The sequence below is a fragment of the Panthera leo genome, chromosome B2 (genome assembly GCF_018350215.1).
Source record: "Panthera leo isolate Ple1 chromosome B2, P.leo_Ple1_pat1.1, whole genome shotgun sequence".
NCBI classification, from domain to species: domain Eukaryota; kingdom Metazoa; phylum Chordata; class Mammalia; order Carnivora; family Felidae; genus Panthera; species Panthera leo.
Window position 1 is genome coordinate 137,858,081 of NC_056683.1, and position 144,179 is coordinate 138,002,259.

General features: G+C 37.2%; 1 protein-coding gene across 1 annotated transcript; it reads left to right on the plus strand.

Moving 5' to 3' along the window:
• The first annotated feature begins 56,569 nt into the window (after window positions 1-56,569).
• OPRM1 (opioid receptor mu 1) lies at window positions 56,570-104,355 on the plus strand. The gene is made up of 3 exons (XM_042940124.1): window positions 56,570-56,965; window positions 101,575-101,927; window positions 102,663-104,355. Exons 1-3 carry the CDS (start codon window positions 56,673-56,675, stop codon window positions 103,226-103,228), a joined length of 1,212 nt encoding a protein of 403 aa, XP_042796058.1. The 5' UTR covers window positions 56,570-56,672; the 3' UTR covers window positions 103,229-104,355.
• Window positions 104,356-144,179: the final 39,824 nt, after the last annotated feature.

Genomic DNA, 144,179 nt, shown 5'->3' on the forward strand with positions numbered 1-144,179 from the left:
ACTGGTGCAGCTGCTCTGGAAAACAGTGTGGAGGTTCTTCAAAAAATTAAAAATAGATCTACTCTATGACCCAACAATAGCACTGCTAGGAATTTACCCAAGGGATACAGGAGTGCTGATGCATAGGGGCACTTGTACCCCAATGTTTATAGCAGCACTTTCAACAATAGCCAAACTACGGAAAGAACCTAAATGTCCATCAACTGATGAATGGATAAAGGAATTGTGGTTTATATACACAATGGAATACTACATGGCAATGAGAAAGAATGAAATATGGCCTTTTGTAGCAACGTGGATGGAACTGGAGAGCGTTATGTTAAGTGAAATAAGTCACACAGAGAAAGACAGATACCATATGTTTTCACTCTTATGTGGATCCTGTTTTCACTCTTATGTGGATCCTTGTGTGGGTCTCAGAAGACCATGGGGGAGGGGAAGGAAAAAAAAAAGAGGTTAGAGAGGGAGGGACCCAAACCATAAGAGACTCTTAAAAACTGAGAACAAACTAAGGGCTGATGGGGGGTGGGAGGGAGAGGAGGGTGGGTAATGGGTATTGAGGAGGGCACCTGTTGGGATGAGCACTGGGTGTTGTATGGAAACCAATTTGACAGTAAATTTCATATTTAAAAAAAATACAAAAATACTAAGGATCCAAGAGTTAAAGTAATGTGACCAAGGTTACACAACTAGTAAGTAGTGGCCCCTGGATTCTAAATCCTGTGCCCTTTCCACTATTATTAGGAGGGTGTATGGTATAGAGTTTAGGAATGCCATGGAGTCAGGCTGGATACTGGTTTGAATCTCAACTTTATGTGGGAAAAAAAATTTTAACACATCTGGGCCTTGGTGTCCTTATGTATAAAATATGATTAATAATCATATCACCTTCCAGTCATGTTTGTTACTAAGCAAAAATAAAAGTGCTTAGTAGTGTAAAAAAAATAATAAAATTTAAAAAAATAAAATAAAAACAAACCACATATGGAAGTCAAGATGGGGTTGTGTGTGTGTATATATATCGCAAGGACACAGCAATGTCTTAGTTCACAGGAATGAAACGTTATGAATGGTAATCCAATTAAATATTAAAATTGCATTTCTCTGGGTGATTTGTCTTAAAAAATTGCTCCATGAGAACTCTTATCACAAAACATCCTTATTATTTCATTTGAGAATGGCCTAGATCTCCACTCCCAAGATATAGAGCAGGGTTTCTTGCCTCTGGGATTTTGTTCTTACTATTTGTTTTGCTAGAAATGATCTCCCTCCAAATTTTGCCTGGAGATAATCTCTCTGTTCTTTAAAGCTCAATTCTCGTTGTATTCATTTCTATTATTCTCCCAAGCATGAAACAAATCTAGTACATAGTACAGAATAAATAAATATTTGATAAAGGAATTAGTAATTGAAATGTTAATTCCATATGGCTTTCACTTCAGTCAAAAGCATTTTTGCCTACCTCCAAATATCTCTAACATTGTGCTAGTATTTTTCATGGGCTACTTAAAGCACACTGCCTAAAACTGCTGTTTTATTCGTAGGTTCTCTGAGTGCAGAGATTATAAGTAATTATTGTTTTCATCCTTAATTTTATTTAAGACATTTTCCTCCAGGGGGAAAAAAAGCAGTCCCAAGTATAATAGAACAAAAAGGTGACATAAAATGGCAATCAGAGTGGAAAATAAATTTTTAGATGTAACTAATATGTTTCAGGAATTTTATTCAAAACTCTTATTTCGTCTACTTTATCTCAATTGATTTGGAAGTAGAAATAAAATATTTACCAAATATGTAAATGAAGAGAAACTTGAGGTGAGTGTGAATAATTTGGAAAACAGAATCTGTATCAAAAAAAAATTGGGGGGGGGGGGTGGCAAGCGCCTGGGTGACTCAGTCCATTAAACATCCAACTCTTGGTTTCCCTTCAGATCATGATCTCATAGTTTCGTGAGTTCAAGCCTCACATCGAGCTCTGTGCTGACAATGTAGAGCCTGCTTGGGATTCTCTCTCTCTCTTTCTCTCTTTCTCCCTCCCCTTCTCATGCTGTCTCTATCTCTCTCAAATTAATCAACTTTAAAAAGGTTTAATAACAAAAAATAATCTTTTGGACTGCAATAATTGGGGTAAATCTAACACACTGGAATCTAACTGGTATGACATTATAGGACTACATTCATATCCAGATAGAACAATTGTACAAATTCCAGTTCCGAGTAATTTTGATTTGGCAGTGACTTGCATAAAGCCAATTTAGTTGGGTTTTTTCTACATTAAAATGAATACATGCCAAAAACATGATGTGAATGATCCAATATTGGATGTAATCCTACAATAAAGAGATAATTTATACAACAGGAAAAATGATATCATACTTACTATGTACTGGTAAGAATACCCTGAATATTCAGTTCTTAAAAGAGTTATAGAAACCTGGAAACCAAGAACAGAGGGGACATGGGCCCAGCAAGAACATGGCCCCAGAAACCATGTCATACAGAATTCTGAGATGTATTTAACCCGGAGAGAAGAGTCTAGAAGACATGATTGCTCACTGTCTTCAATCATAGAGGAATTATCATGAAAGTCATCCCCATGAATTATCACAAAAGAATAAGTCACAGAAGGAGAGATTAGGGCCCAAGTTAAAGTGGGAATGTAAACAGTCAGAGGTGTCCAGTCAGACCCAACTGATCCTGGGGAGATGAGGGTTTCCTGTCACTGATGATGCCCACATCCCTGACAAAGGACCACATGATGTACACTACAGGACTAGGAGCACCATTTGAATGATTTAAACAGATAATCTTAGAGCAACTTTCCTTGCAAAGCTGAAATTCTAATGTAAAGCTCATACAGCATAATTTTCTAAGTGAGCTTCTAAGAAGTCTCTATCTCAGCTGTCCCCTATATTAGATCTCACCAAGATTAGGGATCATCCTCCTTCAAGTTCTCTTGCCCACTCAAAAGAGCTACTACTTAGAAATACTGTAAGGTTTCTCTGTAGTGCGTTTTTATGCTGCAACGTGGCAGCAAATGGAAAATCATCCAATATTTTTCAGTGACTGAAAGCCTCAAACATGAAGGGTCAGGCTGCAAAAAATAGAGGTGCCATATAAAGAATGAAAAAATAACAAGACAGGACACCAAAATATGATCATTTCATCATGGGAACAACAGGTCTGTCAAAGCTGTGCACTGAAGCCAGGGACAAGTGAAAATGGACTTGATGTTCATCGAGTAAGTGGGCAAATAAAGATGAAAGCTGGAATGAAATTTAATTTCTAAGTAGTCCCCTGCTAGCTTCTGGTAAATGACATTACAATCTCATTCTTCCTGAACTAGGGACTGACTCCTAATAAATATTAGTTTCCACCCATCTCTCAAGAAAATACTAGAATAGTTCATTGGCATCAGCTTGGCTAAGGTTAATTCCCTGACACAACTTCTAGTTAGAGCTTTCGGATGGGCAGGAGTATATATTAATAACATAGATCTGAAACATCAAATAATTTTTAATTAACTCTCAAGCACTGACTTATTCCTGAAATTACAAAATTTTCTGTCTCTTATATACCATTCTATTATGGAAAAGGCACAAGGATTGGGATCAGGTAACCTGGGTCTGAGTCCCTACAGTTCTGTTAACCAGCTGTATGACATTGCTGAAGATGTATGATTTTTATGAGAGCTGGTTTCATCTTATGTGGAGAAAAATTGTCTTATAAAGGAGTATTTTCATTTTACTCTTTTAAGTTTATGTGCTTCCACTCTAAAAGGGCAACTTGGAAACACAATGGTAAGCTCAAGTTTGCAATATTTAACTATTACTTTAAAAAATTATAACATATATGCAAGCAAAAGTTGTTTGCATTAAGTCCTTAAATTGCATTTCTAAAGCACTCTCTCTAACATTCTCCTAATGTGCATAAAGAAATGAAACCGCTTAAAGTAATTTAGTTGGCTGGCTTTGCATATAGGTTTGACTGGGTTCCATAGTTATTATTATATGTTTTATATATATTATATGTGATATATATTATTATATTTTGCATCTTATAATTTATCTGGCAGCCCTAATTATGTGCCACATTCTGTTACATTTTCTGAACATATTACTAAGTCAGTTCTAAAGGACTTTCTGATTGACATAATATTATATTATAATATTAATAATAATATAATATAGCTTCCCTCAGATAAACTAGAAAATATAACAGTACCATCTATTCATGATATATTCTAAATTTGTTCAGTCACTTTATATATGCATTAAAGCCTAAAACATTCTTAATTTTAACTGCAGTACTTTAGAATCTATTATTGTACACTTTTCATTACGTTATGAAAACAATGAATGATATACCAAATACAGAGTAAACTAAATTATGAGCAAAAGAAATGCAAACCAACTTAAGAAGGTAAACTCTGTGAAAACACTTAAGCCTATATTAGCAAGATCCATGTGGATATAAAAAATAAACATATTTTTTCTATACCCATTCCAGTTTGTTTTGCATTTTTTAAATCTATTAACTTTATTTCTAAGAGATCATTAACTAGCAGAAACAAATTAGGTTCTAGTTCTGGTACCATCTATAAGAAGCCACATAAACTTACACTTCTGTTTAAAACTGTGTAATTTAGAGCTCTATAATTCCCCGATTTTATTTATTTTCTAAGAAATTTTACTGTATAAATAGTTCCATAAATATAGAGGTGACTTACATTTATATAGATAATTTGACAACTGCCTTGCCTGAAGTTTTGCTGATGTAAAGGGCTTATAGATGGCATTTTTCCTAAGCAAGTGATACTTACTCCTCCTCAAATAAAGGTTGGCAAAGGAGTCAAAATAATCTTAAGCCACAGATTCACATAAAAATATGTGTTTGTTGGTCTTTAGAAATTCTCATATTATGAGTTCTTCAGAAGAACTGGAGAGGGGCTTAAAAATAATTCACCAGTGACGAACAAATAGCAGAAAGTTTGTAGCATCCTTAGCTTCAACTAGGACTGCACTTCAAGCTGCCCACCACTAATGGATGGATGGATGGATGGATGGATGGATGGACGGAGAGATAGATGATAGATAGATAGATAGATAGATAGATAGATAGATATGATAGATAGGCAGATAGAAAGAACAAACTCTTTTAAGGCTCTAATTTAATCCATACAATGGGTAAAAGTAATAATTGAAATCTGGTGGAGGTGTTTCCTCAGTCAGAGATTTTTATCCATTTTTAAAGTGGGTAACACTAAAAGAAACTGTGAATTAGAATTTCATGTATTCCTGGGAACCGTGCCTCCTTTGCCCGTGAGACTTGGCTTTCCTTAAATGCTTTGTCAACTTAATTTCACTGTGAATCCTGACATGGTGTGAGTTCTACTGCAGAAATTGGTTAATAAAATAAATCACTGACATTTCCTTTAGATTTAATACTGTATGTCAACTTTTGTCATAACTATACTGAAACCTCTGATGTCGCTTAGTATTATGTAAAATACTCACATATTATTATCCCCGGCAACTGGAAATTTTACTGTCCCAACTTTGGAACTAAATAATTTTGGACAAATGTTTGATACATGCTTCACTATTCAAAATTTCCTTACTCATTCTCTGAAATCCAGTATCCAAATGGATTTGAATATCAGCATATCCCTTTTATATCTGAGGTTACTGTTCAGAGTCTCATTAACCACACTCAGGAAATAAGGGATTTGACTATTATGATACATAAAAGATATCAGGGCACCTGGGTGGCCCAGTCAGTTAAGCATCAGACTCTTGATTTTGGCCCACATCATGATCTCACGGTCCTGAGATTGATTGAGCCCCTGCTTAAGATTTTCTCTCTCTCCCTCTCCCTCTGCCCCTCCCCCACTTGTTCTCTCTCTCTCTCTCTCTCTCTCTCTCTCTTTCAAAAACAAAAAAATATTTATAGAGATAAAGGTAGAGATAGATATCCACAAACAGACAGATGTAAATATCTCTATGTTGACAGACATCACGAAGTTCCCTAATGACACATTGGGAAAAACTAGAGAAAAGAAATTGTCAAATCTCCATCATAGTAAAGGTCAAGCTCAACATATACTGAATGACAATTATTTTATAACAAACACAATCCATAAACATAAAAATACATTAAAATGTTTATTAATTTCAGTAACTTAAAAATCATCGAAATAATCCATTCCAGCATTTTTTTAAGTGACAGATGCTTTTTATCCTTATTTTTTTAAACATACAAACTGTTTGCATTATAGAAAATATGTATTCACATATATCTCCTATCACAAACATTCTAGGCTGGCTTTTCTTCCCAAGCTTAACTGAAAGGAAAAATGAAAAATCACTCATTGTATCTCACTGCTAATGTAGAAACAACTGGAAACTGGTCAAAGTAAATGAATATTACTAAAATTTCTTTTACAGACCTTAAGTTGATGTATCTTCTCTAATGCAAAAGATCTTGTTTTTACAATGTAAAGGGTAAATTTAATTTTAAAAAATTAAAAAGGGTAAATTTCATTAAAAATTGAAATTAAATTTAAAATTTAATTTAAAAGGTTTAATTAAAAACTATTATTATTATATAATAACCGAAAGAGGTTGCAATTCCATATATAAAGAACAATCACAGAAAGAAATGGAGGTTATTCAGAAGTAATTGATTAGGTTTTTGGACAATTGGCATTTCTTATGCTAAATCAATGGTATCGATTCCTAAATTTATTGCATTGCAACAAAAAACCTTATGTATACTGCGAGTGCTCTAGAATATACTAAGGCTTTCTTTGAGATCTAGTACTTGATTGATTTTCTTGGGAGTGTTGTGCTTGTGGTAAAGATGAATTTATATTCTCTTTCTTCAATGCAGATTCTCTCTATATCTTTTAGATCAGTTCTATAAATCATTTTTTAAATCTTCCATATCTTGTACTTTTTGAGATTTACCTATTTCTTCTGATAGCTTATGTATTAAAAATACAATCTATAAACATAGAGACCATTTAAAAAGTGTGATATTATTTTAATAAAGTTAAAATATAAGAGAATACATTTCCATGACTGAAGTAGAGGACAGTTTCAAGGGTAAAACCTACTTCCAGTTCCAGCCATGATGGAGTAAACCCAGCACCCTTCAAGACAAAATACATAAAGCACCCATTTTCAGGACTTGAACAGCTGACACTGAAGGTCTGTGATGCTTGAGAGAAGGGAAACACACAAAATGATCTCAACATTCATCTTCACTACAAGTGTGATGGCAACTGGTAAGCTGTGGCCCAGGGAAGCAGAGTCCTAAGAGGCAGGATCAGCCTCACAGAGGAAAAGAAACAGAAATCAGGTTCCAAGGACCTGGGGTGACTAGAACTCGGGTAGAAACTTCTCAGAAGGGCTGATTAAGAAATATCCCTATTTGCAATTTTGGCCACAGACCAAGCTGTTCATCCCAAAGACAAGACTGCAAGGCGGCAGGTAAGGAACAGATCCTGGGGGTCGTTGGCTGAATGAGATTCGGGCGATCACATTGTGTTGGCACAGGTTGTAGCCCTGACCATCCAAAGTGAGGAGAAAGCACTGAAGACCTTGGCTTTTTATATGAGACTTCAAAAAAAAGCCTCTTCTTAAAAGTAGGGCTAATTTGGAGAGGAAAAAAAAATGATGTAGATCATTTAATACCGAAATCTCAAAGCTGAAAAATGAATTCTTCGGGTATCCGTGCAAAAATATCAAGTAATTGTTACAATGAGATTATAAAAACCAGGCTGGCTTTATATTTCTTCCCAGGTTTATTCAATTCTGGAAGCAATGAAACAAAGATTTCTCAACCTCAGCACTACTGATATTGTGGGTCAGATATTTCTTTGTTGTAGGAGAGCTGCCCTGTGCCTTTACCTATGAGCTCCATAGTTTACTGACCTCCACCCAAAAAAGACTCCAGATGCCTGAGGTTTTTGCTATGGTCTGAATGTTGATGTCCTTCCACAATTCATGTATTTAAATCCTAACCCCCAAGGTGATGGCATCAGGAGGTGATTAAGTCATGGGGTTGGAGCCCTCATGATTGGGATTAATGCCTTCATAAAAGAAGCCCCCAAAAACTCCCTTGCCCCCTTCCACATGTGAAGACACAGCGAGAGAGTGCCCTCTAAGAACCAGAAAGTGGGCCCTCCTCAGATTCCAAATCTGTCAGTATCTTGATCCTATACTTCCCGGCTTCCAGAACTGAGGTTGAGAACCAGTGCCATGAAGCTACCCAGTTGATAATATTTTGTTACAGAAGCTCAAATGTACTAAGACAAATCCATGTGATCGGAGGTGGGGTTAAAACTGCCCTCTAGTTCAGAACTACTGAGCTAGAATAACAAAGTCCAGAGGGAAGGTATGACTAAGATCACTCTACGAGGATGGCATACAATCTAAAAAAAAAGAAACCTAGGGGGTCATTCTTAAATAACTTGAGTCATTCTTAATAAAAACAGAACTCAGGAATAGAATGCAGGTGACCAAGCAATAGGAGGACATGTCATAGTCAAGTCTGGTGCCTTATGATTGTTGACTGTTTTCTAATGATAAGGAATAAATCTAAGCAGCCATGGGAGATATGGTCACAGAAGATAAAAGCAATACATTGGGAGAAACTAAAATCACACTTTGATAAGTAAAAACTGTGAGACACTTTTGTGTTACTGTGAAATAGTAACAGAAAATAAGTTGAAGGATACGTGTAATTTCCTCATATTTCTTAAAGGAAATTCAGCAGTCACCTCCTGTAATGGATAAATCAAGGATGAATGGTGTAAGCCAATGCGATAAACTTACTAAAACAGGAGAAATAAAATCTATGAAAGGAAGCAGGCAGAAGTACAATTGTGTTGATTTTCTCATCTTTGAGATAGAACATTAATAGATGCATCTACAGTGGTTGTATGAAAAGATCAAGGGTTAGGTGTCATGGATACAAAGATATCTAGTAGAAGAGTAAAAACAATGAACCTTAAAACTGGAGTCACACATGAACTCACACATTCACTCTGCCTGCCACACAGAGAACAAAAGAGAAAAAAAGAAAGGAAATCCAACTAGCAAAAATAAATGTTTAGGAAACATTCTAAACAGAAAATAAAATGAGATTTTGGGGCACCTGGGAAGCTCAGTCGGTTAAACATCCGACTTCAGCTCAGGTCATGATCTCATAGTTGATGAGTTCAAGCCCTGCGTCAGGCTCTGTGATGACAACTCAGAGCCTGGAACCTGCTTTGGATACTGTGTCTCCCTCTCTCTCTCTGCCCCTGCTCTGTTTGCACTCTGTCTCTGTATCTCAAAAATAAATAAAAATGTTAAAAAAAAAGATTCAAAAAACAAAACAAATGAGACTTAAAACTTAAGAGTAGTTATCCCAGTTTTATGAGGAATCTGAAATAGAAGATAAACTCTATTGGAACATAAAGATTCATACCTGAACCAATAAACTAAAACAAGCTATGTGTTTTGTACAAATGACACAATGAAAACCAAGTGTCTCAGACAGATTGCAGGTAAAAGGGTAAAAATGTTAAATCAAGCAAAGAATAACAAAAAGAATTTTGAAATTGCAATAATAATAAGGTTGAATTCACAACAGATATTGTTAAATAAATCAAAGAGGGACAGTACATTTGTCAATTAATACAGATAGGGAGATTTGACCTTTCTACAATATTCTTTCTTAAAAAGAAAGATGCTATAAAATGTATTTACATTTCCTTTAGCATTCTTAAAAGAGTGTTTGCCTTTCTTGTATTAATAAGAAAATTAGATTTTTAAAATTAAATAAATCTTTTGCTACATCAATCTAACATTAGACTCTGTCTTACAGAAGTAAATCTCCGTTATGTGAGGATTTGTATGTAATGTTGTCTATCTTGGCTGGGTTAGAAGATTGAAAGTCAAATGCACGTGCGTCTGCAAGTGGGTAGCTGCCTAAATTATGGTGTATCCAACTATAAGCTACAAGGAACTACTAAAAACAATGAGTTGTATAAAATCTACCAGGGGCTGCCCTCTAAGCTGCAGATTTATACATAATGGATACTTCTTTTTTATTATTTTTTTAATGTTTATTTATTTTGGGGAGAGAGAGAGACAGAGCACAAGTGGGGGAGGGCGGAGAGAGAGGGAGACACAGAATCCTAAGCAGGCTCCAGGATCCAAGCTCTGAGCTCCGAGCTGTCCACACAGATCCCGACATAGGGCTCCAACTCACGAACCCTGAGATCATGACCTGAGCCAAAGTCAGACACTTAACCAACTGAGCCCCCCCTCCACCGGTGCCCCTGTAACGGATAATTCTTAAACACACACACAACACAATACCCATATTCTATACATGCTTGTTTCTGTTTGATTGATCACAGAGCAACCTGTGGAATATATACATCAAACTGTTCATATCGCTTATTTCTGGGAGGGAGATTTTACAGGCGTGGTAAAAAGATTTTATTTTGTTCGGAAAGAATCTCTTAATCCTTTGATTTGTTGTATAAAGCAAGTATTGCCTGGCAATTTAAAACACAAAGTCTTAAGATCTCAAAAAGCAAATCAAAATAAAACCCTACTCCCTGAAGGACCTATGTATTAGTGTGAACATAGAGACGCATAGTGTTGTTATAGATGAGGAAGCGGTCATTTGATGCCACAGTTTCATGTGGGTGTTTTTCTACTAAAAGGTTAGGATAGGTAAACTTTGTGTGGCAAGAATCAGACTGTCACCCAGTTAGCCTTGGCAGGTCATATGGAATCTGTCATAACTACTCAACTCTATGGTCTGAAAGCAGCCAGAAGCACTAAGTAAACAAATGACTGTGGCTATGCACTTTATTTGTGGACACTGAAAGCTAAATTTCATGTAATTTTTGTGGGCCACAAAATATTCTTCTTTTGATATTTTTTCAACTATTTAAAAATGTAAAGGTCATCCTAGGCTTGGGATGCCTTAGCTCATAGGCTGCCCCTAAATGAGCTTTGGATCATAGTTTCCAACCTTGTACTAGGGAGTTCAAGTGGAAGCAGAAATATACCTACTGGAATTGGGTCCTGTTGTCCAAGCCACTGCCTTTGGGATGCAGAGGAGCTGGTACAGAACTTATACAATGTGATTTGATATGTGGATTCTGAAAAATATCTCCCCATGTTCTTTCTGGATGAAATGCACTTGATTATTTTATCTGCTCTAATTCTATACTTAGTCTCATTGTTTGCCAGGGGAAAAAAAAGCTAAAATTCTAAGAGACAGAAATGCATTAGGCTATGCTATCTCTCATTGTGTGGAATTGTGAAAATGACTTTCTCCTAACAACTATACCCAGAAAATGGAAGTTGTAATGGGTTAGAAGGGAGAAGAGACGCCCCCATTTTAGATAATAGATCACCACTGAGAAAGGCTGTGTGGGCTGTAGGGTGGGTGCAGAGTGGCCAAGGAGAGACAGGGAGTGAGGTATAGGACAAGAGAGGTGGTGTGGTCCCTTGGCTGTAGAAGCAAAAACAATATAAAACATAAAACAACATATTCAACTGTTGGCCCCAGACCGCATCCTGATTTTACCACTAAGATTAAAACTGAATAAAACAAAGGCATTTGAAGGAGGAAAGATAAAAGGCAAGAATCATTTCCATGTTTATTCAAATTTATGGCAAGGAATTACTCAGATGCCTTTCAGTCAGAGGACAAACCAATGCATCATACATTTGAGAATATGGGGCAGTGGGTTATGACTTAGAGAGGTAAACCAGGATTTCATAAAGTAGGAATGTTGGAGAACTGCAAATAAACTTAAGGAAGAATGTGTTAATGTTAATAAAGAAGGCTCATTTTTTGTAAGACTAGTTAAAGTCCTAAATATTCTCATATGCTTTGTTAACCTCTACAGGGAGCTAGACTGTATCTTCTTTCCCAGATACATTTGAAAACAAGATGTGTGTGTGTGTGTGTGTGTGTGTGTGTGTGTGTGTGTGAGAGAGAGAGAGAGAGAGAGAGAGAGAGAGAGAGAGAGACAGAAATCTCAGGATTAGCTCCCACAAAACATATTTTGGAAAATACTACTTCAGTTATAATCTTCTATGACAAAATTTGCCCTAAGACAATAAAATAGGCACACACAAACTATATAATGTAGGAAGAGAAACAAAATTTAAAATATGCATTTTAGGGGGTGCCTGGCTAGCTCAGTCAGGAGAGTGTGGGACTCTTGATTTTGAGGTCTTAAGTTTGAGCCCCACGTTGGGCCAAGAGATTTCTTTGAAATTAAAATAACAAAATATAAATTTATGCACACTTTCATGCATTTAACCAAAATGCCTTCCTGTTGCACAAATTGTGGGAGATACTCACATAAACACTTTCTTAAAAGCAAAGGCTTCAAACTACCAAACATATTTCACATTCTAAAAGTTTATACTCTTAGTAACTCAGGATGTACTTACTAATAGAAACTAATAAAAATGATAGCTTAGTTTCCCAGCCAAGTTTACTAATTTTTTAGATAAAGTTGAAATAAAATTACTGATGATACAGTAAACCTTTTTTAAAAATCATTGTTAAAATCTGTCATTAAATAAAACAAAAATGTAAAGATTTTTAAAATAGTATACTAAATTTGATGCTTCTGAAAAAATAAGTGAAAGTAGATATAGCAGTTTTAAAAATTATAAAGGAAAGGGTTTGAAATACATATTCCCAGACTATTTTTGTCTGCACACGTATTTATCAGAAAGAGATTTTGTCTTAAAAATATTCCATTTATCTCTTTCTATTTAAGTATAACAAACATAGAAAACATGTATGGAACAAATATTCATCTCAGTGAATTATCACAAAGTGAACACTCTGGTGACCATACCTCTCCCCACATACAACATGATCCTGACTTCTAACATAATGGCTACTTTTATGAGATTTTAAAATTTATGAAAAGGGAAAATATGCTACATCTTCTTCTAGATATGGCTTTTTTAGGAAATACTATGTTTATGATATTTATCCATGTAATTCTGCCTTGCTGTAATTGGTTTTCCTTTATTGACGACAAGCACACTACTATATGAATATGCCACCATTTAATTATCTAGTCTACTTTTGTGTTCAGGTTTTGGCTCTTTCACATGGATTTCTGATGATACTTAGCAGTGCAATAGCTGAGTCACTGGGACTAAGTATATTCCACTTTAGTAGATAAGCCACAGTTTTGCAAATAGGTTATTCCCATTCACATTTCTATTCGCATTTCCATTGCTTCGCATCTTTATTCAGACTTGGTACTGCCAGCTTGTAGAATTTAGCCATTCTGGGGTGTGTGTGTGTGTGTGTGTGTGTGTGTGTGTGTGATTATGTTTTCATTTACATTTCAGTAATCACCTTTCTGTATATTCATTGAACATCGGGTATCCTCTTTCCTGTTCAAGACACTTGCCTATTAATTTTACGGGATCATCCATCTTGATTATTTTCTTTTAATAATTCTTACTATGGTCTGAATATCAGCCCCATTCATTTTTCAATCTATTTTTTTTATTTAGTATTTTGATGAGTTTTTCAGAGTAAGTTAAGCTCATCCTAAGAGAACGAATAACCTTCAATGAGCAGTGGATTCACACATGCATGTTAAGATTAGGTCATTGGACGTGGGGACAGCTATTTTACCCCACAGAGTTCCTCAAAAGCCCACAGTGACCAATGGTCCACCATTTGAAATGCTGTTTATTACCATGGCAGGAAAAAAGAAAGAAAAGAGAAAAGCTCACACCAGAAACGATACATGTCATTTTTGTTCACATGACAATACGTAGTTCTAGTCACTTGTACATACCTAACCTTGAGAAAGATGGGAAATGTGCTCAACCAAACACCCAGGAAGGGAAGAGTGCAATATTGGTGAGAACTAGTGATGAGAACTAGGGAAATACCTACACATTTTCCCTTATCATTAATGTAAGTCTGATTTTTCTTTTTGAATGTTTGCAGTACATCCCGGTTTGGGCTTATATTTAGTAAGTACTTCCCAAAATTATTCACAGCGTGGCACACAAGAAAAATAATATTTCAGTGGTAAAATGGAATGAATATCGGAGATTTAGTCATACTTGTGACATCTGTATAGTTTTTGGTGGGAAAAAAATGTTACTTTTTTCTACTACTTCATTATTAGAAAAACAGTATTTTCAGTCATATATTGCATGCCAAATTTCTATAAAACATTCAAACTCTAACTTGTTGAAAATTTAAATGAAAAACTTGAACTGCTTCTGTAAACATGTCTTTTTAATATCAGATCTTATACTTGAAATGGTAAGATTAAGTTCCTGGTCAAGGCTTTTAAATGATGATATATTCAAGTTTTTATGTGATCATCAATAAAACTTTGTCCACAACAAGTTTGCAGAAAAAATAAAATTACTACAGTGGAAATTATATTTGAAGATTGCAACAGCTCCTTTTTTTCTTTCAAAGTAAAATTAATTTTGAGATTGCTTATGGAAATGGGAATGGATTTTGAAATCCATTGTCAACTCAAGTATTTCAACTTACTGATGAAGTTTTCATTTGTAGAACACACATGCAATGCATTTTTAGAACAATATTCTATAGCCAGCATGAACATCATAAAATGGGTATACCAGCCACAAAAAGATAAAAGTATTTGTTATATGTAAAAAAACAAAACAAAACAAAACATAACAGAAATTCAGAGCCACCTGGGTGGCTCAGTCTGTTAAGCGTCTGACTCTCGATTTCAGCAGAGGCCATGATCTCACAGTTTGTGACTCTAAGCCCCACATCAGGCTCTGCACTGACAGTGCAGAACCGATTTGGGTTTCTCTCTCTCTCTCTCCCTCTTTCTCTGCCCTTCCCCTGCTCATACTCTCTCTCTCTCTCTCTCAAAATAAATAAGTAAAAATAAAATAAAATAAATAAAATAAAATAAAATAAAATAATAAAATAAAATAAATAAAAACAGAAATTCAGAGACCGGGCAAGTGCACCCCCAAAAGCCCTTGTCTCCCCCCATACACCAACCTAGGACTGCCTGCATGAACCCCTGTATGCCTGAGACACCACCTCTCCTTGAAGCATACAAACCCCTTCTTCCTGATGGGCAGCAACATATCCCACAGCTGACCGCCAAAGAAGTTGTCAGGGTGGTTGACACTGACTGGTGTGTGGCAGTGAAGTCATTAGTGGCAGATTTTGCCCATCATCTGCAGAAAACGTGGGTGTATCACAATCCTGCTCTGAGGAGCTCTGGGGGAGCTTTGTGCCAAGGCAGGGGCAACTAGCAGGGAGACGTGTTTGGCTAAGCTCTATATGGCTGGATTCTCTGGCTCTTTTCACAATTTTCTGGGCACTAATTAACTAGACCCAAATAGGAGGTCATAATGACATTTGCCCAATTTAACACAAGAGAAAACTGGGGCACAGAGAGATCAAACGTCTTATGCACAGCGACACAGATTGCTAAGTGGGCAGTTAGGATTTGAAACAAGGGAATGTGGCTCCACACACTGGGGATGGTCACTGATTTTCTCAAGGTGAAACAAAAATGGCACAATTGAGAACCATGGATATGTTGTGTTGATATTAACAATCTCCAGCGTGTGACCTGTTGATCTACAGAGCAAAGACGTCTGCAGATGTGCACTGAAAGAAAATAATGGCCTTTCACAATTCATCATGACTCTGCCTTTTCCTTGCTTAAAATACACTCAGAACTAGTTTGTCTACAAGTTCAGTGTTAGATTGTAAGACAAAACCCTGACAATTATAGTTGTAGTTTGTACAGTACTTTTAAATGCTTCAGCGTTTTAATATGGTATTAATTATATCAATGACATTGTGGCTTCTTTCAGGTAAAACAAGTAGAATTTAGTTGCCAAAACTGGTCATTCGTTAAATTAGAGCTTAAGTAGAACGTTGTGTAGCAACACAATTTCCCTATTCTCTTGTAACAACACAAAAAGTCACAACTACACTCGGGAAATCACAAAGTACTTAAAGTAATTACCACTATGAAGATTATTATTCAAGCATACTCTCAGTTTATCATCTTATATAAAATGTGAGTAGTCAATAAGAGTAATATGTAAAGAGTATAAAGAGTAATATATAAAGAATGTAATTACAAAAAGAGAATATAAATAAATTACAGTAGCTATACCAAAAGCTTTACGTCAGTAAAAATAAATCTGGTTAACTTTTCTGACACCCTGATCTTTAGAAATCAAAAGATTTACATGGATTTGTCCTTTGAACTGCAGCAGATTTAATGATATTTTAATTTTAATCAAAAACCCAAAATGAAGAAAATAGGACGTAAGCTAAGCATAGACGGAGCCTTGATAAATTCCAGCAGCAGAATATGTCACAAACGATATTATTCTGATGTGGTTCTTGCTTTGTCCAATTTGTTCATTTTTCATATGATTTAACTGCATGAATTGCAATTTGAAGGAAATAGAAAATAGTTTAGGTTATTTGGTTCTGTTTTGTGGGAGGTTATTTTATTCTTTTGGGCTTCAGGCACATAGAATTGGAGCTACCGGCCAGTTTGTGGCTATAATGCCTGCTTCTTGCAGTTTTCTTTTTAAATTTCTTTTCATCTGCTTTATTTTTCCCTCCTTTAATGGCTTTGTGTATCATCCCTAACGTCACCAACCCATTGTGTCACCATAAATTATGGACTACAATTTATAAAATGGTTTGGGGCTATTCACCTCTTTATGCTACTTTATAATTTTCATGCAAAATACTTCTGACTCATTCATCCTGCTTCCTATAGATAGAGTAGTTTTCGTTTTCACCGTGGCATAGTATTCCATCATTTGTGGTACGACATTTTACCTTCTCAGTCCCTATTGATGGTCATTTAGATGGTTTCCCATTCTGATTTTACCAGCAAAGCTGGACCATTTCTTCATGGATATGTAGAATGGTTTTTCTCAGAAGAACATCTCGAGGAACAGAGTCAGTGACGACATATGTACATACACAAATCCACTACAAATTACTCTGCAGAACTGTCAAACCTATTTATAGTTCAGAAGCAGGAAGAGATTTTCCACTATGATACCTAATTTCTGACCTAATACCTAATACCTAATTTTCTGACCCTAATTTTGATGGCAAAAAAAAAAAAATTGCATTTCATTGCTTTTTTAATGTGAAATTTTTCCTCACTACTGTGATTGAATAATCTTTACTGTTTAGGTATTCATGTTTCTTTCCATGCATGTAATTCATCTGTTACATCTTTTCTTGGCTAATTAGAGATTTTCCTGTCTTCCATCTAAACTGAATTTCTTACACATTTAAGATTTCGTGCAAATATTAAGAACGCTTTTTAGTTGCAGACTATATCAGAATCATCTCCAAGTCTGTGTCTGTCAATTTTGTCCATGCTATTTGTATAACAGAAATCTTTACTTGTGTGGTATTCAAACCCACAAATATTGCCTTTTTGTATTTCTTGCACATTTTATTTTTTAATGTTTTGTTCAGGTCAAGGATGTACAAAGGGCACAAATTTTGAGTGGGCAGTTCGACCAATGTTTAAAAATGTTTATATACGTATAAACCCTTGTAATTGCCACTCAGATAAAGATATAAAAATTTCTTGGGGAGCCTGGGTGACTCAGTCGGTTAAGCGTCTGACTTCAGCTCAGGTCATGATCTCACGGTCAGTGGGTTCAGCTCCACATCGGGCTCTGCGCTGACAGCTCAGAGCCCAGAGCCTGCTTCAGATTCTGTGTCTCCCTCTCTCTCTGCCCCTGCCCCACTTTCTGTCTGTCTGTCTCTCTGTCTCTGTCTCTGTCTCTGTCTCTCTCTCTCAAAAATAAATAAACATTTTTTAAAAATATATATATAAAATTTCTATAATCCTAGAAACTTCCCTGTGCCTTTTCCCAGCCAAAACCCACTCCCCACCCTATGCCCATAGCTAGACTGCAACCATTCTATAGCCAGACATGAGTTTTGTTTCCTCTTTAACTACATGTAAATGGAATCCTAGCTTCTGTACTCTTGTCTAGTTTTTTCCACTCATTGTTATGACAGTGAGATTTATCTCTGTTGTTGGCAGGTAGCGGTACTTTTATTTCGTAGCTGTATGGTTCTTCATTGAATAAATACACCATATTGTATCTACCCATTCTACTACTGATGGGTGTTTGAGTTGTTTCCACCTTGGGACTACAATGAATAAGCTACTACACATTGTACAAACAAATTTTATACATATGTCTTTGAGTGGATATATGTACTCATTTCTCTTGAATGTATTTATATAACACATACGTAAGTGTATATAAAATTTCTGGGTCCAGAGTTGTGTATATATTTAGTATTAGTAATTATTGCAAACTTAGTTTCCAAAGTGATTGTCCCAATTTACATCCAAATTGCACGACTCTAATTGTACTACGTTTTTGCCAAGAGTTTGTATTGTTGATGTGCTTAATTACCGGCATTCTCATGAGTGTGTGGCAGAATTGCATTTGTGTTTCTTCTTTTTTTTCTCAATATTTAACTTCATTTCTCTGGCTTCTCAGTTGTTTAGAGGAGATCAGTGCCTGGAATACCACAGTACTAAAGTTTTTGCATATAGACTATCAGTGTGGATGAGTCAATTTACTGCTCCAAGACATTATTTAAGAAAATTTTCTAATCACATATAATAACCTTCGTCAACTTTATTTTCAGCATTTCTGTGTATGTAAAATTGCTTCATTTTAATGTATTAGTTGATGAATTAGATTACCAGATTTCCCAGTGCTGAATCTGTTATATAACTAGAATGAAACGCTGTTTATTATTCTGTTAATGTGTTGGTCATTCTTTTTGCTTAGAATTCTGTTTACTCAGAATGTTTCTATCGGTATCCATATGTGATCTTGTTGACCTACTTTAATGTGCTGTATTTGGGGAGCATTCATATGAAGGCTATAGTTGCTTCCTAGAAAAAATTGGAAATGTCTTCTGTTTCTCTCCTCTGGAGCTTTCAAATAATATTGATTAGGTCTCATTCCAAGCAAGGTAGAATTCTTTTTGCCTCTCTCTAGCCTGGTGCTTTTTTCAGGAAGTAACAGCAATCCCCCTTTCTTCTATGGCATTTGACTTGTGTTTTCTTAAAGAAAAGGCAGTAAACTGGCTGGAAGCACGGACTCTGGTGCTGGAAGCCCATGGTTAGAATTTTGGTTCTACTCCTTACTAGCTGTGTGACCTTAGACAAATCACTTGTCCTTCTGTGCCTCCATGTCTTCATTGGAGAATAGGAATGATTATATATATATACATATATATATATATATATATATGTATATATATATGTATATATATATTCACACACACACACACACACACATATACACACACATATATACATATACATACACATATATATGTATATATAATACACACACACACACACGCGCGCAGGGTCCTACCTCACAAGATTGTTGCGAAGATTAAAAGAATTATTATGTAAAACCCTCAGAAGAGTATGTGGCACAGAACTATTAGAACTATTATTTCAACACTTCTGGGGGCAATTAAGACAATTTACATTCTGGTAGAAAACGTATTTCATCACAATAAAATGTATAACATGGATGGAAATATTTCTTTTACATCTATACATTTCCTTTGTATCTTTTATCATTTCCCCGTTATCATTTTTTATACTTTATTGATCTATTCCTCTTTTTTCCTTGATTGATTTTGCAAACAAGTTTATGGTCTTGCTTTTTACCCTTCCAAATAACTGGCACAAGATTTGTTCATTATTTCCAATGATTTTCATTTTCTCATTTATTATTTCCTGCTTTTATTTTTATTTGCTTCTCCCTTTTGTTTCCTCAGGTTAATTTTAGTTTTTCAAAGTCATTATGCTGAATGCCTAATATTTTCCTTTCATTTTTTTTGAGTATTTAGTCACAGTTCTTTTATTCCATCTGTATGTCAAAGGTTCAGAAATGTAGTCTTTTCATTATGTTTAAGTTCCAGATATTTTGCAATTTTGGTGTAAAGTTCCTCTTTTACCAAATGATTCTTTAGGAGAGGTTTTTATCTATTCATTTTGTTTTTCTGCTCTTTCAATTTTATTTTAATAAATATTTGCCTTATTCTCCAGGTCTTTTGTGAATAAATTAATTTTTATTGAATTTTTATCAGAAAATGTTCAAATGGCATCTCCCACTCTGTGACTTGTTTTTACTTTTTCTAGTGATGCCTTTTAATGAACGGGGTTCTTAGATTTAACTTAGGGAAATCTGTCAAATGATTTACTTATTATTGTCACTTTATAAGTATTATTTTTTTATTTTTACTACCCAGAGTTCATATAGGTTCAGCCTACATCTTTTCTAAAGTTTTCGTTTTGCTTTTTACATTAAATGATTTAATCTACTGAAATCAATTTTTGTATAAATAAGGTTCATTTTCACAATACTGTCTATTCAATTTCCCCTCTTTAATTCCACTTCTCATATCCATTGTGTCCATATTGATTTGTCAGTTTGTCTCTCTTTTCATGAAGTCCAATGCCAAAAATACCTAACTACCATATCTTTCTAAAGGTTTGGTGACCAGTAAGGCATTTTCCTACCATCATCTTTAGAAATACCCTGTCAAATTTCACTCACATATCCTACTGAAATTTTAACCCCATTGAAATTTTGATTTGAATTGAATTCAACTGACAGATCAATTTGGGAAGAATCAACATTTTTATAACCTAAACCACAATATATTTCTTCATTTATTTTCTTGACTGCTTTACAGAAAATATTTCCATTTTTTCCCATACAGTACTTGCATATTCTTTGCTAGCATTAAATCTAGGTAATTTATATATTAGTCTAAAATAGCATTTTATTGGGGTGCCTGAGTGGCTCAGTAGGTTAAGCATCCAACTCTTGATTTTGGCCCAAGTCATAATTTCACAGTTCTTGAGACAGAGCCCCACATTGGGCTCTGTACTGAGCATGTAGACTGCTTGGGATTCTCCTCTCTCTTTTAGTCCCTCTCCCACTTGGACTTTCTCCTCCCTCTTTCTAAAAAGAAAAGAAAAGAAAAAAAAAAGAAAAGAAAAGAAAAGAAAAGAAAAGAAAAGAAAAGAAAAGAAATGAAAGGAAAAGAAAAGAAAAGGAAAAAGAGGAAAGAAAAGAAAAGGAATGAAGAGAAAAGAAAAGAAAAGAAAAGAAAAGGAATGAAAGGAAAGAGAAAAAAAGAAAGAAATTACATTTTACCAACTTAATTTCTGGTATATAGAATCCAATGAATTTTTATATATTGATGTTATATTCAGCTATGTTATTGAATCTCTTATTTCTTCTAATGATTTCAAAGTATAACCTTTGAGTTTTATATGTAAATAACATAAAATCTGAAAATAATTACAGTTTCTTTCTTTTTAATCTTCCGATCCTTTATTTTATTTTCTTATCTTATAGTAGTAGTAGTAATCTTGTCTTATTCCTGAAACAAAACAATTTTTTAAAATATTCTACCATTCAGAATGGTTTGCTTTTGGTTTATGTTAGGTATCTTTTGTCAGGTAAAGGGAAGCCTTATTTTCTAGTTTAATAAGAATTTTTATCATGTGTGGAAGTTGAATTTCATCAACGCTTTTTCATCCATGTGTTAGTATGGTCACACGTCTTTTTCTTTTTAATACGTTAATTGGTAAAAGATATTTCTGGACACTTATGCCTTCCTGGGATAAATTCAACTTGTTTACAATACGTTCTTTTTTCTCTTGTAGATTTTGCTTTGGAATTTTGAATCTTTATTGAGATAGGCCTAAAATTGTCTGATATGGAAATCAAGTTTCTATCAAATTTGAAGTATGAACTGGGAGTATTCTCTTCTTCCATTCTTACAATAGTTTGTATAAGATTGCAATACTCTATTTCTTAAGAATTTATTAGAATCAGCCTGTAAAGCTATCAGGCTCAAGTGTCATCCTTGGGGAAAATTTTTTTAATGGAAGAGTTAATTTCATGAATGATTATAGGGGAATTTAGGATTTCTATTTATTTTTTTTAATTTTTTTTAAAAATTTATTTATTTTTGAGACAGAGAGAGACAGAGCTTGAATGGGAGAGGGTCAGAGAGAGAGGGAGACACAGAATCTGAAACAGGCTCCGGGCTCCCAGCTGTCAGCACAGAGCCCGAGGCGGGGCTCAAACCCACGGACCGCGAGATCATGACCTGAGCCGAAGTGGGACGCTTAACCAACTGAGCCACCCAGACGCCCCAGGATTTCTATTAATTTTTAATAAATTATAGTAAATTACATTTCTTCCCATTTTATCCATCTAATCTTATTTTATTTGCCTAATATTTTTCTTGCTAAAATTTTACAAATATTTTCTATTTTTTTTTTCAAAGAATTAACTTTAGGTTTGTTGAGATTTCTTATGTCATCTTTAGTTTCTATTTTATTGATTTCTACCATAAACTTTTTATATCCTTCTGCAACCTCTAAAACTTTTTGTTCTGATATATAGATAGGAAAATTTTATATGTATTACATATAAATACACATTTAAGTTCTACTCTCAGCAAATTTTTTTTAACGTTTTATTTATTTTTGAGACAGGGAGAGACAGAGCATGAACAGGGGAGGGTCAGAGAGAGGGAGACACAGAATCTGAAACAGGCTCCAGGCTCTGAACTGTCAGCACAGAGCCCGACACGGGGCTCGAACTCACGGACCGCGAGATCATGACCTGAGCCGAAGTTGGCTGCTTAACCGACTGAGCCACCCAGGTGCCCCGCAGCAAATTTTAATAATACAATACAGTACTATCAACTATTCTTACTATGTTCTGTATTCAATCCTCAGACATTACTCATTTTATAGTGGAAAGTTGTTCTGTTCTTATTCTGGCCTCTTAGATTGGCTACTTAGCTCACCCATTTTTAACCTGTATATGACTTGCTTTTTCTCTGATGGCTTTTAAGATTTTTCTTTACCTTTATTTTCTGCCATTTCACCACAATTAATTTAAGTGTAAATTTCTTAGTGTCTATCCAGATTGGTGAATATTTCACTTTCTTAAAAACCTATAGGTTTGTTTTTGTTTTTTGTTTTTTAATTTATAAAATTTTCAGACATTATTTCTTCAAGTAGTTTCTTTTCCCCACTTTTTTCTATCCTCCTTTTTCTGGAAGTCCACTTAAAATATGTTGAGCCTTCTCATTCTTTCCTCCCTATATCCTACCTTTTCTCATATTTTTCGTCTCTTTGTCTCCCTGGGATGCAGTCTAGTTAATTCCTTCAAGTAGTGTCTGCAAGCACCTTCATTCTGTGCTATGTCTAACCTGCATTATTAGAGTTACTTCAACATTTTCTATTTCTAGAAGTGTTATTTGCTTATCTTTCAGATCAATCTGTTATTTTCTAGTGTTTTTTTGCTTACTTTCATGTCACCATCTATTTCTTTAAGCATTTCATCCATAGCTATGTTCTGTCTTCTGTGTCAGGGTTACTTACTCCAGGAAAGCCTGTCTGAATTCTTCTGCGCTGACAGCAGTGATTTCTGGAATCACGATTTTTTCTGTCAGTGGTCAGGAGATTGTTTATAGCTGACTGGCAAATAAATGGTCAATTGTCAGACTATAATTTTTTTCTCTCCCTATAGACTTTTGCCAGATTGTTGTAATTTTAGAAGCCAATGTTACCAGAATATGTTCAGAGCTTTCTTTTTTTTTCCATCATTCCTACCAGGAATTTGATTAGTCCTTTTCTCTTTTTTTCTAAGTTTATTTATTTATTTTGTGACTCACATCACATGCTGACGTGAGAGAGGAAGGGTCAGAAGGAGAGGGAGAGAGAGAATCCCAAGCAGGCTCCATACATAGAGCCCGATGTGGAGCTCGATCCCATGAACTGAGAGATCATGACCTGGGCTGAAATCAAGAGTTGGATACTTATCCAACTGAGCCACCCAAGGCACCCCTGATTAGTCCTTTCAATCTATAGATTCAACTCTATCCTTGGCTCAGAGATCCTTTTCTTTTTTTAAAGGAGCGCATATCCTTAATCTGTTATTTCTTTTTTAAATTATCTACATGTTAGATTCCTGGATCTACCAACCAAATATTTCATCTTTTCCCTCATCATTGTTATCTCCGTGTCCTTACTCTGAATTTTGAGACAATTTATGCCCTTTAAACTCAAAGTCTTTAATTCAGTTTCCACAGTGACAATATGTTCCTCCATGTCATCTACTAAATGGATGTATCTGGGTAAAAATGTAGTTTCTAATACCAAAAAGGGAAAAAAATCATTTTTGTGCTGCATTTATATCTCCTTAAAAGATGGGGCAGGGGAGTCCCCCCAAAATTGTTTCCTGCCTATAAAATCAATTCTATTACACCAAATAATCTTATTTGTCTTCACTGATAATCATTTTTACCCTATTGGATTCCCTTAGATGAGATGTATTATTCTTTGTCCAGTTGTCACAGACAGTGGAAAGCAAAGTGGCTGTAATCTAGAACTAGGCATGCTTCCTGCCAATGGACCTGGAAGAACCTCTCTTCTCCTCAGAATCTTGAGCTTCACTGGCCTCGAGGACAGAAATGACTTATTCCTCCCCTCGTCCCTTCTGCCCCTCCGGGTGATGGGGAACCTAATATCCCTGATGGTTAAGTATTGCTCCATCTGTTGCTTTCCAAAGCTTATCCCAGAATTCCAGGCAAAGTTCAGAAGCTCTGCACAGTTCTGTCTGCATGGACCTCAAGAGAGCCCAAGGCTTCACTTGCACCTAATTTCCTATGGGCCTATTGCTGCCGTATTTTTGCTTTATTTTCAACTACTCTGTTCCTCATTTAGCTTTTATGAGAAAGAGAGGAATATTTTGAGAGCTGTACTTATTCAACCACCTAAATGGTACTTTTTTTTCCAAAAGCAGGTCAGTTGTTATTGTTATTGTCATAGCCCTTACTCTATAAAAGTTTTCTCATGGCCCAGGTTTCAAATTATTTTAAAGTCTCTGTCCTCTGCATACTGCTTCTCTACGCACCTCAAGCCAGGGTTATTACAATTGCCAGCATTTAGTAGTCCTGGCCCTTATGGTTTCATTTAAATTAAATCATTTTAATTTTTCAAATCTCTTAGGAGATTTTTTATTTATTTCCTGTGGCAGACAGAATAGAATTAGAACCATAATCCCCATGTCTTCTGGAAAAAAAAAACATACATATAAGGGAGAGAAAAAATATTTTCCTTTGCTACACACATCATCTTTGATCTACGGTAGCAGTTGTGTGTTCTCAGAGGCTTCGGCCTGTCTCTTTCGGAGCTCTAAGAATCCTGGAATACCTCTCCCTGCACAATGAAAGCTTCCCTATTACTGTCACATTGTGCCTGAGTTCCTCATCCAAGTCCAATATCCATAGATCAGAAACATACACAAAAGGGGAATAGGGGTGGAAAAAAGAAAAATACCCAAAAGTACACCAATCCTGTACATCATTTATGGGAAATGTGAAACATTCTGTGACAATTCAATGCAAGTTAATAGCATGTGTCTGTTTCATGCAGATAAGGAAATGCAGACTAGGAGTCTTTAACATTGGTTAATTTAGCAATAGTTATAATTCTAATTCCCAGTATTTATGTTGAGAGCCCAGAATATATCACTTCTATTCTGTTCCACTTGCAAAGGCAGGCATCCTCAAGCACCCCCTAGGCTTTTATGGCCAAGCCTGTTACCCTAACTTATCACATCCCCAAATAACTTGGCCATACTTTGGTCTGAGTTTCACCTCAGCCTATGAGCATGCACCAGTCTCATTTCCAAAAGTTCAATTACTTGGACTAAGCAGTTTCTCTAGAGACATAGAACAGGGAAAATTCTGGGTGCTCTCACTGTTACTTCAAAAGCTAATTCTCATTCCATCGAATGAAATATTTATCCCCTAGGGGAGCTAGGGAAGCTGAAGAGCATGTTTCAATCGTCTGCCTATTATCACTTCCAGTGCTTATTCCATTAGACAATTCAGTGACTCAAAGCCAGATGTTTTTATCCCCAAGTGAAAAGTCCTACATTTAGTCTAAAATGACAAATACACTGCAGTGCAGAAAATGACATTCTGAAATTGGCCAAAGAGTTTTGTTTAACATCAGAGCACTTAGAGCGTTTCTGAACTTTCACCAAAATTTTATCTTTCACAAATACATTCTCCGTATCAGTACGTGCTTCATGACATATCAATATTTATTGCCTGACCAGTAAGATTTCGTTTTCATACAGGTCTGGTTTTACTTAAGTTATGGCTCAAAAATAGATTGTCATGGTACTTCTTTTTTGGTGCTGAGGAAGATAAATCACATATTCCTCTTACTTCTCCATGGGCTCCATCACTAATACCATCCCCCCACCCCGCCTTGCTTCCTCTATAACATTGGATAATTCTATTTACTTATTTTTAGTGCAGTAACTGATCTCTTTTTAAAATTTAGGCTGCTAGCATTTTTTTTACTTACCACTTGAATAATTGAATGATTGTTTTTGAAAAATCAGTGAGATTATATATATATTATATACAAGAGAGAATTCATATAATATATACTATATATCTATCTCCAGGTTTTTCTGGACACCACTAATGTATGAAATTCAAGAGTTTGAAATCCTCCTGTAGCTCTGTGATTCCTTGCTGATAAATAAGGATTATGCCACAAAAAAAAAAAAAAAAAAAAAAAACAAACCACCATTGTTGATGGAGGAAAATGTGTTGGCAGAAAATTCTGGGACAGCAAAACAGAATGATATCACACTGACAGTAATTCACAGTTAGCCAAAAAACAAGGAACCACCCTGAGGCCAGCTGAATGGCTTCAACAACTCAGCAGATGCAGAGCAAACACATTTTCTAACTCTAAAATGGAATCCTATCCTTTGAAATAACTCTGCCATATGGTGGTGTTGCTAAAACTTTTACAATGATCAAGACAATTCAGCAGTTTGCCTGTGCAGAGTCCAGTAAGGAGTCCTGACTGAGATCACACCTATCCTGAATCTATCCACAACAGATATGAAAATTTGTGGTGATTCACTAAGCCTGCATACCCAAGCTCTATGGCAACCTTAATTCAGAACAATTTCTACAATAACTTTTGGGCAAAACATCAGAATATGTAACAACAGGGCAGAGGGTCAGGATCCGATCCCTCTTCAGTGGAGAAACAGAAAAGCAGAACTTCCTAATTGCTTCCAGATGTCTAAAGCATTTACTCTCTTCAGATGACTGTTTCACAAAATTTTATTTCTCCCCAAAATGACAACATCTCCTCCCCAAAACATCACTCAAGCGGCAAAATTAGAAATGCTCAACAGATAACTTCCTCATCCTATTCCACCAAATCCACCAAGATCAAACATCTGTTCTTTTACACACTGCTTCCTTTGGTGAATGGCCTTTCTTCCAGAGCACGTCAATGCCTCTCCCTGTGTTCTGGATCCCAGCTCCTGAAATTACTTACTTATATCCCTTGTCAGGATTTCCCTCTTCACTGGATTTTCTCATGACAAAATAAACGTGGGACATCTTTTTCCTTTTAAAGAGTCCCTTGTTTGGGTGTCTGTGTTTTTGTTTTTGTTTTTTTTTTTTTTTTTGAATGTTTATTTTGAGAGAGAGACAGTACACATGTGCAAGAAGGGGAGGAGCAGTACACATGTGCAAGAAGGGGAGTACAGTTAGATGTACCGAGAGAGAGAGAGAGAGAGAGAGAGAGAGAATCCCAAGCGCAGAGGCCAATGCAGGGCCCAAACTGATGAACTGTGAGATCATGACCCGAGCCAAAACCAAGAGTCAGACTTTCAACTGGTTGAGCCACCCAGGCATCCCGTGTCTGACTCTCATGGTCATGAGTTCAAGCCCCACGTTAGGCTCCACGTTGGGTGTGAAGCCTACTTAAAAAAAGAAAAAAGAAAGAAAAGAAAAGAAAAGAAAAGAAAAGAAGAAAAAAGAAAGGGAAGAAAAGAAATCCCCTTACAATCCTACCTACCTCCAATTTTGAGGAATTTTGCCCCCTTTACTAGCAAAATTAACAAAAACTGTTTTGTCCTCATTGCCTTCATGTTTTCATCATCCACTCTCTCTTAAACTCATAATTTTAGGCCTTCGTCTTTACTACTCCACTGAAATCAATCTTGCTCTTCGTCAATAAATACATTCGTGTTGTCACATCCAAGGGTCATGACTGACCCTCTTCGTACATGCCCTCTCAGGAGCATTTGACCCAACACACTTTCTTCTTTCAAACACCTCTTCACTTGGATTTAAGGACATCATATTTTTCTGATTTTCCTCTTATCTCACTAATCATTTCTTTTTGATTTCCTTTGTCATCCGCACATTAGTGCCTCCAACAGACTCCCTAGTATGGATCCAACTACTCACAAGGCAGTTCTACTAGATGTCCAGTGGTCATACTGATAGTGATATCTAAAAGCTAAACTTCTATTTACCCTACGTAAATAAACTTTTCTTTAAAAACTTTTTCACCTCTAGGTAGTATTGTTGTGATCCCAGTTGTTCCAACCAGTAACATAAAATACCTTGATTCTTCTCTTTATCTCACATCCAGCAACCTCTCAACAAATCCTGTTATCTCTGACTTCAGTCTCTTCTTATCTCCTGAAATTTTAGTTCAAGGTCACATCATCTCTCACCTGGACAACTGACTAGCCCTCTAACTTCTCTCGCTGCTTCCTTTTTTTTGCCTTTCCGCATCCCCGTTCTGATTATCTATTGTTGTATGACAAACTTTCTCAAAGCATAGTGACTTATAAAAATAAGGTTATTTTTTATTTTCATCTTTCTATTTGTTGACTGGGGTTAGCTGAGCAATTATCTGGTTGGTCTCAGTTGATGTCATTAACACAGTAGCTGCTGTATAGTGATTAAGATCTTGAAAACCTGGGTCTCTCTCCTTTGTAGTCTCAGGGCTCGTCCTCTCCATGTGATCTCTCCAGTACAGTAACCATACGTCTTACATGGTTATATATACTTCATTAGATAGATAGATAGATAGATAGATAGATAGATATACTATTTGTTCTGCTTCTCTAGAGAACCCTGACTGATACAATGATGCACATTTTGCATACCGTGCATCCTTTTAGCTTAAATAGACTTTCCTATTATTAATGTCTCTTTGAATTCTCTTATCTGGTTTCATTTCAATATGTCTTTGGAAAAAGAAAAGCAGTTTTTGACAGGAGGCAGCCTGGCACTCATAGCTAGGTCTTGGTGTTCTCCTGTGGAACTTAATTTCAGAGAACATCAACATCAGAAAAGGCCAATCTGTGACTCTTGTGGATCAACACAAAGACAAGACCATAACCATGTCTGAGTACAGACAAAAACATTAACATTCTCCAAACTGCAAAAATGTCTGAACGTCCCCCTATCCTGGCTGATACAAATGACTACAATTTTAACCTTAATCTAGTCTTCTTTCCTTTTTGATAAGATTTATGAAGATAGAATTACCTCCACTCTCTGACAGTATCCAATCCAGAACAAAGTCTGCTTCCTCAGTCTTCTTCAAAATTGATAAACCAAGCCCAAATCTTATTTTGAAAAGTTGTTTCTAAAACTCTCTTACTTAGATGATTCACAGTTCTTGATGGTGCAGATTTCCCCTTGTTGAAACGAGCAATAAACCCAAGTTGTTCAATTATAGTTATATTTCTGATAGTCTGGCTAGACAGTATTTGCAATCTTAACTTGTTATATATATTATCAGTGGCCTTAAATGATATCTGGATCAAATCAAGGTGCCATGCAATGCTTAAACAACAGCAGCATAAAATGTGAAATTTTAAAAGACCAATAAAAGTTTTGTAGCCTAAATAATTCTCAATGATACACTGATTGCCTTCAATGTTTATTTTAGTTTCTTATGGTTTAAAATCAATATTGAATATCAAAAGCACTCAGCAAATTGCTGTCTGGAAGTTATTAAATTAATCCCAAGTAGCTATATTGTTTCCTTTTCCTGAAGAAAACTGTAGGCTTGTAATCATTATAATTCTAGGTCCTGTGAGTATTCTGCAGCAATCAAACACTTATTAACTGCCACTGTTAATGCATCCATCAAAAAAATGTAGAATGTATAAATTTAAATTCAATTTAGGAGATAATGGAACAACACAGTTAAAAACTCAAATGATGAACAAAAAAGAGACAGAGAAAAGCCAAACATATTGAGGCACAGAAAAGAAAATGACAAACATACATCCAAATGCATTGAAAAAAAGATGAAAATATCTCCTACTAGGCAAAATGGAGCAGTAGAGACTTAATTAATTCTCCCATTGAAACAATCAAAAACAGGATGAGATGTATAAAACAAAAACTTTCAAGACATTGGACCATGGCAACAAAGGGCAGGGATTCCTGAGAAATGTAAATTGAGGTAAACCCTACAATTGCTCGAGCTTACTGCTTTGAAATAGTTCCCAGTCAACTGCCACAGGAAGGGGCAACATAGGCAGAGAATCAGAGTTGTGACATCGAAATAATAGTCCAAACAGTTAGATGTACCAAGCAGAGTCCTGGAGACGAGAGGGCTGCCCAGGAAAAGGACCCTGAAACCTGCAGAAGATCACTCTTGAGTATTCAACAGAGTACTGAACAGTGCGTGTGTGTGAAGAAGGTATTGGAAGGCTGGGGAAAGAACCACCCAAAAGAATTAGAGGGACCAGTACCTGATACTCACACAGAGCTGAATACAGTGCCCGTTCCTACCAGCCAAATGGAAAAACATCATATTTCATGCAGCATTGAGTAAAATATTCACAAGGCCCTCTAATCTACCAGTCAAAAAACCACAAAGTACATGGTTTGGGACAGGAAGTGATCTTCCTATAATTTTAGTTATCTGCTCAAAAATCAGCCTTTGTTTTTACTAATTTTCTCTATCATTTTGCTATCATCTGTTTCATTGATTTCTTCTCTGATTTGTATTATTTCCTTTCTTTTGCTTGCTTTGGGATTATTCATCCTTTCTAATATTCTGAAGTGGAAGCTGAGGTCATTGATTTGAGACCCTTTTAAGACTAGTGCTATTAGTTTCCCTTTAAGTACTGCTTTGTCTGCATTGCACAAATTTAACAAGATGTGTTTTCATTTTTATTCACTTCAAGATACTTTTTCATTTTCCTTTTGAATTTTTTGTCCTATGGGTTACTTAGAAGATCTCTAAGATTCTAAAAATATTACTTTTAATATTTCTTTCTAATTCAATTCCACTGTGCTCAGAGAACATCCTATGACTTGAATCTTTGAAAATTTATTGAGAGTCATTTTATATTCTAGAACATGGTCTACATTGTTAAATGTTCCATGTGCAATTAACAGATTATTCAATGAGTCTTGGTGGGGGGCTGTTCTATAAATGTCAATTAGTTCAAACTTGTTGAAAGTATTAAGTTCTCTACATCTTTACTGGTTTTCTGTCTACTTGTTCATTTAATATGAAGAGGAAATGATTAACTATAATTGTGGGTTTGTTTATTTTTCTTTACAGTTCTTTCGAGTTTTTCAGTTTTTACTTGAGGATCTACTATTAAATGCATAAATTGCATTTAATTAGGATTGTTAAGCTCTCTTCATGAATTGACCTCTTTATTATCATGAAATGGCTCTCTTTATTGCTGGTAATATTTATTCTGAAATCTACTATTTCTGATATTAATGTAGCCACTCCAGATTTCTTTCGATTACTGTTATCATGGTATATTTTCCCATAGTTTTACTTTAAATTTATTTGTCATTTTTTACAATATTTCTTTATACTTTTCCTTAGTCCCTTTATGTGAAGATTCCATTGCTTGAATTTTTTTCTACAGCTATCTGATATTATCTTCATTTTTTTCATTGTTTACCTCTATTTCATTATAAGTATTATCACTACATATGCCTGTTCACTGATTTCTTTCTTCTGCAATATCTAACCTACTGTTAATCTCATCCAGTGTATTTATTCTCTAAGACATTGTATCTTTCATCTTGAGAAGTTTAATATGGGGATATATACATTTTTTTCCATTTCTCTATCTAATATGCCTAATCTTTCCCCAGCTTCTTGAACATGTGGATTATGATTACAATAACTGTTTTAACATCCTTATCTACTAATTCTGTCATGTGCATCATTTGGGAGTTGTTTTAGTCAATTTTTAGTTTTACTGCTCATTAAGGATCATATTTTTCTTCTCATTGGTACACCTGGTAATTTTCTATTGTTTGTCAACATTATAAATTTCACCTTATATGTTGGATATTTTTGTATTTCTATAAATATTTTTTACCTTTATTCTTGGACAGAGATAAGTTATTTTGTATGATTCTTTCAGGTCTTGATTTTCACCTTTGCTAGGCAAGACCAAAGCAGTATTTACCTATGGTGAATTTTCTCCACTATTGCAATAGAAGTCTTGATATCTGATGAATTAAGAGGTTTTTTATACTGGCTGGTGAAACTATTCTCAGTCCTAGTTCAAGTACTATTTTCTCTAATATTTTAGGTGTTTTTTTCCTCTAGTCTTGGTGGCCTCACATGCATGTACTTACCAGAATACACCTATATAAAAAGACTTGAGAAGGAACTCTACAGGTCTCTCTAAATACAGCTGTCTCTTATCTGGTAATCTGCCATACAAATAAAACCATGTTGACCTCCATGGACTCCCCAGCCCTCTCTTCTCAGCTGAAGGAGACCAGCAAGTTCTTTCTGGGTTCTTACCTCCTTGTATTATATGAAATTTTTTTCAGGCAAGGAGTTGGGACAATGTTGAAGTTCACCTTGTTTGTTTCCTATTTTTGAGGCATCACTATCCTTTGTTAGCTGATGTCCAATATCTTAAAAACCACTTTCATATATATTTCACATTTCCTCAGTTATTTAGGAGGTTAAGTTATTTAAGAGGTTAATTGCATTTCCACTGAAAGCAGAAGTCCCAGACTTGAAGATTTAAATTTACAAAGGACTGATCCCAGATAGAAATAGACTCCAACTTTAATGTAATATACCCTGATTCTTCCCAAGGATATAATTATTGGTACAAGAAAATGGATGATTACTAAGAATGGTAAGGATTGACATTATCTTAATATTTTTTCATTTCATACACAGTAAAGGGAAGAAGAAAGACTTCTCACATTAAAGATACCTGAATCTGCCCCTACTTTTATTCTTTCAACCTCCATGGTCTATTAATTTTCCCATCAGCTACTTCAAAGGAAGAACATTTCACCAAATAGAGTGACTGGCCAGCTGTCATTCTGTATGGACACTGTTTTTTTGCATTGAGAACAACACAGACAATCACTCTGGGAATAATTTGGGGAAGACTGTGAATAGTGTTCTGTTGTGTTTCCCTTTTTTACTACTGCTTTATGGACTTTATATTGTACTTGGGTTGAAGTTCATAGAAGTTTTAATAAATGTATACCCCGGGAACTCATAAACCATATCTGAAACTCTACAACTGTAATTGTTCTTTATTTTGCTCTGCTCTAAGGAATTCTGACACACACCCATATCTCAAAAAAAATTTCCCACTCTATTTAACTTATGTGTTTATTTAGGAGATATTTATTGAATGACTACTATGTCAAAACACTGTGTGAGACACCAAGGTTGTAATATATGAAACAAAAAATAGTCTTTTTATTAGTGAAGTATATAATCTAGTGAAGAAATGGATAGCACAAGTAAGCAAATAAGTATTTAAATACAAGGTGTATTAGGTGCTGTAAAGGAAATCAACTAGGGCTATGCTACAAAATTTTTAAAAAATCAATTTTTATAATATAGAACAGTCTTATCTAAGACAGTAAGTTAGTTGTAAAATGACCCACTGAATGAAAAGAATCAATCACACGAATAGCACAAAAGAGAATGGGCATGGGGATGTGTTTATGATGAAATATTAAAAAAGATTAACTTGATGTGTTCAAAGATATGAGATAAAGCCACTGTGGCTGAAGTATATAGCAAAGGGGATAGTAGAAGCAGATGAGGTTGAAAGAGAAGCAGAAGCCATATTGTACAGGTCCTAAATGCTACAGTTACTGAAGAGTTTAAAGCATGGGGACAGCAGGACCAACCTTATGTTCCTAGAAGACCACTCTAACTTCCATATGTATAATAGATCAGAGGAAGGCAACAGTAGAAGCAAAGATGTCAAGTGGGAGACTAATGCAGGAGTCCAGATAAGAACAATGGTGGAATACACTGAGGCGGTGAAGATGCATGGGGTAGATGACTATATGTTTGGACAGAGAGTTTGTGTCTGGATGGGGATGGAGCGGGGGGACAAGTTTCTGGTTTCAACAACTAAGTTAGAAATGATATCATCATTTACTGACATGGTAAAAGACTAAGTGAGAAAAAGCTTTGGAAGTGAAATCACTTCAGTTTGGGGCACAGTAAGTTTGGAATGTTCGTGGGTTATCAAAATAGGGATGTCAAGTAGCCAGCTGAATAAAATGATTTGGGGGAGGAGTTTGAAATGGAACTGTTATTTTGGTAGCTGTAAAATTTTCAATTATACTTAAAGGCATGGGATTTAATAAACTCATCTAAGGAGAGAATGTAATCAGAGGAACCTAGGACTTACCTCAAGTGTGATAGTTAATATTATGTGTCAACTTGACTAGATCACAGAATGCCCAGGTTATCTGCTTAAACATTATTTCTGAGTGGGACTGTGAGGATATTTCTAGAAGATATTGGCATTTGTATTGGTAGACTGCGTAAAATACATTGCCCTCCCCAGTATGGGTAGGCATCATCCAATCCACTGGGGACCTGAATAGAAGAAAAAGGAAAAAAGAAGAACTCTCTCTCTCTCTCTGAATATTGAACGGGAGCATTGACCTTCTCCTGTCTTCAGCACCTCTAGTCCCCAGGACTTTAGACTCAGACTAGAATCTACACCACTGGCCCTCTGGCTCTCAAGCCTTCAAACTATGCTACTGGTCTTCCTGGGTTTCCAGATTGTAGATGGAAGATCATGAGGCTTCTCAGTCTCCACGATCAATAGATACAACACCAGATAGGCAGGTAGGTAGGTAGACAGATTCGATTTCTCTGGGGAACCTTGACCAACATACACCAAGGAACTCCAACACCTGGATTCCACACAGAGTAAGAGAAGAATCAGAGAAGAAGGGAGAGAACAGTGTGACAGAAAAGCCAAAAGAGAAAAGTATTTTGAGAAAGGTAATGTGAGTAGGTTGTGGAAAGACCTGTGCTGATCGGTCCTAAAGCCCAATCGGACTCTTGTGAAGAACAGTTTTTGCGAAGCATTAGAAGTGACAGCCAGGTTGAATAGGGTGAAAAGAAGTAAGAAGCGAGGAAGTAGAGACTGCACGTGTGACAAACTTGGAAAAATGATCTTGAAAGAAATATGTGTGTGTGTGAGTGTGCAAATAAAGATATATTTCCTCACTAAAATACACCCTGAATATTTGCCATGGTACCAACCTGAAGCATATAAATAAGTTAGGGAAAGAAAGAAAAGTTTCCAAGCATCATCAAGGAAGGAAATATGCCTAGCGGTCCATAGTCTTGAAAGATATGTGGAAATCCATTCAGTCTATCAATATTTGTGCAAACCAACCTATTGCAAAAATTCATTAGTATCAGCACAATGTCACAAAACACCTATCTAGCCGAAGATATTCTTTCTATTTAATAAGAAGAAATGGTTTTTGACACAGATTCTTAAAAATTGCAGTAAGTCATGTGACCTTTGCCACTATGAAAGCTTTCTTTCTCTGACTGTATAAAACTAAGCATTACCATTAAAACAAACAAACAAACAAACAAAAATACTACGTACAACCAGAACAAAATAGACCTCAGGTTTAACTTCTAGGTGTGATTTTCCCATAATTTTACTTCAAAAAGAGCCAAATTCACAGGATATTTTCAGCAAATAAGAGAATTCATTATGTCTCCCAATATGGGTGAGATACAGAGAGGTGAAAAGTCCATAAATAAGCGAAGGTGAATGGCTGAGCAGAGCATGTTGTTGCAAGGAGCAATCGAGAAACTAGTCTTATTATTTACTATGAAAACATACAAAGTTTAAGTGAAGGGACTATTTTTTAATTTAGAAGTTTCCACCCAAGTAAGGACACTGAGCCTATTCCATTCATTCTTACTGAACACAATGAGGTTGACCTTATTATTTTAATTTTACAGATGAGGACACTAAGGTTTATGGAAGTTAAACATCTTACCCAAGGACACACAACTGGTGGGTACCAGAGCCAGGGTCTAAACCCAGCTTGTCCAACTCCAAGGCCCATGCTCCCAGAGATGTGGCATAGTGATTAGCAGTAGAGGGAAGAGGTTAGGATTGTAGGCTGGAAACCAGACTGCCTGAGTCTGACCCCTAACTCAACCCCAAATTAACTCTGTAAACTCGGGCAAGTTGTTTCTTCTACTCCAGGTCAGTTTTCTCACATATAAAAGGAAGATAATATTTACTTCATAGGATTGGTATGTAAATTAAATGAATTTAAACAGGACTTGGACCATGGATTTCAATAAATGGTGGTCATTCGTATAGGAATAATTCTATCTTTAGTAAAGTCACCCTTGTAAGAGAGCGTTCCTAGTGACTTCATGAAGCAAACATGCTTTCCGGTCAAATCACCCTAAGCCGCTTTTGATCTGATATCTGAACACAGACAACTAGAATTTTAATTTCAAAATACGGACAAAATTGTCTTTCTCTCATCATTGCTTACATGTTTGCTTGTTGTTCAGGCTCTCCCCTCCCCAGCCCCCAATAAGTCTTTGTCTGCCTGTAAAGAGAAGGATCGCGACTAAATCAATCAGCACCAAAGCTGGGAAGTCTTCCAAGATCATTTGGAGAGTACCCACAAAGCTTAGGGAAGTGTGATCTGTCACAATATTGTAAGCTTTCACTACGTCTGCGTTCTAAAAACTCACCGGAAAAAGCAAAAGCGAACAAGACAGAGCAGCTGGGTCCGGAAGGGCTTCTCCGTGCCGTGCGCGGTAACGATTTTACCTGCATTAATTGCCCTTTTCTTTTATGAACAAGAGAATTCAGTCAAGTAGATGTGGCAGAACTATGTTGTTCTGAGAAGACAGAAGAAGACGCCTATCTTTTATGTAATTGCAGCCCCTTGTTCCTGTGTTTGTTACATACAATAAATGTCATTCTATGAGAAGGACCAGCGCTTGCATCCCATCAAAATCTTCCCCGAAAAACCTGGGGCATACATACCCTCTCATATTATGGCAGAAAAGCAACAGTACAAGGCACGTTACCGAAATAACATAGCACAGGGGAGACAGAGCTGATTTGTTTTGTGGCAGAAACCTTTTCCACTGAATTTGCTGCAAAAGCAGGTGTAAGGACTGCTGAAGACTCATCTTTTGAATATCGTGCATTCTGCCTTGTCCCTGTGATGGAAGAGCTGACAAATGAGGGACAGCAAGCACAAAAGGAGTAATTAACAGCTTTGAGAGTTAAATGAAAAGACATGTATGTACGCATACCTGTGTTTCTCCTGAGTGGCTATGGAATAAGTAATATCTATGCCGAAGTATGGTTTTATAGAAATCATTTTAGAGTTCCTGTGGTTACATATTGATTTTATTATACATTTGGAACCTTGGAAAACATAGGGAAATCTGGATTTCCTAGCTCTAGGAATTAAATATTTAGAAAAATCAGCTTAAGAGAAAAGACAAGAAAGAAAAGTTTCAACAGATGAAAGTTTCATGCAAGTTTTTTTTCCAATATAAATATAAACTGCATCCTGACTGTATGCTTATCTGTGTGCGTGTCTTCGTGCCCTCACACATGGTTATACACACGTATTGTGCACTCACACGTGGTTATACACACATAGAACTCAAGGGCAAGCAATTTGAATTGAAGTAATACATACGTCTCAATTATCTGGATGCTACAAGAAAAAATAAAAAATATTCTGACCATAATAATTTTTCATTTCAATCATGCATAGACCACTTTAAAATGTTTAGGACATTTTTTATTTAAAATAAATCTTTGGCAGCTGTTGGAATGGAGACTAAAATAGGCCCATTGGTTTATTTCTTTCACAGATGGACTTCTAATACAGATGGTGCTACTAAAATTATGTTCCAGCAATGTTTGCACAGAGATGGGATTTAAATTCAAACATGGGGGGAAAACGTTCATTCAGAACAAAAAAGAATTGCACTTTAAGAGTCAAGATGAGGGACACCTGGGTGGCTCAGTCAGTTAAGCCTCTGACTTCGGCTCAGGTCATGATCTCACAGTTCATGGACAGCTCAGAGCCTGGAGCCTGCTTCAGATTCTGCGTCTCCTTCTCTCTCTGCCCCTGCCCCGCTCATGCTCTGTCTCTCTCTGTCTCTCAAAAATAAATAAAAGTTAAAAAAAAGTTTTTTTAAAGAGTCAAGTTGAGACAACCTTTTAAGTAACTTAGACCATACTGTAACTATCAACAAAATAATTTAAGTTATTGAACTTCCATTTCCAAATGTAAAAACATAATTCTCTCCTGATACCAGGAAGTCTCTGTCTTGAGGACACAGCTGAAACAGACAAATAATTGCATCTTTAACACTTCTGTGATGGGATCAATTCAATAATACCAATGGAACTGACAATTTATAATCATTGCTTCAACAAGTGGTTTAATATGGGCTAAATAATAAAAATATAACATGCTAACATTTTCATAAAGGTGGGTTTGAATATCTGACAAAGTTCTAAAATAATCCCAAGCAAGTAAAACTCAACAGAAATAAACATTTGTCTTCTAATTGCTGTCATGATGGAAATTTTCCATAACATACATTATTGAATTATACTACTCAAAGAGGAGCAGCAGGCAGATCCATCAGCTTCTGCTAGATTATCAATGGCTACATCTCTTTCTTCCTCCACGAGGTGCTGGGTAAACTTAAGCCGAAAATACAAATTTGTGGAGCTCCCACTATTGGCAAAACAGTGGCATTTATGATGACGTCTGATTTCCAGAACCCTTCCTGGGTATCATGCCTTTAAAGGGTTAATGTGGCAAATAATGCCATACTCTAACACCTGTGAGCCTAGCCCAGCGTCTCACATTTAAAAGCAGGATTTGGGTCAAAACTGGCTTCAGGTTTTGATTACAGCTCAGGCAATTAAAGACATTTTCTCTATCTTTAAACTATTCATCCTCAATAATGTTCAAAAATAACAGAGGCTAAATTAAATGTTTTCCAAAAATAAAAAAAATATGAGATAATTTTTTTAGTAATATATGTTGCTCACTATCCTTAATCAGTTAGGCTTGTGCAAGAGGAGAGGAGAGTTTCAAGTGTGTGTTAACCTTGAGCCCCAAATATTTTGATTCCTGCCTTTTTAAGTCAGCCAATAATCCAGAGAAAATAAGAATAATGAAGATGGCTATGTGTAGAGTACCAACCAGTTCCAGCCAGGGTATTTTCAAAGAATGACGTGAAATTCTAAGAAGAGTTAAAGACAGCTATGTGCATTTTATTTAAATCACAGTGTAAATGTGTGTGAGAGAGTAGTTTGAGAAAATCTATTAATGATGTCGTTCAAGTGTCAAATAATCAATGCATGTTAACAAAATATGTGGAAACAATTTGGGAATTTATTCATCTAACAAATGTTTATTGAGAAACTACTCTTGCCAGAAAAACTCCCTGCTTTCATGGAATTAGTATTCAATGGTAGAACACAATAAACATAAAAGTAACATATAATCAGTTGACCCCTGAAAGCATGGATTTGAACTTCACGGGTCCACTTATAGGTAGATTTTTTTTTTTCAATAAGTACAGCATAGTGTTGAGATTTTCCCTGAAATTTTCTTAATAACATTTTCTTTGCTATAGCTTACTTTATTGTAAGAATCCAATACTTTATTGCAACAATGAATAATAATACAGCATACAAAATATGGTTAATCAACTCTTCATATTATCAGGAAGGCTTCCATGATACAATTGGCTACTTGCAGTTAAGTTTGGGGTGAATCAAAGTTATACATGGATTTTCAACTATGTGGGTGTCAGCACCCCTTACTCCAGCATTGTTAAAGGGTCAACTGTAATTGGTGGATAGTGGTAAGTGTTAAATAAGGCTTAGAGCTATCAAGTAAAATCAAGTGGCAATGGTGTGTCGATAGTTAACTATTACTACCAAGTTGTGACATTCAGCAATAAGCGTTTATTGAACATGTGTCAACTCTGCTGATCTGACTGGGGTTGGCTGACTATAGAGTGGTCAAGGTCAATCTTGGCCAAGGGATTGGGGCAATTTATCTCTAATCCATGTTTCTCAAAAGTCCAGCAGGCCAGTCTGAGCAGGTTCTCAGGGCCTTGTAAGAAGAGTGGGAGAACATATAGAAACAGCCAAGGCTTCCTGAGACCTAGACTTGAAATGGGCACAGTGTCACTTCTAGTTCATTCTACTGGCCACAAAAAGTCATATTACTGAACTTAAGACTCAAAGAAGAGTATAGGTCATCCCACCCACTGGCTTCAAGAATGAACTGGAATTAATAGTAAGGGTATGGACACAGGGAGGGGTAAAAAAAAAATGGAGCCAGGGATACATGAACCACAGTGTGTAGGCTACTTGAAAAGATTGGTCAGGAAAGGGGTTATTGATCTATTTGATCCAATTGATCAGACACCTTAAAGAGCCAAAGGAGTGAGACACTGTGATAAATGGGAGAAATAGTTCAAGTGCAAAGGCCTTGAGGCAGTGAGGATATGAGGAAAAAGAGGTAGAAAATGAGGTTACAAAGATGATAGAAGGATGTGGTTTGAGGAATAGATATTATAGGGCCTTGTAAGCCTTTGAAAGAATGTTCATTTTTTTTTGTAAGATGAAAGCCATTTAAAGATTATGAGATAAGGAGAAACAAACTTTATATTTAAGGGGACTACATCTCACAAAATGCAGGGCAGGCTAAAAATTGTCATGAAAATTGAAAAATTGAGAGCCATCGAGAAATATTGCCTACAGACAATAAGAAGAATGGGTAAATTCTACATGTGGAATCATATATACAAAAGTACATACAGTAGTCCCCCATTACTCACAGAAATTGTGTTCTAGGGCCCCTAGTGGATGCCTGAAACCCCAGATAGTACTGAATCCTATATGTACTGTATTTTTTCTACACAAACATACCTATGATAAAGTTTATTTTATAAACTAGGCACGGTAAGAGATTAACAACAGCCATTAATAATAAAATAGAACAACTATATTAATATACTGTAATAAAAGTTATGTGAATATACTCTCTCGCTTAAAATGTCTGACTGTACTGTCCTCACCCTTCTTCTTCTTCATGTAATGATATGAGACGATAAAATGCCCATGTGATGAGATAAAGTGAAAGAAATGGCATAGGCATTGTGACATAGCATTAGGAGCTTCTTGACCTTCTGACTATCTCAGAAGGAGGATCATCTGCTTCCAGACTTTGGTTGACCACGAGTGACCATGGGAAGCAAAACTGCACGTAAGGGGTGACTACTATATATAGGACCTTAAAGGAATATTCAAAGTAAGGTTATTTACAACATTCTTGTGCTGAATTTAGAAAATAGCCCAACTAAACAGAGACTTCAGACTTCAGTATGAGCTATGGCCTTGGATTTATTACTGAGAGGCTCACTGAGCACAGATATTCTCTATGTTATATAGTATATGCATTTCTGAAAAGTTTTCTGGGACTTTGAATTTTAAACTGAAGTAATTTCCCAGTGCTATAATTTAGAACATGTAACCTCATGCAAAAATGAATTGAAATCCCCTAAAGTAAAAAACTTTACCATAGACAATAATGAAACTTAATAAAGTAACAGGTATAAAAAAATTAACATACAGAAAGCTATACCGTGTATACACACACACACATACATACACACACACACACACACACACACACACACACACACACACACACAAGCATCCGACTTCAGCTCAGGTCATGATCTCATGGTTCGTGGGTTTGAGCCCCGCTTCAGACTCTGTGCTGACAGCTCAGAGCCCGGAGCCTGCTTTGGATTCTGTATCTCCGCCTCTCTCTCTCTGTCCCTCCCCCTGCTCGCACTCTGTCTCTCTCTCTGTCAAAAATAAACAAACCTAAAAAAATTGTTTTAAAAAGAGTTTAAATTGCTTATAAAACATCTTTTAATAAGTTTTAGAACTGAATTTAAGAATTTATATTGAAAGTCATTTTCAAATTTGGAAATCCTTTTTTTTAATTTTTTTAAATATTTGTTTTTGAGAGAGAGAGAGAGAGAGAGAGTGTGTGTGTGTGTGTGTGTGTGTGTGAGTGTGTGTGAGCAGGGGAGAGCGGGGGACATAGGGGATCTGAAGCAGACTCTGTGCTGACAGCAGCAAGCCCAATGCGGGGCCCAAATTCACGAACCGTGAGATCATGACCTGATCCAAAGCCTGACACTTAACCGACTGAGCCACCCAGGTGCCCCTCAAGTATGAAATTCTAATTCAACTTTTGTTAACATAACATTAAGTTATTTTCTACAGCTAGTCATACATAAACAGATGCCTTGGTATGTGTGAAAGCACAGTATGTACGGACCTATCTTCACTGTGATAGGTGTTCCATCATTATACAGGGAAGAAGGAAATTGAGACTGATAGAAAGTTTTCTCAGTTGAAAACCAGGTTATCACCAAAACTAAAAAAGAGTTCTTTAGAAATAATAACCTCAATAGTAAATAATTGTATAAGGAAATAAAAATATGGTTGGGCTTCATTCTCTTAAGGGCTATGATCTCATTTATATGATTGAGAGCAAATATCCCGATATACCTCTCAATCTGGTTCTTCGTTGGACTGCCAATCTGATTTTAACACAAAATTGACTTGGTTTTTTACTAGCACTTATTATCTTCTGACTAATCATAAATTAGTCATAAACTAATTTATTCCTCCTTTCTCCCTCTCCAACTGCTCCCCACCCCCTCTTCCCTCCCTCCCTGTAGAATGCAAACTCCATTAATGCAGGAACTTGGCCATTCTTTTATCTTAGTACCTGGTTCCAGTGCCTGACACATACAAATTGCCCAATAAATATTTTTAAATAAATGAATGTGTGAATGTTATGGCCACATATCTACCTAAGAAGTGATATGGTCCTAGTGTGTTTGACGATGTGTATAAACCCAGGTATTTATGATGGACAGCTTAACCTCTAGGCTTTCAATTCATTCCACCCTCTCACAGAGCCTACTTTACTCACCTGTATAGAAAAATTCAAGATAGTACCTGCCTCATGAGGCTATTCCAGGTAAAGCACCTACCACAGTGCCTGGCATACAATAGGCTCCCAGAAAATGTCTTACTCATATTCATATGTTGTGAGAAGAGATTGAGAAAAGAAAGGGAATTGGCCCCCTAACATCTAATTTCCTGAAGTCTCTGTTCTACTATGTTCCATACAGGTGATCATTGTTAAGTTGTGGAACTATTCTCAGTTTCAGTTTCTGAGTTAGTAAAATGGAAATGAAATGATTCCTAATCAGCTACCATACCCAGGTTCTTCCAAAAATCAAATCAGACAACTAAATGGAATTGCTATGCTACTATATGATGTGGAAAACAAAGGCAAATGAAAAATTAAATTTCCTTACAACTTACAACCCACTGACAAGTCCTTGAGACAGACAGAGTGATCTTCTGGGAACTCAGCTGCCTCCGTGATGACACTTTGCTAAAGGCCAAAGGCAATCTTAGCTTAACATTATCCTGACCCACCCAGGATCCTGTGAGTCAACTTTAACATATAAAAATGTCTTTGGAAACTTATTGTATCTCTATCCTCCAAGATATAGGTTGGCAATCATCCTCCAAGCTTATGGCCCCCTGATATACATCTGAAGGGTCTCATGCCTGAGTTTTCCTAAATAGTAATAAATGACCTTTTCCTAGCAGCAGCTAGCGCCTCAAGGTCCTGGAAACTTTACTTCCAAAATACCTTAGAGACATATGTTCTCCCTAACTTCCTCCAAGTTTGAAGGTATATCATCAATCACCCCTCACAACTGCAGTGCAGCTCTTTCTGCCCATGGGTCCTGTCCCCATGCTTTAAGAACACCATCTTTTTGCACCAAAGATGTCTCAAGAATTCTTTCTTGGCTGTCAGCTCCAAACCTCAACACTTCAAACCATGTCACTATACAACTGTGCTGTGTCGTATGCCATCTACCCATTCAAACCATTTAGTCAAATAAGTCTACTGCTCAATCAAATAAGTCTACTGCTCTATCAAATAGTACATATTTCACACACCATGTGAAAAGCACTGAATTCTTCACCACGTGCAATGATTTAGCTGTTCATGGCACTGCCCAGGGAAACCATAAATGGATCCAACAGTGTCTTCTGACTTTAGTTTAGCATTTGGCTGCGGGCACCCACATGTAAACATGGAAGAGATTTTTTTCACAACACATCCCTAGGTTCAAAGTTCTTTCTCATTTTCCATTTTCCCGCAGAAACTCCCTTTCTTGTCTTTTCTGGTCATGCTCATCAAAAATATGGGAGTCCAAAAGCTATTATAGCTCTGGGAAATAATAAAAATAAACTAAGGTTACTTATTGCCCAAGGACAAAGCATTAGATTTCTCTTTGAAGCATAGTGCCATTGTCTTACCCACACTTCAAGCCCAGGAATGAATACTCAAGTCCTGAAAAAACTACTATGCCCAGACCTATGATAACCTTTCTCTTTGTGGTTCATACATCTTGGAAAAAAGAGAGCATCTTCTATTTAGATGTAAGATTCACCCTCCTTAAATCCATCATTAAGCTCTTCTCCCAGGCACCCTACTCGCACCCCATTAATATCTCTCTCCTCTCTTTTTGAACTTGGAATTTCTCCCTCACAGAATTTTTTTTCATTATATATTTCTGACAATATGACCATCTTATTTGGCCCAGTTTATAGGTTCCTATTCTCTTTGTACAGGTCTCTAGATCCCTTCCATGGGGCTTCACTGAACTCAAATAAAAATTCATACATAAAATAATTCCCCCTTTATGCTTTGATCTTTCCTTAAAACATTTTAATATACACAAGACTGACATTTTTTAAGGTAGTACATATGCAACACGACAGCAAATTAATTTTTTTTAAGTTAAGCCCTCTATAACATAAATGAAAGTACTTTTTATATGGTTATTTTGTGAGGTTATATTTCTAGAAATACTTCCTGTTTCAAGGACCAATCTTCAAATTGCCTTCAAAAAATGTATAAACCAAATATTTTTTAAAAATTCAGCTCCATAGTCTAAGGCTATCTCATTTTAAACCCCATGTAAAATGACATAAACAATACATAAACTTGGCTCTAAATGACTTTTTTATTACATGAGAAAATCAATCCTAACATCAAAGAAAGAAGACCAACATTTGCAGCTATATTGAGGGATACATTAATAATTATAAAAAAGCACAGTTCCAGATGAGATTATTCTATCCAGATGAGATGGGCTATCATTGGTAATTCTGAAGGCTTCTATCAGAAAATGTTCTATCAGGAAATGAGAAAAATTCCCATTTATTTTTATATTCAGGAGTATTCCCTTAAATATTCAGAGTATACCTGACATTACCCTTCTGAGAGTCTCCTCATGTTACCCAGATATGTATTTACATTTAAGAAGACATATTAACATATTTACAGGGAAGTGTAAGCCCTGGTTTTTGATCTTGAAGTTCTTAAACTCGTTTAAAGAAATAACTTGACAAGTATTATGGAAACACTAGGATTTTAGAAATTTTCACTTATGCTGAGAAATACTGTAAAAATTCAAAATAGGACTATGTCTGGTGCCTTTAGGAATTAAAAATTTTAATAGGAGTGTATTATCAAGTGTAAGCTTAGAAGTGTTAGCTTTCTTGAATCAAGTCTTACTATATGTCTGAATTCTTTCAAAAGAAATGCAGAGAAAAGTAAAATTATAAGCTAAAAATGAAAGAAAAATAGATAGTTAATCAAAGATATGTGCTCAGCTTTCTTCTCACAAATTTTTTCTGGTAAAGACAATTTGGGGATATTTTCCTCACAGGATTTAGAAAGTACAGGGAGACTGAGCAAGAGGTTTGGGTGATGCACGTTGTCCTACATCAAATTTTGTGCAATCTATTCACTGAAAAGAGGAAAATTATATGAATGTCAGAAGGATCCAGAGTTAAAAACAACTTTAAAAATATATGTATTGCTTTCATTGTTCCCGTTAAAAAAGGGGGTCACATAAAAGACCAAAAAATAGGGCAATCTCTGAACCTGCAAATGGATACAGACAAAGGCTAGAATATGTAATCCAAGATAATGGCCAGAAATTACAGCCACAAAGAATCCAAGTGATACCTAATGCTAGGGTTTTTATAGACATTTGTTTTAATTTTATATTAAAAATAATAAAAGAGGCACCAAGGTGGCTCAGTTGGTTGAATGTCCCACTTCAGCTCAGGTCGTGATTTCACTGTTCATGAGTTCCAGCCCCATATTAGGCTTGCTACTGTCAGCACAGACCCTGCTTCTGATCCTCTCTCCTCCTCTCTCTCCACCCTTTCCTCACTTGCACTCTCTTTCTCTAAAATAAATAAAATATTTTTTAAAAAAAAAGCAATAAGAAAAGAAAAATCTATAATAGTTTAATACCATCAAAAGCTCCATGAGGGTCTATATCTCTTGAAATCCTATTTCAAAAACACAGTCTCTGAATGTTAATATACAGATATTGGCATTTAGACAATTTTACATTATTATTTTGCTAAAAGTGTTTACGGGGAAAATGACCAATCAGTTGTTTGGCACAAGTGCATTAAGTTCTGAGATACTCTGCTCCCTATGTCCAGAATGCCTCTCACCATCGGGTCTTCACCATGTTCCTGGCAATCAGTTGTTACAGAATGTTCACTGAAGATTTTCTATATTCTATCACTGACCAGTCTATATCATCCAATGGGGCCAAAACAGTGCCTTACAGTCAGTCAACAAACACTTATTAAATACTTCCTGTGTGCCAGAGAAGAAAATGATCAAAATACAGAGACAAGAAAGAGAATGGCAAGTGCAGAAAACTATAAGTTGTTTAGTATTCACAGGGAGCAAAGTGCAAACAGTGAGTACCCCAGAGATGAAGCTAAAAGGGTTTATGCTGAAGGACTATATATAACAGGAAATTCAACTTTATCCTACAATAATAAGGAGCTAACAAACATAACCAATAGTGGCACAGTCAGATTTCCATTTGTAACATCTCCTTTGGCAGCACTGTGTAAGGTGAATGTATAGAGAGAAAAAGAGAATCGTTGAGATTACTATTCAACTCTACAGGAGTAATAAAAGCCTGAACTAGAAGACTGATAGCAAGAATGAGACGAAATTTAAAAGGTAGAATCAGCAATCACAGTAATTGAATCTGGGGATAAAAGGGGAGTGGGAGCAGTCTATGAATTTATTTAACAAATATTTATACCATGTTTAATGCACGAAGGACTCTTGTAAGTGCTTCTATTAACAGCAGCACATGTAATACCCATTAAAGCTCTAGTGAGAACTCAATTTTATAGATGAAAAAGCTGGCCACTAGCAGGTTAAGTAAATTGTCCACAGTTGCATTGCTTGTTTGCGATTAACATGGGATTTTACCAACAAACGGGGCACCAGAGTTCATGCGCCTAACCACTACAGGATTCTGCCCACCTAGAAGTGCTGAGGGTGGCTACCCAGTTTCTCAGTTGGGAGACTCCAGGGATAATGACACCATGAACAGAAGTATGTTTGGACAAGATGGGAAAAATACATTCAAAGGATGGCATTTCTAGTACCCGTGAGTTGTTCAAGTGGAAAAGTCCACCAAACCCATGGGTATTAGAATCCGAAGCTTTAGATAAAGGTCAGAGCTGGAGATATAAATTGACTGGGTCCATCATCCTATAGGTAAAAACCAAGAATGATTTGATACTACTTTGGAAAAGCGTGTTGAGAAGGTTAGTAGACCGGATGCTGAGAAACATCAGCATCTACAGAGCAAGTACAGGAAGAAAGAACTATTAAAATAAATTGAAAGGTGTGATCAGAGTGATAGGATAATCAAGAAATGGAGTTGAGGAGAGAGACAGTGAAGAGACTCAAGAAGACAAATCCTGTAAGACTGAAAATGCCAAGAGGTTAGCATTATGAAAGTCCCTAATGCCCTTAGAAATGAAGGTCAGATTTTAAAGTGTTGAGGAATATGAGGCTGTGAGAAAAGAGGTGAAAGATTAAGGGCAGAGCCTGGGTTAGAGATAAAAACATGAATAAAGTGCCATTTTAATGAGAATGGAATGGCATCCTTTTACTAGCACCAAAGTAAAAGGGTCTTTATGGTTTGAATACAGAAATAACATGCTGGAAAAAAGCTGCCACCATCACTTTCTTTTTTTTTTTAACGTTATTTTATTTTTGAGACAGAGAGAAACAGAGCATGAATGGGGGAGGGGCAGAGAGAGAGGGAGACACAGAATTGGAAGCAGGCTCCAGGCTCTGAGCCATCAGCCCAGAGCCCGACGCGGGGCTCGAACTCAAGGACCGTGAGATCGTGACCTGAACTCAAGGACCGTGAGATCGTGACCTGAGCTGAAGTCGGACGCTTAACTGACTGAGCCACCCAGGCGCCCCTGCCACCATCACTTTCTATGTGATCTATGAAGCATGGAAGTTCAAGGAGGGGGGAAATGGGGCAATGAATCAAGAAAAAGGAAACACAAAGTAGTATGTAGATAAGAATGCAGGTTAATGAAGTTGGTTTGGGTGAGTCATTAAAGGCTATGGTGCAAACGAATAATTTGCTCAAGGAATGACACGGCACTGACACATATGGTCAGTAGATTGACAGGAAACAGAAAACAAGAAATATTTATAAACGTCTAAATCAGTGGTTCTGAAAGTGTGGCTTACGGATTCCTGGAGGTCTCTAACTCTTTCAAGGGATCCATGAAGTCAACACTATTATTACAATAACTCTAGAAAGTTATACAGCTTTTTCACCATGTTGAAATTTGCATCAATAGTGCAAAAAAATGATGGGTAAAACTGCTAGCACCTTGGTAGGAATCGAGGCAGGAGCTCAAAAGTGTGTTGCTGTATTTTTCATGAATACACATTCACAGAGAAGAAAAAAAATTCACTTTTAAAATGTCGTTGACAGATCAGTAAAAATAATCGGTTTTATTAAATCTTGACCCTTGAGTATGTGTCTTTTTGACACTTCAGATGATGAAGTGGGAAGTGAAGCACTTTTGCCACATCCCAGGGTAGAACGGTTTTCCCCAGGAAAAGCATTTCTGTGATTTAGTGCAAACTAAACTTTTTCTATCACTTTAAGGAAAACTGAATATATTTCTTACCAATGATAAAATTCAGGCTTTCAGGCAAAATTGGAAATTAGAAAACTTTTGTCTTCCATTGTAGTTTGACAACATCCCAATATCTGAATAAATTTCCTAGAATACCAGTGGTGGCATTTTTGATATCATACAGTAGACTGTTTCAGCATTCAGAAAATTGTCATAATCCAGTAAACCAACATTTTCCAAATCATCAGTGCATGATGTTACAAAATCATGCATGAGTAGCAGATTCGCGCAAAGTGGAAGATAAACCAATGGCTTTTAATATAACAGAACACACACACACACAAATCACTATTTCAATTTCCACATTCCAACTAACCTTTAAGCAACTAGCATTTGCTAAATTCAGGTTTAGTATCAAAGAAAAATATCCACAATTATCTGCAAAGGCCACTAAAATACTCTTCCCCTTTCCAACCGCATATTTGTGTAAGACTGTATTTTCTTCATATCCTCAACCAAACAACATATTGCAACTGACTGCATAAAGAAATGTCCTCTTCTAAACCAGACATTTAAAAATAATTGCATAATATAAAACAATGCCACTCTTTCACTAAATATTTTACTTTGGAAAATACAGTATTTTTCTAAAAACTTATGTTTACCTATAATAAGTTTACAGTTATTTTTTTAAGCTTTTAATGTTTATCTATTTTTGAGAAAGAGTGTGAGTGAGGGAGGGGCAGAGAGAGGGAGAGACACAGAATCTGAAGCAGGCACCAAGCTCTGAGCTATCAGCACAGAGCCCGACTTGGGGCTCGAACCCAGAACAGCAAGATCATGACCTGAGCCAAAGTTGGACGCTTAACTGACTGAGCCACTCAGGCGCCCCAAAATGAATGGATGTTTCTAAAGTTTTTTTTTTGTTTTACTTTTTAATATGATAAGTTGTAATAATGATAGCCTACATAAAACAAAGTTTGTTTTGAATCCTCAATATTTTTTAAATGTGTAGAGTCCTGAGACCAAAAATATCTGAGAACTTTTTGTCCAAACATAAAGCTAAAAAAGAAATAGAGTAATAGCTAACCTCTATAACTGGAAATTGAAGAGAAAGACTCAAATAGAAACGAGAATCTAGATTTTAAGAAAGTTATTTAGAACAATGAATCACTTAAACTAGCTGCTTAAACTAGCTCAAAAGAGTTAACTGGACGCATAAATACTACCTTCAGGTCCTTAAAGCAATCAGCTCTTTAAGGTCAATTTTATACTATTAAATATAGTGTAATGTTTCCACTAATTCTTCTTGATAATATTCAAGCCACACACAACAAGATATAAAAAGCCAAAAGGCAAATTATAAATACTTTCACATACAATGGAATATTACTCGGCCATTAAGAAGAATGAAACCTTGTCATTTTTGGCAACATGGATGGACCTAGAGAGTTTTACGCTATGTGAAATAAGTCAAAGAAAGACGAATGCTATATGATTTCATTTATATGTCGTATCTAAAAAACAAACAAGTGAACAAGCAAAATAAAATAGAAACAAACTGATAGTTGCCAGAGGGGAGGAAGGTGGGGGGACAAGCCAAATGGGTGAAGGGGAGTAGGAAGTACAGGCTTCCGGTTATAAAATAAATAAGTCACAAGGATGTAATGTACAACATAAGGTTTATGGTCAATGGCATTGTAAGAACATTGTATGATGACAGATGGTAGCTACACTTGTGAGCACAGCATATAGAGTTCTCGAATTGTTCTGTTGTGCATCTGGAACTAACATAACTTGTGTGTCAACTATATTTCGATTTAAAAAAAAAACAGGACAGCACCTGTACAATCCAAATAAAGAATTATCCAACCCCCTCAAAATGTGAAACACTATGTAGTACACCTAAAACTAATATATGTCAATTATAATTCAATAAGTAAATTTTTTAATGTTTTAAATAAATAAAGTCCAAGGCTTTTGTCCACCCTATCTCAGACGTCTCTCTCTTAGGTTTATCAAGTTGAGGTAGTGTGAAGTTATTTTTTATTTTTTGTTCTATTTTTACCATGTAAATAAGTGTACCTGTTCCATTTTACTGAATGTAAAAGCAACAATACAGTAATCAAGGATAATATTGTATCATAATGCAATTAAGTCCTTTAGTATACACATTTAGATATTATATGACGTAGAAAATATCAGTAAATAAACACATAAAGTGTTCTTCTAATGAAACCTTAGATGCCCCCTTTTTTTCCGGAACATCAAACCACTGTAATACTTTTACGCATTGTATTTATGTATTCTTCACTAATAGCTGTTAATCTTGTGTTCCATTAACAGTCTCAAAAAAATCAGGACTAAGCTATTAAAATATGTGTGGGGTAAAGGCATTTATATGAATAAAGCCAATGTATTTTGAAATTCAAAGAAGAGGGGCTTTTAGCACTTGTTTAGAATCTATTCCATTACTAAATGCATTGCTTTGAAGCAAATATTTTTGTGAAAAAAGTGTTTTATGATAAGGTTTGATATCAATGTTAAATCTTGACTGGTGGATAAGTTTTTCCCTCTTCAGATAGAAAAATCTAGGCTAAACATGAAATGTTAACAAAAAAGCACATATTCCTAATATACAGATTGAGGAAATTAAAGGCTTAAGGAAACTAAATATTATATGGCTAGAATCCATGTTATATAAAATAATTAAGCATGTAATAAATTGACTTATATATTTACACTTCACCTCCTTTTACAAGAGACCTGAGATTTCACAGCAGACTTAAGACCACTCTGGTATGAAACATGCAATTATGGAGAAAAGGGAGAACACCCCATAAAGCAACTAAAATATAACAGAAGCTGGAACATGAGGTCCTTTTATACTATATGCTAAGTGATACTAATTTTTATTCCCATAACAGCTCTTCCCCGGTTTTATCAAGGCTTTCCTAAGATATTTATTTGAAAGAGAAATTAAGTTTGTCCTGCATTTTCTCAAACTGTATAGTGAATACATGGGAGATACTGAGATATAGATATTAACATAATTTAAGGAAAGACTTATCATGATGTCCAGAATATCCCACATTCAAAACAGAAATGATAATTTTCTCAATGAAACTTGAGAAAGAGTAGCAGAAAAGGAAAACATCAGATTTCAGTTAAAAATATATAGTTGAAGCCCAGAGTTCAAATTCCTACTCCATAGAATGAAAAACAAATAATGTTTCTAGAGAAAGACAGTGGGAATTTGTACTCTGTGACAGTAATTCTAAGAGAAAAGTCACATGGTTAGTCCATACGTCTATACACTGAGTCCTGGTTAGTTAACAGAATATACTGACTCTAAAAAAATAAATGTTATTATTATACTCATAAAGGTGTTTTGTTTTCAAGCTGTGCCATTTAAAAATCACCCAGATTATTTTAGATGAAGTATTGTCTTACTCAGTTTGGGCTGCTATAATAAAATCCAGAAACTAAGTGGCTTATAGGCAAAAGAAATTTATTTCTCACAGTTCTGGAAGCTGAAAGCCCAAGATCAGGGTGACAGCATGGTCAGATTCTGGTAAGGGTCTTCTTCCAGGTTGCAGATTGCCAAACTGATCTTTTCTCACTGTATCCTCATATGGCGAAAAAAGAGCTAGAGAGTTCTCTGGAGTTTCTTTTATAAGGGCAATAATCCCATTCCTTTTATTTTTTTAATGTTTATTTGTTTGTTTTGAGAGAGAGAGACCAGGCAAGAGGCAGAGAGAGAGGGAGAGAATGCCAAGCAGTCTCCAAACTGTGAGCATGAACCCGACACAGGACTCAATCCCATGAACCATGAGAATCTGATACTTAACCCATCGAGCCATTCAGGCACTCCAACAATCTCATTCCTAAAGGCTCAACCCTCATTACCTAATTGCCTCTCAAAGACCCTATGTCATAATACCACCACACTGAGTGTTAGGATTTTAACATATGAATTGGGGGGGGGGGACACAAACATTCCATCCATAACATTTATGAAACATATGCTGGGCACCTGGGTGGCTCAGTCAGTTGAGCCACGACTCTTGATTTAGGCTCAGGTCATGGGATTGAGCCCTGCATCAGGCTCTGCGCTGAGCATAGAGACTGCTTGGGACTCTCTCTCTCTCTCTCTCTCTCTCTCTCTCTTTCTCTCTGCCCCTCTCTCCTGCTCACTTGCTCTCTCAATAAAAATAACAACAAAAAAATATATACTAATTATGTCTCAATTAAATTAGCATATTATAGATGGAAATATATTATACATTTAATACATGCAGAGGAAAAAGTCCACTACGTATTAAATACCATGTAGTGAACGGGCCTACCCTCAGGAATCTTCCTGCACAGTGTATAAAGCTGAGAGAGTAAATAAAATATATAAAGTAGGAAGTAGGCATACAAAAGATGACAAAATCATATTCCAAAAGATTTTCTTAGATTTGAATCATGAACTAGATCTAACAAGATGTCATTTTAAAATTAAAAATCTATTGTGTTGTGCTCAGATCCCTCTAAACAACTATAAATTTATAGGACAGGAGAAACATGACTTATAAGGCATAAGAAGTAAGCTCCAATTGTATCTAACTTTTAAAACTGCAGAACTTGGCCCAAAGTAGACCTTTAATAAATATCTATTGAACTCATTTGGCTCATGTTTAGGGAATGTCGTCAATACTAAACATAAGGACATAAGGAAAGTCAAGAAAGTAATGTGACTTCAAAAAAAAAAAAAAAAAGTCAATGGGGCCTTCCAATAACTATATTGGTAGAAAGAAAAGTTTGTAATATTGCTAAGTTTTTATTGGTCAAGCCAAACTTAAGGCACTGTTTTTAGCTCTGGAGCTGTACCTTAAGAATGGGGGGGGCGGGGGGGAGGGAAAAAAGGAAAGGAAAGGAAAGGAAAGGAAAGGAAAGGAAAGGAAAGGGGAAAGGGAAGGGAAGGGAAGGGAAGGGAAGGGAAGGGAAGGGAAGGGAAGGGAAGAAAGAAAGAAAGAAAGAAAGAAAGAAAGAAAGAAAGAAAGAAAGTGAAAGGGAGGGAGGAAGGAAGGAAAAAGGAAATAAGGACATACAAACTATAATGTGACTAGAAAAAAGGCAAGGTTACAGAAAAAAACCAAAACTACATTTTATAAGGAACAGCCAAAAGAAAGTAATATTTAAATTGTAGAAGAGACTACTTAATTATTGTCAAATATATGAAGTGGAATAATAATAAGTTATTTATTAACTACTATTGTATTATATATCTCATTTAATCCTGCTAACAGACCTATGAGGTATTATTAACATTTTTTTTACTGATAAGAAAACTGTCACTCAGTGTGAGAAAGTAACATATTCAGATTCACACAATTAAAAGTTATAAATCTAAAATTCACAAAATGATTTGAGTCAAAGGCCAGGGCTTATTCCATTGTCCCTATTTGTCTTTCACATCAAGTAAAGCTTAGACTGCTTCTATGTGTCCTCAAGAGACTAAATAATGCCAGAGAGATTTCAGTTCATTGTGAATGAATTGATATACAAGTTCATACAAGAATATGTGGTAAGGTATTTTTATTAGTCTTTGGGAAATCTCTGTAAACTTTTATTGCTGAAATTACACTCTTCAGTATAAAAGGATAAAAATAATATTGAACATTGACCAAGTAACTTATGGTTAGTGGAGTTTACTAATGAGTTATCTGTTTTCAAGAAAATGGTAAAAAAAAATTGGAATTAAATGTTCTTTCCAAGCACCTTAACCTACTCCTCTCTCTGTTCCCCAAGAAGGTTGCTTTTTACAGCCAACTGGGGATACCTAATCCGAATGCTTATTGTTAAAAGACATATACATACACAAATACACACATGTACAGATATGAGAATTACTTCAGAATTAGTATTAACTTACCAAAAAACAAAGAAACAAACAACAACAACAAAAACATCTTACCCCTGGTTGATTTAAATTTTATTTCTAAAATAAAAATATTTGGGGTCTTGGAAGTGAGGTATCAAATTTTTAAGTGTATCAATATTCTTCAACCTTGTGTGGATATCAACCAGTTCCAGATATCTATGAAATTCCTCTAGGAATCTCTATAGGAGGAAACAGACTGAAATAATGCAAATGCTTGATGTTGACACGCTTCTACTGAAAAGCACATGTTCATGTGCCTGGCAATAAAAGAGGTAATAAATAATTCTAAACAGATCTGTGAGATTTAAGTGTGGAGGATCACCTTTACCTTTCGTTGACTTTCCTGAATGCCACAATCCCCTGATTGCTGTAGCCAGTTCTTGTGCCTTTTCCCCACCAGGATAAAAATCAGTTGCAACTAAAGCTTCTGCTCTAGCAGAAATTAAAGGAATATGGACTGAATGGAATAAGTTTCCTACACAAAAGTTTGTTTCTCACTTCTTTTTCAGAAAAAGGACATTTGTTTCAGACAGGTTTGTAGGGTTGAAAATTCTCGTTCAGTGATGTAAAAACACCTTTGCTATGTGTAGACACGCAGGACTGAGACAAGGAGACTAAAGACGAGGAATTTGTGTGCCCTATGCCAAAAGATTTCATCAGACTAGAGGGCTGGAAAAGGGTTGGGGGGTAAGGATTACTCAGGTTGCACCAGGCCAATGTGTTTCCTGTCGTATTGTATTATACAGAGAAAACGGCGCTAGGAAAATAGAGTGATGTCAGCCCCTTTTCTTATGCTTTACTGCTGCCAAGAACTAACTCTCTCTCCCCCCAACCCTTCCCTCCAACTCCCTTCCCCATTCTGCTCCTCCTTAGATGTGTTTGCAGGGACGAGTGCCGAATGGGGAGACAGACCAACTCGTTAGATCGCTTTGCGCAAAATCCACCCCCCTTCTCTCTTCTCCCTCCCCTCCAGCCTCTGGATCCCGCACAGCCCTCCCTCCCCTCCCTACAGTGGTGTTGGGTTGAGGATGTGTCTCTACTACTAAGGCGAAAGGGGGCTACAAACAGTGGATAATGTCAGATGCCCAGCTCTCCCCTTCTGCCTGAAGCTCCTCTCTGGCTGCACCAGGATTGGTCTCTGTAAGAAATAGCAGGAACTGTGGTAGCGGCGGCGAGAGGAAGCAGCTGAGACGCGTGGAACCTGGAAAAGTCTGGGTGCTCGCTGTTACCTCACAACGAGGTCCCAGCCAGGCGTCAGCACCATGGACAGCAGCACCGTCCCCACGAACGCCAGCAATTGCACTGATCCCTATTTGCACTCTTCAAGTTGCTCCCCAGCACCTAGCCCGGGTTCCTGGGTCAACTTCTCCCACCTAGATGGCAACCTGTCCGACCCATGCGGTCCTAACCGCACGGAGCTGGGCGGGAGCGACAGCTCGTGCCTTTCGACCGGCAGTCCTTCCATGATCACAGCCATCACCATCATGGCCCTCTACTCCATCGTGTGCGTCGTGGGTCTCTTCGGAAACTTCCTGGTCATGTATGTGATTATCAGGTAAGGAAGGCGCCAGGGCTCCCAGCAGAGATTTCAGCAGCTAATAGGGGCGTAAAGGGACACCTGACCCCTGGGTAGTGTTTGGCGGGAGGATGAGAGAAGAGAGGTAAACAGGGGGGTATTATGGGAGCGACAGTGGATAGAGTGGTTGTTGTGAGTGCAAAAATCTACTTTTCTGTTTTTCTCTCCACTGTTAAAGAATCAAAAATTTCAGAAACAGAGAAGTTGCTTTGGTAGAAGCTGTAAAGCTCCGGGGAAAAAAAATAATAATAATAAGCTCTGTGTTAGAGCTCACTTACACTGAGCCAAGGGGGCTCTTGGACACAGGAACCCTCAGTCCCTTCCACAGGAGCTGTGGACACAGTAATTTGTGAATAATGAAAGAGGAATTCTAGTAAGATTTCCTAATTTGGGGGCCAATCTCCTTTTGAGTTCTTTTCAGAGAAGAACCTTGGCAACTCTCCTACCCCTGCTGGTTTCCCTGTACTTTGCTGCACCCCCTGCCCTCCTCTTTCCTTGTCACATTTGTCTCACTTCCCTTGTGGCCATCCTGAGGCCACACTCAGTGAGAAAGTTTTTCTTGTGTCTCTCCACAGTAAATAATGTTGTTTTGTTGTAATAAATATGACAGTTGGGCTGCCTAGACCATTTTGCAGTTGGCAGCTGTAGATCTGCTATGGGAGTCACAAACCGAATTGGGAATAGAGTGTGGTTCAGGAGAAATGCAGGGTATGACTGTTTTTCAAATCCTCTGATAATGAGACCCAGTTAAAAGTGACCAAAAGCGACATAATTCTGGATTATAAACTATAATATAAAGAAGTTACAGTGGTTGCTCATGGGGAAAAAAGTGTCTTTACTCAGTGAAATTATGTCAAAAGAATTTGTGGGCCATATTCTGTTTACTCATATGCTCCAGGTTTGTTTGGCAAAGAGTGTACGAGTTTTCAATATTAATTGAGATTAATGTAGATTGCATTAGTGCTGGTGTGTATATTCAAATCCTACATGCTAATATGGAATATGATATATTCATTTTTGTTAAAGTAAATAAATATTTTAACACCTTAAAATGGGGTTTTCTTCCTACTAGGGGTTATTTGTATGTAGTGAACATGGTATTTTCATATTTAGTTACAATATTCACTCCATCTATTCAGCAAGTATTGTAGGGCTTAATGGAGCTCCTCAATCATTAAACAATCATGTTCCCTGTTATACTTTCATGATCAAGGTGCTGCAAGTTGCTTGTAATCGATTCTTTCTTATATGCCTGATCTCTTTAATTAATGATTGTTAAAGAATAAAACTAATTTCTCTAATCTTTTGCTGAGGTATAAGATAAGTAGTGTCTCTGAGAAAAGAGCACCATCTATTGAGAAGAAGGCTAACAACAGAAGGGAAAATGCAGGAAGGAAATCAATGGAAGAATTTATTTTTGAAAACATTTACCTTGTAATAATCCAATACAAAGATTCAAAGATAAAAAACCAAGTCTAATTTGCAGTTATGATAATAAAAATAAATAAATAAAGCATAATTAAAGGACTGCTTTATAAAGAGAGAATATGATTCTCATTTGTCCTAAGAAAATTCATAGAATCACAAGCTGATAAGACTGGAAGGGACCCTAGAGATTACCTATGCTAGAGGAGTAAACTGAGGCACAGAAAATATCAGTGATTTCTCCAAGGACAGATAGTTCATTAGTTCTATAATACTGTTAGTTCAATATAATATCTATATTAGCCAATATAATTTTCTTTTTATTAGAGTGGCAAATTATGATTTGAGTTAATTCAACTAAAAGACTGACGGAATAGATTTAGTTAGCCGTAATAATGCGGAAATAATAAAGTACCCCAAATTTATGTCTGGAATCATGGACACAATGAAGAGAAATTACTAAAGTGTCTAGAAATCCTGTCTGAAGCATAATCTTTTATTTCCTTTTATTTCTTCTCTTGGTATTTTCCTTCCTTATTTTTCTCCCCTCTAGTTTATACTTTTCTATAAAGAGAGAGCCAGTAAAGCAGCAATTTGGCTGTGAAATAAGAAGGCTGGTATTATTTCAGTGTTTAAGAGATTGCTGGTTAGGTGAGTTTGTTTTAAAGGCATCTGACCTCTTGATGGCTTGGAGACAGATAGTGACATTGCATCTTAGTGAGAACATGATATTATGCTTTACTTCTCTGTTCTAACAAAATGCAGTGTGATTTGAAAACTCATCCCCAACACCCACCTGTGGCAAGTTGGGTGTTTAATTCCACAGTCAGGTAACCCTCTGGGAATATGACTGCGAAACAGAAAAATAGACAGTTTAGTGACTGATGAAGTGATGAAGAAAGCATCTGGGGTTGAAGAAAATATGTTTATTTAGCTTAGAATATTTAATTGGACTGTCTCCAGGCTGTGGTGTTTTTACTACAAAAGTGATAGTTCAGAGATATTATTGCCCCTGTTAAAAAGGTGAGTAAAATGCTACCCCCATTAGAGTATTGAGGTAAAATGCTCACGTCCTGCTATTATTTAAAGTTCAACAAATACTTTTGAAAGGTCAAGTACAATTAATGGTCAAGTTGCAGTTTCCTAACCAGATTAAGGTAATATTTATTAGTATGTTTTAATACACCAAGTGAATCATGAGGCTCAGGTGACTATGGCAACCAAAACAACAACAAAGATAACTGCTAACGCAGATACCATGATTAATACTGCTCTGTTCTGTCCCAACTCCATCATCATCATACCTTCATCAACAACATTATTAAATAGTATAACTTAAGTAGGATTCTTACACAGTGCTGTTCTGAAAAACATGAGGGAGGAAAAGAGATACCATCACCATCCTATGATCTAAAGATTTAAAATCCAGATGTCAAATGATAGAAATGTTATAGATATTCATCACACAAAAACTTTTTTTGGTTTTAAAGAAAAAAATTACTTGCAAGGTAATATTATTAAATTTACCACACAAATTCTAAAAACTGTGGTGATAAAATATTACAAAATGTATTATTGTCAAGAATATTTTTTAAAAAATCAGCCAGAATAGTACACAGAGTTATAGCCACCAGGAATGTTTCATTTTTTGAGAGCGCTTATCCAAAGCATAGAATTAATCATAAATATAAAAGTTGATATTGTCCCACATGGATTTATTTTTGTAAGTTTTTTTTCCAAAAAGATTTGTCCATGTAGTCGTGAACATTGTCTATGCACACACTGTTAAGAAAGAAAGAAAGAAAGAAAGAAAGAAAGAAAGAAAGAAAGAAAAGAAAGAAAGAAAAGAAAGAAGAAAGAAAAAAGAAAGAAAGAAAGAAAGAAAGAAAGAAAGAAAGAAAGAAAGAAAGAAAGAAGAAAGAAAGAACAGAAAGAAAAAAGAAAAAGTAGAGGGTTGGAAACTGTTAGATCTCTATGAGTTGTGTAAATCATCCTGACCAATAAAGTTCCAATGAAGAGCGCCAAATGAATGATATTGCCTTCATTTTTCAGATTACTTCTTAATTTGACTAGATAAATTCTCAATATGACCAGTTACCAGAGCAGAGAATGTATATATATGCAAGATGTTATTGTCATTTTTCTTTCACTAAAAAGTATTTCTGACTTTAAAACAAGTCCTATGAGCTTATACTTGTTTTATATACTAAATATTTGATTCAGATTTAAACTACAAAATGAACAGGCATGACTGATTAGAACAGAAGTATAAGCTTTTTTCCTCACTTCAGATATAATTAGCTGAAAAATAAGGAATAACAATGTTTTATCTAATATATATATATTAGATATATATTTTATATATCTATTATATATATATTTTATCTAACACACACACACACACAAATACGTATATACATATGAGTTAATTTTAATGCATAAGTCCCTGAATATGGTCACTAGTAATTTTAATAAAATAAAAAAAGATAATTGTTTATTTAGAAAGCTCAAATACTAACAAAGCTTGCTTTCTTTTTTAAAACTGTAAAATATCCTAGTTAGAGGATGATTTTTTTTTTGAGGATGGATTTAAAGGAAAAAAAATCCTACTAAATAAAAATCTGTCCTTAACATAATGGTTTACATGAAAATATAAGAATTTAATTGTATTCCTTTTACTTGCAATACAGAGCTCCTCGTAGTATTTCTTACAGTGTCAACTTTATTTCACATATAGGTGCTAATTCTACCATAACACTGTTCTTCAGTGTGTCCTAAAAACACTAAGTTGCTTTTCATTTCCTCTGTGGTAGGTTGTGTTTCTGTCATCTACATAGAGTTATCACTGAGTTTCTTTTCTTTCTCTCCTTTCTTTCTTGAAAGAATGAGCTATCTCATATTTTATTAAATGTTTCCAGCACAAAGGAATGTATAGAGAGTAATAAGATTCTTCACCTTCAAAAATTATATGTATAATTATAATAATTATATATACTAGTAATATATATTATATATTACACATAATGATATATATTGTATACTTTATATAATATACAATACATGCTTGTATGTTTTATATATTATAAGTTGGGGCGCCTGGGTGGCTCAGTCGGTTAAGCATCCGACTTAGGCTCAGGTCATGATCTCATGGTTCGTGGGTTCAAGCCTCACATCAGGCTCTGTGCTGACAGGCCTGTTTCAGATTCTGTCGATCTCTCTCTCTCTCTCTCTCTCTCTCTGCCCCTCCCCCACTCGCGCTCTGTCTCCCTCTGTCTCAAAAATAAACATTATATATTATAAGTAATCCATAATATATAACAATTATATATACATAATAACATATAATATGTAAATTATATTATACATATGCTACATATATATAAGAAGTGGCCTCATTTCTCCTATTATACTGACTCCCCAGAGACTATTATTATTGTAAATTTGGTGGTTATTATTCATAGGCATATTTTGAACTTTTATTTTTGCTGTGCTTCCATAAAGTATAATCTTTGAAACATGTTCTTTGAACTTTATATATTAAATGTTTATATTTTATATTAATGTGAATAGACATAATTTCACTATTTTCCCAGAGTTGTTCTAGTTCCAGCAGATCATAGAAACGAGATGTTGAAGAATTAACTCTCCTTAATACTGTTAACTTATCTCTAAATCTGTGTTAAGAATTATTGTGAAGATTTCTTCACAAGTGTTTTCCTGAACAAATATTTTCATTAATACTTACATGCAGTATTTGGGGGAAAACTTCTGGCAACTGCTACAATAAGTAAATCTTGTGAATAAAACCTAGGTATAATTTCTCTACTTCTAAGGAGGAAATAAAAATAATTGGTTTCTGACTACTTCAAAATGTCATTCATGCTAAATGCTAACAATCCTTACTTTGGGATTTTGAATGTCTTAGAGAACTCTTTACACATAAAAGTTTAAAATGTTATTTCTTCTAGAATTCCACTTTAGGTATTAATTGAAATAAAATTATTTTGGTTAGCAGGAGCAGATAAACTGGTTTTGATAAATAATGTAAAACAGTGTGACATCTTAAAATATATTAACGATAAATACTAAGACTAAATGTTGTGTGAAGTTTTTAAAATATGTGAATTTCATATTTTTAATCTTCATAAAGATTAATGTATATTAATTAACTAAAACAATGATTTATGACTATAGTCTCCAAACTTGTGTTTAGATGTAGACACTTACTTCAAGAACTCCTAAGTCAATATATTGGAGTGCCTGGGTGGCTCAGTAGGTTGGGCAATTGACTCTTCCGTGGGCATTCAACTCAGGTCATGATCTCATAGTTCATGGGATCAAGCCCTGTATTGGGCTCCGTGATGAGAACACAGAGCTTGCAGAGGGATCAATCTCTGCCTCTCTCTCTGCCCCTCTCTCTGCCCCTCCCTTGCTCCTATGCACTGTGATCTCTCTCTGTCTCAAAATAAGTAAGTGAACTCTATTTAAAAAAACAAACTCATAAGCCAATATATAAAGGAAATCAAAGGAGCTATTCAGGATGAATCTCATGCTGGGGCCACAGAGCACTGCTCAACTGCTAGCCCCATCCTACCCTCCATTGCTGTCCTTAGAGCACTTTCATGGAATTTCCAGAGCTCTCTCAGGTAATATTTTAAAATAGTGATTTTCATATCGTTTCAGACCTTTGTTGTACCTCACCTCTCATCCTGCTGTTCACCTTTGACTTCAGTGATTAGTATGGCAGTTAGTTTTGCCCGGATATATCTTGGTAACTTTCTACCCTAGCTGCATCTATAGCCCTTGTTTTCATCCCTGGAACTTCTCTGACTCTACCACCCTCCACAGAAATCAGTGTGGTATTCACAGGTGAGAATGTGTGAGGAAGTTGCCACCCACGAAAGACACCTTGACTGGGGAAATGGGAAGCTGTGGACAAATGGTCCCCTCTGCTTCCCTCTACCCTTAGGTACACAGTTCTGAGGAGCAGACCACAAGGCACATTAGAAACTCTGGTCTTCATTGTGACCATTTCAAGAACATGCTTTTCCTTCTTTCCTTTTTACCTTCTACTCCCCCACTTCTGTTCCCACTTCTATTCCCTGCAAACGTTTTCCAAAATGATTTACCTTCACACCAATTTCTGCCTCACTCTGTAAAGCTCATCATTCCTGTTATTTTTATGATTGGTTACAATGTGTTGGCACAGTAAAATCCAATTAATAAATAGACCTTTGCCAATTCATTAAATATAGGTTTTCCTGAATAATTAAAAGTTCTTAAGAAAAATTCTAATCAGTATCCCATATTAGAACAATGAAGAGAATTCATGAGCGAAGCTTTTCCTTTTATTAGTTTTCCTGTTTCAGGATTCAGGAAAGGCTTTAGATTTTCCCTTAATGGACAGGAAGGAGGTAACAGTCATGTGTAGTGTTCAGATTCCTTCTTGAGTTCAGGGTGATGGTAGCAATATGCTCTCAGATATGTAAAAGAAATAAATAAAGCCTCCTGTGCCTTCTAATAAATTATCTGAAGACAAAAACTACCACCCCCTTCTCCACTGGTTCCAAGTTATATAATAACCATAAAAGTTCTCATGATAACTAAATTCAAGAAAATTTCAGGGTCCTCAAAATGAGCTGAAACAGCAGATACAAGAAATGTCGTATACAATAAACATCATGTAATGAGTTTGTCTTCGCATCTCCTTTCCCTAGGCATCCATTCTTGCTTCAGGCCATTTTATTTCCCCACAAATTCTTCAGGCTAAGGGTCTTTGAATTCAAGATATACATTGTAGAATATAAAGGTCACATAGAAAAAATGTTTTTTTGCTTTGGCTCAGGACCCCAAGTGCCACTTGTGGCTCAATTTCAAACTGTTCTGTGCCTCATTCTCCTCATCTGTAAAATGTAAGAATTGAACTGAAAAACTCTTGAAGTCCCTTCTAGTACTAAGAATTCCTATGGCAACTTCAAGGACTACTTCTCCATAATTTTGCAGCTATACTATCTAGGGAAAAAAGAGTAATGATTTACCAAATTAAATAATGTTTTCAATTCCATCTCACCCTCTTGCATTTTAGATAAGCTCAAATGGATTCTGTCAGAGAGAGAAATTGCTGAGATGCCAGTTTGGTGGTAGTCAATTAATATAATGAGCCAGACTGAAGGCAACAGTCAAGGCTTCATTCACTTACTGTGAGAGTATAAGCAAGACACAAAACAAGATACAAGTGTCCGCTCCCCGGGGTTCTGTTTTTCCCCACATTAAGGCACCAGGTCACAAGAAGAGCTAGGAGCGGGAAAGCATTTAGTCAGAGAGAAGAGTTTCTTCAAGGACTCCTGATAAGGAGGTCTCAGCAGAGACACCTGGAAATAGCTTTGTCAAGGCCTACTCAATAAGAAGGCTCCAAATGGAGGCAGTTGGACTAGTGATGCATATACATCTTAGAGCATTGCTGTTGAGGTGGAAGAGGGGCATGAGTCCTCGAACACAAATTCCTCCAGATTATATACCAAGTCTCTTGTGGGGAGGACAGCTTCTCCCCATGAAGTCTACCAGGTAGAGCCTTTGTAGTTGCCTACGGTTGAGCCTCAAAGGTCACACACAGTATATGGCCTGGACTCAGACTTCTCAGATTCAGCTTAAACCCTGACACTTCTCTTTCCTCTCCTGTTCTCTCCCCCTCCACTCCTCTTCCCTCTCCTCCCTCTCTAACTCCCCCTCTCCTCCTTCCCCCTCCCTCCCTCTCTCTCATTCTCTTTTTAATTCATGTAAAGATTATTTTAATATTTGCTTTCAGAAATTAATTATATTCAGGATGTTGCATTCTAAAGTAGGGCAGATAGGACTGTTACACATGAGGGAACCCTGGATGGGTTCAAATGAGAGAGAGATCATTCTGTTCTGGATATAAGTTTCTGCCCAGGCAAGAATATTGTCGAGTATGTTTTTTAAATTCAATCATGTGTTATCTTCTTAGTTGCATATAAGTAGGTGTCCTAAAGAGATTCAAATGTAATCATTCACACTTAGTAAAAATTATTCTTTGTAATTTAAGGTTTAAATATATTAAACCAACATGATACATTCAGTCTCCAAATATGCTACATACTAATTTCTTCTATAAATTTTTATTTTCCCCTGTCATCTACTTTTTCTAATAAAATCCATATTCTTCAAGTCTCAACTTAAAGCCATTTCTCTTTGCAGCCTCCCCAAAGTACTTCTACAACCAAGTTCCCTGCACTGTAACCCATGATAAAGGCTCTGATTGTGAAAAGTCTGGACATTTTCTCATGCTTTTACAAAATGTCACTTGATAAATCTTGAAGACTTGATATACAACTATCTCTCTGTGATAGTTAAGAAATGAAAACATCTCAAAGTTGAACAACAGAAGCATGCATCTTTGAAATATTTTGTAATTCAAACTTTTCAGCATTTCAGATTCACCTCAAAGTATTCAGATGTAAATTCTGATTCAGACAATTCTCTCAATTCACTGCTTTATTCATGGGTATTTAGCTTTTATAACTTGAATCATGAAAACCGATCTGTATCACTGGATTAATATCAGAAAATCATTGGGGCGCCTGGGTGGCACAGTCGGTTAAGTGTCCGACTTCAGCCAGGTCACGATCTCGCGGTCCGTGAGTTCGAGCCCCGCGTCAGGCTCTGGGCTGATGGCTCGGAGCCTGGAGCCTGTTTCCGATTCTGTGTCTCCCTCTCTCTCTGCCCCTCCCCCGTTCATGCTCTGTCTCTCTCTGTCCCAAAAATAAATAAAAAACGTTGAAAAAAAAAAAAAAAAAAGAAAATCATAAATTCACATACACACACATATATCTATATGTACATATATCTATATGTGCATATATGTATAAGTCCAAAAACATTAAATTGGAAATCGATTGTGCTCTTATGATTGAAATACAGAAAGATTTTAAAGAGTGAAATTACTAAAAAGTTAATACAGTCAGTTCTCAATATTCATGATAGTTATGTTTTATGAAGTCATTGTGACTAATAAATTAGACAAGACTGAAGCTTTGCTTCTAGGGAAGATTTAGGGTTACGTTCCTGTGAGCCACAGTCACATTTGCATCAATTAATCAAAACATAACTTTCTGTTATTTGTGGTTCTGTATAAAGGCATCCATTTAATCTTTATTGTCGATTCATTAACATTGAATGCACAGTCAACAGCATTGTAACCAATGTCTGCATGAAACTCATCTAAGATATTAGACACATCACTGCCATCTTATACTTAGGAACACCAGACAGCACTTCAGCACTCTGTTTGAGGTCAATTTTAAATAGTAAGATTACCGACAAACAACGCAAAAATGCTATAAATGTGTCACAGAAAGGAGACATTTGTAGTCTGAGAGTTGAAATGGGAAGGCAGAGTGTTGCTTTGTTTGACCTCCGCTGAAAACTTGTCCATCAAAGCAACTCAAAGTTTCTGTCACTCTGTACATAACTGCAAATGACCATAAAAACACATCAGTATAGAGTTTAGGGTTAAAATAAAATTTAACAAGCAAGGTTGTTTGCAAATACAGAATCCAATAATAATGAGGATCGACTGCATATACAAATGTTTTCCCAGAAAATATTTTAAAAACAGAGCTGAAGAAAAAAATCAGAAAGTATGTTCCATATTAAATATGATTACAATTTCATGTCATGAAGGCACGTTTTGTATTTTTAATCATCATTTATCATAATCAAAGGGAATAGCTTGAAGACAAAATGGGTTCCCATATGAATCAGTATATCACTAGATACCTATATTGGCACACAAATTTAAGAACATGCATGATGCACAAGAGTCCCTTTTTCTCCATATCCATGCCAGTATTTGTTATTTCTTGTCATGCTGACATTCATGAAGTGATATCTCACTGTGGTTTCAATTTACATTTCCCAAATGCCTAAAGATGTTGAACATTTTTCCATGTACACATTGGCCTTTTGTATATCTTCTTTGGATAAATGTCTGTTCAGGTCCTTTGCCCATTTTTTAATTGGGTTTTTTGTTACTGAGTTATATGAATTCTTTATATATTTTGGATCTTAACCCCTTATCAGATATATGGCTTGCAAATATTTTTCCCATTCCATGGATCATCTTTTCACTTTGTAAATGATTTATTTTGTGTGTCTAGAAGCTTTTCAGTTTGATATAGTGTTATTTGTTTATTTTTTATTTTGTTGCCTGTGTTTGGGTTGTCATATATAAAAAATCATTACCAAGACCCATGTCAAGGAAACTTGTTCCTGTGTTTTCTTATAGGAGTTTCATGGTTTCAGGTCTTACATATAAGTCTTTAGTCTATTTTAATTTTTGAGAGTGGTGTAAGATATGGGTCCAGTTTCATTCTTTTACATGTGAATATCTGATTATCCCAGCACCACATATGGAAGAGACTGTCTTTTCACCATTGAGTATTCTTGACTCCATTGTCAAATATTAGTTAACCGTATATATTTGGGTCTGTTTCTGGGCTCTTAATTCTGTTCCTTTGGTCTATTTGTCTGTTATTATGCCAGTACCATACTGTTTTGATGACAATAGTTTTATAATATAGCTTGCAATCAGGATATGTGATGTCTCCTGTTTTGTTCTTCCTTGTCAAGATTTCTTTGGCCATTCAGGATTTTTTTGGTTTCCTACAAATTTTAAAAGTGTTTTTTCTACTTCTGTAAAAATTCCATTGGGATCTTGATAGGGGTTGCATTGAATCTATAGACAGTTTTTGGTAATATTGACATTTTAACAATATTAAAATGGGTTGGGTTCTTCCAACCCATAGTATGAGATACTTTTCCATTTATTTGTGTCCCCTTTGATTTCTTTCATCAACATCTTATAGTTTTCAGAGATATTTTTTATCTCCTTAGTTAAATTTATTCCTAAGTATTTCATTGTTTTGATGCAATTGTATATGAAATTATTTTCTTAATTTCTCTTTCTGATAGTTTGATATTAATGTATAGAAGTGCAGCAAATTTTTCTGGATATTTATTTTGTATCATGCAACTTTATTGAATTTATTTGTTAATTCTAACAGTTTTTTGGTGGAGTTTTTAGGATCTTGCATATATATAGTATCATGTCTGCAAATAGTGACAGTTTTATTCTTCCTTTATAATTTGGATTTTTATATTTCTATTTCCTTTTCTTTTCTTTTTTCCTAATTGCTATGGCTATGACTTCCAATACTACGTTGAATAAAATGGCAAGAATGGGCATCCTTTTCTAATCTTTATTCCTGAGAAAAATTTTCAGTTTTTCATTGTTGAGTACTATGTTAGCTTTGGGCCTGTCATATGTGGCCTTTATTACATTGAGGCACATTCCCTCTATACCCACTTTATTGAGATTTTTTATCATAAATGCGTGTTGGATTTTGTTAAATGTTTTATATGTATTTATTGAAATGATCACATGATATTATCCTTCATTTTGTTAATGTGATGTATGTGTCACATTGATTATTTGCAGATATTGTACCATCCTTGCATTCCTAAAATAAATCCCACTTGATCATGGTGCATGATCCTTTTAAACTATTGTTGAATTTGGCTTGCTAATATTTTGTTGGGGATTTTTGCATATGTTCATCAGGAATATTGGCCTGTAATTTTATTTTTCTGTGGTGTCTATAACTGATTTTCGTATCAGGGTAATGCTGGCCTTATAAAATAAATTTGGAAACATTCCCTTCTTTTCAATTTTTTTGGAAAATTTTGAGAAGGACAGGTATTAACTATTCTTTGAATGTTGGGTAGAATTCACCAGGAAAGACTTTTGATCCTGGACTTTTTTTGTTGGAGTTTTTTTTTTTTTTTAAATTTTTTTAATATATAAAATTTATTGTCAAATTGGTTTCCATACAACACCCAGTGCTCATCCCAAAACGTGCCCTCCTCAATACCCATCACCCACCCTCCCCTCCCACCCCCCATCAACCCTCAGTTTGTTCTCAGTTTATAACAGTCTCTTATACTTTGGCTCTCTCCCACTCTAACCTCTTTTTTTTTTTTTTTCCTTCCCCTCCCCCATGGGTTTCTGTTAAGTTTCTCAGGATCCACATAAGAGTGAAACCATATGGTATCTGTCTTTCTCTGTATGGCTTATTTCACTTAGCATCACACTCTCCAGTTCCATCCACGTTGCTACAAAAGGCCATATTTCATTCTTTCTCATTGCCACGTAGTATTCCATTGTGTATATAAACCACAATTTCTTTATCCATCATCAGTTGATGGACATTTAGGCTCTTTCCATAATTTGGCTATTGTCGAGAGTGCTGCTATAAACATTGGGGTACAAGTGCCCCTATGCATCAGTACTCCTGTATCCCTTGGGTAAATTCCTAGCAGTGCTATTGCTGGGTCATAGGGTAGGTCTATTTTTAATTTTCTGAGGAACCTCCACACTGCTTTCCAGAGCGGCTGCACCAATTTGCATTCCCACCAACAGTGCAAGAGGGTTCCCGTTTCTCCACATCCTCTCCAGCATCTATAGTCTCCTGATTTGTTCATTTTGGCCACTCTGACTGGCGTGAGGTGATATCTCGGTATGGTTTTGATTTGTATTTCCCTGATAAGGAGCGACGTTGAACATCTTTTCACGTGCCTGTTGGCCATCCGGATGTCTTCTTTAGAGAAGTGTCTATTCATGTTTTCTGCCCATTTCTTCACTGGGTTATTTGTTTTTCGGGTGTGGAGTTTGGTGAGCTCTTTATAGATTTTGGATACTAGCCCTTTGTCCGATATGTCATTTGCAAATATCTTTTCCCATTCCGTTGGTTGCCTTTTAGTTTTGTTGGTTGTTTCCTTTGCTGTGCAGAAGCTTTTTATCTTCATAAGGTCCCAGTAATTCACTTTTGCTTTTAATTCCCTTGCCTTTGGGGATGTGTTGAGTAAGAGATTGCTACGGCTGAGGTTAGAGAGGTCTTTTCCTGCTTTCTCCTCTAGGTTTTTGATGGTTTCCTGTCTCACATTCAGATCCTTTATCCATTTTGAGTTTATTTTTGTGAATGGTGTGAGAAAGTGGTCTAGTTTCAACCTTCTGCATGTTGCTGTCCAGTTCCCCCAGCACCATTTGTTAAAGAGACTGTCTTTTTTCCATTGGATGTTCTTTCCTGCTTTGTCAAAGATGAGTTGGCCATATGTTTGTGGGTCTAGTTCTGGGGTTTCTATTCTATTCCATTGGTCTGTGTGTCTGTTTTTGTGCCAATACCATGCTGTCTTGATGATGACAGCTTTGTAGTAGAGGCTAAAGTCTGGGATTGTGATGCCTCCTGCTTTGGTCTTCTTCTTCAAAATTACTTTGGCTATTCGGGGCCTTTTGTGGTTCCATATGAATTTTAGGATTGCTTGTTCTAGCTTCGAGAAGAATGCTGGTGCAATTTTGATTGGGATTGCATTGAATGTGTAGACAGCTTTGGGTAGTATTGACATTTTGACAATATTTATTCTTCCAATCCATGAGCACGGAATGTTTTTCCATTTCTTTATGTCTTCTTCAATTTCCTTCATAAGCTTTCTATAGTTTTCAGCATACAGATCTTTTACATCTTTGGTTAGATTTATTCCTAGGTATTTTATGCTTCTTGGTGCAATTGTGAATGGGATCAGTTTCTTTATTTGTCTTTCTGTTGCTTCATTGTTAGTGTATAAGAATGCAACTGATTTCTGTACATGGATTTTGTATCCTGCAACTTTGCTGAATTCATGTATCAGTTCTAGCAGACTTCTGATGGAGTCTATCGGATTTTCCATGTATAATATCATGTCATCTGCAAAAAGCGAAAGCTTGACTTCATCTTTGCCAATTTTGATGCCTTTGATTTCCTTTTGTTGTCTGATTGCTGATGCTAGAACTTCCAGCACTATGTTAAACAACAGTGGTGAGAGTGGGCATCCCTGTCGTGTTCCTGATCTCAGGGAAAAAGCTCTCAGTGTTTCCCCGTTGAGGATGATGTTAGCTGTGGGCTTTTCATAAATGGCTTTTATGATCTTTAAGTATGTTCCTTCTATCCCGACTTTCTCAAGGGTTTTTATTAAGAAAGGGTGCTGGATTTTGTCAAAGGCCTTTTCTGCATCGATTGACAGGATCATATGGTTCTTCTCTTTTTTTTTGTTAATGTGATGTATCACGTTGATTGACTTGCGAATGTTGAACCAGCCCTGCATCCCAGGAATGAATCCCACTTGATCACGGTGAATAATTCTTTTTATATGCCGTTGAATTCGATTTGCTAGTATCTTATTGAGAATTTTTGCATCCATATTCATCAGGGATATTGGCCTGTAGTTCTCTTTTTTTACTGGGTCTCTGTCTGGTTTAGGAATCAAATACTGGCTTCATAGAATGAGTCTGGAAGTTTTCCTTCCCTTTCTATTTCTTGGAATAGCTTGAGAAGGATAGGTATTATCTCTGCTTTAAACGTCTGGTAGAACTCCCCTGGGAAGCCATCTGGTCCTGGACTCTTATTTGTTGGGAGATTTTTGATAACCGATTCAATTTCTTCGCTGGTTATGGGTCTGTTCAAGCTTTCTATTTCCTCCTGATTGAGTTTTGGAAGAGTGTGGGTGTTTAGGAATTTGTCCATTTCTTCCAGGTTGTCCAATTTGTTGGCATATAATTTTTCATAGTATTCCCTGATAATTGTTTGTATCTCTGAGGGATTGGTTGTAATCATTCCATTTTCATTCATGATTTTATCTATTTGGGTCATCTCCCTTTTCTTTTTGAGAAGCCTGGCTAGAGGTTTGTCAATTTTGTTTATTTTTTCAAAAAACCAACTCTTGGTTTCGTTGATCTGCTCTACAGTGTTTTTAGATTCTATATTGTTTATTTCTGCTCTGATCTTTATTATTTCTCTTCTTCTGCTGAGTTTAGGCTGCCTTTGCTGTTCTGCTTCTATTTCCTTTAGGTGTGCTGTTAGATTTTGTATTTGGGATTTTTCTTGTTTCTTGAGATAGGCCTGGATTGCAATGTATTTTCCTCTCAGGACTACCTTCGCTGCGTCCCAAAGCGTTTGGATTGTTGTATTTTCATTTTCATTTGTTTCCATATATTTTTTAATTTCTTCTCTAATTGCCTGGTTGACCCACTCATTTGTTAGTAGGATGTTCTTTAACCTCCATGCTTTTGGAGGTTTTCCAGACTTTTTCCTGTGGTTGATTTCAAGCTTCATAGCATTGTGGTCTGAAAGTATGCATGGTATAATTTCAATTCTTGTAAACTTATGAAGGGCTGTTTTGTGACCCAGTATATGATCTATCTTGGAGAATGTTCCATGTGCACTCGAGAAGAAAGTATATTCTGTTGCTTTGGGATGCAGAGTTCTAAATATATCTGTCAAGTCCATCTGATCCAATGTATCATTCAGGGCCCTTGTTTCTTTATTGAGCGTGTGTCTAGATGATCTGTCCATTTCTGTAAGTGGGGTGTTAAAGTCCCCTGCAATTACCACATTCTTATCAATAAGGTTGCTTATGTTTATGAGTAATTGTTTTATATATTTGGGGGCTCTGGTATTTGTCGCATAGATATTTATAATTGTTAGCTCTTCCTGATGGATAGACCCTGTAATTATTATATAATGCCCTTCTTCATCTCTTGTTACAGCCTTTAATTGAAAGTCTAGTTTGTCTGATATAAGTATGGCTACTCCAGCTTTCTTTTGGCTTCCAGTAGCATGATAAATAGTTCTCCATCCCCTAACTCTCAATCTAAAGGTGTCCTCAAATCTAAAATGAGTCTCTTGTAGACAGCAAATAGATGGGTCTTGTTTTTTTATCCATTCTGATACCCTATCGTCTTTTGGTTGGCGCATTTAATCCATTTACATTCAGTGTTATTATAGAAAGATACGGGTTTAGAGTCATTGTGATGTCTGTATGTTTTATGCTTGTAGTGATGTCTCTGGTACTTTGTTTCACAGGATCCCCCTTAGGATCTCTTGTAGGGCTGGTTTAGTGGTGACAAATCCTTCAGTTTTTGTTTGTTTGGGAAGACCTTTATCTCTCCTTCTATTCTAAATGACAGACTTGCTGGATAAAGGATTCTCGGCTGCATATTTTTTCTGTTTAGCACAGTGAAGATATCGTGCCAATCCTTTCTGGCCTGCCAAGTTTCAAAAGAGAGATCAGTCATGAGTCTTATAGGTCTCCCTTTATATGTGAGGGCACGTTTATCCCTTGCTGCTTTCAGAATTTTCTCTTTATCCTTGTATTTTGCCAGTTTCACTATGATATGTCGTGCAGAAGATCGATTCAAGTTACGTCTGAAGGGAGTTCTCTGTGCCTCCTGGATTTCAATGCCTTTTTCCTTCCCCAGTTCAGGGAAGTTCTCAGCTATAATTTCTTCAAGTACCCCTTCAGCACCTTTCCCTCTCTCTTCCTCCTCTGGGATACCAATTATGCGTATATTATTTCTTTTTAGTGTATCACTTAGTTCTCTAATTTTCCCCTCATACTCCTGGATTTTTTTATCTCTCTTTCTCTCAGCTTCCTCTTTTTCCATAACTTTATCTTCTAGTTCACCTATTCTCTCCTCTGCCTCTTCATTCTGAGCTGTCGTCGTTTCCATTTTGTTTTGCATTTCGTTTAAAGCGCTTTTCAGCTCCTCGTGACTGTTCCTTAGTCCCTTGATCTCTGTGGCAAGAGATTCTCTGCTGTCCTCTATACTGTTTTCAAGCCCAGCGATTAATTTTATGACTATTATTCTAAATTCACTTTCTGTTATATCATTTAAATCCTTTTTGATCAGTTCATTAGCTGTTGTTATTTCCTGGAGATTCTTCTGAGGGGAATTCTTCCGTTTGGTCATTTTGGATAGTCCCTGGAGTGGTGCGGACCTGCAGGGCACTTCCCCTGTGCTGTCTTGAATAACTGGAGTTGGTGGGCGGGGCCGCAGTCCGACCTGATGTCTGCCCCCAGCCCACCGCTGGGGCCACAGTCAGACTGGTGTGTGCCTTCTCTTCCCCTCTCCTGGGGGCAGGATTCACTGTGGGGTGGCGTGGCCCGTCTGGGCTACTTGCACACTGCCAGGCTTGTGGTGCTGGGGATCTGGCGTATTAGCTGGGGTGGGTAGGCAAGGTGCACGGGGGCAGGAGGGGCAGGCTTAGCTCGCTTCTCCTTAGGTGATCCACTTCAGGAGGGGCCCTGTGGCAGCAGGAGGGAGTCAGATCCGCTGCCAGAGGTTTGGCTCCGCAGGAGCACAGAGTTGGGTGTTTGCGCGGAGCGAGCAAGTTCCCTGGCAGGAACTGGTTCCCTTTGGGATTTTGGCTGGGGGATGGGCGGGGGAGATGGCGCTGGCGAGCGCCTTTGTTCCCCACCAAACTGAGCTCTGCCGTCCGGGGGCTCAGCAGCTCTCCCTCCCTTTGTCCTCCAGCCTTCCCACTTTTAGAGCAGAGCTGTTCACTTATGACCTCCCAGATGCTAAGTCATGCTTGCTGTCGGAACACAGTCCGTCAGACCCCTCCGCTTTTGCCAGCCAGACTCCGGGGCTCTGCTTGGCCGGCAAGCCGCCCCTCCGCCCCGGCTCCCTCCCACCAGTCCGTGGAGACCGCACCGCCTCGCCGCCCTTCCTACCCTCTTCCGTGGGCCTCTCGTCTGCACTTGGCTCCGGAGACTCCTGTTGGGAGCTTTTGATCAACGATTTGATCTCCTTGCTAGTAATCATTCTTCTCAGGTCTTCTATTTCATCATGAGTCAGTTTTGTTAGGTTGAATGTCTTTATGAATTTATCTATTTCTTCTAGGTTGTCCAATTTGTTGACTAAAAATGTTCAGAGTAGTCTATTATGATCTTTTTTATTTCTGTGATATGAGCTCTAACTTCTCTTTTTCACTTCTGATTCTATATCTATCTGTCTGTATGTCTGTCTATTTATCTTTCTTAGTGAGTCTAGCCAAAGGTTTGTGAATTTTGTTTTTCTTTTCAGCTCTTACTTTTATTAATTTTTTCTATTGTTTTTTTAGTCTCTATTTCAATTATTTCCATGTTATCTTTGCTGTTTCCTTTCTTTACACTACCTTTGGGGTTTGTTTATTCTTTTTTTTTTTTTCTAGCTTTCTGGATGCAGAGTTAAATTGTTTATTTGGGCTTTCCTTGTTCCCTGAAATAGGACTGTACTGCTGTAAACTTCCCTTTTAAAATTGCTTTTGCTTCATCCCGTAGATTTTGGACTGTTGTATTTCCATTTTAATTTGTCTCCAGATATTTTTTTTATTTCTCCTTTGATTTTTTTTTACTCATTGATTTCAATAACATGTTATCTAATATCCACATATTTGATTTTCGAATTTTCTTCCTGTGATTGATTTCTAGTTTCATTATATATTTAACAGTCTATATCAAGTTAATAGCATCTTAAGTTTGAACATGTTCTAAAAGTTCTATATTTTTACTCCATCCCCCATGTGTTCTGTTTTTGATACCATATTTTGCATCTTTTCTTTTGCCTATCCCTTAACTAATTATGATACTTATAGTTAATTTTACTACTTTTGTCTGTTAACTTTTATATTAACCTTGTAAGCGGTTAATCTACTGTTTACTATATATTTGCATTTATTAGTGAGATTTTTACTCCCATATGTTTTCCTGTTACTAATTAATGCATTTTCTTTTCAGCTAAAAAAAATCCCTTTAATATTTCTTGTAAGTCAGTTTAGTGTTGACAAACTCCTTTAGTATTTGTTTGTTTGGAAAACATTATCTCCTTTTCAGTCTGAATAATAACCTTGCTGGGTAGAATATTCTCATTTGGAAGTTTTTTTTTCCTGTCAGCACTTTGACTATATCATGCTACTCCCTTCTGGCCAGCAGTTTCTACTGAAAAATTAACTGATAGTCTTATCAATTTCCTTTGTACGTAGCAAGCTGTTTTCTCTTGTTGCTTTTAAAATTTTTCTCTTTATATTTAACTTTTGACATTTTAATTATAATGTGTCTTAGTGTAATCTCTTTGGGTTCATCCTATTTGTAACCCTGTTTGCTTCCTGAGCCTAGATGTCTCTTTCCTTCACCAGGGAAGTTCAGGGAAGTTCACCAGGGAACTTTTCAGTCATTATTTATTTAAAATAACTTTTCTACCTCTTTCTCTCCCTTCTACATCTGGGGCCTCTGTATGTAGATGCTTTTTCTTTTGATATTGTCCCAAGGGTCCTTTAAACTATCTTCATTTTGTTTAATTCTTATTTCTTTTGTTCCTCTGATTGGGTAATTTCCGCTGCCCTATATTCCAGGTTGCTGATCCATTTTCAGCTGGTTTTGTCTTGTTCTTTCACTTGGAATACATTCTTTTGTGTTCTCATTTTGGGCAGCTCTCTTTTTCTCCTTATTAGATGAAACAACTCTCTCTTCAAGTCTTGAAAGAGTGGCCTTGTGTAGGACATGAACCTTATCATTCAACCTTGCCCTGGATTTTGGTTGTTTCTCAGACTTCTTTGATTGTCTAAGTAGCATGATTGGTTTTTGATGGGTCCTAGTTGTTGAGAGTATGCCAAGACCTGTCAGAGTTCCAAAGGTTTGGATCTCAGACAGGGCCTGGTTTTAGGCTAATTGTAAGCCAGATCCTCTGGCACCAGCTTTTAAGATGATAGATAGATAGATAGATAGATAGATAGGGATAGAGATAGAGATAATCTTATGTATATATAGATGGGTCTGCAATCATAAACCCTGCTGATTTCTAGACCAGGAAATTTGGAGGTATCCCCTCAGCAACACTGGCAAAAAAATGCATTAGTCATATATATAAAATCTCATTTCTTGGATGCATCAGGGAGCTGTAGCAAGGTCAAGGGAGGGCTCTAATATGGTATCTCCATGCCCACACTCCCTGGGAGCACTGCTGTAGCATCTGGATATGTGGCAAACCTGAAGCCTGACCCTCAGGCTGAAGCTCCAGGACAAGAAAATAGGCATTTGTCTCATGAAGACTGGGGACGTTTTAGTCAGCTGTTTGTTCAGTACCTAGGGATGGTAGGCTGCTAAGAACTGTCTCTCTGACTACCTCAGACTCATAAGGCTCAGAAACACAATTCCCACTGCCCAACAGAGTCAGGCACTCAAGAGGCCTGCCTTGTGTGGGCTGCACATGTCTATCATCTGTGACGAGGCTGGCTGTGGTTGTGACATACCAGGACTGGGACGGGACAACCCACAGCTGAGATGCAATGTGAGGTACTTGTATGTCTAGCTATGGTGCATGAGGGGCAAGACACTCAGCGACAATGGCTGCAGTGTGAGGGAGTGAGGCTCCCACTAGAACTAACAGGCCAGAAGATGGGTGCAAAAAATGGTACCCACCAGCCCCAGCACCAATAAGGCAGAAGGTGAATGCAAATATGGCACCTGCCAGCACCTCCACCTGCAGAGTGAGTCTCAACAGGTTCTTGCCTTTCTGGCAGATGCTTTAAGGTTAACATAATGAGTCCCCTGATATGGATTAGTCGCCTTTCAAATTGTTGCTCTTTTTATGGGTCCCCTTGTAGTGGGTCTATGCTGAACCTTTTGAGTGGATTTCTGTTCCTCATAGCCCTATTGTTCTCCTGGAAGTAAGCCCTGTTTGTTTATGTTTTTTAAAGTTTATTTATTTATTTTGAGAGGGGGGGAGTGCACACAAGCAGGGGAGGGGCAAAGAGAGGGGACAGAGAGAGAATCCCAAGCAGGCATGGGGCTTAAACTCAAAAACCATGAGATCATGACCTGAGCTGAAGTCAAGAGTCTGACGCTTGACCAACTGAGCCACCTTGTCACCCCCAGTCCTGTTTGTTTTTGAGGCCAAACTCTAACTCTTTGGTGGCTCATTTGTCTGATGCAGTTCCCAAGGGTTGGGGTGCCTGATATGTGACAAGAAAACCCTCACTCATTAAGGGACAAGTTCTGCATTATAAGAACCCTCCTGACTATGGTCATTACACCTGGGGTGGGGTTTCTTGCAAGGCCATGTCTCTGCCTCTTCTACCCATATTGATGTAGCCTTTTTATCCTTTTTTGTGTAAACACCGTTCAGCTAGCTTTCAGTTCCTTTTCAGAAGGAAATGTTCCACATATAGCTGTGGGTTTGTTGTGTTTGTGGGAGGAGGTGAGTTCAGGATCCTCCTATACCACTACCTTTAACCCTCATCCCCCCAGAAAATCAGCAATATTCATTACCATCCTTAGCCAGTGATTAGGGAGCAAGTGCTCAGAAAATAGCATGCTGAAAAATTTCCCTCAATTGGACATGCTTTGTGGTTATCTTAAATCAGTGCAATTTTTTAGGCTCTCTCACAGTATTTTCAACTTCAACTATTTGAAGCTTTCAGGAAAAATTGAAACTGTCATCTGAAAATTCGTATTAACTTCTTAGCAAATACAAAATCTGTCCTCAAAGACACCTATGTCTGCACACCAGCCACTCTGCACCCACCCCCATGCACCCAGATGGTGACTGGCAGCTTCATTTCACTCAACCTCTCATTATGCCCTTTAAGGCACAAAAGCTCACTGGTTGGATTTTTTTTTCTTTTCTTTCTGATTTATGTAACTTGCTCATTTAAAAAAAAATTGTTTTCTGCAGTTCTCCAAGTTTCCTTTGAAAAAGGAGCTGGCTAGCTCGATAAAAAGGAGCACTAGTTATGCCAAAGTATTCTGTGGTGTTTGTAACCCCTTGGTTTCTTGTCCATGGTTTTACTCAATGGTTTTTCTAAGGACTCTCTGAAGTCTCTTTTCTGCCTAACTCCACGTCTTTAATTTGGTTCCCATCTGTCTCCAAATGACTGAATCTTTGAATAGTTGTGCTCAGATAAAACTTTCTGGCACGTACAGGAATTCTTTAGATTAGCCAGATAGCTGCTGGGTCTAGGTTTGCAAGGAGAGCAAAGTTGAGGAGAGATTTAACTGGACTATATATAGTCCAGCCAAAAATTCTAAGGTTCCCAGAATCTCTTAAATGAGAATGAGATCTATATTTTATCAAGGAATCCAGACAGGTTAAAATAAATCATTATTTTTTCCAATTAACTTATTAACTCATGAAACATCATAACTATTGCATAAGTCCTTGAAATATGCTTAGACACATAGAAGAAGGCCTCCCAGATCATCTATTCCAGTGGTGCTCTATCTTCATTGCATATCAGAATCACCCGGGAAGCCTTAAAACAAAAATAAAAGCCTAGCTCCACCTAAGGCTATGGTTGATTAAATCAGAATCTCTGGGGTTAGTTTTTAGACGTAGGCAAGAAGGCCTCTTAATGTGCAGCCAAGATTTAGAGGCACAGATCTGGTTCAACCTATTCACTTCATGGAAGAGGAAATGGAGTCTTATCTGTCCAGGAGGTTTACGAGGTCTGTTCATACGCCTTGCTTCTCTGAACTTTAAGTTGTTTATAGTAAAAGTAGTAAATTAAACCACCTCTCAGAAAAGCTAAAGCTCAGGGTGTTTTCAAAATTTCCCTAAAATTGACCAATTGGCTCTCTTCCTAATAGGCATGGTGGAGCGGGTAGAGTCCTAAGAAGACTCATGCTTGAATCTCTGCCCCTTGCTAGTTAACATTGTCACCCATCCTCCCTAAATCGTACTAGTAAAACTTTACTAGAGAGATAATAACCATATTCAATCTCACATGGATTTTAGGTCCAAATTAGATAAGATATATGGAAGTGTACGATGAACATTAAAAGTGCTATATAAAAGTAAGGAGTTTTGTTATTTGTTCCCCTCCTACTGAGAATTCATCTTCCCACCCATTAGGCTCACACCATTAGCATGTAGTGTCTCAGCACTCACCCAGTGCTTTGCTTTCTCACAGGTCAGATATATTACCCATTATAATATTTTGAAACGCAGTTTATCTCTTTAGAATCACAATTTCTGCAGAGGCAAGGCAAGGCACTGCATGGGTGTCACTGTTGTCATTCTCTTGGTTCCAATCAGTTCCTTCCCTACTGGATCATTCCAAAATCATCTTGCTGACTACCAAGATGATGTGAAGAGAACTCTAAAGACAGAGAAGTGCAACTTACTTGGTTCCTTATTGATAAGTCTTTCATACTGTCCACTGAATAAATTCAGTGGGTAAAAAAGATGCAAACCAATTATGGGGGAGAAGGGAAATAGCTATTTTGTTACTTAAATGTTTCACATTTAAGTTGAAGTTACAGTCAGGGCATCTGAAGCAAAATTTAAGTCTAAATGCTGACTGCACGTGATGAAACTCTTTTTAGCCAGCAGCATTGTTTATTAACTTATAATACTGGTGTTCTCAAACACTAGCTTTGGAAATTTAGTCATTTAGATTCCATCTCTGAGAAGACTCCTAGCTTCTTTTATGAGTCTGTGTCACTCACTAAAGACAGTAAAATTGGTCAGAAAGGTGGAGCTCTTCATAATGGATGCCTTAATGATGATACAGTGAGTCTGTGTGTCTATCTTTTCTAACACCTTCATGATGGATTTTTTTTTTCAGAACTTGCAAAGCAATGTCCATAAACGTCCTAAGGATAGTAAATGGTATAAATAAGCAACCACAGGGTAGGAAATAACATCCATGGGGCTTAGTGTCTTCCAGAATGAAGATCATTCTAAGTACAAAAGCTGTGGAAAACAAGATCAATGAAAGGGAAGGTCTTCTTTGTTTCTGAACATTTTTCCACTGAAACAGTGAGTTCAGTGCCAATGAGAGGTTGAGCATTTTCTGGGGGAGTATTAAATGTTAATTGAAAAATTCTGCCAGCAGTATGACCTGAACATCAGAAACTGATTGTGCCTGCCAAGAAGAACAGGGGAAATTATTACAGACATTATAATTTCATACTTATTCAGCCCCCATTGGCTATGAAAAGGCAACCACATGAGTTGAATGAAATTAAGGATGAGTGTGCTTCTGATGCTGCTGGTGATCCAAGGCCAAAGAAATAAGAGGTCCTATTAAAATCAGACAGTGTAAATTGAGATCCTGCAGTCTGTTCTTCTGAGAACAACAACAACAACAAAAAAGCTTATTTAACTTCATTGCAAAATAAACGATACACATATCTAAATAATAAAGATTATACCTTACAATTTTAAAGGACTTTAAATTTTTCGTTACATTGAGTAATTTGAGTTTCAAAAAATTTTTGTGATCATAGACAGGGAAAAATTTGTTAACTCGACTAATATTGAAGAGGATGAAACTGAGGCTCTGAGCATTTATTTGCTATGCTTATTGGCCACTCACCATGTACAAAACACTCCCCTTGGGGGTTATAGATATACCAGTGAGAAAACTGATACAGTGTTCCCTGTCCCCAAATGTACAGTCTGGTGGAGAAGAAAATCAAAAGATTTAGCCAGTTGATAAATGCCTAGGATAGGACCGTAACAACTAACCTATGATCTTTAACCACACTATCAGGCAAGCACTATTCCCAAGCTTTTTAACAATCAATCAGTATAGTTTTTCTTTCTCTATCACCAAGCCCAGCAATGGGATAACTCCTTTGTGTTTATTCACTTTCCAAATTTTTTAAAGGTATTATTTATGTTTCAGAGACAAGATAGAGAAAAGTGAGTGGACAGAGCCCTGGTTAATTTAATAAAACAATGAAAGAGAATCTTATCAACCATAATTTACAACTTTCTCAAAGCAGTTACTATAAACATTTTACAAATAATAAGGATATTGCAGCAGAATAGTAGAGTCCTGAATGGATGGGATATAGGGGAAGAAATATCTCAAGAATCATTGCTAAGAGATTCATTAGTGTCACTATACTGTAACCATGGCCATCTTCTTCTGAACACTTTGTAACATGCACACACACAGGCGACAGAAAACTCAAGCTGGAAGTCAGACAGGAAACTCGTATTCTTTAAAATTACTATCCTTTGTGTGGAATTTAGGATATAAATATCAAAGGAAAAACTGATACCATCTTTTGAAAAGATTATTTCTCTGAACATAAGAGATGTTTCCTGCATACAAATAAATATGTCACATTTCCACAAAAGACATTGTTCCATGAGTCAATGCCACAAAGCGTAAATTAAAACACATAAACCACACCAACGATCATTTCCACAAGAGTATTATTTTCTCAAGAATTTAGAAACTCAAAATAATAGTACATGAACAAATGAAGTAGCATGCCCATCTACACAGACTTGCTTTAATTGCCTTTTAAAATACATTTTATATAAAGTTATAGGTCTTCTGCACTATCAAAAAAATTAATTCTGGTACAGTGACAGAAACCATGCTTTGGTGTGGCTGAGATGTTTTGTTCACACAGTTGTTTGAAGTTAAACTGATGTAAAATATAATATAGCAGTCAGCATTCTAATTAAAATAGATGATGTTATGGAACTTAACAAACCAAAACATTTTGTGGAGAGATAATTGGTCAAAGAAAATAGTTGTGTTTTTTAGAACAATCATTGGTCTGGATGCATCTTTAGCACACTTGAAAAAATGTTACAAACATTATTAGTATAAGCAAAACAAAAGTAACACTTTTATAAATATTAACATTTACCAGGGTCTTTTGGAGAATAGTGTCAGCCTCATTAAATCTGAAGCCCATGAGAAGCATAGCCATCATTTTAGCTAACATTTGTTGAAAGTTAATACGTGTTAGACTCCATGTAAAAATCCTTAAATAAACCGGGTTTTTTTTTTTTACATTTCATCATTACACAAACCATCTGAGGAAGGTACTAGTTATATTCCAAGTTTTACAGAAGAGAAAAATAGAACTCAGAAAATTTAAGTAATAAGCCCGATTTGTCCAACTAAAAATTAGAGCTAAGATTTGAATCAAGATCTATGTAACCCTGAAACTTAACTTTCAAAACTGTTATGTGTAATTGCATCAAGGCAAGATTTTCAAGCCAGTTTGCAAGGCTTCTATCTTCTCTTCTACAGCATACTTCTAAGAATATTCTCTAATTGACAATCTGTTCATGACTTTTCCTTTATTGATTGGCTATACTCCCACTGAAATGAAAATGAATTAAACAGAACACTTGTCTCCTTATAGGTCTAAATCTAGAGTTTTTCCTTAAATTGGACTGTGACATTTTGAACTGAACTTATGTCTTTGAACTAACTGGATCTAGGTCTCTGTCTTTCAGCTGAAAGGTAGACTGATTGGTTCTGATTAATAGGATCCATCAGTTATTTGTGAAACTGTTAATTACAAAAGCTCAGCCGTCATCTAAAAGTGCAGTCATATAGGGGATAGATCCCCAATAGCATAACTTGATCTGCTGACAAGTGGATGCTAATACTTCATATCTGATGAATACAACACACTGATCAGGGGAAGGTTTGTATGCCAGACTCAGTGCCGACAGTTATAGGTCAAGCTTGGTTTGGGATCTATTATCTAGCCAAGCACCATGCCATTTTCAGATTTCCATTTACATCAGCAATCCCTTTCTACATTTTTGGAAAAAGGAAGTTTCCAATTTGGAGAAGGTAAGCTCCTTGAGGATGTGACTGTATACTTTTTTTTTCCACTCTTTTATCCTGAAACCAAAAGAGTAAGAAACAGTCATAGGACATAGGACATTGCTGAAATGTTTCAGTCCACTTATTTGATTATACTGTATATTAATGCTAGATTCATTTCAGCCCTCTGTGTTTAAATGTCCTGATTCTGGTTTGTGAAAATTATAACTTTTGTATCATTGCTCCTATGAGAGTTAATGGTTGGTATAAACTTAGAATTCCTAAAAGTAAAATTCTTATAAATATCATTGCCATTGTTTAATTTGGGAGCAAAGATATTTTCTAAGGTTATTTTCCACATTCAAGAAAAGAACCTGAGTCCATGGAATCTGCTTTTTCCTTCTTCCAACTCACTGTCCCAAGGAATCCAAATGGGATATGGGCTAGAAGGAGGTAATAATGAATGAGAAACATTGAATCTGGGAGAATTAACTCTAGAAGAATCTGAGAAGAACCCATCTGGAAGAAAAGATAAGCTTTTATTCAGGATTTTGCTAAAAATTCACCTAATTAAATTCAAAGAGAAACATCTTATACCATGCCCTTATCTCCCTGGTGAGCAAAACACCAGATGAAAGGCAAGTTAGCTGGAATTACTGCCAATGAAAGTAGCAAGGTATGTCAGTGTTACTCCAGAGAGCCTAAATAAAGTAAACAGAAACCTTCCCTTGTCACTCATGACTCTTACCTGTGACACTTGTTTTTGCTTCTCAAATGGCTTATGGAGCCACTTATGAAACATATGGAACTATATGGTCAACTGATCTTTGACAAAGCAGGAAAGAATATTCAATGGAAAAAAACAGTCTCTTCAACAAATAGTGTTGGGAAAACTGGACAACAACATAAAAAAGAATGAAAACTGGACCAATTTCTTATACCATACACAAAAGTAAATTCAAAATGGATGAAAGACCTAAATGTAATACAGGAAACCATCAAAATCCTAGATGAGAAAGCAGGCAGCAACCTCTTTGACATCAGTCACAGAAACTTCTTACTAGATATGTCTCCAGAGACAAGGGAAACAAAAGCAGAAATAAACTATTGGGACTTCATCAAGATAAAAAGCTTCTGCACAGCAAAGGAAACAATCAACAACACTAAAAGGCAACCTTTGGAATGGAAAAAGATATTTGCAAATGACATATAAGATAAAGGGTTAGTATCTAAAATCTATAAAGAACTTATCAAGCTCAACACCCCCCAAAAAAAACAAACAACCCAGTTAAGACCCATTTTTCCAAAGAAGACATGCAGATGGCTAACAGACACATAAAAAGATGCTCAACATCACTCATCATCAGAGAAATATGAATCAAAACTACAATGAGATATCACCTCACACCTGTCAGAGTGACTAAAATCAACATATCAGGAAACAGATGTTGGGTAGGATGGGGAGAAAGGGGAATACACTGACACTGTTGGTGCGAATGCAAACTGGGGCAGCCGCTCTGGAAAACAGTATGGAGGTTCCTCAAAAAACTAAAGAGTAAAACTACCCTAAGACCCAACAATTGCACTACTAGGTATTTATCCAAAGGATACAAAAACACAGATTCCAAGGGGCACTTGCACCCCAATGTTTACAGGAGCACTATCAACAATAGCCAAATTATGGAAGGAACCCAAATGTCCATCAACTGAAGAATGGATAAAGAAGATGTATATTTACAATGGAATATTACTCAGCCACCAACAAGAATGAAATCCTGCCATTTGCAACAATGTGGATGGAGCTAGAGTGTGTTATGTTAAGTGAAATCAGTCAGTCAGAGAAAGACAAATATCATATGATTTAACTTATATGTGGAATTTAAGAAACAAAACAGACGAACATAGGGGGAGAAAAAGAGAGGTAAAACATAAAGCAGAGTCTTAGCTATAGAGAACAAATCAAGGACTGCTGGAGGGGAAATGGGTGAGGGATAGGTTAAATGGGTGATGGGGATTAAGGAGCGCACTTGTTATGATCAGGCTTGAGTGTTGTATATAAGTGATGAATCACAAAATTCTACTACTAAAAATAATATTATTCTATATGTTAACTAACTGGAATTTAAATAAAATTTAAAATAAAAAATACACATACAAAAAAATTAAAATGTCTTTTAAAAAAGAAAATATAAATATATTCTATGACAATTAAAGACATGCTTATAATTCTTCAGATGTTCTTTTTCATAATATAAAGTCTCATGTAACTCTTCTCTTAAGATATAAGAAATGTGAAGTGTTTAACTTTGATCACAAAGTTAGAGTATTAAATACAACAAAATATTATCAGAGTTTGTCTCTACATGTTAAGCTTATGATGTTTTGTATTTTACTTTTCATATATTCTCCAGATTTTTTACAATGGATATGCAATGGTATAATGAAGAAAAACACAATAATATGAAAATAAAAGAGGAAAAATTTTTAATGTAATAGATGATCTTGAAAAGTAATAAAATATTCATCAGATGGCTTTTTCACTAAAATATAAGTTGAGACATGTTTGAAGTTCTCCCATTAAAAATACAGTTACATACATTAATTTGTGACTAAAAATGTTGATAGTGCCAAATAAGTCTATTCCAAGTTGGAAGACAACTCCACGTCGACTTAACAACTCTTTTCACACCATAAGACGAAAATTTCAAATTTTAAAGACTAATGGGACTTTTTTGCTTTGCCAAATTACTGGTTTATTCATGAATCATTTTTTTTTCCTACTAACAAGTGCTATTGAATTCCCCACAGGGGAAAGAAATACCTTCCAAAAAATCTCTCTGCATGAAAATACTTAGAAAAAAAAATCTCAATAAACTGCCTTCTTTTTCTTAGAAAAATCCCAGGTCAGTATGATCACTAAGTTATAAAAAATTTATAATGCTTGGGTGGAAAACAGTCATCATAAATACACTACTTTACATAAGTGAAGATTGAGAGGAACTAATTGTATTACCTTTATTTCTCCTTCAATTGGTCTTGAAAGATTTTGGACAGCTACTGTCACTGGAATTAATTGAATGCCAAAATATTTAGATATTAGCAGGTTCTATGACACATTAAAAGAGATAGGCAGGGAATGCTCATCAACAGTTTTGACAAACGGAATTTGAAATTAGGTCTTCGTGTATCTTAATTAAATCTCTCAATTGCAAAACTCAGGAGTGGGGCACCTGGGTGCTCTGTCAGGTAAGCAGCCGACTCTTGATCTCAGTTCAGATCTTGATCTCAGGGTCATGAGTTCAAGCCCCAATTTGGGTTCCACACTGGGCATGAAGCCTAAAAAAAAAAACCCACTCAGGAGCAATGAGAACATTCCTATTTCAACTCCCTACATGATAAATGATTCTTTCCAACATGCTAGACTATTGTTAAACACTGGTAATGTTTATTTCCATAGGATACACACACAAAACCACACAGAAAACATCTAAATTATATAGGCATTTTGCTTGCATAGCAACAAAACACCCAGGTATCTCAAATGTATAGTGCTAAGCGTGTCTGTCTTTGACACTGCTCCAAACCTTTTCAAAGTTCTCTTTGAAACAGGGACAGGGGCTCCTAGGTGGCTCAGTGAGTTGAGCATCTGACTCTTGATTTTAGCTCAGGTCATGATCCCAGGGTCATGGGATTGAGCCCCAATTCAGGCTTCACACTGAATATGGAGTCTTCTGAGGATTCTCTCTCTCTCCCTCTGCCCCTCTCCCCCACTTGCTCTCGGTCTCTCTCTCAAATAAAAAAATAAATAAATTTAATAAAATGGGGACAATAACCATAGTTGTTTCACCTATCAGTAGGATTTTTGTGAGCATCAGTTTACACAAATGTATGCAGAAACCTTATTGCACTTTATAATATAAAGTATTTATTATATAGATAGCTTGTATTGCATGGTGTGTGTTATAGCAGTGCCACGTAATAGTGAAGAATAGAAACTGTAACAGATATGGATTTACATCCTGCTTCTGTCACTGTCATTCTTCAGTGGGTTATTTAATCTCCATGAAGCTCTTTTCAATGATCTACCAAAGAAAATGGATATGCCATCCATAAGCCTGTTACAAAGATTGAGTTAGAAAATCCAAGTAAACTGCTCCTGGTAGTGCCCCCTCATCTGCAGTTGCACTTTACAGAGTTTTGGTTACCAGTCCCTTAACTGAAAACGACCCTTCTTGTGAAAATAACATCAGAAGGTCAATAGGCTAATGCTACATCGCAATGTCTATCATCATTCATCTCACGTCGCCTTATCACAGGGGCATTTTATCATCTCATATCACCACAAGAAGGAGGGAGAGCATAGTACAATAGAAAATATTGATGTTTATGGAGACCACACTCACATAACTTTTATTAAAGTATATTGTTATAATTGCTCTATTTTATTATTAGTTACTGTTAATCTCTTATTGTGCCTAATTTAGAAACTAAACTTTATCATAGGCATGTATGTATAAGAAAAATCAGTATACACAGGGTTTGGTACCATCTATGGTTTCAGGCATCCTTGGGGACGTATCTCTTGAAGATAAGGGGGACTACTATATAGCAATGCCCAACATAAAAGATTCAATAAATATTGGCTAGGGTTAAAATAATTTAAAATAGCACCCATTACCATCATCATTTAATGTGTTCTCATAGTAATTTTTAGAGGTAATGTAATCACCTCTTTACAATTGTAAAAATTGAAATTCAACCACTTGGCCAAGATCACAAGACACAGTACTCAGACCTGTGTATCCTAATTCTAAACCATATCTTCCTACTAGGCTATGCAGGACTGTTTTACTCTTATCTTGATCACGAAGGTAAATTGGGAGGAAATTAAAAAAATCAAGGTAGTTTTGGTTATTCACTGCTCTGTGGGTTCATAACACTTTAACAGGACTGGCCTTGCTCCTCAAAGTAAACAGTTTCTATGACTTGAGAATTGCCAGGAATGTTCCTACCTTAAAAGGTAAGATTTTTGGTTACTTAATCTCCCAACACTTAACATTTTAATTAAGGAAATACTGGATTTTAAAATCTAAAATATCTCTAGAAGATATTGTAAAGGAACACTATAAATATAAAACATAGGGCTGTAATCGAACAAGAAGGTTTTTTTTGCTTCAATGACTCCTAGACCTAAGGAACACTACTTGAAGGAATGGAATGCATTATAGGTGAATGAGTTACCAAGGGCCTGGTGAGGATCCAGTCAATGGCTCAATGCATGGTCGTGGGCTCTGAAAGAAGGGAACAGCCCTGAAAAAAGGTGAACCCCCCAGTAGCATCTGCTACAGGCAGACAATGAGTGAATACATTTGCCACGATTCCAGTGGTGCAGGCAGCTGTTGTGGCTGCAATGCCCTCTAAGTGGCCTGTGCCCATCTGTGGACATCACTGGAAAATTCCTAATGCTCCTTCCAATTGCTGATTGCTGTTGGCCCGCTGGTGCTGGTACAATCTCCTGAGCCAAGTACGCTCTGCTATCAATGCTCACCAGCTGATAGCCACAGGGAATACACCTGGAGCCAAAGACAATTAAACTTATTAAGCTCGCTGCAATGAGAACACCACAGGAATTTTAGTGTCTGGTGATTTAGGATAGGCTTCAAGGAAGCAGAGGTCTATTTGCATAGGGTGCTATCTCAAAGCAAGAGTAATTTGATGCGTGAGCATCAGTGATTTTTTATCTAGGACACAGAATTCACAAAGTAGGGCTGGAGTCATCACTGAATAAGAGGCAGCCATCACTTAATGTTAACCAGGAGAGGGAAATGTTTAGCATTTTTATGGCTGTGGGTGATTTGGATTTTATCTCTGTTCAGGCGTAGTTATAGAGTGGATTGTTTTTGTCTTGTTGCATCACAGCCATGAAGAGTTCTCCTATGTTGATATTCTATAGAGCTATGTTCCACAAAAAAATACCACAGCCTGGCTGTCAGCAACTTGGCTAACTCCCTGAAAGCTCCCTGGGGCTTTTTCCCTCAGATTCCTCAGCCTCACTACCATTAGGCACCACCCCCTGCTCTCCTCTGGCAATAGGGGAAGGATGAAAATGGGGATCAATACAGCGTGGTAAGAGCACATAGGAGGAGAAGATATGATTTGTTTCTGTTGGGGATGATGAGAATCCCTTAAGAATATGAAATGAACAGGAATGTCATATTTAAAGAGATATATAGATGTGGGCATTTGGGTCAGGAGAATTCATCACGTTGCTTGGGCGAGCAGACAGTAGGGTAGACAAGGAGCATGGTCTCTGGACTCCAGAAGCTTACAGACCAAGAAACAACACAGCTAATTCTAGCATAATCACCACATGTGTTACACAGCACTAAGATTTCATGCACGAGCATGAGCAAGGTTGAAATGTACTCTCAAATTCATTAATAGCATGAGAATTCCCTTTATTGACTACTCAAATACTTGTTGAGAGTAAATATTATACAATGTTTCATTTCCAGATTTGAGAACAAGCACAGCATTCCACTCTCATCCCCCAAACTCTAGACCAACTTTCAGAAATTATTTTTTAACTAACATAATTTTGAGCAATAAATCAATGAATAGCCAGATATAAATCTGTGAAAATTAGAGAGGAGTTCTTGATAGGCCATGTGGATGTTTAAAGGGAACCATTAAATGCCATGCCTACTTTCCATGAGAATGTTTGAGCCAACCGAGAGAGAAGATGTCATGATTCCGTGAATGGAGAAAATACATCAGCATGATTAGGATAAGTACTTTGCTGGTAGGTACGCCTTAGATATGTAGTATTAACAGTTTCCTAATTCTAACCCCAGAATGAAATACACTAACCCACCTATTTGTAGTCCTGGACCACCAGTGACCTCCCTATAAGGAAATCAACCTCTTTAATATTTAGAATGTGAAGTAGCTGGATAGGACATGAACAGGAATGCCAACTTTTAACTTCCCTTATGGTGTGTGTGTGTGTGTGTGTGTGTGTGCACGCACACACACATGCATGTTTTTCACAAAGGCCTCTTTTACTCTATTTCAGACACTATTAAAAATTGTCTCTGAAATTTCCTTTCAATAGTTTAAAAATGTTTCTTAGAACGTATTATTATTATTTTTTAATTATCATTATTTTTAGAGAGAGAGTGTGAGCCGGAGAGGGGCAGAGAAAGAGAGAGAGAATCCTAAGCAGGCTCCATGCTCAGCACAGAGCCTGATGTGGGGCTCGATCCCACACCTTAGTATCATGACCTGAGCTGAAATCAAGAGTTGAATGCTCAACCAACTGAGCCATCCGGGCACCCCAGAATGTATTTTTAAATTAAAGAAAACAATGATGCATCTTAATGTAAAAATAAATAACACAGGGAAGTACAAAGAAGAAAATAAAAAATAAATTGGAACCTGACTTCCTGGAGATAGCATTTTGGCCGATATCCTTCCAAATAGCTCATACATGAGAAGAGTAGCATTTATTAACACTGCTACATTCTTGTTATTGCACTAAGCAATTTATGAAATTTAAGAGAAATTGGCATCTTTCATCACCAGGATGAAATTATGTTCAGGGATTTCTTTGACAAAGATTAAGTGTATTTTTTTAAGTAACCAAATAAAATAAGCATTTTTGATTGCCTACTGTGGGCTGGAGGGAAGAGTACCAAGACTCAAACTCTGACTCTGAGGGACTTTTTGTTTGTTAAGGGGGAAGGAACACAGAGTAGTAAACAGACATGGGGTCATCCCAGTTCTGTCCCTCACTGGTTTTACAACCTTGCGTTAGCCTGCTTATCACTGAGCCTTAGTTTGCTCATCTGCAAAAAGGGAAAGATAAAGTGCCTGTTCCATCATGAAGGACAGCGTTTGAATTGGACTCACTGGTGATAATTCACTGTAGCTCGATTTTAGCCTCAGTTTCCCTAGTCACACCCTAGAGCTATTCTCCATCAAGAACTCTGAAATTTCCCCTTTAAGGACCCCCTACTCCTTTCAGACTAATAATACCTCCTCACTCTCTAGACCCTGAATCTGGTGCTCTCTCAAAACTGACCATCCCCATCCATCATTCTAACCACTTGTTTTGCAAACTACAAACCTCAAGTGAGCACCCAACACTGCCAACCAAATGTTTCTTTGCTGAATTTGCTCTCCTGCTCTCCTCCCTGGCAGATCCCCCACCTTCCTTGCTCCATCACCTTCATTCATTGATGCCCACACTTTTGCTTCGTTCACTCATTTAACAAATATTTATTGTGTGCCTACACGGTAGAATTGAAGGCAGTGAACATGGATTGTTTTTTTTCCAACAGCTTTGCTGAAACAAAAAACAGAAATGGACACCAGGAAATGAAAATGAGGTCAAGAGAAGGATTTCACCAGAAAAAATATAAGCAAGCAAAAAAGGTCTTCAATGAGTCTGCAGACCTTTTCTGTATCTGTCCCCCTACTTTTAGTCTTGCTGCTAGTAATAATCAAGAAGAGACCATGGTGTGCTATGAATCCCATCTCCTTTCAGTTTCTCAAGGACATTGCTGCCACCAGTGCCCTCTATTTCCTCTGATTCATCAGATACCCAGTGCTAGTGTTTCTATCAGCGCATACACGCTCACTGATATATACCAGATATATGATATATACCAGATCAAGGTTTTAAAAAAAAACCTTTCTTGGGGCACCTGGGTGGATCAGTCGGTTAAGCATCTGACTTCAGCTCAGGTCATGATCTCACAGTTCATGAGTTTGAGCCCCACATCAGGCTCTGTGTTGACAGTCCAGAGCCTGGAACTTGCTTCAGATTCTGTGTCTCCCTCTCTTTCTGCCCCTTCCCTGCCCACACTCTCTCAATAATAAATAAATGTTTAAAACAAATTTTTTAAATAAAAATTAAAAAACCCTTTCTTGACTCACATTCCCTCTGTTCTGCATAACACAACATCTCAAAAGCATTCTATACCCTCCTTCCCCTTGCTCCCCTTTGCTTTTTAACTCTTAACTAAATATCTCCCAACCCCACCACTCCACGTCACTGGTCAAGACTGTTAATAATGTGTATTTTGCTAAAGCCCATAAACATATCCCTGTCCTTATCTTACTTAATCTCTGCAGCATTCCATGACTTTGACCACTACAGACTTCATGACACTCTTTATTTTCTTGGTTTCCTTAACCCCAGCTCTGGGTTTCTTCTTTAAACTGTGGCTATTCAAGGGCACCTGGGTGGCTCAGTTGGTTAAGTGTCCAACTTCAGCTCAGGTCATGATCTCACAGTCCATGAGTTCGAGCCCCATATCGGGCTCTGTGCTGACAGCTCAGAGCCTGGAGCCTGCTTCAGATTCTGTGTCTCCCTCTCTCTCTGCCCCTCCCCTGCTCATGCTTTGTCTCTGTCTCAAAAATAAATGAAAACGTTAAAAAAAAAAATTTAAACTGTGGCTATTCATTACCTGCCATCTTTATCAGGACTTTAACCTGGGCCCTTTTTTCTTCCCTATACGGACTTTCTTCTTAAGCTTTATATATTATATATTATATACCTTAGTAATTAAGTCTTATTGATCCTTCTTCCCAATCATCTCAATTCACCATTTGTTACATCTTTTTAAATGATGTTACTAATTATTTTGCTGTTGTTGACTGTGGTGATGGTGGTGGTAGTGGTGGTTAGGGGGTAAGAAAGAATAAATACTTTGGGGGATATATTGCATTTGAGAAGCCAATAGCAGGTGGAGATGTCCAAAAGAGAGCTGCAAAGGCAGTCATAGAACGTGAGAGAGAGGTTGTGGATCAGCTAGGATTATGAGAAAGTAAAGCAAAAGACATGAACTCAGCTCTTCTTTTAAAAATATGACTCTGCTACAACATTCAATATAATGAGAAAATGTCTCAAGATTTCCAAGAGGTTCCCAGCATGGCCATTTTTGAGAGGAAGATTAAGAAGCTTTGCATACCTACCATATTTTAGCTAGATAGTGAGTCAAATATTGCTGGGGCAAACTACTTTGCAATGTTATCAGCAATGCACTCCCAGAAACGTACATGACCCACATCACAGTACAGAAAGCACATTATAATTTTAGGTGGAGCCTAAAGAAATGGAGGGGAAAAAAAATCTCAAAATTTGTACATCTCTCTGTTTCAGGGTCTCTTATCATAAAACAAGGTGATCAGACAGCATGGTTTTGAAAGCCCCTCTCAGTTCCTACTTACCATTACATGACCTTTTTGACCAAAGTTCTCTTTAATATGACAGTGATTTGACAAGGAAAAAAGAATATTCCCTCTTCATTTTTACTTTAAAACCTTCTGGTTCCCAAATAACGTTTGGCTTATCTTACTACAATAAATAAAATAACCCAAGCCTTTCTTTCCATATTTAATTCCATTCAACAAGCATTTACTGGTCCCATTTTGTGCTGAGTTCTGTGCTAAATGGATAATTTTCTCTATTTTTATTTCTTTTATCTTTTCCATTGGTGTTATCTTTCGTATTTTACTTATATTGAGTGATTGTATGCGCATCAACACCAAAAGTGTAAAGGAAGCCTTATATTCATTCTTTCATTAAGTACAATAGGTAATAATTTCATAGGCAGACTATGCCTCCTAAAAATATATAATCTTTAGCATATGCTTGAGCTTCTTCAGAAAGCAATTTTCTAATATTGATGGTGGTAGAATTGTTTTACCATATTTTGAAGTTGTATCCTTTTTTTGTTCCTTCATTATTAAATAAATGCCTAGGGATATATTTATTATTTGAAGTTAGTGATAATGTACAACTCGATTATTTTTTGTGTACAAAACTGTCAGATTCTAAAATAGAAGAAATTTCTTTTTCTCTTAGAACTTCCAAATTTGAAATCTAAGATATTTCTAAGTTCTCAAAACCAGGTCTCTAAAATAAAAGTGAAACATTGTTTCTATGAACCAAAAGGCTTTAGCTCTGAGGTAGATATTCTCATGGTATATTTGAAGTCCGTTAGTCTATAGAGATGAGATTTTCTTGTAAACAAAAATATAAAGTTATAGACAAGAATATTTCAACCAGCAATGGTGGTTAAACACATCAGAAGATTTAGCATAGTAAAATTTTTCTATGATACATAAATATTATTTATCACAGAATATAGGTATTAAGTAGGCAAAATATATTTTTTTCATATAAGCTTTGGATGAAATAAATGTTATCCATGTCCTGAAGTAAAATTTTCAGGAATGAAATAAAGCAGTAAGTAAGCCCTTCCAAAAGGCATAATCCAAAAAAATGATTAACCAAAGTCTCTTAGCCAGAATGGAAGCCTCTCATTTTTTTTTCCTCTAATCAGAGGCCATGTTCTCACTCCATCGTCCACCTCAGTTCCATTTCCGAAAGGAGAATTTGAAAAGCCTTACAAAATGCATACAATAAAATAAGAGAAATAAAGATGAAAATAGGCAAAGAGGAAACCGAAAGAGAATGAAGTGATGAGACCATCAGTAAAGTGATAAAATAGAAAGGTATGCGATTTTAATGTCATTAGGATTCTACGCAATTATTAATAGGAAATGCAGATTTTACTTTGATTTTTCCAAGCCACAAATGCAAAAAGAATATATAATCACTTATTCATTTCACATTTTCTATTTAAAAGATTCATCAACTCAATCTACTTCAAGAGAGCAAATTTTTCCCTCTCTGTGTGTGAAAGATATTTTTCTCATGAATTGTCATTAATGGGAGATGGAGGAGGAATAAAGTAAGAATAAAAAGAGAGAACAAAAAACGAAGGGGGGTGTGGATAAAGAGAGAACAACACTCAGCCAAAAAGATTCTGATTGTCCTCACATTCTGGTGACAAGGAGACGGAAAGAGCCAATTAACCTCTGGAAGGAGGTGCCTCTGTGTTTATTTCCTGTAAGCCTCTCTCTGTCTTGTCTTGTGAGTCAGACTGGCAGGCAATACTCACGTTCTTGTCCACAGGACTCAGAGGTCTGAGGTTACTACTCTCTCCTTTTTCTAGTATAAGCTTATTGGAAATTTGGTCATTGACCACACAAAACCACTTTGAAATAAATATAAGTGAAATATTTTAAAACATTCTATAACAAAGTGAGGAAACCCCCTGTTCCCTCTTTCCCTAACCTAGTGGAGAATATAACAGAAAATAACAAATGAGTATACGGTTTCTTTCTATGTTAATACCTAATGAGAGTATTATCACTGGCTTTGGTTTTGGTTCTTGTTTTATCTCTCTCTCTCTGTCTCTCTCTCTCTCCCTTCCTGCCTCTCTGTCTCTCTCACACACACATACACACACACACACACGCTTGCCAGAAATATAAGAATGAAATGGACAATAAATGAGAATTTTAAGTAGGTAGTCATATGACCATTTTTGTTCATGTACGTAATAATTCATTTTCTCTATTAAAAGTGTGAATTTCTTTTTTTTTTAATTTTTTAATGTTTATTTTTGAGAGAGACACAGAGTGTGAGCAGGGGAGTGGCAGAGAGAGGGAGACACGGAATCCAAAGCAGGCTCCAGGCTCTGAGCTGTCAGCACAGAGCCCTATGCAGGGCTCAAATTCACAAACTGGAGAACATGACCTGAGCCGAAGTCAGAGGCTTAACCGACAGAGCCACCCAGGTGCCCCTAAAAGTGTTAATTTCTTTTTTTAAATTATTATTTATTCATTTTGAGAGACACAGACACAGCATGAGTAGGGGAGGGGCAGAGAGATAGGGAGAGAGAGAGAGAATCCCAGTAGGCTCCATGCTGCCAGCATGGCTCAAACCCACAAAGCGGTGAGACCACGACCTGAGCCAAAACCACAAGGCAGAGGCTTAACCGACTAAGCCACCCAGGTGCTCCAAAAGCATGAATTTCTTTATGTGAGGTAGACAGAAAAGTCATGGCAGATGCTAGAGAAGTATCTTTCCAAGCATAGTGCTAGAAAGGGCTCATTGAGTCTTTACTGGGTTAGAGATCTTTCTACTTCACTGGTATTAGCAAACGGGAAAAAGAGCGAGAAAAACTCCATTTGGTAAAAACATGAAAGAGCAGCAAATTAGCCCAAAAAGAGGTGAAGGCTCTGTTGTGAACCCCGAGAAAAGGTAGTAGAGCAATATGAAGGGTGACATGTTAGCTGACAAACTGGATTCTAAAATATGTTCTTCCTCTTTTCAAGCTTCCTTGGTCATTCTTTTTCTGGCTAGAGACAAGGCCATCATGATTCAAGAATTAACTCTAAATAAAAGAATAACAAAAGGTTTGCAAAGCCCATTGATTATTTATAAGCAATTTATTCAGCGTGGCTTCATTTAACACCTGTTGGTCACAATCAATGGTGTTTTGGCAAGTAGTAATAGTTGCAAAAATGACATCAAGAATGGGTCTGAAGACGAATAAGTATTCTTTTATAACCACAAAGAAAGGAAGGGCATTGACAAACAAAAAGTGTGTACGAAATATGGGAGAATATTTGAGCTGCCAATGAAATGGGCTTCATAATGCCTCTTCCCCAACATAGCATCTAAATATGGGTCAAACATTGAAGGTCCTGAGAATACAGTTTCTTAAAAAAATAATAATTGCATGGTAATACATTTGGATTTTAATAAGCTACTCAATCACCTAGAACAGTTTTAAAGAAATACATACCAGGAAAGATTTAGTGGGATAATTCTAAAAAAAAAAAAAAAAAAAAAAAAAAGCTTGAGCCTCTGCCTAGAGAAAAAGCCTCAGTTCAGTGGGCAGAGTAAGGCTGGTCAAGGTCACAAAGGCCCTATAATCCAGGTGAGACACTCCAAGGACATGCCATGTATCCCTCCAGTCGTTGCCCATTTTGTCACCAAACTCGTTTATGGCACGGTAAGAAGGAATAGGTACAAAGGATGGAAAGAGGCTTGCGTGTTAATATCCAGGAGCTCTACTCAGATCCACTCAGGTGAACCAAGCAGCAGAGATGGTCCTTCCTTCAGCTCACCTCTTTGGTAGTTTTGCAAACTCTGGTTTGTATACTCCTATAATTCGTGGGGTGACTCTGATTGTTCGTGTAACTTTTCTGGGGCAACATTCATACCACTGCATCAGAGCAGAACAGAATGATCAGCTCGTGTTTGCTGGACTGAAGGACCCCTTTTCTGATCAGACTGTCCCTTTAGAGTAAAGCCTTTAGAGATACATTGGAGGCAAACTGGAATTCTGAAACCTTTGGTCTTGTATAATTCTCTTACATATATTTAGGAAATTGCAAAACCCTCATTTATATTTGCTGTGATTCAAAGTGTGAGTAACTGGGGTAAGAACACTGGCTATCTTTAGAGGAAGACTCTTTGGATAAATTGAGAAAATTCAAACAGCATTGTTCCTGTAAAATGCCATTTGAAACAGCTTTTGTTGACATCCACTTTTTCTTTTGTGATGTAGGACCCTAACCTAATTTTGTTACACAAACATCTCTTTCTGGGGGAGGAACATCTTTTTAACTGAAATAAACACACATTAATAAGTACCTAGTGCTATGATGAGCCTGAAGGAAAGGTTAGAGGTATGTTGAGTCATAAAACTGACAGTAAAGAACCTGATTATTCAACATGATACACTCTTAAAGATAAGATGTGAAATGGAAGGTCGGCTGGGTGGGAAGTGACTAATGCAGCGGCGTGTGCCTTTGTATCGTGCACGTCTGGAATCAGTGATGGAGCTAGCAAGGGTTTTGTCTGCTTTGTGGGAGAAATTTCTTTTTATAAACGTCAAAAAATTTTTTTTAATTTTTTAAAATTTTTTATTTGAGAAGGACAGAGACAGCGTGAGGGGGGAGGCGGGGGGAGAGTGAGAATCCCCAGCAGGCTCCACACCCTCAGCTCAGACCCCAACACGGGTCTCGAACCCATGTGACCATGAGATCATGACCTGAGCTGAAACCAAGAATTGGACGCTTAACCAACTGTGTCACTCAGGTGCCCCATATAAGTATCAAAAAATCTTTAAACCTCTTGAGCATCTAAGTGACTTATTCTGAAATCCTAAGTTGTAGTTTTGATTTTATTTGTTTGCTGTTGGAGTTTGGAGGAGCTTGTCTAAATTACCTTTTTTATGTTTGCCACATTTAGAGTCCTCACTAAAATCAAATTGGTTTACTTCTTCAAGTTAAATGGCTTTCTCTACCTTTTCCTTTTGAAATCTTTTAAAGGAATAAAACTTCTAAAGCAACTCAAAAGGCCCCAAGTCTGACTCTCCTGCATTAATGCAACATCTGCGATTATAACAGACAAGATGGAGAATCAGAATTTTAGAGCTCAAAGAAACAATTCAGTCCTGTTGACCATAAGAGGTTCATGAAATCCTCCATTATAACTACAGCTTCCTGGTGCTTATTGAAAACCAAAAAAAAAACCTTTCCTGAACACTGAATTAAGGCCCTAAGAAATGAGTCCATAATACTCTAGCCTCCAACCAACAATTATCTTGGTCTGAGTTAGCTTCTTAATCATGTGACTGAAAAATGTACACAGGCTGAAGTTCAAAGAGAATGTATTGCACCAAGTAAACAAAAAGTACAAGGCTTCAGGTATAGGTTCCTGTCTTACTCTCCCAAATTCACATCCTCTGTGTTGGATCCACTTTCAAGTAGGTTCTTCCAACAACTACACACCCTACATTCTCTCAGGTTTAATTATTTTAAAATATTGTATTATTTCTCCAGAAGTCCCCGCAAAATCTTATTGGCTCTGGCTGAAACATGAGACTATATCTGAACATTCACCATGGCCCCGATCACTTTACATCATGGTGCCCTGAACTAGTAATAGAGCAAATTGCAAAGCACACAGACTAAGAGTGGAAAAGGAGTGGTTTCCCCGAGTGAAACTGAGGTACTGTTCCTAAGGTTAAGGTAAATAGATGTGGAATGTCAAATACATCTGGCAATTTGACAATACATTTGCAGGATATCCTTCTACCATCAGATATAATTTATTAGTGCTGTCAATATAGCTACTTATCTCTTCTAATTTCTGTGACCTTGAAGACATATAAAACTCCTAGAGTACTTACAAAGGGAAAGAAAAACCTATGTCCATGCAAAGTCCTAATGTTCATAACAGCTAATTCTCAGTATCCAAAAACGAGATGCAACTCAATTCCCACTAATAGATGAATGATAAACAAGTTTGGCATAGCCATACTATAATATCCACGTCCATACTCAATACTAATAATAATAACCATACTCAGTAATAAAAAAAGAATGCATTATTGATCCATGCAACAAAATGTGGATGCATCTCAAAATAATAGTGCAGAGCAGAAGAAGCTAAACAAAAAAAGGGTACCTACTGAATGATTCTATTTACATAAAATTCTAGAAAATGAAAACTAATCTAGAATAACGGAAAGCAGATCAAGATCAATGATTGCCTAGGGCTGGGGTTCAAGGGAAGAAACTAAGATGGAAAGATTAAGAGCTGCACAAGGAAACTTCTGAGGGTGATAGGTTTATTATCTTGATCAAGAGTTGGCATTTTTTGCTGTAAAAGGCAAGATAGTAAGTATTTTAGACTTTGCAGGCCATATGGTCTCTGTCACAACTACTCAACTCTGCCATTGCATTATCAAACCAGCTATAGATAACAAGTAATTAAATGAATGGGAGTGTGTTCCAGCAAAACAGGCAGCAGCCAGACCCAGTCTGTAGGCTGTAGTTCACCAATTCCTGATCTTGATTAAGATGACTGTTTCACAAGTGTGTACATATGTCAAAACTTATCAAATTGTACACTTTAATTATATGCTATTTATTGTATGTCAATGATGCCTCAATAAAGCTATTAAAAAATAAAAACAGCTTTACCTTTCTCATCATGGATTGGATAAAATCCTACCTCCCCACCATGGCACAAAAATCCCTCCATGAACTGGCCTCTATATGCCCAACCTATCAAATGTATTGCCATTCATTCTCTGGTAGGATTTTATCGTTTGGCAGTGCTAAAACTCACATGTCATGCCTTTGTTTAGGTGTTCTACCTATCTAGAATGACCTACTCTTACCAACAGTAAGATTATACTTGCACACTTACAATTCCAGGATGTCTTCCTTCTTCCCTTACCTTAGCCCTTCTATTCCCTTTGTTTCTTTTTTGTGCCACCATAATGGTCTTGTGTGTGTGTGTGTGTGTGTGTGTGTGTGTGTGTGTGGACATATGGACATACATACGTATAAACACACTTGCACTAATACACTGACATATATACATACACATTCCTGCATGATTAAATTTTTCCATAATTTTAACTATATATACTGAAATTTTTCTCATAGAGTTAAAATGAATTATTATTCATTTTATATCCATTTCATGAGTATCAATATACTTGGATACGTGACTGAGACCTCCCTGTGTCTATTACATCTATCACAGTGCCTGGCACACGTGAAAAAAAAAGCTAATAAATCAGCATGCAGCTATTATAACCATTTTACAGATTATAAAACTGATAGGCAAAGAAACTATGTATTTGGCTCATAGGCACATAGTTATAAATAGTATTAGCATTAGAAAGAGAGCTCGCCTATCTCATCTCAAATGCTTTCCACTAATCCTTGTGATGTATTTTATTACTGGAAGCTCATCTGTATTTCATGTTGATCGTTTTCTGACTCTGCCACTGTTCCTCCTTCATCTCCTAGATACACCAAAATGAAGACTGCCACCAACATCTATATTTTCAACCTTGCTCTAGCAGATGCCTTAGCAACCAGCACCCTGCCCTTCCAGAGTGTCAATTACCTAATGGGCACATGGCCGTTTGGAACCATCCTCTGCAAGATTGTGATCTCCATCGATTACTATAATATGTTCACAAGCATCTTTACCCTCTGCACCATGAGCGTCGATCGCTACATCGCAGTCTGCCATCCCGTCAAGGCCCTGGACTTCCGTACGCCCCGCAACGCCAAAATTGTCAATGTGTGCAACTGGATCCTCTCTTCAGCCATTGGTTTGCCTGTGATGTTCATGGCAACAACGAAGTACAGGCATGGTAAGTTGCAGGCCTGCGGGATGAAGGCTTTATAGACAGACATGCTGGTGAAGTCCTGCGTCCAGGAGGGAGTGGCCTAACATCTTAGGCAAATTGTCATTTTAATGATTTGTTTCTAGCAGAATGCCTTTAAAGTTTTTGTAAAAGGAAGTTTTCCCTAAATTGTAAGCCCACTAAGCAGTTTAAAGAGAATATAACCTACTGCTTCCTGATTTCTCTACGTTTACTTCATCAAAATGATGGGAAAACAAGAAGATAGCTCTACCAAGAGTAATTAGAACTTAAACCCCCCCCCAAAAAAAAAACACTAAGTGGAAGCTTGTTTTAAAACTTTGAGTGGCTGTCTCCATGACAAATTTATCTTTCTAAAATGATGAATCAACCACCCATCAAAAGGTGGAATGAAAATATCCATTAGCTGGAAACTCCTATAGACTTTGGACAGTGATTATATCTTTATGGCAACGTAGACCCATAGAGGATCTAGCTCACAGTGAAAGGTCTGCAACTGTTGACTGAATTAAAGCAATCAAAATGGACAAAAAATGAGATATGTAGTGGGAAAAAAAAAAACTAAAAATAAACTCTCCCTAAAAATCAACAGAGAGCTGAGTTTCTCCCTCAATTGCTTTAAATCTTCCCTTATTGGCTTCTCTTCATGGCTTTAAGTTAGCTCTGGTCAAGGCTGCAATTAGACATTGCTGCTAATTCTCCCTTATAACCATTGTTTCCTAGGTTCCATAGACTGTACACTCACCTTCTCTCACCCAACCTGGTACTGGGAAAACCTGCTGAAAATCTGTGTTTTCATCTTTGCCTTCATCATGCCAGTCCTCATCATTACAGTATGTTATGGACTGATGATCTTACGCCTCAAGAGTGTCCGCATGCTCTCTGGCTCCAAAGAAAAGGACAGGAACCTGCGAAGGATCACCAGGATGGTGCTGGTGGTTGTGGCTGTGTTCATTGTCTGCTGGACTCCCATTCACATTTACGTCATCATTAAAGCCTTGATTACAATCCCAGAAACTACATTCCAGACCGTTTCCTGGCACTTCTGCATTGCTCTAGGTTACACAAACAGCTGCCTGAACCCAGTCCTGTACGCATTTCTGGATGAAAACTTCAAACGATGCTTCAGAGAGTTCTGTATCCCAACTTCCTCCACCATTGAGCAACAAAACTCCACTCGAATTCGTCAGAACACTAGAGACCACCCCTCCACGGCCAATACAGTGGATAGGACTAACCATCAGGTATGCAGCTTCTGGAATTGGGTATACCTACTGGAGGTGACATAAGAATTACAGAGTTTGTACCAATCCAGTTTTAATCCATTAGAAGTGGATTGGTAACTAAGGGATAGAGGTTCCTCCCGTGAGGAATGAGGGAGGAGAGGAGTAAATTATGGTCATTGAGACAGAGGGGTACTTCATTATATAAACAACTCTAGGTGCCAGTATGTATTTATTTAGATACAGAGATATGCCTACCAGAAATCCATAAAGCCACTAAAAATCACTATCCTCACAGCTGTTATTTCTATGCAAAATTTATGACGTTAGCACATGGTGGAAGTGATCCTGTTCTGAAATTCTTCTCATTTCCCCCGGTGTTCTATGTTTCATGCACATCACTCCAATATCTCTGTCACTTCTCAAAAGCCAGTCTTGCTCTGGCTCTGTGGTTAAATGGGAAGGGTTATCACTTGCTGACCGTGGTGATGAGTGTCAGATGTTCCCAGCAAATCAGGGTCACAGCAAAGGAGAAAAGAGAAGGAAAAAAAAAAAAAAAAGGCCAGCCCTAACCTGTTCAGCCATTAGTTTGTCCATTTTTATACCTGAACTCTAGAGGACACAGCAACCATACTACTTAATTACTAGAACTAACTTAGTTTTATAACTGCCCTTATACCAGTCAGGGTTAATATGGTGAGGAGTGACTATTTTTTGGAAGATGTATTCCTAGGCACAGAGTACAGATGCGGGGCTGCACAGAAGAGTCAAGATTTATACACAATATTATAATCACATGAGAACCAAAAAAAAAGAAAAGAGAAAAATTTGTCTCTAACTTACTATGACCTTGATAAGCCACTGATGTGCAAAATTTGGAATCTGACCTGTAAGGTAATTCAAACATACCGCCTAACTATTAACATTAATTGAGATAAGTAAATTTTCAAATGATAGTGCCAGCATCCAAAAATCGCAGCCTCTGTAATTTTATAACACAGAACTCAAATTCTAACATTTTGTGAAGTAAATCCTTGAGTCAGAACCTTAAAACTTGTTAAGGTCTGGGGGCAGGACTGTCTGAACAGATGACTCCATAAAAATGACAAGGAAGTCGAACTGGCGAGGGAGAAGGGAGAGCTGTACAGCACAGAGCAGCGGCTTCCTCTCCGTTTTCTCTTCCCTGAGCCCCACTCTGTCTCCTCTTACCCCCGCTCCCCCCGCAACCCCGCCCCGCCCAGGCTCAGCCCTTCCAGTTCACCACAGACCCAAGGTAACGTGGTGCAGAGGGTCTGCGTTAGGGGGCGCTGATCCTCACATCGCTGATACTGAATAACGCCAAAAGGAGCAGGGGCCATTGGGCCCCCTAGAGGGTATGATGGCAGCTCCTCTTCCAGCCAACGGGAAATTACTAACTTACTAAGTGTCACCTCCAATTTCATTTCAGAAATAAAAGCCAGAAAGAAATGTGTTTCTATTCTGCTTCCTTTCTCTATATTTTTTCCACATCAAGACCTCTACACCTGCTTCTTCTAGATCCCTCTCAGGAGCTAGCAAAAGCTTGTGAGTAATTTAAAAAAGGGTAGGGATTTAAATAGATTTTCTCTGACCTGAGGATAATATGTTGTGGAAAGCAATTTAAAACCCTCAGTCCTAAACCCAGGTTAACATATTTTGCATTGGAACAAAGTACTTGCACGGGAGCACAGTGATGGAGCCCATTGTAAGTGCTGAGTCCTTCTCAGTCAGGGCCTGCCCTACCTTCTCTCCCTTGCAGGCACTCTGGGGTGTGGCTGTGGGTAGTGTGACCCAGGCCACTGATGAGGCCTCCAGTCCCATCTGATCCTCTCAGCGCTCTTCCCTCACCTGCTGTCCTGGAAACAGCTCAGCTCCTAGCCTGTCTGGTGAAGCACTTCTCCTGAGTTCACCATGATTGTCCTTTAGTTGCCCAGACCCTGCCCTTGACTTCCATCCATATCCAGCATTTCCACATTAGTGTGGTTCCTGCACAGCCAGAGAGAGGAGAAAGGAAGCTAATTGAGGAAGCTCTGTTCTAAGTAACTAAAAGGTTTGCTTTAAAAATACATCCAATTAGGGCTTATCTTCATCGCTGCCTCTATGAAGCAGCATCAGTGTCAGATAACAGCAGAAACACATTAGCCCTGGAATTGGCTGCTTTCCCAAAATGCCCAGCTGGGAGGGCTGGACAGAGAAGAGCGGCTGCCAGGAAAAGAGGAAAAGACACTCTGACATATTTGGAAATTAAGACAAATCAAAGATCTCTTTCACTAATCTCCACTGATGTGTCATCATTAGAATCAAGGCAGTTACGCGCAGACATCTGGAACAGTACATAAGCCTTTGGTGATAGTTTCAATAATATATCAAAATAATAAAACCATTTGAAGGAAAACCAGAGACTTTACGGTTATATCTATACTGCATAGTTGATTAGTCATACAAATTCAGAATCTGAAGGACAGGTTGGGGGGGGTTTGTTTGTTTGTTTGTCTTTTTCTGTTCTTAAACCATGAGCCACTATGTTGGGAAACAAAGCTAATTGGATTTGCATGAGCTTTTTTAACTGCTTGTCTGGAGTTGGTACTTGTAGATATATGTGTATTTTCTCCAAGAAATATACTATCTATGTCATGTTTCAAGCACATTAGTCAACTTCATATCCTGCAGATCAGAGATCCGATATCAAATCTTCCCAGGGTGTCTGTATTCTGACAACTGTACACTGAGACCATGTCCATACAGCGCAAAGCGAAGAGTTGCCAATTATCAAGGTAATTTGATAAACCATCTGAGAAAATTCTGTGCCCCAAATAAAGTTTGAATCATGGTTACATAGTGAAGGGCTGCTCAGTCAGCTTTTGCTACATAACAAATCATTCCGGAACACAGCACCCTTGAGCAACCATTTATTTAGTTTGCACTTCCATAGATCAGCGGTTGGACCTGGGCTGGGCTTCCAGACAGTTCTTCGGTCTCAGCTGGGCTCACACTAGGGACAGCAGCAGGTGTCAGAACTGCTGTCAGCTAGCTAGTCTGGGATGACCCCTGCAACAATTGCAGACTGTACATGGGTCCTCATCTTCCTTGCTGTTCTCAAGGTGATCACAGGTTCTAGGTTCAAGGGGTGGCCAAACAGACCTCACCTCTTGATGGTAGGAGCTGAAGTTACATTGCAAAGGGATGTGGATATAGGGAGGGAAATCATCGTGGCCCTTTTTGCCAACTATCTCTATCATAGACACGTGCTGCATTGGGTAGGCATAGCTTCCTGAGAGCACAGAACACGTCTGCCTTCCTCCTTCTAGTTCCTCCAGCATCTACCTAAAACAGTGTCTGACACATTAAAAAGTACTCCAAAAATATCTGTGGAATGAATGATGATCAGAGGCCTCATGATATTTCAGGAGATACAGAGGGTAGTAAGGATGACCCCTTTCTTACACAACCTATTGACAACGTCAGTGCTTATATAACACTCTGACGTTATTCCCAGCTCTCCCTTCAGTAACTGGAAGCTATTCACAGCAGCATTCTTCATTTTCTACTCTCTAGTCCTCTGACCAAAAGTTCTACTTTTCAAAAAAAAATCGTCACACTCGTACTTGTCTTCTAATTGTATTTCTAACAAGTGCTATTGATGAGGAAGCCAAGAACAGGATTTCGTGCCCTAAAGAGGACTTGGCCCTGGAGAAGCATAAAAAAATAAATAAACAAGGAAAGAAAAGATGTCTCATGTCCTTTTGTCCATTCCAGGGTTCAGCCTCCCACTCCAGCTGCAGGATTCCATGCCTGATTTATGTTCAGCTCGTTGTCTTTATAGCTTCTGGATTTTTATTAGGGAGAGTCAGGCATAGACATTCACTTTCCATCTGCTCTCAGTGCAATTTAATTTCTCTGTGCATGTCCCACCCTGCCATTGCTACTGGACTCCACCTTGCTTCAGAACACTTCCCCCATTTGCTCAGATCAATTCAGGTCACCTTGGACCTGAGATGCTGGCTTGCCTTCACTGCTTGGTTTCCACCCCGACTGCATTCTATAATGCATTTTCTGTTTTGACACCTAGACTATGTCCTTTACTATTTAACATTATACAGGAAAAGAAGCAACTCTATTAGACAAGCTGGACTGTTATTTAAGGAGCTTGTATTAACCACAGCTATAATAATAATGCTGTCTTACATTTGTATCACAGCAAACAAATTAAAAAGTACTTTCGCGTGCACGATCATATTGGCTTCATATAACAACCCTGATGGGTAAATATAAAAAAAAATAAATGCTCAGGGAGGCTAAATGATTATCAGAGATCAAACCACCAGTAAGAGGCAGAACCCAGACAAATATCGGGGCCTCTAATATTAATCCAAAGCTTTCCTCTGCTTTCTTACACAACGCCACATTGTACTCAAATATTACGTGGTCTCACCCAGAGGCTCTCAAACCTTACTGTGAGTATAAGTTCTGAGGAACTTCTCTAAGAAATTCTGGTTCACTGCCTCAAGATCAAGGTGGGGTCCAAGAATCTGCCTTTAGAATACAACATGAAACTGAAAACTGATTTAAACTGTAACTTTATCCAAATACTACCAAGGTTACCGTTTTGTCTAACCCAGCTACCATTTCAGTCAATCTGATGGGTAAGAATTTTTTCACTAAATGCATCTTGCTAAAGCAAGATAACGTAGCTATAGTTGGACAAATCCTTAACTTTCTAATGTATCTATCAGTGAGTCTCATAGGACATAGTAATGTAACAGTGATAAAGCTAACATTACAGTACCTCCCGACAGCTTCTTCTCAGTAATATGACAAGTTGAGCCCTAAGCCCTCTGGTTACCATTTTTTAAGCATTTTCTTAACGTTTTAATCAAAGTAGCAAGTTAAGAAATTAGGAGATGTTTTGCATTTGTATTTACTACAAAGCTCTATTATCCCCAGGTAAACTAAAAGCAGAAGACTATTTTTTAAACCAACTGTGTCACTCTCAAATACCAGATCTTGATTTTTTTAATAAAACATCTGTGGAAAGATCATTGGAGAAGAAAAAGCATTTCAATTCCATCACAAAAGCCCCAAATGTGAATAGCTCACAAAACTACAGAGCTTGACCTCATTAATGCATATTTTGCTAAACCAAAATGGTTGTTCTTTCAATTCTAGGGTTTAAGAAGAAAACCATTCCAGTTACAAGTGTGTGTGTGTGTGTGTGTGTGTGTGTGTGTGTGCGTGTGTGTTCATGTGCATGATCTTGTTGTGCCTTGTTAAGCATCTGTAGTAGTAGAGTCTATTTAGATTTAAAGTGAATATTATCTTTAATAAATAGCAGAAGAATTTCATATGCTTCTATAACTTGGCCATAATCTGGGAGGAGAAAATATTGTTTAATTGAAAATATGTTTATTCGCAGAAAATATTTGGCTCTAAGGCTATTAGAAATAAAACTTACTGACCAGTTTGTGTCCAGTATATCTCACTTAGTCATATGAGGTATGGATTATTATCTCTACAGTTGAGGAAACCAATGTCTACAGAATTAACTTGCCCAAAGTCATAGTTACAAAAGTAGTGACTGAGGAATGAGTCCAGCTGAATCTGATCTTTATCTATGTGTCCTACTTCTCCTCCAGTGTGGTTGACACTCTTCTCAATGGTGACTTTTAGAATTAAATTTTAGCATTTCCATACTAACAATTCAAACGCACAAAGGTCTTTATGTAGGCTTGTTTAGATGTATTCATAGGATATCTGTGTGGCTGTGTATAAAGATAAACATCAAAATAGATTAATGAATATCATGGGAAATTAGAAATTCAATGACGAGAATTTTGGTTATCATTATATGAGTTCAAATTATTTGAACTGAACTCTTGCCATCATTAAGTCCATGTTGATTCTCACCATATGATAGTATTTGCTTTTCCATAAGTTAAAATTTTTCATTCATGTCAGAGAGGTTCATTTAGTGTTTTCACAAATCATATTTATCCTACTAGACAAGGCAGCTTGGTGGGTGATGATGCCAGAGGAGACCAGGACAGTGGGTCAGGTGAAAGTTTGAGTTGGCATGCTATGTCTGTCCAACATGTGATGGGGCAAGCCCCCTTCATCTTATAAAAACTCAGTTTTCTCAACTCACACATAAGAGGACTGAACCAGAAGATTGTTTTGTATATCAGAGCCATACGGGGATCATGAATTGGCTAGTGGTCTTCCTGAATGAATACCCTCATCTTTCAGGGAGGGTACTCGTTTTACATTTTACGTTTTAAAGATTAGATTAACTAATATAATTACTGCAGCATTCTTCTGTGCTTGTTGTTTCAATTGATGTAACTAACTGATAAAATAAAGCAACATATTTAGCTTTAAAAAAACTAACTTTAAATGAGATGTTATTATTTGGCTAACCTTAAGTGGTGAGTTGATATTTCATAATCACTTATCATGGAAAAGTCCTCACATGGAGATTGAGTGCTTTGGAACATGTCAGTCTTTATTCTCTATCTGTATTTATATCTTGGGAGCTAAATATGAAGGGTGGACATTTTGCTCTTTTAACTTTCTACAACACATTTATTATTCTACCTATATGAACTTGAAATGCAGTGACATATTATTATTTTGCTTTTGCATTTTTTCCTCATCCCAAACAAACTGACCATCTGAATATAAAGGACCTACCACAAACCAGTCATTAATTTTTGAATGTCATTCAACCTATTTTTTGATAGGCTGCAATAAATCTTTGCAAATTGCTAGTTTTTCACATAGCAAAAGGATTTGGGGAATGACACTATGAGAAGTATAAGTTTCTAAAATAAAACATGTCTTAATTTTTCCTTTCTAACTATTATTTTCATGGAAGTCAAGAACCTAGAGCACAAATTTTGTTGCCCTTCTCCTTTTACACTAAGGAATTTCTTTCTTATATAATGGAGTTTCTGGTTTTGACATGAGTAGAAACTTTCATGACAAAAGGAAATATTAGAACACTATACTGCAATAAAAGCACATACACACACACACACACACACACACACACACACACACATGGTGAGGGTAAGGGGAGTCTACAAACAAGATTCATGTTGAGTGCTAAATCATTGTAATAGTACTTTTTCAAAACATGAATGGTTTTCATGATCAACATATGCAAAAGATTATAATGCCAACTCTCAAGACCCCATATGAGTTTGATCTTCTGCATTACCAGTGATGTATCCTGAAGGAACGAATACCCATAAATATTACTTTACTAACCATACCTGGGTGTGAGTCTATTTTACATTTAATTTAATGTTTGTTGCTTTACTACTTGTGAATCAAAGGAAATGAACTTTTTCTTTCCATAATACCTGAACTCATTAGGAACACATGCAAATAATTAGCCAGATAAATTAGCTACATATAATTATCAAATATTGAATGAATATAAATATAAGCTGCAAGTTTCATTGTGATTTAGAATAATGGCTCTGTCAGTCCAAGAATGAATATGGAGAAAAATAATTCATGTCATTTGTCTATAATGCACAGAATTTATAAAGTAAGAAGGTAGAAAGAAAGGAAAGGAGGGAGAAAGGGAGGGGAGGAAGAGGAGAGGGAGGGAAGGAGAAAAAGAGTATATCAGCCACATTCTTCCCACTATTCTGTTTTCCACACAGACACCAGAAATCCTAAGGATACCAGAAATCTAGAAAATCTATTAAGCCCTACCTAATTTTCCCCTTTTTTTCTACCCACATTATCAAATCTTCATAAAGGTCAATAGAGATAGAGATGATCCAGAATCCCAAATGGTATGCCTAAGTCCCTTAAAACATTGGAAATGAGTAATTTTTTCTTATTGTGGTGAAATATTTACCTCTAAGACATTTGATAGAAAAGCAAAAAAGTAAAGGCTAAAGAAAATGACATTAAGAAATAAGAATATTTTACTCAAGAAAAACAAAATTATTAAAAAAAAAAAAAACCTTAACAAGAAAATGCAGTGAATAGTGGATGTGTGGAAGGGAATGTGGTCATTATATATTTGACAATACAATCACGTATTTAACCCATCCTATAATTTACCAACCCAGCAAGAATAGTTCACTCATTCTGTTCTTTCTTCTTCATCATGTTAGCTAAAATGTCTTTATATTCAAAAATCCCCAAATATAATTATATAGGGGTTCATTCAAATTCAAAACATCAACTTAAAAATTGATTTTCTTCAGCTACACTTTGGAAATGGAAGAGGAACCTGTCACTCTTAGAACCTTGCAATGCTGCAGACCGAAGCTTGCAATATGGCAAGCATACGTGTTATTGAAAAGTTTTCTGGCTATTTCAGAAATTCAGAGGGACAAGGAGACTCTCAAATGACTACACTATAAGAAAAGATCAACATCTAAATCCCATTCATGCAATTGGATTTATCAAGCATATGCAAAATATTCACAGTTCTTAAGTGATGGGAACTGAAAACAAAAAACAAAAAACTAAAGATCGATTGTCCAGTCCAAACTTCCTTATTCTACAAACGGGGAAAGTGTAGGCCAGAAATATACTTTTTTGACTATATGCTTTTTTTTTTTCCAAATATGAAAGATGATAGTGAGAATCTTGTCAAATACCTGGCTTTCAAGTAGAGTTTAAGAAAACTTTGATGACTAAAACAAAGTCAGGTTATTATGTATTGTATATACTCAAGTATATATAAATTTAATTAAACATTTCAACAGGTAAGGGAGCACTTTATAATTAGATAAGGATAGCAGACAATATAAAATCCAACAGTTTAGGTGGCTCATTGATTTATCCAGATTCTGCCACCCATCAGCTGAATGCTTCTGAGTAACCTCTGGAACTCTCCAGTTTCAACTGCTACTTCTGTGAGAATAGTGGTATTTGTAATAGCTAGCACTTAGTTTTGACTTGAACGTGTTGGATCATAGTCCATGCACTTTGCCAGGCAACTGGCTAGCATTACTATTATTCCAAGCCACTCAGTGAAGCTTTACACTTATCATCTCCTTCCTTCTCTTTTCCCCAAGAAACTAAATTACAGTTTTTATAAAGAAAATTTAAAAGGAATTAAATAATGGTGCCAAAAGGAATCATAAGGTTGATCTTAGCTAAGTCTTCTCAGCATTGGCACTGGTGACATTTTGGGCCAGCTAATTCTTTGTTGTGGGGGAATGTGCACTTCAGTGTTCAGCAGCATCCCTGGCCTCTATCCACTAGATGCCAGTATCACCCACCTACCCTGTTATGACAGCCAAAATGTCGCCAGACATTGCCAAATGTCCCCTGGGATGGGGCAGGGGGCGGAAATGAATTGAGAACCACTTCTCTAAACTGACAGCCGTGTGTAACTGATCAAGAAATTCGTTGTGATGTCTTTAGAGGAGTGCCCAAACTAGGAGCTAGACCCCAGGTGTTCTGTGAAACAGCACACCGATTTCTCAAAAGAAAGCTTCCTTCTGCACTGCTAACCAGTTGCAAAGACTAAGACTCAATATTAATGGAAGACAAGAGGAAAGGACACTTCTTCAATCTTTCTTTTATTTGAAGCTTCTCTCTCAGAGAAAAGATTTTCAGCCTGAAACATTATTAAGAAAGGATTAAAGGTCAGTAAAGGTGAGGATAGTGTTCAAGGATCCTGGGAGGCTCAGAATGAGGTCAAGTCTCTTGGATGTTGTGACCCAGTAAGAGAACTTGTAAATGAAACACAGTGAAACCCAAATCATAACCTCAGAAGCAAAGAAGAATGGGAATTAGTCCTGGAAAACTAGTGGAAAGAAATAGAGTCACTGTTTTAATGGTTATTTTGTAGCAACTAAAAAGCACACTGAATATTGAGCTTTGTACTAATTATTTTTAGGACCTAGATCATATTATTAATATATATTTTGAGAATACTTAGAAAGGAAACAATAACCTCTAGGAGGTAAGATAATACCTCTAGGAATTAGTTATGGTAAAAGGAATCTTGTTTTCTTAGAGGACAAGGAAATCAGGTAAGCACAGCATCAACGGTGTTTTTACAAGAGATTTGACAAATTCTTGCTAGCTTTTGTAATGTTATAGTATGTTGAATTATGATCTGGATATAATGGTATAATGAGTTAGGTTTATAAATTTGAATGGATTCCCATCTTAGCAGTCCCAGTCTTAGATGATAGGATAAAGAACCAATGTACTAGAAGAGTAAGCAAAACCTACAACTATAGTATCTACTAGAGAAGAAGTTTAGTCTGAAAATCCAACTACAGACACACAAAATGTGAGTCATAGCAGATATGAAAAAAAAAGTTACAGATCCTATTTCATGGACCAACAATATGATAGAGGCCATTTGAACTATTGCAATTATAGATAATCACATCAACAGAAGTCTAGTGTCCAGAGCCTAAGAAATGTTAGCTTCTCTCTACTACACCACATTTTTTAGGAATGAAATAAGCAAATTATAATGTGTTCAGAGATGGACAACCAAAAAGGTGAAAGAAGTTAAAATTCCTCAATATGACAAATGGTTGAAGTAACTGCACATGATTCCCTGAGAAATAGAAGACTCTAAGAGGACAAGGTAGTTCTCTTTATATACTTGAAGGGACATGAAGAGAGAATTAGATTTATTCACCACAACTCCACTAATTAAAGCCAACAGGTGGAAGCTATGGGGAAAGGCATTGCAATACAACCAAAGAAAGACTTTTCTAAGCCTTGAGATTCAAGGACTGCCTTGTTGCTGATTAAATCAGTAATAAATAAATAAACAAACAAACAAATAACAATTTCTTAAATTCCCTTCAGGGGTAGTAAACAAACTCCAGCCATTGTATGGATAGAGATTAAAAGTGCCTCAAGTAAGCTTCAGTTTGAATCTATAAGTTTTTCAAAACTTTATTGTTCAAAATAGGCTAAAAAAATAACCCAAGGGGATTTGCTAGTTGACTTCCTGAAAACATAAATAAATAAATAAATAAATAAATAAATAAATAAATAAATAAATAAATAACAGTTCAAAAAGCTGTTGACAAAATTGGAAAACTGATGGTAGATTAAAATAGTGTATCACTGTCAAATGTCAAATATCCTGAAATCTGTAACAGTACTGTGGTTATGTCAGGAAAGAAGCCCCGTCTTAGAAAATGGCAGGGACTTACAAGTTTCCAAAGGAGGTATCTCAGCAAGCAAGCAGGTTTGGCACTGTTCCATGGGTACCAAAATAGACAATGTGATTCAATGGACCAGAGGAAACAATATCAGTGTTCGCTGTACCCCTTTGGGAAGAAGTAACCAGACACCAAAGAAGGTGACTGAGCAAGCAAACAGGTTGTCTTGCCACAACTCTTTAGATGCCAAAAGTAGACCAAATGTCAGACGGTTTAGTACTCACAGCACAGCAAACAGCAGACGCTTCACAATAGCTGTGCCTCCTCTGCCCCCACCCCACAGGGCAGTGGGATGGAACCATCTGCACACACGATGGGTCACAGTTAAGAAACCCAGAGCTAAAGTCTCAGCCCCTTTTGGGGCAAGCAATAAACAGACCTCCCTAGGAAAAAGCACTTCACAGGACAATCAGCGCTGTGGTCACCTTGGCCTACCTACTTGCCTGTGTGACCATCTGCAGAAACTGTTCCAGGTCAGAGGATAGGTAAGCTTTTCAGTTGGGCAGTCAACAAGGATGTGCAGGAAACCCAGAGCGCCTGGCAGACTGCCTTTCCAAATGGTGATCATGATCTTTCTATTCCTTATTCTTAGGTAACATGTTGAAATATTTAGTGATAAAAAGTCAAGTTAGTATCAAAGAGTTCAATAAGATAGTGTGTGTGTGTGTGTGTGTGTGTGTGTGTGTGTGTAGAAGGAGAGGGAAGAAAAGAATAGAAAGCAAATGATGAACAAATGGGATAAAAAGTTAATAGCAGGTGAATCCGGGTAAAGTGTACACAACTGTTCTTTGTACCTTTCTTATTCTTGCATTTTTCCTGAAGTTTGAAATTTACCAAAATAAAGTGTTTATGGTAAGTTATACTTACAGTAAGTTACACTTACTATATAAACACCTTCTTTTCTTCTCACCAAAAACTATAGTAACAATAACAGCAATAAGTACTTGTTAATTACAAAATTTATTTCTCTTCCACAATTCTCCCCCCTTATTTGAAAATCTCAAGCCACATTTTTTACGTGTGTGAACAAATTTCCTGGTATTGCTCAATATGTATGCCAGCTTTACCGTGGAGGTGGGGGTGGAAAAATTCCTGTATTTCAAGTCAGTTGCTTCAGAAAAAAATCCATTAATTTTGAGAATTGGGTGAAAAATAAAGATTTCTTTCTTTAGAAATAAAGAATATAAAAAGTATCGCAAAGAGAGACACTGTTTTTCTTTTGAAAATTTTGTCAGGTCGTGAATAATTTGAGGCTAAAGAAGGAGGAAGAGGGTCAAGAACAGAAGGAGATAAGGGGGTTTGGATTAAAATGTATTTTTTCCAAGAAGCCATCAATAATATCTCTTTGAAGGCTAGTGTATAATTCTTATTCATTAGCCTTATTCATTAGCCATATTCATAATGATCCAAGAGATTATTTGTGGTGACCCAAGAGATTAAGTAATGTCTTGACAATTAAGAAAAGCTCTGAGGGTCCCCGGTGAAAGTATACTGAGGACCCTCAGTGCAGCTCTGACATACAGAGCTGCTGCCCCATAAATGCCCACATACAGGAGACGTCCCATAAATGTGCACTGCTACCCAATTTGAAATGCTCATTGTCTTTGCTCTTTTTTCTTCTTTCAGCTGGAAAATTTGGAAGCAGAAACTGCTCCATTGCCCTAAGTGGGTCTCATGCCATTCAGACCCTCACTGAGCTTAAAAGGCACCATCTCTGTGGAAGTATGTCGTTGCAGGAACATGTGGGAGGCTCTAGTTTCCTAGGAAAGTGCCTGCTTCTGAGTCATCAAAACTTGATCCTCTGTGGCCACTCCACTCTGCACATGAGAGGGACATCTAAACTAAGTGAAGTGCTGGGAAAGAGAGAACTATACCGCACTGAAGAGTCCGGTTTGTGTACATAATCCGAGGAAGATGCCCAATAGGACAGAAACACACCGTGGTATGTGAATGAGGTCATCCTAGAAGGTGACTCCTTTGTGTGTAATATTTTGTTTGCAAGCAAACATTGATGGCCTCATCAAAGAAAACGCCCATCAATTGTTAAATTCACCATAGTGACATGAAAAGTAAATGCTACCTCTGATCAAAGGACCTTGTGTGGAAAGTCCAAGACTTTCTAGTCTTCTGTAAGGAATACTTTCTTCTACTTTTTACCTTTAATATTAACCTTAAAATTATCTTCTGGTTAAGACATCATGTCCACCTTCAAGTCTTGGTTTTGTATTCTTTAAAAGAATAACATCCCTTACCTATCTCCACATAATTGCAAGAGAAGAAATTAACATGAAAGGTAATCTGAAAGCCAGAAATGTGTCAGCTGCAGAAAGGTTGATTCTTGCACACTGAAAGTACTTCCTGAGAGTCTTAGTGGGCGATTGTCCATTCAAAGGCTTTCAGTGGTTTACTCCCTAGTTTCAACTGTGCAGTTTCCTTCTTCTATCTAAGTATTCATAAAAGGTAACAGTGGATCAGTGAGCTCATCATTGCATCTGTGCAGGAAGTCAAGCATTAAAACGTACTTACTTTTCATTTCTCTGTAGTTTCTCCATACTGCATGCTCCCTTTGCATATTATTTTCTCTCTTTTTTTTTTTAAACTCTGCTCAGAATACTTATGCCTTTTGAATCAATGTGATAAAATGACAGGTTTTTTTGGTTGATTTTCAGAACACTTTAAGCCTTTTGAAAAATATGGATCCAATAAGCTTAATCTCAAAACAGAAAGACTCAAATGACCGTAGATAAACATGGCTAATCTTTTCACTCCTGTGTAGTTCCTTGGACATGAAATATTAACAATGACCCAAGAATATTTTCCTGAAGATTGTGTTTATATAATGCCACCACCAGTATGTTGGTCTTTCTGATCTTTGTTAAATTATGTCAAGATTTTCTTTGTAAAATTTCAGTCTTATAATCAATTTCTCTAAGACAATTCTACTCTATGGTTTTCTTTGTTGTAACATACAGTAGAGATTAGGCAATCACCCGTTTTATTTTATCTATGTAGACAGTCAAGTTAGATGCCTCATGCCAAAAAGCCCTCCACTCTGAACTTTTGTCTCTATTAATTAGATGAATCAAGCACACTGAAGTTATCTATGAAAACATCATAAAAAACAGGGTGCCAGCTTCCCTTATAAGAATATTTCTGACTCTACAGGCTGCCAGTAGATTCAATGTTAAAATCTGTGTCTGTCCCTCAATATAATAAGGCACAAATATGCACCGGACATCCAGAGGCAATGTTTCAGGAAGACAGCTGTCTTGGATCAAGATAACTAAATTTACTGTCTCAGATCTAGTTGGCTGTAGTTAATGTGGACCCAATACATATATCCATTGGATGAGAAAAAAACAAAAGCCAAGATAATATTTTATCTTGAATATTGAAGTCTTATATTGGCCTCTAAAAACCTATTTCTCAAGTATCATGTCCCAGAATGGATATGCATTATTTTTTATTTTTTTTCTGATCAGAGTAATTAAAACTAGAGCCTTAAAAATTTTTAGAATGTTAAATAAATGCATTTGTGTATAAATACATATATGCATATATACACTATTAGATATTTCACAAGTAAAAGGATAATTCAAATAAAACACAATAAGGGAGAATAAAGTATCTGTATGTAAGTCACTAGGGAGGAAAATTCTTCCCTTTAATGGGCTGTAATAACAGAGGTTCTCTCAAGAGATGAAGTATTACTGCTTTCTGCCCATAGGATGTTTCTCAACAATCATTTCTGCCTAAGAACCAGCTTTAGTTAAGACATTCTAAGGTAAGTAACAAATAGGTGTGTTTTTTCAGTAGTTTTCATTCAAAACCATTTTTTATCAGAAATTTGCTAGAACTACCTTGCTTTTCCATGACAAATAGGGAAGTGCCAGCCCTGACTCAGTCTGATGAGCTTAAGTTCCTTATGAAATCCGAATATAAAGAAAATGCAATGTTCTGCTTTGTTCTTCCTTCTCATTTTACCTTCCTGTCCTTATGGATAGGATTTCTTCTGGCTTGGCATTCCAGTAAAGGAGACTGTAGATGTGAACTAAGGATAAGACATAGTAGCCTTAGATTCTCACCCTCTCTAGGAGCCACACATGCCCCTGCTGTGGCTGTGCATATACAGCCACAAACACTACCCTTTTCATAGAAATATCCACCCATAGGAAATGGGTGTCTTCAGAAATCCTCACTGCCATTGTAAAAGCATCAAGATTTTTGCCGAGATTCTCAACAAAATTCTTTTTCTCACAAGCCATACTGCTTGGCTGAAGGGAAGGGATGGAAAGAAACATGAACTTTCATCAGTGCCTTGTCCCAACCACTGTATTTTCCCTCGTGTGAGATGCTTCAGGATCACAGTGACAGAATATGGTATCCAGGTTATATTTAAGACTACTGCCATTAGGACATTAGAGCCTAAGAGTGACGAGTCAATTAAAGGGTCTGCTTTGTGACATCCAGTCAAGAGCCAGTTAAATGTAATTAGAAAGAATTTCAACCTAGTCATTGGTAACCCCGAGATCAAACTAAAACCACAAGGAAGTATGTACATTACTAGCTGTTCAAAAGTAAGCAAAACCAAATGGCAAAAGTTTAGTGCACTGTGGTGTGTGGCAAATAAATATTCAAGCTCTTGCCATGTAATGCCATGGCATTTTTTAAAGGAGTCAGAACGTAAGTTCAATTTAATTTACACAATATTTTTGTGTCCGAGACACTTAAGTTACAAACATAACGAACATTGACACTGAGATTTTAGGATTACAGAAAATGGGTTGAGGGTGGGCTGAAAATGCATCCTGTAACAAGGTACTTTTCAAAGAACATTGACTAGCTGCATGTACATTTAAAGGGATTTTTAAAACTCAGAAAAAATTAAATATATAAATCTTTGAAAGTGTGTCTTGATTCAAATATGTGAAAAGATGATTCTAGACCCTGGGCACATATTCAGAGAAAGATCAGTTTGGGGGTGGGGTTCTTCCCATTACATATTTAATGCAAATTTAATACTATACTTTTTCAATTCGCTTGCGTTGTCTGTAACCTTGTATGAAGTGAGAATTCCATTGAAATCTGCACTTGGAATTGCACTTAAACTTTACAAATTTACAGAGGAAATTGGGACAACTACTGCTTCATCTGCTCTTTGAATGAGGTTCAGGTTTGCATTTCGTGACCAACTGACTCGAAAACTAATGCTTAGAGTTCTGAGTCCCAAGGTCCCAGAACCCACACCTAGAAAAAACAGCCCTGTGATTTCATGTGGTACAAGGTATGAGCTCTTTCTTTCTCTCTCAAGCTCCAGAAACTTAAAGTCTCTGATCCATTCACATCTAGAAAAGTACCCCTTCTGCTTGAAGACAAAATAAAACTCCATGCAATAGAAAAAGATGTTCCTGGAGTGTACTACCAGCCCTAAGACAGTGCAAAATGTTTATTATTTATTTGGGGGAAATTAGTTAAGAATCAAGTAGAACCAATAAGGGGTAAGCAGGGAAGGAGAGAGTGTCTTCATTTTTATCATTGTCCCATCAGACTTATTTGGCATCATACTTCACTACCACCCAGAGGACCTGGTTGGCACTACTACCCTTTATACTAAGAGACTGTCTTTAAAAATCGTGCGAACATTTTGCGGAGCAGGTAGTAATCTACTCAAAGCTGTGGTGGTTCTTTAGGATATATTAGACCAGAAACAGAACCTACATAAAACAAGCAAGTTTTACAGCTCTGTGTTTCAATAAAACCCCTATACACTTGTGGAAAGAACACAAAACAGCCCTCTGTAGTCTGAAAATTGCCCAAAATTAATTTTAACAGCCCCAAATGTCTCAATGTAAGCATAGATACGTTTCTATTTTTCAGACGGAGTATCTTAGGTTTTGATTTTGAAAGAATGGTAGTCTTAAATATATGTCATAAGGGGAGATGCTCATAATTTTTGCAGTAACTGAATTTGCCTCTGTACACCTCAATAACTGCACACACATCTCAATGATTTGTTGTCATTCGGAGCTATCTCCTGAGTCAAACATTGTTTTCTTCTCCCCCTACAATTATGTGTATGAAATCTAAACCAGTGTAACTAGAACAAGAAAAGGCTTATTGCCTAAGTTCCAACTAATAGTGTCACATTCTTAGTGATGTATGCACTGCCTGAAAAGAATAAATGTATATTTGTTCATTTGTGGTTTCAGAGAAAGAACATAGAGGTCTTTCTGGAGACAGTGAGGAAAATACATCTTTGTATTGTCACATGCCTTGTAATAGGAATGTTTAGCAACAAAAATCCTCCAGGAATAGGTGGATTACCTATTTGTTATTTAATAGGTGAATTATTTAATAAGAATATTATTTATCATTTAATAGGTAGTTTAAACATTACCTACAACTTCCTTCTTATTTTGCTATTTGATTTCTTAAAGAACCTAAATCTTAAGAACAGGCTATAATATATACATTTAAGTCTCTTAAGAGATATTTCTATTGTTTTGCTTCCAATACATCAATGTTTTATTTAATTAGTATTACCCACTAAAGTTAGAAAGTCTCTACTGAATACAGAGGGTTATAGAATGCCAAATGGAAATGAGAGAAAAAGGGATACAAACAGAGGAAGATTTGAGAAGAGAAAGGGAAGGAATAGAGAAGACACTATGTTCCTGAGAGCCTGGATAAAACTGAACATGGTCATATACCCTGAACAAGCATAGGTGAGCTTCATTAATATAGACACAGCAAAAATAGTTGCAATTACTGAGCCCCGGAGAAAAGGAAGAGATCACATTTGTGTGACCCGATGACTGTGATTTTACTATCCATCGTGGAGGACACAGCAGATGAATCACTGAGAAAAACAGCAAATTATTTTCCCCCATTTTGAGGAGGGAAGTAATGTCCCAACACTACATGATATTTGCAACATTTATACATCTCATTGGCTCCCCTTTCTATGGTTCCCTCAGAGAAGGGCTTCTGGGACACAGAGATATTTTCACATCCCATATCTGGTTCTGGCATAATGTCACTGCCCCCACTGCTAGGGCATCAAAACAACCAAGCCTAGAGATCCATTGGTGCTTCTTTGGGTCTGCAAATGCCTACGTAGATTTGGCTTCCACAGATATTCCCAGAGTTAGAAAGGACCAGTTACAGGCATATAGTCTATATTATCCCCTCAAAAGATCTCTAATCAGACGCTAACCTGTGGATTCCATTGGTTTTTGAGTGACATGGTTTTTACTTTCCCAGAATAATACAATGCAATTTGCATGAAGTTTCCATTATATGGCATAACATTAAGATGTGGTATTAATTTCTACAGTTTTCCTGACAGAGTTGTACACGTGACTTTTTTTCTTGCCATGGTCAAGACATCATGTTTTAAAATTAATGGATATTATTGCCTAAGGAGTCTGACTACCAGAGACTTCCAAAAGAGATTTCCCATTTATAAAGTAAATTAGGATAAAACATCAGTCAGATGTTTCAGACTGCCTATTCCTTATCTGCCAGCTTTTTGAGGGTTTTTTTGTTTATTAGTTGCTTGCTTAGCTTGTTGATTTGGGGAGGGCTGTTGTTGTTGGCTTATTTTTTGTGGCTGTTCAAAATTTTTTACTTCTCCCTGGGATATTTGTCATCACACACATGCATGCTCTTGAATTTTCTCTGCTCAATGGATTTCCCTTTGTAATGACCAGGGTGGGAGGCCATCATTGCCAGAAGAAAGTAGAAAATCGAGACATACATTTGCTCATGGTTTGACATCATGGTGGGCCACCTACATTTCCCATTTCATCCAATAATGTCCCCCTTCTCTATATCATTTTGACTTTAGAGTCAGTCAGAACTCAACCCTTAATATCCTGACTAGCACAAGAAACCTATCAGCTGATTGTTTTCCTGCATCTCTGCAAGTGGTAAACCTGATTCCTATTCCTTGCTCTTGCCTCTGCAGGAGTCCATTCAAAAAACAGAAAAATAACAAGGCCTTCCTGTTACTCTTTGGCTGTGAGACAATTTGTTCCCATCTGCCCCCAGGCTCACCCAGTGTTCTTACTCAGTAGGAAGCTGCTACTGATCATTGCTGTATTAGCTCAAAACTCATTTGCCTTATGAAATCCATGGCCCTTATTTCTCAAGAGAATAGAGAAAAACAATAGGCCTCCTACCCAGCTAGGCACTTTCCATGCAAGCCACTACATCTATATAAATTAGGTTCAAATAGCATCAGGTTATTTTCGAGATTTACAAACTCAATATTGCAAATAGTAGAACCTGGCAAGTAGCTCTTAGGATCCCCTTGCTGCCTGTCAATCAGTCGCATAACTTCTACATGGATTAAGTGAGGGGGGAGTGGGCGGAGGAAACAACAAGAAAAACTTATGTTTACATCAACAACTGCTGCGTGATTTTTGTTTGTTTTGATAAATTTCATCCATTTATTAGGGATGTTGATTACACGATTTCTTTTTCATTTTTATTATGAAATTCTTCCTTTTCTAAGAATGAACTAAATCATTTTTTAATATTTATTTATTTTGAAAGAGAGCAGGGAAGGGTCAGCGAAAAAGTGAGAGAGAATCCCAAGCAGGCTTCGCACTGTGAGCACAGAGCTCAACGCAGGACTCGAACCCACAAACCATTATATCATGACCTGAGCCAAAATCAAGAGTCTAACATTTAACCAACTGAGCCACCCAGGCACCCTTGAACTAAATCTTATCATAATGAAATTCATAAATCAAATTGTATAATACAATTCCTAATAATGACTGGTGATCCCTTTATTTTAAGTAATGTTCACTACGATACAATTCCAGTGAAATCCAAAAGCAGGAATAGGTTACTGAAGTTACTTGCACCAGGATGTAGCTTGGCCCATAAGCATGGATATGCACATAAAAATATGAGTATCTCTTTTAAAGTATCATTTTCTTATAACAATGCTGAAGCTTCTGGTAGGAAATTGGGAGATCGGTTTGGTTGTTTTCTTATTGATCCTGAAGACCATTGAAGTGATCATGCTGGTTGTTCTCTAATAGGCTAGTTTCCCACTTAGAGACAGCTGGACGGTGAGCAGTTAAAGACACCATGGGGAAAAAGCCACCCTATACTTCATGCAGAATTGAACGAGAGGAAAGGGGAAATCCACTAAATGCTAACTGCCAGGTAACAGCCACACTGTTTCTGGCATAAATTTAAAAGCGAGAAGTGTTTCCTCTGGCTCTGGTTTTGCATAGTGCACAGATATCTTTGTAAAAAGTAGGAAATTAATCTTAGATTGGATCATAAACTAGTCATTTTTTTTTACTCTGTTGTGTTAAAAGAGCATAGTTTTGACCTCTAGCTGTATTTTGTAATATTTTGAAGTCTAAGAAGCTCTTGTCAGCACTTTATAATGCTGGAGACTCCCACATACAAAAGCAATTTGAGTGTTAAGTGCCCACTGTGTGAGAAAATTCATAATGGGAAAAGTAAAACGTCAATAATATTTTTGATGTGTATTTTGTTTCCTAAGAACATCTATATTCATTTGAAAAAAGTTTCTATACATTTTCTCAAGCATATTTATTTAGTTCTTGGCTGGATGAACAGGTGACTTCCCGAGCTGTCGGGAATATCTTTGCAGCCTCTTGAAGATCAGAGGACTCTGTGATTCTTGAAATGTCTGGTTTGGTTGAACTTTCTGTTACCGATAAGGTCTTTACATTATGTGGCACTTTTGAACATAATTATCATGGACACACACACACTTAACAAAATGGAGCCTTGGAAATTGTATGGAAATTGTAATCAAAATAAAAAGCGATCAATGAAATAAAATTTACTAAGACCTTAGCTCCTTATTTGGAAGTCCAGCATCAATAAATTAATTGCAAGCTCTTTTACATTTATACTCGGGAAATAAAATGAAATTTAGAAAATGCTTTCAACTATACATTCTCTACTTAAAATCTTCATTTGAACTTCAAATTATGCTTTTATCTCCACCCAAACCATTAATTTCACTATAAAGTCTGAATGGTCATAAATTCTGATTCCATAAAATTCAGTGCTACAACTTATAATTTAATACTCCCACCATAAAAATTGCTGCTCTGTGAATATAAGAATATAAATTCCTATTAATTTAATGAGAATTTTAAAAAAGAAGTGCCAGTTTCCACTAACACATCCTTCTCTTGGCCATACATTTTCCGAATTTTTCATTTAATTAATAATAATTCTGAAAACTTAAAACAAGTGATCTTGTTGCTTTTATTTTGTTCTGTTAAATGAAAAAAAAATTGCAAGTGGAGCTTTAAAAAAAAAAAGAAATTGGAAAATCTGTTTAATTAGATGTAACAGCCAAGCTTTTAAAAGGTGTGAATCTAAGCATTGGGTGCTCTGTCACTTGTCATTCAATTTTTTGTAACACCAATGACACATTTTTGTTTTCCAAAGATAATTAAGATAATTTCCATTAGCGAAGGAGAGGAGCTGTGCTGCAGGCTTTTAATTATATTTGAAATTCAAGTAACTAAAAACAGTTTAAAAAGATACCCATGTTTCCATGGGAAAAATCAAAATATTGTTTAAAAATGTGTTTTGTTAAATGAGATTCTCTGTGGTTGATTTGGTACAAATATTTTTGTACAGATTCTCTCACATGCTGCCCACAAACTACTTTTTCCCCCAGCAATAAAAATGGCAGCAGAAATGTTGCTTCCTTTTTCTATAGTTCGAAGTCAAACCTACCAGAAGCAATCAACTGTCTATGCATTGATTTTGTTCTCACAGCTCCCATTCAGAGGTCTGACAAAAAAGCTGAATTGATCATTTTCCTTGAACATGTTGGGGACAAAAGGAAAGAAACAGATCTGCTGCTCTACATATGGATTCAGCTTCTATGCAGCACATATCCAAAGAGCTGATTATAGAAATGCCAACCAGTAGCGTAAAAAGAGGGTCTAGAATAGTTCATGTTTTACGGATTTTCTACCCAAGTAAATGAAATGATAACCACAGCATTAGAAAAATAGTACAAAGTCCATAGATTTAACGGTGGGCACAACATGCTTCCTCTGTTTAAGACCTTCCCCAAATCTGCCCGCAGCACAATAAATCAAAAATATTTACCTAGGTGTCTGTATTTCACCCGTGTGCCCTTGCCAGGAAAATAGAGGCAAATGAATACAGTTGACCTTGAACAACATGGATTTAAACTGCACAGGTCTATTTATAACTGGGTTCTTTTTCAATAAATACAGTATAGTCTTGTAAATGTATTTTCTCTTCCTTATGATTTTCTAATAACATTTTCTTTCTCTAACTTACTTTATTGTAAGAATACCGTACATAATATGTATAACATATAAAATATGTGTTAATTGACTATGCTATCTCTAAGGCTTCCAGTCAACAATAGGCTATAGTTAAGCTTTTGGGGAGTCAAAAGTTTTATGCAGATTGTCAACTGCATGCTGGGGGGGGGGGGGTTGGTCAGTTCCTCCAACCCCCTCATCCCTGCCCCGCCACGTCGTTCAAGGATCAACTGTATAGTTTTGGTTGTGGTAACACCAAAGAGAAATGTTTAAAACTATATAACATTCTTTTCATGTTGATGGTCTGGTAGTTTTTCTTTAGTTTTTTGTTTGTTTTCTGGTTTTAATTAATGTCTTGGTCCCATCAGAATGTCTTTTTAATTATAGAAAAATAAATATTTCCATTTTCAGTAAAGACTAAGCTATCATTTTACACTTTATGCACATTTCCAGATAGGAGAGGATAGTCAGCTTTAGCTTTCAAAAGAATGAATTGCCAGATCCCAGTGGTCTCATGGGCAGATCAAAATGCTGACTTGTACATCAAACAGTGAGCACAACAGTATATTATTTTTACATTATTCCTATTTGACTGTTGAGGATAATTGTATGTAAAAATATAAACTTTTGACTGTATTACTCTTATTGTGCCAGAATACATAACCATTTGGGCTATATTGTGATTGTCTTGCATGTAATGTACAATGATATATATGACTAATAAAGAAAATCTGATAGCGATATATAGATTTTCCTCGTCTTTCTCATTTGCACATCATAACCTACCTGTTTAAAAAGGATATTGTCCAGGTGAATGTTGCCTGTCAGGAGTCTAAGAATTAACTAACAGATGACTTTGGCACTGAATAAGTACTTTATTTTTTAAGTTTTTGCTTAAATTCCACTTAGTTAACATACAACATAGTATTAGTTTCAGGTATTTAAATTCCACTTAGTTAACATACAACATAGTATTAGTTTCAGGTATACAATATAGTGATTCTACATTTCCATACAACACCCTGTGCTCGTCACAGCAAGTGCACTCCTTAATACCCATTACCTATTTAACCCATACCCCCCGCCCACTTCCCTTCTGATAACCATCAGTTTGTTTTCTATAGTTAAGACTCTGTTTCTTGGCTTGCCTCACTCTCTGTTTTTTCCCCCTTAGCTTGTTTGGTTTATTACATTCCACATATAAGTGAAATCGTATGGTATTTGTCTTTCTCTGATTGATTTATTTTGCTTAGCATAATACTCTCTAGCTCCATCCATGTCTTTCCAAATGACAAGATTTCATTCTTTTTTGTGGCTGAATAATATTCCATTGTACATCTATACCACTTCTTCTTTATCCATTCATCAGTCGATGAGCACTTGGCCTGTTTCCATCATTTGGCTATTGTAGACAATGATGCTATTTTTGAATTAGTATTTTTGTATTCTATGGGTAAATACCTGGTAGTGCAATTGCTGGATCTTAGAGTAGTTCTATTTTTAACTTTTTGAGGACACTCCATACTGTTTTCCACAGTAGCTGCACCAATTTGCATTCCCACCAACAGTGCAAGAAGGTTCCCACTTCCCCACATCCTTACCAACATTTGTTTCTTGTGTTGTAGATTATAGCCATTCTGACAGGTGTGAGGTATTATCTCATTGTAGTTTTGATTTTTATTTCCCTGACAATTAGTGATTTTCATGTGTCTGTTGCCCATCTATATGTCTTCTTGGAAAATTTTCTATTTATTTTTTCTCATTTTTAATTGGATTGTTTGTTTTTTGAATGTTGAGTTTTATAAGTTCTTTATATATTTTGGATACTAGCCCTTTATCAGTATGTCATTTGCAAATATCTGCTCCTATTCTGTAGGTTAATCTTTTTAGTTTTGTTGATTGTTTCCTTTGCTGTGCAGAAGCTTTTTATTCTGATGAAGTCCCAATGGTTCATTTTTGCTTTTGTTTCCCTTGCCTCTGTAAACATATCTAGAAAGAAATTGCTATGGCCAATGTCAAAGAACTTACTGCCTGTACTCTCCTCTAGGACTTTTTTAAAGTTCTTATTTATTTATTTTGAGAGAGAGAGAGAGAGAGAGAGAGAGGAAGTAGATGAGGGGCAGAGAGAGAGAGAGAGAGAATCCCAAGTAAGCTCCACATCAACAGCACAGAGCCTGACATGGGACTTGAACTCACAAACTGTGAGATCATGACCTGAGCCAAAAGCAGGAGTGTGATTCCTAACCACCTGAGACACCCAGGCACCCCTCTTCTCCAGGATTTTCATGTTTTGAAGTCTTACATTTAGATCTTTAATCCAGTTTGGATTTATTTTTGTGTTTGGTGTGAGAAAGTGGTCCAGTTTCATTCTTTTGCATGTTGCCGTTCAGTTTTCCCAATACCGTTTATTGAAGAAACTGTCTTTTTCCCACTGGATATTCTTTCCTGCATTCTAAAAAATTAATTGATTGACTATATAGTTGTGGGTTTATTTATAGGTTTTCTATTCTGTCCCATTGATATGTGTCTATTTTTGTGCCAGTTCCATAGTGTTTTGATCACTAGAGTTTTGCAATATAACCTGAAGTCCAGAATTGTGACACCTCCAGCTTTACTTTCTTTTTCAAGTTTGCTTTGGCTATTCGGGGTCTTTTGTGGTTCCATACAAATTTCAAAATTGTTTTTTCTAGCTCTGTGAAAAATGCTGTTGGTATTTTGATAGGGATTGCATTAAATCTGTAGACTGCAGGGCACCTGGGTGGCTCTGTCCATTAAGCATCCAACTTTGGCTCAGGTCATGATCTCACGGTCCATGAGTTCAAGCCCCACATTGGGCTGTGTTAACAGCTCAGAACCTGGAGCCTGCTTCAGATTCTGTGTCTCCCTCCCCTGCTCACACTCCTTCTCTGTCTCTGTCTCTCTCTCTCTCTCAAAAATACATGAAGATTAAAAAAATTTTTTTTTAATCTGTACATTGTTTTGGGTAGTATAGACATTTTAACAATATTTGTTCTTCCAATCCATGAACATGGAATGCCTTTCCATTTCTGTGTGTTGTCTTCAATTTCTTTCATCAGTGTTTTATAGTTTTCAGAATACAGGTCTCTCACCTCTTTGGTTAGGTTTATTCCTAAGTGTCTTATTGTTTTGGGTGCAATTGTAAATGGTATCAATTCCTTAATCTCTCTTTATGCTTCTTCATCATTGGTGTATAGAAATGCCACAGATGTGTGTACGTTGATTTTTGGATCCTATGATTTTACTGAATTCATTTATCGGTCCTATCAGTTTTTTGGTGGAGTCTCCCCTGTTTTCTATATTGAATAAGTACTTAAAATAAATGAAGTAAGTGGGCTTTTTCTCTTCGATTGTTTCTACTTTTAAAATCAAAATGTCCCTAAACCTTGACAACCGTGACTCCTTCAATTAGAACTGCCAATCCAACTATATAGGGAAATAATCCTCTGCTATAAAGTCCATTGTTGAAAATAAATGTAGGCACTTCTAGTCTTCTTTTCAAAAATAAATTTGGTATCTTAAGCAGTGAAATTCTTTGCAAGAAACAAGAAGTTCAATGGGGTAAATTTTAGAGCATACTTTAAGTTGTTCAGCATAATTTTTTAAATGGGGAAGCTGTCTCCACGCAAAAACACTTTATGGCAAGAAAAAACTAGTGTAAAATAATATTGGATAACTCCAGATTACATATTTTAAAAAGATATAAACATGAAACTTCTGAAAAGAAAAACCTAGGCCCAGATCCCAATATATGCAAATGTTTTCTCTGCCTAGTAGTACCAGAGGAACTTCCTGAAGCACAGCTTGTTCTTCCGCTCAAAACCTCTGAATGATGTTCCATTACCTATCTGTTAAAGTCTAATGCCTTCATGGAGTGCAAGAATCTTCATATTTTGTGTGAACATACCACAATTTATTCATCTCACTATTAATGAATAGTTGGATTATTACCAATGTTAGGCTGTCATAAACAATGCTACTACATCTATAGTCTGGTCTGTGTGTGTGTGTGTGTGTGTGTGTGTGTGTGTGTGTGTGTGTGTCTATACACACACACATATATACTTCTCTTGGATACATACCTGAGGGTGAAATTGCTTAGGAAATAATATCAAATGATTTCCTAAATTGGTTTCATTAAATTATGCTTCTTCCAGCAGTGTGTGAGAGACTTCCAGTGCTATACCTCCTAGCCAATATTTCATCTTGTCAGTTTTTAACAATTTTAGCCACCTCAGTGGTATATGATGATATTTTATTAGGGGGTTAAGTTGTATTTCTCGATAATAATTATGTTGAGCATCTTGTCAGGTCTTCATTGACATTTGCAAATTCTTTTTTGTGAAACGCCTATGTAAGTTTTTGGCTATTCTTTATTGGGTTGTATGTCATTTTCTGTTGACTTATAACTCTTTACATTCTGTGGGGTTTTTCATTTGGATTTTTTTTTTGTTTGGAAGTTTCTTGTTGGTATTCATTGAAAATATCTTTTCCCACTTTATGGCTTGACATTTTACTCTTTCACAGGCATATTTGAATGAATGAATGAATAATTGAATGAATGAAATTCTGGATTGTAAAACACTCTAACTTATCAATGATAGTGGTTTTTACATCCTGTTTAAGACATCTTTGCTGACAACAAAATGAAGAAGATATTCTATGTTTTGTTCTAGAATCTTTTACCTTTCACAGTCCATAATCCTTTCACAATACACAATTATGTATGGGTATGAAATTAAGAAGGATTTTCCATATGGACATTCAATTAACCCACCACCAATATCGAAAAAAGAGCATCCCTTCTGCCTAGTAGAACCCCCATGTTATAACTCACTTAACCTTATATATCTGCATCTGGTTCTCTTTTTTTTTTAACTTTTTTAAATTTTTATTTATTTTGAGAGGGAGAGAGACAGAACTTGAGTGGGGGAGGGGCAGAGAGAGAGAGAGAGATGGAGACACAGAATCTGAAGCAAGCTCCAGGCTCCAAGCTGTCAGCACAGAGCCTGACGTGGGGCTCGAACCCACGAACCATGAGATCATGACCCGAGCCGAAGTCAAATACTCAACTGACTGAGCCACCCAGAGCCCTAATGCATCTGTTTCTCTTTAATCTGTTCTATTGCACTGTTTTAGATACAGAAATTTTACAAGGACTCTTGATTATCTAAGAGCATAAGGCCTCTAACTTTTTTCTTTGCCCTCAAGATTGACTTTGCTATCCTTGGCCCTTTATTTTTCCATACAAATTTTAGAATCAGCTTGTTGATCTCTACAGAAAAGGCCAAAGAGATTTTGATTAATGCAAAGTATTGCCTGCTGGGAAGGACTGTGACTGGGGCATACGGTTTGAGAGCTGAACAATGGAAGCAGCTTTAAGTCTGGTTGAAACCAAATTTTAAAGGGCTTTGAATGTTATTTAAGGAATGTATACTTTCTTCAGTGGACAGTGGGAAACCATCAGAGATCTTTAAGCGGGGAAACTAAGATGATTAAATTTGCATTTTTGAAACATCACCAGGAAGCAGCATCCATGCCAAATCTATCCATCTAAATTCCCATATACCTGTCTTAAAAGTAGAGTCGTGTTTATACCCATATGCTGGGCAATGGACTATTCCCCCTGGAACCTCAAAGCAGAGAAGTTGTTTCATGCCTAGGATTGGGTGGGAAGAGATCTCCCCAGGTGTTAGAATAAACACAGCCCGCAATGTGCTTCTTTCTAACACACCAAAGTTCAGTCCAAGTCTTGTTTTGAGAAGCAGGAGAGTGCCACCCTCTCTCAACCAGTTCATGTCTCCAGGAAAGATGTGTACTTCTCCGGGATGTCAAGGTGACGAGAGCAGATATAATGGCTCTGTTCTGGAGTTGTGCCCAAATGACCCACCCTGCCTCCCACTCTCTTGCTCCCCCTTCCTCTAACCCCCAGGTTCCCTGAGGCAGAGAACACACTCATCACTAAGATGTGCTAGACATATAAAACAGGCGGAACAACACATACACTATGTACCATAAAATACACACAAAGCAGCAACTTGTTAAAAGATCTTCATCCATGACTCAGACTCCTTGCATTCCCACTTCTGATCCAGACTGCAGGAGCAATCAGACAGTCCTGCAAAAGTACAGACCGTTCTCTTCCAGAAACTGGCTGACTGAGCAGCTTATTTAAAAATTCGTATGCATTTTTAGGACAAGAGTCAAAGAAAAATGCTATTCAAGAAGAGGAAATGGGAATCGTAGTTAACCCACTTATCAAAAATAGATGACAGGAACTGTCTATTTAAATTAGATTTAATGCCGAGAAGAGAAGATCTCATGGCCCTTCTTTGCTTCTCGCCCATTTCCTACAAGGTCATGGGGCTTTCAGGGCAGTCAGGTGGCCAGCTCAGCCTTGGACCATTTCTGTAGGTCGGATCTATAGTCTGCATCCTGACAAAGCTTTGTTCATGGAATTACTTGGATCTGTCTTTTGCAAAAACAAACTAGACCAGAATAACTAGAAGTCTATGAGAGTATATGTCTTCCCTTACTAAGTCTGTGTACCCATCCTACAGAATATTAATGGACTTCATCTCTGTCCAGATCCAGGGGGATCTTCTTTTTTTAATTTTATCCTCTGCCTAGTGACAGGCTCCACATAGGAAGGCTGAGTCAGCCGCAGTGCCCAACCTCTCTGAGCTACCCGGGGCCTCTTATCCAGGCCTCTCCAGCCTCTCCAACTCATCAAGGAGACACAGGGGCTCCCGCTAGAGAGCAGTAGTGCGGCTCCTTTTACGACTTTCCTTGCACAGCCCAATGCTGGCGGCAGTGCTCAGGCTCTCCCCTTGAAACTAGACATGCCTTTGCTTAGAGAAAAACCAAAGCAGACATATACTAAGAACACCAAGCTAGGAAGCAAGTTGAAAGAATTTGATTTTGAATATTACCTAAAGAAACACCAACGTGGGGCTCCTGGGTGGCTCAGTTGGTTAAGCGTCCCCAACTTCAGCTCAGGTCATGATCTCCCAGTTCATGAGTTTGAGCCCCACATCCAGCTCTGGGCTGACAACTTGGAGCCCGGAGCCTATTTCCAATTCCGTGTCTCCCTCTCTCTCTGCCCCTCCCCTGCTTATACTCTATCTCTCTCTCTTTCTCTCTCTCTCTCAAAAATAAATGAACACTGGGGAAAAAAAAAAGAAAAGAAACATCAATATAATCATAATAGAAAAGTCCAAAACCTTTTGGACTTTTCTTTTTTTAGTATTGAGTATCTTCACCTTTTTGTTTGCATAGGGAGGGTAGGTGAACCATTGTCTTTTGAGTGTTTAGGACCTATAAAGACATAATTCAGCTCTGCCCATCCAGAAAGCCTGAGACATGTCTCAGGGAGTCCTGGTTGGTCACATGGATGGCTGAATGAATCTGTCGGGCTGGAACTATCATAAAAAATTAAGAAGCCATATCAAAAGGATCACATGCACAATCCTACGTATGTCACAACCTGTCACTTCCTACCCTGCTACTTCATCACCGCTGCTGCTACTCCCCCATTCCTCCCATTCTTCACTGCCCCAGAGCCCCATTCTGAAGCTAAATGGTTAATATAAAGACTATTCTGCCTAAGGTACAGGAGAGAAGAAGAAGTGAGAGGAAACCCCTATGGAATTTATGATATTCAGCTCTCCTTGATTCTTCTAGTAAAGCGATGGCACCAAATTTCCAAGGAATCACGTAGAAACGAATGCTAGATATGGCCAAGTGACTCCGCGCAGACCAAGTTCTCCTATATCCCTCATGCCCACGTTATACTCCCTCTCTAGGTTGCCTAAGGGACTTCATGACCCACTCTAACTTTAGCCCTCAGTCCCTTTCCTGAACTGTCTTCCCTCACTGGCACCACATCCCAGGAGACAGTCACAAAGCCACATTCTGAAATGCAGTCACAACAAAAACTTACAGCTCCTTAAATTCAAATATGTGGAGAGTGCAATGGAAACTGGCAGCTATTTTCCATGATCTACCACGTCGATCTAGTACGACGTGGACGGATCTAGACTCTGAGGGATTCCAACCTGCTCACTTGCAGTGGAAAGGCAAACGAGTGAAGCAGGCAGAGTGGTAGTCAGCTGCCCACACCTACCTGCCAGAAAAAATCTCTTCCACTAGTGGGGAATGTAAGAGTCTTTGAAAGAAGATGCTCACTTTATGATCCTGTGACTGACAAGATATAAAGGGATATTGTGAACATTCATCAAACCCGAACTGTCTACAGTTTCCCACTAAGTGCTTTACAATTATTATCTCACTTACTCTCCATAACAACTTTATCAGGCAGTACTACTAGCGTCCCATTTTACAGATGAGGAAATAAAGGCTGAGAGATTATACTCTCCCTGTAAGCCAGGTAGTAAGTTATTTCAAAACTGTGCTCTTGGGCCGCCTGGGTGGCTCAGTCGGTTGAGCGTCCGACTTCGGCTCAGGTCATGATCTCACGGGTTCGTTGAGTTCGAGCCCCGCGTCGGGCTCTGTGATGACAGCTCAGAGCCTGGAGCCTGCTTCAGATTCAGTGTCTCCCTCTCTTCTCTCTCTGCCCCTCCCTGGCTCACACTCTGCCTCTCTCTTTATCAAAAATAAATAAACATTAAAACAAAAATTTATGTTAAAAAAAAAAAACTGTGCTCTTAACTTCTACATTATACTAATTCTTCCAGAACTTATTCCCCAAGCATATAGGTGACATGCAAATAGAATATAAATAAAAGCCCATAATCAGAAAAGTAAAGCTAGAGGTGAGTTTATGGTAAAGAGAAGATTACAGATATGCATGCTGATAAAAAGAAAGGATAGATAGGAATATATTTACTCTTTAAAATGTATTTGTTGGGGCGCCTGTGTGGCTCAGTCAGTTAAGCGTCTGACTTCAGCTCAGGTCACGATCTCGCGGTCCGCGAGTTCGAGCCCCGCGTCGGGCTCTGGGCTGATGGCTCAGAGCCTGGAGCCTGCTTCCGATTCTGTGTCTCCCTCTCTCTCTGCCCCTCCCCCGTTCATGCTGTGTCTCTCTCTGTCTCAAAAATAAATAAACGTTAAAAAAAATTTTTAAACAAAATGTATTTGTTGTCTCTGAATTTGCTTATTATCCATGGCATGATTTATGCAATATCAACAAATTATTTTATGATAAAGAAATAAGCCTTTATATACTCAGTTCTTGATGCCAGCAATTTTACTTTCTAATGGTAGAAAAATTGTGTCTATCATTTGGACAGTTATCTAAACAGAAATTAATCAGCAAGTGCTTTATATCTGGAGTATTACGCGTTATTGGAAATTCAAAATAGAAGAAGGGCCTACACCTTACATAAAACAGAAAAGGGTATAGGAAGGAGCCAAGATGGCAGAACAGCATGGAAGTTTTTTGTGTCTCTTGCATCCACGAAATACAGCCAGACCAACACCAAACCATCCTGCACACCTAGAAACTGATTGGAGGATTAACACAACAATCTGCACAACCTGAACCACAGATTTCAGCAGTGATGCGGCGCAGAGAGGTGAACTTGGGGAGAGAGAAGCCGCAAAGGGTGGGAAGATGCTTTTGCATGCAGAGAGAGGATGGAGACGGGGGGCGGGGGGGGGGGAGAATATGGGAAAAGCACCCCGCCCCAAAAGCAGCTGGGGAGAAAGCGGAAAATTAGAAACAGCCGCAGGGACTGAACTAAAAAGGGAGAAAGGCGAAAGGAGAGGGTTTAAATTCCATTAAGACTGTAAACAAGGGGGGGCGCAAAGGCTGCAACTCCGCAGCTCCCTACCTGGCGGTGCTCGGGTGGGAAGGACGAATCCCCGGGAACAGAGTGGGGTCCGGGAGGTTCTCAGGCCACACGGGGAAAAGCAGTTCCACAGCTGGAAGGACATTTGGTAGAGACTGTTGAGGCCACCTGGTCCCAGCAGACCCCAGAAGGCAGCCACATTGGCCAGTGCTGGAACAAGGTCGTTAAGGGTGAAGCCTGGTGCCAGATGCGTGTTGTGATTTTCCATAATCCCTGAGGCGCTGCTGCTGCACTAACTTGCAAACTTTTTCCGGGGCGGGCAGGCACCTGGCTGCAGTCTCTGGGCATCGGCAGCAGCACAGTAACCCAAACTTTCCTGGGTGCTGCCGGCATTCGGCCTTGCTCGGTGAGACCCTCCCACAGAGGGGCGGAATGGGTCAAAGCCGCAGTCCTTCGGAAGTAAGGGACCGGGGAAAACAGCCGCATCTGAGACAAAACTCGGGAGAGAGGTACTACGCGGGGCTCGGTCACGGACAGTGTAAAAGCGGGGAGTGGACGAAAGCTGAAGACGAAAACAGGTGCGCGATTGCTGATCGTGGAGAACGGAGTTCATATACCAGAGACTGAGCAGCTAGGTGACGCCATTTTCACCGATGCTGCGCATGCGCATACGCATACGCACCTACAAACATCACAAGGAGCCACCCCAGTAGGCTAGCAGCGCCATCTGGTGGAGAACGGAGCCATTACACTAAGCCCCGCTTAACTGGGCCAACCTCGCTCTTCAAGAACAGAAGTCTCACTGCCTGCTTAGTTTATGGACTATAAAGTGCTTCATAGTCTCACTTCTAGGGGAAAAACGAAGTAATTTCAGTCGTATTTCCGTCTGTTAGTAGGTCCATTTATTCAGTTTTCTTTCTTTCTTTCCTTTTCTTTTTTCTTTTCTCCTTTACATTTCTATTCTTTTTCTTGAATAAAGAAAGAGAAAAAATTCATTTTTACTTTCAATTTGTATTAAAAATATTTTTCGTTATTTTTTTTACATATTTTTTACTTTTCTGTAAATTTTTTCAAATGCTATTTTACTTCCATCATTTTATTTTAGTTTACTTCAGTCTTTTCATTTTTTCAAATTTTCAAATGATTTCCTGGTTTTTTTTTCTTTTTCATTTATTTTTCTTGAATACAGAAAGAAAAAATTCATTTTTATTTTTAATTTTTATTAAAAATATTTTTCTTTATTTTTTCTACTATACTTTTTACTTTTGTGTAAATTTTTTCAAATTCTAGTTTACTTCCATCATTTTATTTTAGTCTATTTCAGTGTATTCACTTTTTCAAATTTTCAAACTATTTCCTTTTTTTTTCTTCTTTCCCTTTTTCTCTAATCTATCAAGCCACTTTCAACACCCAGACCAAAACACACCTAGGATCTAGCATCATTTATTCGATTTTGTGTGTGTGTGTGTGTGTGTGTGTGTTTTTAATTTTTTAATTTTACTATTTTTTATTTTAATTTTTTCTACCTCATTAATTCATTTTCTCCCTTTAAAATGACAAAACGAAGGACTTCACCCCAAAAGAAAGAGCAGGAAGAAACGACAGCCAGGGACTTAACCAACACAGATACATGCAAGATGTCTGAACCAGAATTTAGAATCACAATAATAAGAATACTAGATGTAGTCGAAAATAGATTAGAATCCCTTTCTGCAGAGATAAAAGAAGTAAAAAATACAGAATGAAATAAAAAAAAAATGCTAGAACTGAGCTGCAATCATAAATGGTTGCCTCGGTGGCAAAGATCAATGAGGCAGAACAGAGAATCAGCAATATAGAGGACAAACTTATAGAGAATAACAAAGCAGAATAAAAGAGCGAGATTAAGGCAAAAGAGCATGATTTAAAAATTAGAGAAATCAGTGACTCATTAAAAAGGGACATCAGAATCATAGGGGTCCCAGAAGAGGAAGAGGGAGAAATAGGGGTAGAAGGGTTATGTGAGCAAATCATAGCAGAAAACTTTCCTAACCTGGGGAAAGACACAGACATCAACATCCAGGAAGCACAGAGGACTCCCATTAGATTCAACAAAAACCGACCATACCAACAAGGCATATCATAGTCAAATTCACAAAATAGGCAAGGAGAGAATCATGAAATCAGCAAGGGAAAAAAAGTCCCTAACCTACAAGGGAAGACAGATCAGGTTTGCAGCAGACCTATCCACAGAAATTTGGCAGGCCAGAAAGGAGTGGCAGGATATATTCAAAGCACTGAATCAGAAAAATATGCAGCCATGAATTCTCTACCCAGCAAGGCTGTCTTTCAAAATAGAAGGAGAGATAAAAAGTTTCCCAGACAAAAATTAAAGGAGTTTGTGACAACTAACCCAGCCCTGCAAGAAATTTTAAGGGGGACTCTCTAAGGGGAAAAAAGATGAAAATATAAGCAAATAAATAAATACCAAAAGCAACAAAGATTAGAAAGGACCAGAGAACACCACCAGAAACTCCAACTCTGCAAGCAACATAATGGCAACAAATTCATATCTTTCAGTACTCACTCTAAACATCAATGGAGTCAATGCTCCAATCAAAAGACATAAGGTAACAGAATGGATAAGAAAATAAGATCTATCTATATGCTGTTTACAAGAGACCCACTATAGACCTAAAAACACCTTCAGATTGAAAATAAAGAGATGGAGAACCATCTATCATGCTAATGGTCAACAAAAGAAAGCCGGAGTAGCCATACTTATATCAGACAATCTGGACTTTACAATAAAGACTGTATCAAGAGATGCAGAAGGGCATTATATCATAATCAAGGGGTCTATCCACCAAGAAGACCTAACAGTTGTAAACTATGCGCCAAATGTGGAAGCACCCAAATATGTTAATCAATCACAAACATAAAGAAACTCACCAATAATAATATCATAATAGTAGGAGACTTCAACACCCCACTCACAGCAATGGACAGATCATCTAATCAAAAAACCAACAAGGTAACAATGGCTTTGAATGACACACTGGACCAGATGGACTTAACAGATATATTCAGAACATTTCATCCTAAAGCAGCAGAATATACATTCTTCTCCAGTGCACATGGAACATTCTCTAGAATAGACTACATACTGGGACACAAATCAGCCCTCAGCAAGTACAAAAAGGTCGAGAGCCTACCGTGCATATTTTCAGACCACAACTATATGAAACATGAAATCACCTACAAGAAAAAATTTGGAAAGGTAACAAATACTTGGAGATTGAAAAACATCCTATGAAAGAATGAATGGGCCAACCAAGAAGTTAAAGAAGAAATTAAAAAGTATATGGAAGATGGGGCGCCTGGGTGGCTCAGTCGGTTAAGCGGCCGACTTCGGCTCAGGTCATGATCTCGCAGTCTGTGAGTTCGAGCCCTGTGTCAGGCTCTGTGCTGACAGCTCAGAGCCTGGAGCCTGTTTCAGATTCTGTGTCTCCCTCTCTCTGACCCTCCCCCGTTCATGCTCTGTCTCTCTCTGTCTCAAAAATAAATAAACGTTAAAAAAAAAATTTTTTTTAAAAGTATATGGAAGCCAATGAAAACAATAACACCACAACCCAAAACCTCTGGGAGGCAGCAAAGGCAGTCATAAGAGGAAAGTATATAGCAATCCAGGCCTTCCTAAAGAAGGAAGAAAGATCTCAGGTACACAACCTAACCTTACCCCTTAAGGAGCTGGAGAAAGAACAGCAAATAAAACCCAAAACCAGTAGAAGACAGGAAATAATAAAGATTAGAGCAGAAATCAATGCTATTGAAACCAAAAAAAAAAAAAAAAAAAATAGAACAGATAAATGAAACCAGAATCTGGTTCTTTGAAAGAATTAACAAAACTGATAAACCACTAGCCAGTTTGATCAAAAAGAAAAAGGAAAGGACCCAAATAAATAAAATCAAGAATGAAACAGGAGAGATCACAACCAACACAGCAGAAATAAAAACAATAAAAAGAAAATGTTATGAGCAGTTATATGCCAATAAAATGGACAATCTGGAAGAAATGGACGAATTCCTAGAAACATATATACTATCAAAACTGAAACAGTAAGAAATAGAAAATTTGAACAGGCCCATAACCAGTAAGGAAATCAAATTAGTAATCAAAAATCTCCCAAAAAACAAGAGTCCAGGGCCAGATGGCTTTCCGGGGCAATTCTACCAAACATTTAAGGAAGAGTTAACACCTATTCTCTTGAAGCTGTTCCAAAAAATAGAAATGGAAGGAAAACTTCCAAACTCATTCTATGAAGACAGCATTACCTTGATTCCAAAACCAGACAGAGACCCCACTAAAAAGGAGAACTATAGACCAATTTCCCTGATGAACATGGATGCAAAAATCCTCAACAAGATATTAGCCAACCGGATCCAACAATACATTGCAAAAATTATTCACCACGACCAAGTGGGATTTATACCTGGGATTCAGGGCTGGTTCAATATCCGCAAAACAATTAATGTGATTCATCACATCAATAAAAGAAAGGACAAGAACCATATGATCTTCTCAATAGATGCAGATGAAGCATTTGACAAAATACAACATCCTTTCTTGATAAAAACCCTCAAGAAAGTAGGGATAGAAGGATCATAACTCAAGATCATAAAGGCCATATATGAACGACCCAACACTGATATCATCCTCAATGGGGAAAAACTGAGAGCTTTCCCCCTAAGGTCAGGAACAAGACAGGGATGTCCACTCTCGCAATTGTTATGCAAGGTAGTATTGGAAGTCTTAGCCTCTGCAATCAGAAAACACAAAGATAAAAGGCATCCAAATCAGCCAGTCGGAGGTCAAACTTTCACTCTTTGCAGATGACATGATACCCTATATGGAAAACCCTAACGATTCCACCAAAAAACTGCTAGAATTGATTCATGAATTCAGCAAAGTTGCAGGATATAAAATCAACGCACAGAAGTCAGTTGCATTCCTATACACCAACAATGAAGCAACAGAAAGAGAAACCAAGTTATCGATCCCATTTACAGTTGCCCAAAAAAACCATAAAAGACCTAGGAATAAATCTACCAAAGAGATGAAAAGTCTATACACTGAAAACTATAGAAAGCTTATGAAAGAAATTGAAGAACACAAAAAAATGGAAAAAGATTCCATGCTCCTGGATAGGAAGAACAAATATTGTTAAAATGTCAATACTACCCAAAGCAATCTACATATGCAATGCAATCCCTATCAAAATAACACCAGCATTCTTCACAGAGCTAGAACAAATAATCCTAAAATTTGAATGGAACCAGAAAAGACCCCGAACAGCCAAAGCAATCTTGAAAAAGAAAACCAAAGCAGGAGGCATCACAATCCCAGACTTCAAGCTATACTACAAAGCTGTAATCATCAAGACAGTATGGTACTGGCACAAGAGCAGACACTCAGATCAACGGAACAGAATAGAGAACCCGGAAATGGACCCACAAACGTATGGCCAACTAATCTTTGCCAAAGCAGGAAACAATATCCAATGGAATAAGGACAGTCTCTTCAGCAAGTGGTGCTGGGAAAACTGGACAGCGACATGCAGAATGAACCTGGACCACTTTCTTACACCAGACACAAAAATAAACTCAAAATAGATGAAAGACCTAAATGTAAGACAGAAAGCCATCAAAATCCTTGAGGAGAAAGCAGGCAAAAACCTCTTTGATCTTGCCCACAGCAACTTCTTACTCAACACGTCTCCAGAAGCAAGGGAAACAAAAGCAAAAATGAACTACTGGGACCTCATCAAAATAAAAGGCTTCTGCACAGAGAAGGAAACAATCAGCAGAACTAAAAGGCAACCAACATAATGGGAGAAGATATTTGCAAATGACCTATCAGATAGATAAAGAGTTAGTATGCAAAATCTATAAAGAACTTCTCAAACTCAACACCCAAAAAACAAATAATCCAGTGAAGAAATGGGCAAAAGACATGAATAGACACTTCTCCAAAGAAGACATCCAGATGGCCAACCAACACATGAAAAAATGCTCAACATCATTCATCAGGGAAATACATATCAAAACCACAGTGAAATACCACCTTACACTAGTCAGAATGGCTAACATTAACAACTCAGGCAACAACAGATGCTCGCGAGGATACGGAGAAAGAGGATCTCTTTTGCATTGCTAGTGGGAATGCAAGCTGGTTCAGCCACTCTGGACAACAGTATGGACGTTCCTCAAAAAATTAAAAATAGAACTACCCTATGACCCAGCAATTGCACTACTAGTTATTTATCCAAGGGATACAGGTGTGCTGTTTCAAAACAACATATGCACCCCCATGTATAAAGCAGCACTATCAACAATAGCCAAAGTATGGAAAGAGCCCAAATGTCCATCGATGGATGAATGGATAAAGAGGATGTGGTATAGATATACAATGGAGTATTACTCGGCAATCAAAAAGAATGAAATCTTGCCATTTGCAACTATGTGGATGGAACTGGAGGGTATTATGCTAAGTGAGGACTTTAAGAGAGACAACAGATGAACATAAGGGAAGGGAAATAAAAATAATATAAAAACAGGTAGGGGGACAAAGCATAAGAGACTCATAAATATGGAGAACAAGCCGAGGGTTACTGATGGGGGTGTGGGTGGAGGGATGGGCTAAATGGGTAAGGGACATTAAGGAACCTACTCCTGAAATCATTGTTGCACTATATGCGAACTAATTTGGATGTAAATTAAAAAAAGAAAATTTAAAAGAAAAAAGAAAAGGGATTAGATTCAGTCATCATATAATATAATACATGTTTCATGTTCAGAGAAAGTAAAGCCATTCCAGCCAAGTTAGACTGGAAAAGTAAGTGGGATGAAGTAGGTAAGATGAAGGGAGTATGAAATGGAGGTCAGCAGGTAGGATGATGGACATTGGAGGCAGAGAGATTCACAGGAGGGATTTGCACAAGAAAAGGAATGACTCTTGTTAAAAACAAGGCAACAGACCCAAAATGGAGTTGCTTATGCTAAGCCACATATCACCACACGGAGCTTGAATTTCATTACAATTTCGACTTTCCCAGAAATGGCATCTTCAACCAGTCAACCAGGAATCTCCTGGCCAGCACTATGATGCAGTCTTCCTGATGGACTCCCGCCCTCCCCTATAACGAAAGTAACCTGCAATTCCTCAACCCCCTGTTTTGCCTAATACCACTTCCTTGTTCCTGCTCCCTTCTGCCGATAAAAATCTCTCTTCGAGTATAGCTTTTCAGAGCACCTTTCTATCTGCTATGTTGGACACCGCCTGATTCATGAATTGCTGAATGAAGCCAATAAGATGTTTGCTCAGTTGAATTTTATTTTTTAGCACTAAAGACCCAGAGGTCAGTGCTGAGACTCACCTCTCTGCTCAACGGCCCTGGAATTCACGCACAACATTTAAAATTCATCTCATCCCAAGCATTGGGAACAATGCTAAGTGCTAGGAAAAGAGAAAGGAAAAGACATAGCTTTTGTCTTTATGGGGCTCAGACCCCAGAGTAAAACAAAAGAAAACAAAAAATTAAAGCAGCATCTGCAATAGTGTAGCACTCATTAAAATTCTGAGCTTTATCGCCCCACTGACCAGGCTTAACCCCTGGTCCCTTCTACTCACTAACATATTCTCAACCTCTCTGAGCCTGTTTCGACCACTGCAAAATTACTAATAACTGAAATGAGGATTAAATTAGTCTATAGAAAGCTTTCAATAAAAATGAAAATGACAGGTATGTGGTTTTGTAATAATGTTAATATTTTAGAATGCCTTCACATAGAAGTGATTCTCACCCCATTATTTACTTAAGTTATCTGATTGGTCTAAAAACCGCCAGTGCCTGGGGTGCACCCGGGTGGCTCAGTTGGTTAAGCATCTGACTCGATTTTGGCTCAGGTCATGATCTCATGGTTCGTGACAACGAGCCCTGTGTCAGGCTCCGCACTGACAGTGCGGATCATGCTTGGGATTCTCTCACTTGCTCTCTCTCTGTCCTCCCCTGTCCACACACTTTCTGTCTCCCAAAATAAATTAATACACTTAAAAAAAGCAAATAAATAAAATAAATAAAAAATGCCAATGTCTGGGCCCTGTTCCAGATGGATTATATCAGTAGTGTCTGGAGGTAGGGCCTGGTGATCAGGATTTTTTAAAAGTTCCGCAGGTAATTCTCACAGATGTGCCTGTGAGTTGAACACGCAGAAGGGATAAGGCAGGGAGGGGAGACAGCCAAGGAGATGTCTTGGGACTGATGACTCCTGACCTGGGCAGTAGGTATGAAGAGAAAAAGACTCTCTGAAGGCCTGATAGATGAGGGAAGCCAGTTTAGATCTCTTTCTAAGTCAACATGACTGTGTATAAGCTTTGTTTAAACCAAAAGCCTGATTCATGGCTGACATGCATGCGTTGTACTCTGCTTTGTGAACAAGTAGCCTAAAGAAAAACCATCTTGCCTTGAGATACCAATCAATGCTCCTACACCCTGCATTCCTTTGTGCTAGAACTCATGATTCTTGTCTATATGCTAATCTATAATCATAATCTTTTGAGCTTTTACAAGACGTAAAAAGCATGTAAGCCTGTAAAAAACTGTTCATTCTCCAGAGTACCTTCTTCCCCATGAAGAGTGTTTCCCGGGAAGCTATCCTAACTTGGGCTCAAATAAAACTCTCTTTCTCACCTTTAGAGATT

What these genes read in the sequence shown, in the direction of transcription:
- OPRM1 (XM_042940124.1), top strand. Translation starts at nt 56,673, where the DNA reads ATGGACAGCAGCACCGTCCCCACGAACGCCAGCAATTGCACTGATCCC. An exon ending in GTCATGTATGTGATTATCAG is followed by an intron (nt 56,966 to 101,574) that starts GTAAGGAAGGCG and finishes TTCATCTCCTAG; the next exon opens with ATACACCAAAATGAAGACTG. An exon ending in AACAACGAAGTACAGGCATG is followed by an intron (nt 101,928 to 102,662) that starts GTAAGTTGCAGG and finishes ATTGTTTCCTAG; the next exon opens with GTTCCATAGACTGTACACTC.